The 144,179-nt window shown below is 42.5% G+C and overlaps 1 protein-coding gene across 1 annotated transcript; it reads left to right on the top strand.

The window, feature by feature from the left end:
* Nucleotides 1-39,572: 39,572 nt before the first annotated feature.
* LOC124595438 lies at nucleotides 39,573-136,145 on the top strand. Its single transcript, XM_047134182.1, has 3 exons — nucleotides 39,573-39,610; nucleotides 133,416-133,543; nucleotides 136,017-136,145. The coding sequence occupies exons 1-3, from the start codon at nucleotides 39,607-39,609 to the stop codon at nucleotides 136,125-136,127; spliced, it is 243 nt and encodes an 80-aa protein (XP_046990138.1). The 5' UTR covers nucleotides 39,573-39,606; the 3' UTR covers nucleotides 136,128-136,145.
* The last annotated feature ends 8,034 nt before the right edge of the window (nucleotides 136,146-144,179 follow it).

Genomic DNA, 144,179 nt, shown 5'->3' with positions numbered 1-144,179 from the left:
TGTATGTATCAGTAGTGCGGAAGTGGGTATTACAATAAATTGTTGGCCCCTTGTGTATGGTAATTGTTTTGTATTGTGTAAAAGACAAGTGACGAGACAATTTAATGTTTCGTGCTTGGAGATAATAGTTTGTTTGAAATTTTTACGTATTTTTTTCCTCTTAGTCACGCAACATTTCCTAGCGGTTCTAGGCGCTACAGTCTGGAACCGCGCGATCGCTACGGTCGCAGGTTCGAATGCTGCCTCGGGCATGGATGTGTGTGATGTCCTTAGGTTAGTTAGGTTTAAGCAGTTCTAAGTTCTAGGGGACTAACGACCTTAGAAGTTAAGTCCAATAGTGGTCAGAGCCATCAGGCAACATTCAGAAACTTGAAAACACAGTGCCTGACAAGAAAAAAGTGGAACACCCAGAAGACATGGTCGGACGTCAATGTAACTTCGTACATGTACACACCATCGCCTGGTATGTACGTGATTGGAGATGCAGTTCTATGTGACAGGTAGGAACGGCCACCAGTGTTCATTAGCATTGTTCGTGTTTAGCATTTTTACGAGGCCTCGTAGTGTATACAGCAGGCATGAGCAGTGTTAGATGTTGAGTGATCACTGTGAAGAACTCGGAGATGTCGCTTAAAATTGTGAGACAGCGTATCAATCCTTGACAGAGTTTGAAAGGGGTCTGAACTAGGCAGCTGTTCCCATCCTGCACCATCCAGATTTCTGAGGCATTCGGATGTGACAGCGGCCAGATGTTGGACTGCGTGGCAGTCTGAGGGAAGGCCCGCACTTCGTCAAGGTTCTGATCGTCCACACCAGGCCACCAGAATGGAGGACCACCGTATTGTGTACCAAGATACCTCCACACCAGCGCCTGCCATCCGAGAACAAGTAATGGACTCCTTCAAACGTTCCATGTCATCCTTCACCATTGGTCGCAGACCAGCAGCAGCTGGACTAAGGAAGTACCGGCCCAAGCATAGGCTGCCTCTAACACCACGACACAAACGTCAGGAGTGGTGCTGCGAACAGAAAGCGTAGACCGCTGATGAATGACGCCGTGTCGTGTTCAGCGACGAATCGCGATTCCGAACTACACCTGATGATCATCGTTGGCGAGTATGGCGGCGATCTGGGCAGAAGCTCCAGTTTCCAAATGTTTAGGAAAGGCACAGTGTTGTTACAACTGGTGTCATAGTGTGCGGAGCCACCGGTCGTTACCTCAGGTCGCGGCTGGTAGTGACAGAGAGAACTATGACAGCACAACGGTACGTTACGGACATCCTGCGATCCCCTATGTTACCTTTATTTCGCCAGACCGTCGTGACATTTTTCTACAGAACAATGTTCGTCCATACACGTCACACATCTCTATGAACTGCCTGCGTGATGTTGGTGTTCTCCCGTGGCCGGAGAGGTCCGCAGTTCTGTCCTCAATAGAAGATGTGTCGGAGGAGTTTGGACGTCACGTGCGTCTCATTGCCAGCGTCCAGGAGATGAAGGACCAGTCACAACAGCTGTGGACCAGCTTGCCTCAGAAGAGGACACTGATTCCCAATGGAATCGGTGCATGCACCCAGGCCACACTGGGTGCAACGTCATATAGAAAAGAGGGCTCATAATGCCAAGTTCTCTGTAACTTCCATTCCATTTTGTGATCACCGAAATAACATCACATATCCTCTCAAACTCGTAAGGTTTCATTTCCTTTTCTTCTGGGTCTTTCACTTTTTTCTCAGGAATTGTGCTTTCCATTCCACATTTTTAGTGGGTTTTGTCATTCATTGCTAACGTTAAAAAGTTCTCTGACTGAATGCGCAACACTAACTGAAGCTTTTAGAACATGAGCCACATGACGTTTCGTGTTGCAAGGTGTATACTGGCGAAACAGTTTTGAAATTGAACTGATATGCTTGTCTGTGTGGTTGGCAGAATGCGAATTTGGTTTGTGAAGATTGTTGTCTGGGGGTGGGGAGGTGGAGTGCGGCAGCTGTCTTCCTCTATAGCTTGCTTTGAGGCAAAATGAATGTGAATACTATCCACTTAACCTCCTCGGTCTCGAGCTTAGATTTTGTGAATGAAAAGTTTATATTGTTGTTCAATACATTGTTCTTGGGCAAAATAAGATTGAGATACTGGAATTACTGGTGCGATTCATCAAAATTTTAGAACATGTTCAAAGTGAATACCATTTATATTAAAAGTAATTCGGTGTTAAACATCTAAAAGTTATAAAAACAACGTCACTGGAATGTGAAAATATGAGTAGTAACAATACACCGCTACACTGTTGTGATGAAATAAGGAATCATTTATACGATAATATAGCGTCTATTAGCATATTACAGCAGGATCTAAACGCGCTCTAGCCCAAAATTACTAAAAATAAACAGAAATTACCTTTGTTTTTCGAACACTGCGATGAACACCTTTTGTAAGCATTTGGTGCAACGTATTGGGAACCTCTTGGGAACATGCAGAAACGGGAAACAAGTAATGCAGTGAAAGCACATGGTGTAAAGCGTACGTTACAATTATGTACAGAAAGTTTGCTTTATTCCTTGATCTAGAAAAAAAATAAAATTTCGGTGTAGCACATATGCTACATAGGGACCGAAGAGGTTAAGTATCTAGTTTTGATACCTCAGATACTATATAAGTTCAAAATAAGACGAATTATTTCTCACCTATCACATTTTATTGTTGAAATAGCCGGTTATCAGTGAATAGTCGTGTCCTACATTGTCCCAGAGTGATAAATATTGTCTTAGAATCTTTTAATCATATATGTATTTTAATTGTCTTTATTACTTAACTGGCACTGCAATTTTACTTCCTCATTTTCATAGTATAAGGCTTATAAACGAGGCATCATAAACTGACTCTTGGTCTCTCACTATTTCTTGCTCTAGTATTTGCTAACTGTTTTAAAAGAGAAAACTTTCACAAGCCAGTAATACAGGATGGTAAAACCTAACGAAATTCGTGACTGCTTGTATTTATTTTACATTTCCATACACAATAATTGCGATGACTTAGTGTTCTAATACTGTAATTTTAAATACATTTGGTTTATGCGTAAAATTTGTTGTCTGTTTGTATTTCACTACTATTATACTTAATCACAAAGACTGTTAATAAAATGTTACGTAAAGTGCTATTTTATGACTTGGTGTCCGACCACAAATCAATTTACTCTTCCTTGTAGCTGTATGTCGTTCTCTGGATTCTGCATAAATCTTACTATAGTTGTGAGAAATTTAAACAGAAATTTCAGTAATAGGTGGATTATAATTTAATGAACTGAAGGTGACTACTGCCTATGAGACGTACTCTACGTAAATGGTTTGGAAAGTGGACATTGAAGACATATACAACGACGGAATTTTCAAGAGCAAAGGGCACAAAAAGCGAGTCATATGTATCAGATGATGACAGCACAATATAAAGAAAACTGCTAAAATTTCCTGTCGTTAACAAGAGCCAATTACTGAAGAATAAATGGTAATAAACAATAACAAATTAAACGACTCTATATAATATTTATATGAACCCTTTTGTTGCAGCATCTGTCAGTCTCTAATCTATTTTATCCTGTTTACCACCAGAAACACAAAGATATTTATAAAGCAAATAGGCAAAACAATGCGGTATTGTCAGGTCTCGGAGCGGATTTCAGAGAGAAACCTTGCATATCGTGACAGTGCATCATAAGTTGGTAAGCCACTTGGGGAAGTATAGTGACTCATATAAGAGCACTGACGATGTGAGTGACTGAAAGTCATCAGCCTTCACAATTTGAAGGTCTCTGATAAAAAAAAAAATAAAAAAACATTGGAACGGCAATGTGCATCGCGTGGTACTGTCTAACCGCATCTGTCGAGGAATGGGGAGATACATGATGGTGGTGGAAGGAAGGGGGGGGGGGGTGGATGAGGAGGAGGAGGAGTAGGGAGGAAGCTTTCTACTGCTGGCTATTCTTACTTAAAGTCACAAAATATTTTCTATCAATTTCTATTTTGCGAAAACATAAAGACATACCACTACAAATCAAGCTACCAGTGATGAAAGCAGTTTTTAACTCTGAACCAGATATGTTTGTTAGCTATGTATGAAAGTATTTCGATGAGAAGTTTGTTCTGTCATCAGAAGAAATGAATACACTGATAATGGACCTGCTAATAACAGTGCATAAGCCCATCACATCTAGTTGTTATTAGTACAAGAATGAATCGTACATCCTAGTTATTTTAGAACGGAAAAGATACTTATAACTTTTGTGCGGACCGTGTCAATAATTTTCTGCATACTACTTGATACGAGATAGGAAACTAATAACACATAATAATTGCATTGAATGAGAAACGGTAAAGGCTGGGGATATATTCTGATCGCCTAAGATGTGGACCAACCTGTAGTTATTGGAGTGTAGATAGCAAAATGAGGAGGTCTCAGCTGGAAAGAACTGGTATGAAGTCAAGTAAGCCATGATGACCTATATTTCCCGATTTCACATGGTCATGTAACTCAAGTCTGTCAAATTACACGTCACAAATGAAATGATCGTATGGCACTGAGGGCAGGGAGGTCCCACCCGGGGAAGTTCGGCCGCCGAGTTGCATATCTTTTCAGTTGACGCCACACTGGGCGACTTGTGTGTCGATGATGATGAAATTATGATGAAAACAAGACAACACCCAGTCCCCGAGAAGCGAACCTCCGACCCGGTCGGGAATCAAATTCGGTTCCGCGGCATAGCAGTCAGATGCGCTGGTCACTCATTTAAGGGGCGGACATACGTTGCAAAGTGTTAATGCATGCACAGGAAGCTTTCGGAAAGTCTGAAATGTTTTTCTTACACAATGCTCTATCGATTCTGATGCGGCAATACAGTGATTCAGTCTTCCAAAGATATGTACACTTTGTTTCGTATAAATGAAGTTATAATTAACGCTGCTCTCTGATGTTCGTGTAATATGTAGAATTACATTCGTTTGGATGATTAGCCGAAAGTTTTGATAGAAATAGCGTTAAAAGAACTTAAAAAATATTGTATTTGAAAAATAATCCTTTTTCGTTTGGCGATAGATTCAGTTTTCACGATGATTTACATTAAGTCATGGAATAATAAACAGCTAGGAAAATCAAGCATGACACTACCACGTACTCCATAAATCGATTATTGTTGGGGAGGAAGATTAATTAAGGAAACACGACTGGAAAGGTTATATATATTACTTGTACGTGCTGTACGCAACATTTTTTTTCGTAGTTTAATCAAATTCCGATTGGCATTGTCCTCGTTTTAAGCAGATATACATGTACTACGACGCGTTAAAGCTTTTAAGGTAATAAAGTTTCGATCTTCCGAGTCTTCCACTTCGTAGAATTTTTGCGTCCTTAACTTATTCCTCAAGGGAACGTTACGTTGTCAGATGTCATTAGCTGGAAAAATGTTCACGATGCGACTTTAAGTTACTTTTTTATTTAGGGATGTTTTTATGTGTAGAGTACTACCGGAATTACATCCTAAATAATAAAAATTTCCTTTTTAGAGAGGAGCTACGAGTTTCTCTTATTAACGAATGTATTATTTATTTTCCGCGAACGTCCTAAGGTTTTTTTCTAACTTGTTTTCGGTAGAAGAGGGATTCGCCGCTGATACAAGACAGTGTTCCAGGTTGGATTCAGTTGTCTTTCTGGACACGCCCCCAAAGGCAAGTAGATCTTACGAAATATCAAATGAAATTGGTGACTAAATTGAGCATTTCTTGGCAGGGATTATGCAGCATTTTATCATGGATTTGAAATCAACGAGAGAGGTAGAAGTCATTTCAACCGTGCCCGGGGAAGTGTTCTGGAATTCTTGCTGAGGAACCTGAACAAGCAGACTACCCCGCGAAAATCTACTTGTAAAATTTGACGAAGCAGTTTTATGTGAGGAATCCAGGAATGTAGTACAGCACCCTAAGTATAGCTCCATTAGGAACCGTGAAAACAAAATTTGACTAATTAGCGCACACACAGAGGCGCTTAAGGAACTATCCTCTCCGCCTTCCATACGCGAAGAAAACGTAACGTCTGATATAATGGCAAGTAGTTTCAGCCATTTACTTCATAGTGATTTGGACAGAACTGATGAACATGTAAAGTGCGTCAGTGATTCAGCGTCAGTTCTTAAGAATACAAACCAAGTTTCTGCTTGCCCATGTACCCCTATTTCTGTCTGCGTATCGTGTTCAGTAGCATTCCTTTACTACCGTACTAATTAATAATAGCTTAACTGAATATCATTATGAGGAATCACGTAGTAGACGATGTAAAGGAATGACATACAAATCAAGGAAGACATAAAAAGTTGACTAATGTAGGCAAAGAGATAGTTCCTTCTTTAAAGAGCTCTGTTAGACTCAAACGTTGAATTTACCTTGAGAAAGAAATCTCTGACGATATGCGGCTGGAGCACAGAATTGCATGAAAGTGGATCACGGACTGTGTGGAAAGCGGAAAGGAAGAGAATCTAGGCGTTTGAGATGTCGTGTTGTAGAAATATTCTGAAACTGAAGCAGACATTCAGCGAAAATCGGCGAGGAAAGGAAGATGTTGGAAACACTGTGTAAGACGTGTATATTTCTATTGTCTATTGGCAAACCACAATTTATGAAAGATGTTTACATTTCATTAATAGGATTAAGTAGGAATAATTAATATTTGTCATATTGTAAATAATTGTGGTAGCAGGGAATGTCTGCACCAAAGTATTGTTAGCAGGAGAGACCGCACATTGATATAATTTTAAAAAGGGCGGGAGAGACCGCGTATGGATACATTTTAAGAAAAGAGCGGGAAAGACCGCTCATTGATACATTTTGTAATGGTAGCAGGGATTGTCAGCACCAGAAAGCATTGTTGGTGGGAGAGACCGCACTTTAGCGTTCGTAGGAAATCAGTAGTAAGCGAGATGCGAAGCGAGTCGGTAGCGAGAGGTTGAGAGGAGCGGCGTGTCTGCCAGCCACCAGCTATGATTTACAAGAGATTATAAACGGATGTACAGAGACATCAGCTAACTATTATCATAAGAGGAACTAATATTATTCAATTATTTTTTTGAGAAACACAAGACTATTGAAGGTATGTTTGCGCAATGCTAGTTGTAAGATTATTGTAAAAAGTAAGTCCTATTCGAACGTTTGTAAAATCATTTCATTCAGAATATAATTAATTTTTGCCAGCAATATCGCATTACTGATTACAATCCATCCTAAAAACCATCAACGTAAAACTTTGCAAAATTTTATTGTTGTCAAGAAAAAATTTAACTATGAATTACGTAACTTCAGTCAACTTAATTAAAGAATAACGTCAGCTTTGCTATTAAAAAATAACGTCAGCTTTGGTAATAAATACAGCCACTTATTATGACAGCCCACCAGCAGCTAATAAAGTATAGTAAAACAGAGTAAGTATATTCGTGTCGCAGTTCGATGTAGCAGTCAGATGGCGATCCAGTAACAGTATAAAGGTAAGGAACAATTTTGGGTCATTGCAGATAACGACTGTGGGCCACGACGACGACACATTCTATGTTTCGTCAAAATAATCAGAAAATCACTTTTAACAAGCAGCAATTACATTTGTATGGGAAGATTGAGAAAGAGAATAAATTTCAAGGGGAAGATTTCATTTGTTATTATTATGCAAGAGATGGAAATCCTAAGGGAAGGTTTCATAGGTTATTGTAGAAGAGAAGGTTGCGTAACAAAAGAGATATACTGGAAAAAAGGGCAGGATGATAGGACTTGCATTAAGAAAGAAGGGAGTGACTCCCAGGGTACTAGTGTAAACCGCAGTCGCAAAAATTGCAGGGGAAGACAAAGACTGGAATACATCCAACAAATAATCGAGGTAGTGCACAATTGCTGCCCTGAGATGAAGAACACCGATGACATATAAAAACGTGACCTCGTACCTTCCAGACAAAGATCGGCCATTAGACCAAGTAGGATTTGTTCTGTCCTGATGTCACGTTATACAGATCTCGAATGCAGCGTATTCGTACTCGCTCCGATTTCCGCGCTATTGACAATCTTCGGTCGGCTGCCGAACGAGGAAGCTAGGTGGCGCTCGGCCGAAGGTGAACTGGGTCGCGGAGAGGAAGGTGGGTGGAGTAGAGTCAAGTCCGAACAAGGTAGATCGGGCCTGCCTGTGCGATGCGACGACTATTTTGAAACCGGCGTATTATACGTTGCTGTAGGCTACTCTTACTCCATGCTTTGTGGTCGCTTCTGCCTGAATTATGAGTTGCAGGTTCTGTGGGAAATTGACCTCAGTATTACTGTGAGAGGTTTGCGCCCCGATGTGTTTACAAATACATGTTCTGCTTGTCACTGCTTTTTGAAGCTCGGATGCGAGCGGCTTGATTCACTTCTTAAAGAACTTTTGGTTTACGTAAGGAACAGGTCCTTCTCGTACTGAACGTAAATTCCGTGCTCCGGCTTGCCTAATGTTGCACTTTAATGTGTTTCAGTGTTGTCCACGGAGATCCTGTAAGACTAAGTGTGTTCTGCGTCACCGTGCGGTTGTGCCTATTGATGTTCTGGACGTCTTATACTACTGGCCATTAAAATTGCTACACCAAGAAGAAATGCAGATGATAAACGGGTATTCATTGGACAAATATATTATAATAGAACTGACACGTAATTACATTTTCACGCAATTTGGGAGCATAGATCCTGAGAAATCAGTACCCAGAACAACCACCTCTGGCCGTAATAATGGCCTTGTTACGCCTGGACATTGAGTCAAACAGAGCTTGGATGGCGTGTACAGGTACAGCTGCCCATGTGGCTTCATCACGATACCACAGTTCATCAAGAGTAGTGACTGGCGTATTGCGGCAAGCCAGTTGCTCAGCCACCATTGACGAGACATTTTCAATTGGTGAGAGATCTGGAGAATGTGGCGGCCAGGGCAGCAGTCGAACGTTTCCTGTATACAGAAAGGCCCGTACAGGACCTGCAACATGTGGTCGTGCATTATCCTGCTGAAATGTAGGGTTTCGCAGTGATGTACATCTACACGACTACTCTGCAATTCACATTTAAGTTCTTGGCAGAGGGTTCATCGAACCACAATCATACTATCTCTCTACCATTCCACTTCCGAACAGCGCGCGGGAAAAACGAAAACATAAACCTTTCTGTTCGAGCTCTGATTTCTCTTATTTTATTTTGATGATAATTCCTACCTATGTAGGTTGGGCTCAACAAAATGTTTTCGCATTCGGAAGAGAAAGTTGGTGACTGAAATTTCGTAAATAGATCTCGCCGCGACGAAAAACGTCTTTGCTTTAATGACTTCCATCGCAACTCGCGTATCATATCTGCCACACTCTCTCCCCTATTACGTGATAATACAAAACGAGCTGCCCTTTTTTGCACCCTTTCGATGTTCTCCGTCAATCCCACCTGGTAAGGATCCCACACCGCACAGCAATATTCTAACAGAGGAGGAACGAGTGTAGTGTAAGCTGTCTCTTTAGTGGACTTGTTGCATCGTCTAAGTGTCCTGCCAATGAAACGCAACCTTTGGCTCGCCTTCCCCACAATATTAGCTATGTGGTCTTTCAAACTGAAGTTGTTCGTGATTTTAACACCCAGGTACTTAGTTGAATTGACAGCCTTGAGAATTGTACTATTTATCGAGTAATCGAATTCCAACGGATTTCTTTTGGAACTCATGTGGATCACTTCACACTTTTCGTTATTTAGCGCCAACTGCCGCGCGCCACACCATATAGCAATCTTTTCTAAATCGCTTTGCAACTGATATTGGTCTTCGGATGACCTTACTAGACGGTAAATTACAGCATCATCTGCGAACAACCTAAGAGAACTGCTCAGATTGTCACCCAGGTCATCTATATAGATCAGGAACAGCAGAGGTCCCAGGACGCTTCCCTGGGGAACACCTGATATCACTTCAGTTTTACTCGATGATTTGCCGTCTATTACTACGAACTGCGACCTTCCTGACAGGAAATCACGAATCCAGTCGCACAACTGAGATGATACCCCATAGGCCCGCAGCTTGATTAGAAGTCGCTTGTGAGGAATGGTGTCAAAAGCTTTCCGGTTCAAAAATGGTTCAAATGGCTCTGAGCACTATGGGACTTAACATCTATGGTCATCAGTCCCCCAGAACTTAGAACCATTTAAACCTAACTAACCTAAGGACATCACACAACACCCAGTCATCACGAGGCAGAGAAAATCCCTGACCCCGCCGGGAATGGAACCCGGAAACCCGGGCATGGGAAGCGATAACGCTACCGCACGACCAAGCTTTCCGGAAATCCAGAAATACGGAATCAATCTGAGATCCTCTGTCGATAGCGGCCATTACTTCGTGCGAATAAAGAGCTAGCTGCGTTGCACAAGAACGATGTTTTCTGAAACCATGCTGATTACGTATCAATAGATCGTTCCCTTCGAGGTGATTCATAAACCCTACTGCAAACCGACGTCAATGATATAGGTCTGTAGTTCGATGGATTACTCCTACTACCCTTCTTAAACACTGGTGCGACCTGCGCAATTTTCCAATCTGTAGGTACAGATCTATCGGTGAGCGAGCGGTTCTATATGATTGCTAAGTAGGGAGCTATTGTATCAGCGTAATCTGAAAGGAACCTAATCGGTATACAATCTGGACCTGAAGACTTGCCCGTATCAAGCGATTTGAGTTGCTTCGCAACCCCTAGGGTATCTACTTCTAAGAAACTCATGCTAGCAGCTGTTCATGCTTCAAATTCTGGAATATTCCATTCGTCTTCCCTGGTGAAGGAATTTCGGAAAATTGCGTTCAATAACTCCTCTTTAGCGGCACAGTCGTCGGTAACAGTACCATCGGCACTGCGCAGCGAAGGTATTGACTGCGTCTTGCCGCTTGTGTACTTTACATACGACCAGAATTTCTTCGGATTTTCTACCAAATTTCGAGACAATGTTTCGTTGTGGAACCTATTAAAGTCATCTCGCATTGACGTCCGTGCCAAATTTCACGCGTCTGTAAATTTTAGCCAATCTTCGGGATTTCGCGTTCTTCTGAACTTCGCATGCTTTTTCCGTTGCCTCTGCAACAGCGTTCGGACCTGTTTTGTGTACCATGGGGGATCAGTTCCATCTTTTACCAATTTATGAGGTATGAATCTCTCAATTGCTGTTGGTACTATATCTTTGAATTTGTGCCACGTCTCGACTACATTTGCATAGTCAGTTCGGAAGGAATGGAAATTGTCTCTTAAAAGGCTTCTAGTGACACTTCATCCGCTTTTTTAAATAAAATTATTTTGTGTTTGTTTCTGGTGGATTTGGAAGAAACGGTATTGAGCCTAGCTACAATGACCTTGTGATCACTAATCCCTGTATCAGTCATGATGCTGTCTATTAGCTCTGGATTGTTTGTGGCTAAGAGGTCAAGTGTGTTTTCGCAACCATTTACAATTCGCGTGGGTTCGTGGACTAACTGCTCAAAATAATTTTCGGAGAAAGCATTAAGGACAATCTCGGAAGATGTTTTCTGCCTACCACCGGTTTTGAACAAGTAATTTTGCCAACATATCGAGGAGGGGTTGAAGTCTCCACCAACTATAACCGTATGAGTGGGGTATTTATTTGTTACGAGACTCAAATTTTCTCTGAACTGTTCAGCAACTTTATCATCGGAGTCTGGGGGTCGGTAGAAGGAGCCAATTATTAACTTAGTTCGGCTGTTATGTATAACCTCCACCCATACCAATTCGCACTGAGTATCTACTTCTACTTCACTACAAGATAAACCTCCACTGACAGACACAAACACTCCACCACCAATTCTGCCTAATCTATCTTTCCTGAACACCGTCTGAGACTTCGAAACAATTTCAGGGTTTAGCCAGCTTTCTGTACCTATAACGATTTCAGCTTCTGTGCCTTCTATTAGCGCTTGTAGCTCAGGGACTTTCCCAGCACAACTACAACAATTTACAACTACAATTCCGACTGCTCCTTGATCCAAGCACGCCCTGTATTTGCCATGCACCCTTTGAGATTGCAGCCCACCCCGTACTTTCCCGAGGCCTTCTAACCTAAAAAACCGCCCAGTCCACGCCACACAGCCTCCGCTACCCGTGTAGCCGCCAGCTGAGTGTAGTGAAGGGTAGAGCCACGGGCCACGGGCCATAACACATCTGAAATGTAACGTCCACTGTTCAAAGTGCCGTCAATGCGAACAAGAGGTGACCGAGACGTGTAACCAATGGCACCTCATACCATCACGCCGGGTGATACGCCAGTATGGCGATGACGAATACACGCTTCCAATGTGCGTTCACCGTGATGTCGCCAAACACGGAAGCGACCATCATGATGCTGTAAACAGAACCTGGATTCATCCGAAAAAATGACGTTTTGTCATTCGTTCACCCAGGATCGTCGTCGAGTACAACATCACAGGCGCTCCTGTCTGTGATTCAGCGTCAAGGGTAACCGCAGCCGTCGTCGAACTGTTCGTGCAGATGGATGTTGTCTTGCAAGCGTCCCCATCTGTTGACTCAGGTTTCGAGACGTAGCTGCACGATCCGTTACAGCCATGCGGATAAGCTGCCTGTCATCTCGACTGCTAGTGATCGAGGCCGTTGGGATTCAGCACGGCGTTCCGTACTACCCTCCTGAACCCACCGATTCCATATTCTGCTAACAGCCATTGGATCTCGACCAACGCGAGCAGCAATGCCGCGATACGATAAACCGCAATCGCGATAGGCTACAATCCGACCTTTATCAAAGTCGGAAACGTGATGGTACGCATTTCTCCTCCTTACACGAGGCATCACAACAACGTTTCACCAGGCAACGCCTGTCAGCTGCTGTATGTGTCTGGGAAATCGGATGGAAACTTTCCTCATGTCAGCACGTTGTAGGTGTCGCCACAGGCGCTAAACTTGTGTGAATGCTCTGAAAAGCTAATCATTTGCATATAACAGCATCTTCTTCCTGTCGGTTAAATTTCGCGTCTGTAGCACGTCATCTTCGCGGTGTAGTAATTTTAATGGCCAGCAGTGTATTTTGCCTATCTGTGTGCTGCCGGGGTCGGGGCAAACTGTAATCAGGAGGCACATTTTTCACTCATCAGAGTATCTAAACCTTACCATCTGTGATGTGCGGACCCTCAGGTTTTATGAAGTTGCGTTTAATTCCAAATTTCTATGAAACGTACTATTTTGGAATTGCCACTCATGCTTCGCTGTACCGTTCAGGCGATAAATGTTTAAGATGTTTTGTGTTAATTAGTCGATATGTGCCACTGAAGTCCCTAAACTAACGAGGCACTTCCCTTAGGCAGATTCTTTTGACGTCCTTGTTAGCAGGTCCTTAAGCGTTGTGTACGAAATGTTGTCTCAGCTTAGCTGTAGATAGACAGTAGCTGTGAAACCTGTATTTCCGCTCCTTGCGGATTATTTAGGCAATTGTTCGTAATCAAAATTTACGCAATTGGCTACTGAGTGCCTCAGGTGAGCACGTGATATTTGTACTTCAACTAATAAATCTGTCTACTTCAGGTGCACCTGCCATAGTTGTTATTCAAAGAAGTTGGCAAAGTTTGGTCGGCTGCGTGTTTGGCCTGGCCTGATCTTCCAGCCTGCCAAGGAAGCCTTCCGGAGTGATTGGTCGGTTACACCGGCGCCTTGATATCCGGACAGACAAACACGCATTGGAAGCGTCAGCTGGTGTGCGTAGGGGTGGCATTGCGTCTCCATTTTGTAATTGAAACCTAATGCTTCTAGGCCGGACGGTGTGGCTGATCGGTTCTAGGCGCTTCAGTCTGGAACCGAGTGACCGATACGGTCGCAGGTTCGAATCCTGCCTCGGGCATGGATGTGTATGATGTCCTTAGGTTAGTTAGATTTAAGTAGTTCTAAGTTCTAGGGGACTGATGACCTCAGATGTTAAGTCCCATAGCGCTCAGAGCCATTTGAACCATTTTGAACCTAATGCTTCTGACTTGGGAGCTCCCTAGAGAAGTTTATTAAATTTAAAATCTTGACTAACTGATCTGTGTCCATGTTAATCGTAATTTCTTTTCTCTTTAAATGAAACTTGGCTCTTGAAACACTGGAGATTATTTGTGGTGACTAAAATTATTGAGATCTTTTACTCTGAATGTCTGGTAACTCAAGCTTTCGGAGCTGTTATTTTCTATAATCTACGATATAATTTTTTTTCCAAATTCTTAACCTATTTCTAAGTTGTGTATCGAATTCATGAGTCTGTCTTTAGCTTAGAGGAGGGTGTAATTTACTCAGAATGTTTAGATGCCAAGATTTGCTCAGCTGATTGTTGTTAGGGCCCTTTTAAATTATTTCCATTACTTAATCTGTCATTTGTTACCGAAATTTTTGTTGGTGTAATAATGTCGTATTCGTATTCTCGGTAAAACGATGGATATTGAAAAGAAAAAAATGGCTCTGAGCACTATGGGACTTAACTTCTGAAGTCATCAGTGCCTTAGAACTACTTAAACCTAACTAACCTAAGGACATCACACACATCCATGCCCGAGGCAGGATTCGAACCTGCGACCGTAGCGGTCGCGCGGTTCCAAACTGTAGCGCCTAGAACCACTAGGCCACACCGGCCGGCTTAAAAAGAAAACATCTGGGGTTCAGTTATTCTATTTGAGTCCTTTCCCGGCTTTTATTTGTGCGTGAATTTCCCGCATCAATTGTCTGTTACACCCATTTCATCCTGATTTTTAAAATAATTCCCATTTATTGTTCAGCCCCAATTGCGTATTTAAAAAAAAAATTAAATGACATGGATCGTCTGCAGACCTAAAACAATATGAAACTAAATAAGTACTATTTAATATTTTACAATAAGCAAGAAAAAGAATTGTACATAAATCTGGACTTTCCTAAGTTCAAAATGATTCAAATGGCTCTGAGTACTATGGGACTTAACTTCTGAGGTCATCAGTCCCCTAGAACTTAGAACTACTTAAACCTAACTAACCTAAGGACATCACACACATCCATGCCCGAGGCAGTATTCGAACCTGCGACCGTAGCGGTCGCGCGGTTCCAGACTGTAGCGCCTAGAACCGTTCGGCCACCCCGACCGGCCTTTCCTAAGTAGCACCGTCAGTAACCCGTCTTGTCTATTCAGAAACCCATGTCAAAGAACCGTTTTGCAACAGCAGTCAATGTTTTGAATAGGGGTCTGCTGGAGGCAGGGGTGAGGGGAGCGGGAGAGGGGAAAAAGAGAGAGGGGGAAGGGGAAAGTGGAATGAAGATGATTGGGGGATGGGAAAGGAACTAGTGAGGCGGGAGTGGTGGCGATGTCATGAGTTTTAAAAAAGGAGTCTTAATAAATTTATAGAAAGCATTACGTAAAAATTCTCGTTAAAATATTAATAGTGTAGAGCAATGGCTACGTAAAATTTAAACGATATAAAACAGTGAAATAGAGCGAAGACGACTGAGAGCGGGGAAAGAAGGCAATGCAGGGAGGAGGAAGGGGCAGTATCACCTATGCTAAGGGTTTAGCAAGAGAGGGTCTTATACTAAAACAGCAAAAAAACAATTATGTAAAAAATCTTTGCTTAAAAAACTAAAAGCTCAGACCAGTGGATGTGTAAAACCGTAAAAAGGATTTTTAAAAAAAGCACTCCGTCTTCAGGCCACGAGTGGCCTACCGGGACCATCCGACCGCCGTGTCATCCTCGGTGGAGGATGCGGATAGGAGAGGCGTGGGGTCAGCACACCGCTCTCCCGGTCGTAAGATGGTATTCTTGATCGAAGCCACTACTGTTCGGTCGAGTAGCTCCTAAATTGGCATCACGAGGCTGAGTGCACCCCGAAAAATGGCAACAACGCATGGCTGCCGGGATGGTCACCCATCCACGTGCCGACCACGCCCGACAGCGCTTAACTTCAGTGATCTCACGGGAACCGGTGTATCCACTGCGGCAATGCCAAGGATAAAATAGTAAATTATAAATGTGTTAATAAAGTAACTAAAACTGTATTAGCGTCTGAAAATATTAAGTGTGAAACTTTTAAGTCTTAAACAATAGTCTTACTCTGAAAGTAAACAAACAAAATTGTATAGAATTTTTCGTTAAAGTATTGAAGCTATAGCCCGGAACTACATCGTCTTTGAATATTAAATTTTTTGACATTGGAACTATAAAACCATAAAAAGAATAACATAATATAAAAATGAACCTATGCGCAACAACTAAAGCTACAGGGGACAATTCGCGACAGTCATGGTTAATTACATCTGCATCTGCTTGGTGGCGTTGTACGGCGCCCACTTTTGCAGTATGGACGGAAGTCAGTCTGCAAGCAGGCCTTTTGCCGGGATGGCGTGAGTCGATGCGCTGCCATTCACTTCTCGGTGAGTTGGCCAGTTGGTCATATGAGCGCTGCTTTGGTTTCGCTCAGACATCAACTAGAGAATTATGTACGTGAAATATATTCGCAGTTGCGAATATAGACAACCATCAGCTATATAATGGAATATATATACTAAGATGGTATCTGTTCTTTCGGACATGTCTGAAAGAACAGATACCATCTTAGTATATATATAGTTAAGGCTCACCGGCCACTTGACCATCTTATTCTTCTGTGCGCTTACTGGTACGGTAGCTCAGCGTGTTCGGTCAGAGGGTTAGCCACTCTCTGTAACAAAAAACTGAGTGAACAGATCAACGAAGAACCTAAATGGGTGTCATCGGACGTCCGCCCCGAACATATTCAACGAACAATATACACTCCTGGAAATGGAAAAAAGAACACATTGACACCGGTGTGTCAGACCCACCATACTTGCTCCGGACACTGCGAGAGGGCTGTACAAGCAATGATCACACGCACGGCACAGCGGACACACCAGGAACCGCGGTGTTGGCCGTCGAATGGCGCTAGCTGCGCAGCATTTGTGCACCGCCGCCGTCAGTGTCAGCCAGTTTGCCGTGGCATACGGAGCTCCATCGCAGTCTTTAACACTGGTAGCATGCCGCGACAGCGTGGACGTGAACCGTATGTGCAGTTGACGGACTTTGAGCGAGGGCGTATAGTGGGCATGCGGGAGGCCGGGTGGACGTACCGCCGAATTGCTCAACACGTGGGGCGTGAGGTCTCCACAGTACATTGATGTTGTCGCCAGTGGTCGGCGGAAGGTGCACGTGCCCGTCGACCTGGGACCGGATCGCAGCGACGCACGGATGCACGCCAAGACCGTAGGATCCTACGCAGTGCCGTAGGGGACCGCACCGCCACTTCCCAGCAAATTAGGGACACTGTTGCTCCTGGGGTATCGGCGAGGACCATTCGCAACCGTCTCCATGAAGCTGGGCTACGGTCCCGCACACTGTTAGGCCGTCTTCCGCTCACGCCCCAACATCGTGCAGCCCGCCTCCAGTGGTGTCGCGACAGGCGTGAATGGAGGGACGAATGGAGACGTGTCGTCTTCAGCGATGAGAGTCGCTTCTGCCTTGGTGCCAATGATGGTCGTATGCGTGTTTGGCGCCGTGCAGGTGAGCGCCACAATCAGGACTGCATACGACCGAGGCACACAGGGCCAACACCCGGCATCATGGTGTGGGGAGCGACCTCCTACACTGGCCGTACACCACTGGTGATCGTCGAGGGGACACTGAATAGTGCACGGTACATCCAAACCGTCATCGAACCCATCGTTCTACCATTCCTAGACCGGCAAGGGAACTTGCTGTTCCAACAGGACAATGCACGTCCGCATGTATCCCGTGCCACCCAACGTGCTCTAGAAGGTGTAAGTCAACTACCCTGGCCAGCAAGATCTCCGGATCTGTCCCCCATTGAGCATGTTTGGGACTGGATGAAGCGTCGTCTCACGCGGTCTGCACGTCCAGCACGAACGCTGGTCCAACTGAGGCGCCAGGTGGAAATGGCATGGCAAGCCGTTCCACAGGACTACATCCAGCATCTCTACGATCGTCTCCATGGGAGAATAGCAGCCTGCATTGCTGCGAAAGGTGGATATACACTGTACTAGTGCCGACATTGTGCATGCTCTGTTGCCTGTGTCTATGTGCCTGTGGTTGTGTCAGTGTGATCATGTGATGTATCTGACCCCAGGAATGTGTCAATAAAGTTTCCCCTTCCTGGGACAATGAATTCACGGTGTTCGTATTTCAATTTCCAGGGGTGTAGAACAAAATGAGATAAAAGAAAGAATATGGGTAGAGCGTCTGACATGTAAGCAGGAGATTCCGGGTTCAAGTCCCGGTCGGGGCACACATTTTCATCTGTGACCGTTGACTTATGTCAATGCCTGTAAGCATTAAAGTAGGTAACTAATGGAAAATTCTCCTGTTGAAGCACATAGGCGAATATGTTCCTCATGAAGTCTCTGACATAGAGATGTGGAGTCGGCTGCCAGAGAGGGAGAGAGCCAGAGAGAGGGAGAGAGAGGGAGAGAGAGAGAAAGAGAGAGAGAGAGAGAGAGAGAGAGGGAGAGAGTGCGAGAGAGAGGGGGGGAGAGCCAGAGAGAGGGGGGAAGGAGAGAGAGCCAGAGAGAGGGGGGGAAAGAGAGAGAGAGAGAGAATGAGCCAGAGAGAGGGGGAGCGAGTGAGCCAGAGAGAGGGAGAGCCAAAGAGAGGGGGAAGAATAGAGCCAGAGAGAGAGGGGAGAGAGACAGAGAGAGGGGGGAGAGCCAAAGAGAGGGTGGGAAGAGATCCAGAGAGGGAGAGGGAGAGAGAGAGAGAGAGAGAGAGAGAGAGAGCCAGCCAGACATACATAGAGATGGTAGTGTGACCAAAAGAGAGAGGAGACAATGGAAATAAGAAAAATACGGATGAGTGGAGACCTTAAGTAGGCTTGGACTGTGTGTGAATGTGTGAATTTGTGGGGGGGGGGGGGGGAGGGGTTGGCAGGTTGTCTGGATCTGTTCAGACGAGATAACAGGGGTGGCGGGGGGTGCATTTTGAACCGAAAATTTAGACAAGAGGGTACAGGGGAAAAGTAAAGAATTTTTTAGCTGCAGAGGTATGGTTGGGACGGTTCCAATGGGAAAGACAAAAGAAGAGTGTAAGTGAGAGAGGAGACAGTGGCGATGGGACATACTGCAAATCAATGGAGAAAAACGATACAGTGGGAGAGACATACAGTGGCAGTTAGTGGTGCCGAGTTTGAAACTTAACTAAAGAGGGAGACTGGGTAAAAGGATTTACAATTTTCTGTGTTATATGAGCGCAAATTTGTTCGCATGCTAAAATTTTTAATGAGGAAGGCGGAATGAGGATGAGACAGCTGGTTTCCCACTTTTGTCAGTGTTCTAAAGAGGAAGATATTCGCTTTTTTGTGCTCCGACGAGATGACTTTTCCCCTAGTTTACATCTACACTCCTGGAAATTGAAATACGAACACCGTGAATTCATTGTCCCAGGAAGGGGAAACTTTATTGACACATTCCTGGGGTCAGATACATCACATGATCACACTGACACAACCACAGGCACATAGACACAGGCAACAGAGCATGCACAATGTCGGCACTAGTACAGTGTATATCCACCTTTCGCAGCAATGCAGGCTGCTATTCTCCCATGGAGACGATCGTAGAGATGCTGGATGTAGTCCTGTGGAATGGCTTGCCATGCCATTTCCACCTGGCGCCTCAGTTGGACCAGCGTTCGTGCTGGACGTGCAGACCGTGTGAGACGACGCTTCATCCAGTCCCAAACATGCTCAATGGGGGACAGATCCGGAGATCTTGTTGGCCAGGGTAGTTGACTTACACCTTCTAGAGCACGCGTGGTGGCACGGGATACATGCGGATGTGCATTGTCCTGTTGGAACAGCAAGTTCCCTTGCCGGTCTAGGAATGGTAGAACGATGGGTTCGATGACGGTTTGGATGTACCGTGCACTATTCAGTGTCCCCTCGACGATCACCAGTGGTGTACGGCCAGTGTAGGAGATCGCTCCCCACACCATGATGCCGGGTGTTGGCCCTGTGTGCCTCGGTCGTATGCAGTCCTGATTGTGGCGCTCACCTGCACGGCGCCAAACACGCATACGACCATCATTGGCACCAAGGCAGAAGCGACTCTCATCGCTGAAGACGACACGTCTCCATTCGTCCCTCCATTCACGCCTGTCGCGACACCACTGGAGGCGGGCTGCACGATGTTGGGGCGTGAGCGGAAGACGGCCTAACGGTGTGCGGGACCGTAGCCCAGCTTCATGGAGAAGGTTGCGAATGGTCCTCGCCGATACCCCAGGAGCAACAGTGTCCCTAATTTGCTGGGAAGTGGCGGTGCGGTCCCCTACGGCACTGCGTAGGATCCTACGGTCTTGGCGTGCATCCGTGCGTCGCTGCGGTCCGGTCCCAGGTCGACGGGCACGTGCACCTTCCGCCGACCACTGGCGACAACATCGATGTACTGTGGAGACCTCACGCCCCACTGGTGTACGGCCAGTGTAGGAGATCGCTCCCCACACCATGATGCCGGGTGTTGGCCCTGTGTGCCTCGGTCGTATGCAGTCCTGATTGTGGCGCTCACCTGCACGGCGCCAAACACAGAGAGGGAGAGGGAGAGAGAGAGAGAGAGAGAGAGAGAGAGAGCCAGCCAGACATACATAGAGATGGTAGTGTGACCAAAAGAGAGAGGAGACAATGGAAATAAGAAAAATACGGATGAGTGGAGACCTTAAGTAGGCTTGGACTGTGTGTGAATGTGTGAATTTGTGGGGGGGGGGGGGGGGGGAGGGGTTGGCAGGTTGTCTGGATCTGTTCAGACGAGATAACAGGGGTGGCGGGGGGTGCATTTTGAACCGAAAATTTAGACAAGAGGGTACAGGGGAAAAGTAAAGAATTTTTTAGCTGCAGAGGTATGGTTGGGACGGTTCCAATGGGAAAGACAAAAGAAGAGTGTAAGTGAGAGAGGAGACAGTGGCGATGGGACATACTGCAAATCAATGGAGAAAAACGATACAGTGGGAGAGACATACAGTGGCAGTTAGTGGTGCCGAGTTTGAAACTTAACTAAAGAGGGAGACTGGGTAAAAGGATTTACAATTTTCTGTGTTATATGAGCGCAAATTTGTTCGCATGCTAAAATTTTTAATGAGGAAGGCGGAATGAGGATGAGACAGCTGGTTTCCCACTTTTGTCAGTGTTCTAAAGAGGAAGATATTCGCTTTTTTGTGCTCCGACGAGATGACTTTTCCCCTAGTTTACATCTACACTCCTGGAAATTGAAATACGAACACCGTGAATTCATTGTCCCAGGAAGGGGAAACTTTATTGACACATTCCTGGGGTCAGATACATCACATGATCACACTGACACAACCACAGGCACATAGACACAGGCAACAGAGCATGCACAATGTCGGCACTAGTACAGTGTATATCCACCTTTCGCAGCAATGCAGGCTGCTATTCTCCCATGGAGACGATCGTAGAGATGCTGGATGTAGTCCTGTGGAATGGCTTGCCATGCCATTTCCACCTGGCGCCTCAGTTGGACCAGCGTTCGTGCTGGACGTGCAGACCGTGTGAGACGACGCTTCATCCAGTCCCAAACATGCTCAATGGGGGACAGATCCGGAGATCTTGTTGGCCAGGGTAGTTGACTTACACCTTCTAGAGCACGCGTGGTGGCACGGGATACATGCGGATGTGCATTGTCCTGTTGGAACAGCAAGTTCCCTTGCCGGTCTAGGAATGGTAGAACGATGGGTTCGATGACGGTTTGGATGTACCGTGCACTATTCAGTGTCCCCTCGACGATCACCAGTGGTGTACGGCCAGTGTAGGAGATCGCTCCCCACACCATGATGCCGGGTGTTGGCCCTGTGTGCCTCGGTCGTATGCAGTCCTGATTGTGGCGCTCACCTGCACGGCGCCAAACACGCATACGACCATCATTGGCACCAAGGCAGAAGCGACTCTCATCGCTGAAGACGACACGTCTCCATTCGTCCCTCCATTCACGCCTGTCGCGACACCACTGGAGGCGGGCTGCACGATGTTGGGGCGTGAGCGGAAGACGGCCTAACGGTGTGCGGGACCGTAGCCCAGCTTCATGGAGAAGGTTGCGAATGGTCCTCGCCGATACCCCAGGAGCAACAGTGTCCCTAATTTGCTGGGAAGTGGCGGTGCGGTCCCCTACGGCACTGCGTAGGATCCTACGGTCTTGGCGTGCATCCGTGCGTCGCTGCGGTCCGGTCCCAGGTCGACGGGCACGTGCACCTTCCGCCGACCACTGGCGACAACATCGATGTACTGTGGAGACCTCACGCCCCACGTGTTGAGCAATTCGGCGGTGCGTCCACCCGGCCTCCCGCATGCCCACTATACGCCCTCGCTCAAAGTCCGTCAACTGCACATACGGTTCACGTCCACGCTGTCGCGGCATGCTACCAGTGTTAAAGACTACGATGGAGCTCCGTATGCCACGGCAAACTGGCTGACACTGACGGCGGCGGTGCACAAATGCTGCGCAGCTAGCGCCATTCGACGGCCAACACCGCGGTTCCTGGTGTGTTCGCTGTGCCGTTCGTGTGATCATTGCTTGTACAGCCATCTCGCAGTGTCCGGAGCAAGTATGGTGGGTCTGACACACCGGTGTCAATGTGTTCTTTTTTCCATTTCCAGGAGTGTATGTTTTAACGGTGTACTAATCGAAGAGTGAATTATTTACTACGCCAGTGGAAGATGTGTGAAAGCCTAGAACGCATATCGACATAAATATAAGCACTTAAAAAGTGGCTGATTGCTGTATTTCTTAAAATAAGAAGGAAAAAAAAACGTGCTAACTAGTCTGTTACGAAGTGTAGGTGTCAGCTACGTGGTGATAGTATAATTACTCCACTGAGCTAAGGATCGAAGACAGCAAAACTGACACCGTTCGTAGTCTGAAGCTCCTTTCATCTCGTCGACATTTTCTGGGAATTAAGCCTTGGTCTAAGGCATTGTTTTGTCTGACGTTTCGTCTCTTAGTGTGTGGAGGCAACGAAAATGTAGGTGGCTGCTTCTTCAACGAAAACTGTTTTAAAATGCGATTCAATCTACTCTGTACTTTCTCATTTGGCCGAAACTGATGTTCGTCAGTTTTGGTTAGCTGAGAAAGTACAGCGTACATTGATCCGCATTTAAATATGTTCAGGTGGAAAATGAACTACAGTCTATGGTCACATACTTTCATCACCTCGAAAAAAAGGTAAGTAAGCTTTTATTTGTAGACACGTGTCTGTAGTCCCGGTACAAATAGAAATCCGTATCGTAGCAACCCGCTACGGGCGTCAAAACAGAATGAACCACAGTAGAATGAGGTGATTCGTTTCCTCCATTTGAAGAGGAACAGCTCTGCAACAGCTTATGCTGAGATGGTGAAAATGTGTGCCGGCAATAAACTATCATAGGACGCAGTGGTGAGTGGGCAGATGCCTCTAGTGTGATGGGTAAAGTCGGTGACGAAGAGCGAAGTGGTTTACCATTTCTGTGAAGAACTGGGAGTCGCAATAAGATGCTATGGTGCTCGAAGGCAATTAGGGCGCTGGTGAAAAATGTGAAAATTAGTCAAGGCTCAGATTTCAACATCTTAAACGACGTTTCGTATACTATGAAAGTCATCTCACGGTGGGTTTCGTGACTGGTCACACTGTCAAACGCCCGCCGAGCCGAGCCAGCTGTGGACATTTTACTGCCGTGTCACTCCAGTGAAGGTGTTTAGCCGCCTAATCAGCACTGTAGAGTGCTGTGATGCCTGTGATGTGATGTCAAGACCGAGAAGCAAAGGAAATAATGAAAAAAATTATCTGCGATGCGCGGTTTTTTCGATTAACTTGTGGCGAGTAGAAAAGACATTTGCTCTTGATCGATAGGTGGATTTTCGATGGTTGTCACGAGGGGGCGGGCGGAAGATGGTGGATGTAGAAGCAGGCTAGTTTTGTATAAAACAGCATACAGTAAGACGAATGAAGGTACAGCACAACAGAAGTAGAACCACACATCTGACTGCAAACCAGCTGATTCTCAGGATATTGCCTACCAAGAATACCTTGATAGGGAAATACACCAAATTACACACAGCACCAAAATATAGAGACCAAAAATCATCAGTAATCCTTACAAAACACTTGCTCTGTGATGGAAATTCAGATGTTGTGCATACTGATGGACTCAGAGGTATATTGGTTTATATACAGAGTAGACGATGGTCTTTAAAAGTGTCTCCGTCGCCGGCCGTAGTGGCCGAGTGATTCTAAGCGCTTCAGTCCGGAACCGCGCTGCTGCTACGGTCGCAGGTTAGAATCCTGCCTCGGGCATGGATGTATGTGATGTCGTTAGGTTTAAGCAGTTCTAAATTTAGGGGACTGATGGCGTCAGCTGTTAAGTCCCATTGTGCTTAAAGCCATTTGAGCCATTTTTCGCCTCCGTACTCCTTAAGAGTAGTTAATGTTGTACTTACGAAAATGCGAGTAACACTATACACGTGTATCACCAATATCATCAGCCATTTGCATTTAGCCTACGCGAGACTTATCCATAAATTAGGGTTTCAAGTTAGCCGTGCCCACGTTCACGTCTGTTATGTGCTCATATCCGTATCAAAAGCCTTTCCATCCCTCCTATGAACGAGTGTTCAAATCTCAAAGTTTGCGTTCCGAGATTCATGCAACGCAAAGAAGTTGCCGCTAAATACAGTAAGGCCAGCAGAACCTTGAGGCTTGGTGCAAACACTGACAGTCGAACCGCAGCATACATAAACGTAACGTGTTGCGCGTAAGTAGACGGGATGATCAGTTACAGCTCGACTGTACTGTTAGCGGTAAATCACTGGACTCAGTAAGATCCGTAAAGTATCTGGAAGCATTTATACGGAAAGCAAATGCCGGGCTGACATTAATTTTGAAGACTCTAGAATAAATATATTCACACACAAAAGAGGTAACTTACAAAAGCCGCCTGCGACCAATTATTCATAACTGTTCGTTAGACTAGCGCCCTAACCAGATAGGATAATAGCAGAGAGGGAAAACATCCAAAGAAGCGCGGAGCATTTCATTGCAGATTGGTTCAGTGTCTGCGTGTGCTCATATAGTGTGTGTGTGTGTGTGTGTCTGCGTGTGCTCATATAGTGTGTGTGTGTGTGTGTGTGTGTGTGTGTGTGTGTGTATGTGTGTGTGTGTGTGTGTGTGTGTGTGTGTGTGTGTGTGTGTGTGTACACTTCAGACACTCCATTGGTATAGCTACAACTGAGGAATTGTAAATCAAGGAGAGGTTTACTGTTAAGTCCTATAGCGCAGTTTCCACCAGGCGATGTATTACAATTGACATTTATTCTTGGACAATAGCCTACCCGAGACTTATCCATAAATTAGCATTTTAAGTTAACCGTGTCCATCTTCACATGCAAAGATCAGCAGTGCTTGATATTTGGTTAATCTAATAGTTTCGGGACTTGCAACTAATGACAGTCCTAAATGATTAGAAGATGCAAATACCTTTATTTGTTACCTAAGCCAGATGATGTTTCTATGCCGATAGTGAAAATATAAGTCGTCTTGAGAGACATAGGAGTGACAAACTGGGCGCTGTAGTTGATTACAATCCTAGCACTCCCACAAGGGTCTCTGGGTGCTTGCAATAAGGTGAGGAACGCTGACTATGTGGAGACAGGGCGCAATAAGGGAGCGATCACAAAAGAGTCGTCTCCATTCCTGCCAAGCCTGAGCTCACATATCGGCTGAAAATTGCCAGACCCTAATGACTGTTCCGCGTCATAGTCTGTAGCAGTGTTATATGAATTTTTCGTGACCTGATACCAAACAAACTCACCATACTACCTGAAATCGATAGAGCGTTTCTATTAATTAGATCAGCATCAGCATCAACATATTCTACATTTCTATACTAATTCATCAGTCTTTGTGGAATTCATTTCTTCTTTTCCTTTGTTTTCAGCTTTTGCCCATAACGCTGTACTTTAGTTGGTGTAATCTTGTTAATAATTCTCTCTTCTACGAAAGTAAGCATAAAAATGAATAACCTAAGAATGGAGAACGTGTGACTGTACCAGCGGGATTTTCGTAGTGAACTAGCTAGTATTATAAGCACTGTCGCTGAAACTGAAAAATATTTCCCATTATTTAAAAAAAAGATACAGCATCTGAGGAATGGTCAGTATTCAGGGATATGACAGGAACGATCACTCGAAGCTAAAAACGTTTAGTAAATTTGGGCTCTAAAATGTATACCTTAAGAGCTAAGAGTATTTACTCAGTAGAAGATATGTGTTTCACTGTGGCGAAGAGGAACAAGTAATCGTAGTTCTCTAGGCATGCATTTTAGAGCCCAATCATCTTCCTGTCATATCGAATCATCTTCCTGTCATACCCCTGAGTATTGACCATGTTTCCTGGAACACCCTGTATAATGTGACATTGACCACTAAATATCACGACTGGCGGACTCCCGCCAGCATACAAGGAGGTGGGCAGTATTGTGCAGAGAAGCAGTACAACAGCGGAATGGGTTGATCAAGAGAGTTCAGTGACTTCGATGTTACCTGAATAACAAATACACCAGGGATACATGAATCCTTCTAAAACTGTCCAGGTCGAATGTCGGTTATGTGACTGTAAAGTGAAAACATGAAGGAACAATCACAGCGAAACCAAGACCATGCAGTCCTGATGTGTTGACGGATAGGGGCCTTCTGGTATTATCAAGGACGGATGTAAAAAACTGTGTCAACTCGGTGAAGTAAGCACTCGCGATTTACAGAGTGCTACCGGCAGTCCGTCTAGTACAATTGACTGTGCTTAGGAAACCGAAAACAGTGTGATACAGTGATCGAGCAGCTCATCAGCCACACATTTCTGTAATCATTGCTAAGCAACGCTTGAGGTGTTGTAAAGAGCGACTTCACAGGGCAGTGGAGGACTGTAAAAGAGTGATTTGGAGCGATGAATGATCCTCGAACCTGTGGCAATCCAATGGAAGATTTGGGCTTGAAAAACGCCTAGAGAATGTTTCCTGCCAACATGTATCATGCCAATAGTGAAGTACCGTAGTCGTAGTGTTATTGTGCTTAAGAAAACGCTAAATGGGGAAGAATATGAGCACAGTCTTCAGCATTCTGTACTGCGTAGAGACGAGGAACACTTCGGCGACAATAAATGTTTGTATCAGCATGAATGCGCAAAAATTAGCGACTGTAAGGCAGCGATTTATGGACAACAACATTACTGAACCCAATGGAGCACCCCTGGGATGAGTTAGAACGCTAACTTCGCTCCTCTTGGGGAAGAATGGGCTGTCATTCTTCCACAGTCGCTGACACACCTCATTGACAGTGTACCTAGCAGAGTTCAAGCTGTCACAAAGGCGAAGGTTGGACACACCTTAAATTGATATTCATTAATACGTGTCTGGGTACTTGTGAGCAGATGATGCAGACCTGTACGCTACTTTTACGAACAGTATCTTTGGAAATGCGTATCTAATGCTACATAAAGTACACCGAATGTCCCCATACGTTGCACGTAAGACGGTGCCTAGTGTACCGATATCATTTTACGTTGCTTTCTATTCCATTCGCGGATGGTGTGAAGGATTGCTACTGTGTGTACGCCTCTTTGTAAGGACGAATTTCTCTAGTTTGACTCCAGTGAGGATTACGTGAGATGTGCATGGGAAATGATAATAGTTAATTGAGTCATCCTAAGACGCACCCTCATATTTTAATGTGTTTTTGAGATACATAATGGCTTTCCTATAGAGTTTCCTCCTACGGATTACTAAGGATTGATGAGAAGAGGCCGCATTGCTTAAAAAAGCCTGCAGTGAATCGTGCAGTCTTTCTCTACAACCTCTCTATCATTTCGTTTGATCCATCTTGGTAGTAATTTCATTGTCAAAGTATTCAAGAATCGATAATGGGTGAATTCTATCCTCTTAGTATTGATTTAGTGAGTATCAATATGATGCTGCATTCCTCACAACTAAGTTTACGTGATCTGTCCTCTTTACACTGCTCCGAATGGCACAACCGTCGATATTTCACGACTGATACTAATTGCAGTGACTACTCGACGACAGTATGACAAAACAATGTTCGGTCCTTTCACCTGATTACATTCGTAGTATCTGTTTACACTACAAGACTGTTTTTTGGGTACAAGTTGGATGTGTCTGTATAAGCAAAGACGCTGAGGAGAACACGAATTCTTTTCCATGAACGTTATCTAAACTTCACGAAATGAGACCATTTGGATCTCCTGTGCTAGGTACGTCGTTCTGCTAACCTGTACAATAGACATATTTACGCGCTACGTAGGTACCATGGAGCAGATAAAACAAGATACATCTCAATGATATTTTATCTCATTGGAACGTGATCATTTTGCCAAGGACGTTTTATTTGTAGCTGGATAGGATAACGAACAAATAAAAGTAAGGCAAGAAACAAGCATCTTAAGTTAGCTTACATAGTATAAAATCAGCAACTTATAAAACTTTACTACATGACTTCTAAAAGCACATTTTTTTGCTTTGTTACCTGTGAGAGTATGGCAGTGTAGACTTTTTGAATCTGATGTTTCACTTTTATTCGCTTCGTTCCCTATTAAGATAAAAATATAGCACTCTTGCACCAAACACAGCAATGTTTGTCAGGTAAATGGCAAACATACATCTGTCGCTTAAATTTTGGAATGGCTGTTTTTTGTGTCATCTGTGTATTCTTTACTCGTTATTTTTTGCAATTATTAAACAAGAGTTTCTAAAATACGAGGAAAGCTCCGTTTTTGTGTAAATATTTTCGCGAGATAAATATGGTATCACAGAAATTGCACACTAGTAATTAACTTTACGGTGTAATGTTTTGTTAATTCGTGAATGTTGTGAAGTGACTGTAGTGCTTTAAAAAGTGGCTAGGTGCAAATGAAGTTTGCAAGAGCGATGCAGTGCCTATCCGAAAGAAGAAGGCTTTTATGTTCACGACAAAAATGCCTGGCAATGCAAAAAAAGCGAAAAATGAGAACGAATCTATGCCCCACGATATAGTTTAAATATGTTTAAAGGCAGACATCCCATTAACAAAACTAGACAATGTTGAAGTTAGCTCATTTTGTAATAAATGTGTACCCGGTGCTGGTTGTGTACCCATTTCAGATCGACGAGAATGTCAATCAGTGCAGTGACGAAATGAAAGAAGAAATCAAAGACGCTATGAAGAATGTTCCTGTTCTGACTACTCTTAATAAACTTGCGGACAAAATGGACGGTGCGTATTTGCAGTTTTAATTCGTACAGCGACTGTAACGTCAGAACATAAAGTGTATATGGCTTTGTGTAACATTTTAGATGTTGCTAACAGAAGTACTTGTGCCCAGACCATAGTAGACACCCTAAAATACTACATAATTAAATATGAAAATATCGTGGGGTTAGTATCAGACTCTGCTGCCTAGGTGGGATCTTGTTTTGCTGCACTTAAAATATTGATTGGACACCATTTAATACGTTTTTAACGCTGGGCGCAGAAAATGAGCTTAACATGTGACGTCTCCATGATAGAACAAAACGAGCTAAATTTTATTGCCTGTAATGTGAAAACGGAGTTTCTGCACTCTCGAAAAATGAAAAGCGAATGTCTTCAGTTCCTTCAAGAGGGAACAATAAGACTGGAAGACAGAGAACGAATTATAGAAACACCACGCTGCATGCAACCAAGAATTCCATGTCGTGATTATCGGCAACGACCCAGGACAGTCCACACCGTCTGACCTATGCATGTCTTACCACATTGGCAGGGTACCAAACAGACCCTGGATTTCCGTAGTTCAAAGTCGTCTCCCACTCTGCCAAGCAGTTCCCATGTTTTAGCTGATGGGCATAAGATCGTCTTCACTTGGTGTTCCCGGAGAATACGTTCTATCTTCACGGATAACGCGCCACAAAAAGGAATAAGTCCAATGGCCGCGTCCTCCTGAGACTCCTCTTCTGTTTTTGCCTGGTGTACAGAGGATGTAAGAGGTAGGGCTCTCCGAATTCGCCACTCTTTGTAGCCATTCTTCCGGAAACCCGCTCTCAGTTGTTAAAATTCTTTGTTTATACTTTCCATGTCAGAGAGGGTTCGAGCCACCTGTTCCAACGTTTAGAGCACGCAGTTCCTCTGAGCCGGGTGGTGACAGGTGTCCGAATGAGCCGGCTGCGGTGGTCGAGCGGCTCTAGGCGCTTCAATCCGGAACCACGCTGCTGCTACGGTCGTAGATTCGAATCCTGCCTCGGACATGGATCGTGTGTGATGTCCTTAGGTTAGCTAGGTTTAAGTAGTTCTAAGTCTAGGGGACTGATGACCTCAGATGTTAAGCCCCATAGTGTTTAGAGCCCCTTTTTTTGTCCGAATGAAAGTATAGGTCGATGTGCATCTTCTTCCGGTACACGCTGTGGCCCAAAGTGTCGTCCCCTCTTCTTTGAAGCAGGACATCCAGAAAGGGGAGCCTCCATCCACTTCACTTCCATGGTAAAACTGATGATCTGCTGTATGGAATTGAGACGTTGTAGGAAGTCACTCAGCTTGTCACTTCCATGTACCCATATGACGAAAGTATGATCTACAAAACCAAAGAAACAGGACTAATTCCAGGACTTCTTTCTCGAAATATTCCAAGTACATATTGGCAACTACTGGTGAAAGTGGGCCCCCTGTGGTTATTCGTTCCGTTTGCTCGTAGTAGCCACCGTCGAAACGAAAGCTCGTCGACTACAAGACGTGCCTAAAAAGTTTGGTCGTCTCTGCGTCAAATTTGTGGCCCATCAGTTCTAAGGATTCTTGAAAGGCACTCTGGTAAAAAGGAGAGATAACGTCGAAACTCACGACGACTTCGATATCTTTAACCTTTCAGTTAGTAAGGCGTCCCACAACATCCACCGAGTTGCGAATGTGATGTGAGCACTTCCCGACATAAGGAATAAAAAATCTCCTTCAGGTACTTAACGGGTGAGTATATCGGAGAACCAGTATTGCTGATATTGGAGCGTGTAGGAATCCCATCTTTGTGAACCTCCGACTGACCATAAAGTCTTGGAGGAACAAATGCTCTCTGTCTTAGCTTCTTAACAGCCCCGTCTAGCAAGCCATATTCTTTGAGAAGCGCCACGGTCTACCTCTCCACATTCTTGGTAGGGTCAGTGTCGATCTTCCGGTGGTGCACTGACTTCGAGCAGGCCCTGCGTTTTCTCAATGTAATCCTGGTGAGATACGACCACAGTTGCGTGGTCGGCTGGTAAGACCAAAATATCAATATCTTCTCTTAGTTTCCTTGTGGCTGCTGACAATAGGAGGTCGGTCAAGCCCAATACTATTGAAACAACTTCAGTGATTGCTTCCGACAGGTAAACATTTGGATATAGGCCTATAATGTGCGTTAATTTGAATGAGAAGTATCACTATGGTGTTGTGTTAAAAAAAGGAAAAAAAAAGAGAGCTGTGAATAGCGAAAAGGAAAAATCGAGTACAAACGCACCGAAAAATGAAAATACTAAATTTGAATTTCAAACTGCTAAATTTTCTAAGTTTATTTGTTAATTTCACGTAGCTCTGATCAATACTGGATTGCAATCTGAGTGTGCATCTGCTCCAGGGTACGCATTACAATCCAGTATCGATTTCGGAAGCTTTCCCGACCGTGGTGTAATCTGACTTGAATCTTCCCGTATCTCCAGACCTCAAATTATATCTCCTTCTCTTGTGGTTCAAGTGTTTGCTGTTACTAGCTGAAATTTGATACAGGCCTCAGTTAGACTTCTCCCGTCTCATTCCTACTTTTTTTCTGAGTCATCAGTCATTTGACGGATTTGTAGCGCTCCGACACGAATTCCTCTCCTGTGCCAACCTTTTCATTTCAGAGTAGCATTTGCAACCTACATCCTCAGTATTATTTGCTGGACCTATCTCAGTCTCCGTCCTCTTCTATAGACTTTACGCTCTACAGCTCCTTCTGGTGCCATGGAAGTTATTCCATGTCTTAACAGATGTCCTATCATCCTGTCCCTTCCTCTTGTCAGTGTTTTTCATATATTCCTTTCGTCGCTGGTTTTGCGGAGGACCTCGTTATTGCTTAACTTTAGTCCATCTAATTTTCATCATTCTTCTTTAGTACCACATCTCAATTGCTTCTACTCTTTTCTGTTCCGGTTTTCCCACAGTCCGTGTCTCAATGCCACACAATACTATGCTCTAAAATCACACTCTCAGAAGTTTCTTCCTCAAAATAAGGCCTTTTTTTATACTAGTTCACTTTTATTGGCTAGGAATGCCCTTTTTGCAAGTGCTAGTCCGCTTTTGATGTCTTCATTGCTCCGTCAGTCACGGGTTATTCTGCTGCCTACATTCCCAGAATTCCTTAACTTATCTACTTCATAATCACCAACCCCGATGTCAAGTCTCTGACTGTTCTCATTGCTGCTACTTCTCATTACTTTCATCTTTGTTCGATTCATTCTCAGTCCATAAATTCTATTCATTGCACTTTTCATCCTGTAATCCTTCTTCACTTTCACTGAGGGTAGCAATGACTTCAGCGAGTCTTAACAACAGTATCCTGTCATCTTGAGTTTTAAAACGCTCTTGAACCTTCCTTTTATTTCTGTCATTGCTTGTTCGATTTAACAGCAACGTTGAAAGACTAGATGTCTTACATCATTTTTAATCCGAGCGCTTTGTTCTTCCACTCTTATTGTTCCCGCTTGGTTCTTGTACGTATTGTGTATTACCCGTCTCCCTCATAAATTACCCCTGTTTATCACAGGATTTCAAACATCTTGTGCCATTTTACATTGACGTAAACTTTTTCCATATCGATATATCCTATCAACGTCTCTTGATTTTTCTTTAGTCTCCCTTCCATTAATAACCGCAACGTCAGAATTGACGTTCTGGTGCCTTTACCTTTCCTAAGTCCATATTGATCGTCATCTAACAGTTCCTCAATTTGCTTTTGTATTCTTCTGTATATTAATCTTGTCAGCAACTTGCATGTGCTGTTAAGCTGACTGCGCGATGATTCTCGCACTTGCCGTCTGTCGTAATCTTGGAAATTGTTTGGATGATTTTTTCCTAAGGTCTGATGGTATATGCCCCGTCTCATACATACCACACACAAACGTAATTATTCGTTTTGGTACCACTTCCCCCAATGATTTTGAAATTCCGATAGACTGTTATACATCCCTTCTGTCTTATTTGATCTTAAGTCGTTCAAAGCTCTATTAAATTCTGTCTCTAATACTGGATTCTATATCTCTTCCTTGTCGCTTCCGGTTTCTTCTACTATCACGTCATCAGACAAGTCGTCCGCCTCTTGGAGCCCTCCGGCGCTCGCCTTCCACCTATCCACTCTCCTCTCTGCATTTAACAACGAAATTTACATTACACTTTTACCGTTACCGCCCTTGCTTTTGATTTCACCGAAGACTGTCTTGACTTTTCTATACGCGGTGTCAGTCTTCTGACAGTAATTTCTTTTTTAATTGCTTCACATTTTTCACGTCACCATTTCTCCTTAGCTTTCCTGCAATTCCTATATATTTCATTCCTAAGTGGCTTGTATTTCTGTATTCCTGAATTTTCCTATATGTTTTTGTGCTTCCTTCTCATTCGATTAACTGAAAAATTTATTGTGACTTTTCTTGTACACACATTTTTCTTTCCAACTTCTGTGAGATGGGCATATATAAATCTCCATTCGACTTCCTCTGAACTGCCTACTGAGCTATTCATTGTTGCAGTATCTATAGGCTCAGAGAGCTTGAAGCGTGTCTGTCCATCCTTAGTAATTCCTTATCCCACTTCTTTGAGCACTGGTTCTTCCTGACTAGTCTCTTGAATTTAGACTACTCTTCATGATTACTAGATTGTGATGTGAGCCTATATCTGCCCTTGGGTATGCCTTACAGTCCAATATCTGATTTCCGAATCTCTGCCTGACCATAACGTAATATAACCGAAACCTTCCTACATCTCTTGGCCTTTTCCAAGTACATTTCCTCCTCTTGTGATTTTTGAACAGAGTATTCCCTATTACTAGTTTCTTCGCTATGATTAGCTGAAGTTTACTGCATAACCCACTTAGTTTTTCTCCTCTCTCATTCCTATAATCAAGTCCTTATTCTCCTGTAATGCTTTCTTCTATTCTCTCCCGTACAACCATATTCCAATCTCCTATGAATATTAGATTCTCATCTCACTTTACTTACTGAATTACCCGTTTTCAGTGTCCTCATTATACTTTCTCTGTCTTTTCGTCTTGTGCTTGTGACGTCGGCATGTATACCTCTGCTATTATTGTTGGTTTGCTGTCGATTCTGATAACAACCCTATCACCGCACTGTTCACCGTAAGTCTTTCTCTGCCCTAGCATAATATTCATAACGAAACCTATTTCCGTTATACCATTTTCTGCTGCTATTGATGTTACCCTACACTCATCTGACCAGAATTTCTTGTTTCTTTCCACTTCAGTTCAATGACTCCCACTATATCTATATTAAACGTTTGCATTCCTTTTTTCGTATTTTGTAGCTTCTCTATCACATTGAGGCTACTGACATTCCACGCTCCGATCCGTAGGACTTTATACTTTCGTTGATACGAGTAACAGAATCAGTGATATCTACTGTGTTGGACTGTGTGTGCCCTGTCTTCAGACCAAAACTAATAGTTCGGAGTGTCATGTGTCTAGGATATTCTAAGAGCCTACACTGATCGTTGCGCTTCCAGGTGCATGATGAGTAAGATGCACGATATCATCATATTTGATCGATACCAGATCTTGGGTGCGCGATCGTAGGAAATCTCGTGTTCAACATCGTTAAGAACTGGGCAGTTTACATACTACAGTGTCAAGGATGGTTTGAATATGTCTACTCGAGAATAACCGTCGTCGCCAGAGTAGATTGGATAGCTGACAGTAGTAGGTGAGGTGGGTCAGAATACAGCAACTCACTCGCCAATTCGTTGCTGGACGACAACAACCGATGAGCTGATATACCATTCAGAACCGTCTGCTTGCGATGGGATACAGAATAAAAACGTAGTAAAGGATCTTCTGAACATACAATGAAGGCTTCACGACCGGATGGTACTGTTGTTGATAATTCTTCCGGGTTATAGGGCCGTGGTCCATGGAATTCTTCTATTCCTAAGAAGAATTCCATGGACCAAGGCCATATAACCCGGAAGAATTATCAACAACAAAGGATCTTCTGGACAGATGAGTAACGCTTCATGCTTGAAAAAGCCACCGACAGCATGTGAGAACGTCGAAAAGCACACGAGGAGATTCGACCAGCTTAACCAAGAGCAATGTTCAGGCGAACGGATTAGATGTTCTAATGTAGGTGACGATTACATCGAATGAAATCGACCCCTGTTGCGTCTACCATACCGCATCGGCAGACTGTAGAATAATTAACTGTCCTACCTATTGCACGCAGCATATGTCTAACTTTCATCAAAACAATGCATCACCGCATCACACTCAGAATGTGGCAGAATGCTTTGTGGTGCATTTCACGGGGATATGAGTGATTGTATGACACCCAGGTCACCAGACTGTAATCCTATTGAACGCCCCTGAAACGTTATCGAACGAGACTTTGCTTGAGCGGTCTAGAATAATAATGCCATTATTTTTATTATTATGTATTCTGTCCAAAGTAAACTCTTCAGTCAGTTGATCTCCATGCATTTCTGTCTTATGACACTTTCTTTATTGCCATGTAGCTCCCACTTTCTTTTCACGTCTTCTACCGTCTTGTAACTTCTTCTTCCTTCCACAGTTCTCCCACGTACTGATCCTTTTAGTGTATTCACCATCAAACTGTCCTGTCGCAGTAGATGAACACTTCGATTCTTGTTTCTTTTTCTTATAACTCTCAATAATCTTCTTTTCTCGCCTCTTCTTCCTGGCACCTGTTCATAAATCACTCTCTGTACCCAGATAATCCTTTACATTCACATCTCAAATGCTTCCAAACTCTTTTCGTCCTGTCTTCTCAATAACCATGTTTCAGCTCTATACATTATCATACACTAGACAAAGCACGTGGCTAGTCCATTGCTGAGATTTTTCTCTAGCTTGCCACATACTAATTTTCTCTTTCTGTTAATAGGTTCCTTATATGCCGCAATTCAAATTTTGACCTCCAGGTGGCTTCCTAGATACATTCAAACTCTCACGAGTCTAACTTACATTTGTCATATCCTAACAGTAGCTGGATTACCTCTTTGCCATTCGCCATGAACTTTGTCTTTCTTATTGATCTTCGTACCACATTCTTCACAAACATCATTAAGATCTTTCAACATTTTTTTGCATTAGTTTCACTACCTGCTAGTAACACCATATTGTCCGCAAATCGTACACATGGTATTCTCTTTCCTCCAACAGAATATCCGTTTCTTCCGAGAATTCCTAAATAATTTCCCCTATGCGAATGTTAAAAAGTAATGCGAGGAGCCTTGCCTCGTTTACGATCATACGTTCTTCAGATATTTCATTTTCAACCCTTACTTTATACTGAGATCCTCTGCTTTGAATCAGTTTCTTTCTTCTTCAAAATACTCGTGAACTCGCTTCATTGTACTCTCTCCTACGCTTCTTAGCGGTCCAATTGCATGTCTTGTTCCTCTACAATGTGTCAATATAGCTTTCCATATAACCTTCAGTTTAGCACTCCCAATAATGTTTTCACTGCAGGAGAAATTAAAATGATCACACTCTTTGGTATTCTTCTTTTTATCAATTGGTATCATTACTGTCATTCTTCTGTTTATATCTCATAACAAAAGTTGACTTTTTCCATCCTCCCTCTGTCTCTTCATCACTTTTGCTGGCATTCCGAGAATTCAACGTGCCTCGTTATTTTTCCATCTCGGTCACCACTTTTTGCACTTTTCATCCTAAATATTGTGTCCTTTTTCATCATCCGACATCTTTGATCCATTTTATACAGACATTGCATTAATTCGCGCCATATATTCAACTCCTACTATGATTCTTTGTTTATCGTGTCATTTTCTCTTTCCGTTTCCATATTAAACTTCCTTTTCCTACTTTCAGAAGCCCTCCAGCTAATTTTTACATCTTTTCGTAGTTTGCCTCTTTTTCCGTTTTCTCTATTTCTCCGCATTGCGCTTTTATCCTATTCTTTTTGTATGTCCGTTTCTCTTCTTAATTCATTATTCAAATTGCTGTACATGATTTTTCCTTCTCCATTCTCTACATTCTTCCATTTTCTTTGCCCTTTCATCTTTTTTAACATGTTCTCGTTATTTTTTATTTTCTTGTATTTTAACACTTCGTTTTTCCTGCATCTCATTTGCAGCTGCCCTGAGACCATCTCCCATTTTTATTGATTTCTCACTTACACTCTTTTTCTCATTGGCTTTTCCCTGTTTTCCAATTCCAGTTCTTTGATTTCCCCTTCTGAGTCCCTAAATTTAATTTCACTTTAGCGTTTCCTCTCAATAGTTTCTTTAATTTTACTTACATTCTTTGTACCACCAGATTGTGGTCAGAATTAATGTCAGCTTTTGGATATGCATTGACATTCATCAGTCAGGTCCTTTATCTTTTCTGTGTAAGTATATAGTCCAACTGACACCTATCGCCGTTCAAACTACAAATCCGAGTAAATCGCTACCTTTTGTATTTCTTAAAGTTTTACCAACAACTAACGAGTATTCTTTGCAAAAATTAATTAATGCACTATTTCTACCATTCCTTGTGCATAGTCCAGATCTTCTTACTATATTTCCTTCTCTTTCTTCACTCAACATAGCGTTTCAGTCCCCCATAACAATAATAGAGGCATTTCGCTTCTCTCTTTCCATAAGATCTTCCTAAGCCTTTGGTAGCACCCCTGGCAGAAACTTCTCCGGCGTCGTTCAAGCGAAAAGGATTGCTACGTTTACTCCAAAGCTAATGTAATTGTTAATGAAGTTCATTGTAAGTGAATGTGTGGTTTTTTTTGTAGACTCATACTGGTATATTAATTAGGTAACTGTACATGGAACAGATTATACTGTATATCCTCAGAAGTTTCGGGACCATAATAACGTCTTTTACGTTTGTGACGTTGTTGAGTAGTTAGTGGAGGCTAATGCATCTGAAAAAAGGTTATTGCGTAGCACTAACTGGTCATCATTCGTTTCCGCAATCTGAATATTATTTTGTCGAAAGTGTAACTGTTTTCTGTAGGCGCCTCAGATGGGAGAGTGTAGTGAGAAGCAGCCATTTCCTCTTCGACCGTGATGAAGGGTAGAAGGGGGACGAAAGAATCGTCACGATCCATGAAACATTAGAGCCACTGGGTTTGAACTCTGCGCGTTGACCTATTGTGTGATATTGCAAAATAATGTACAACCCCCCCCCCCCCTATGATTCCCTTACCACACAACTGCTGGTGACGGTATTGGCGTACGTATCTGTGGTCGCTAACACAAGCCTGGCGCTCGACTTGGAGGTAGCAGATGCGAATCTTGGCGGTCGAAGTAATTTTCACTGCCAATAATTGGCGGTGGGATGGAGAGGTGGTGATGAAAGGTTCCTGATCACCAGACGTTCCACTGTGTCCGGATTTAAATTCTCAACTTCTCCACCGTGTCTCATGAAGTAAGTTCAGTTGATGGTAATACTACTGTCGGATCGGGACGTCAATTTGGCAGTCCTTCTGGTGCTATTCAAGGGGGGTAGGTTATATGGAGAGACAGGGCTGTACTCTCTCCTTTCTCTCATCACCATGGACCACAAACCTGACAACATGCTGTACATACACCCCTACAGTCACCTACACTCAAGAGATGCACTTAACATGCAAATGATCGATATTGCGAGGAAAGGTGCCATTATGCGTGGAGGAAGAGGACCCTTTCCAATTGGGTGGCTTAACCTATAGTTTGTGGCTCCTAGCCAACAGGCCATACGATTCATTCTTTCTTTGCTAGTGGAAAAATGCGAATAGGATCCGTACAGGCTACCTGCTCGTCAAACGACACTGCACTAACGTACGCTAGCGACCTCGACTGGCGAGCTGAGCATCTTTTATTTGAAAAGTTTGTGGAACAAAGCCTTACTCTACAGAAACATTTTTTGCAGAGGAGAACTATTCTAATAACGAGCCGTCATTAAATGTGAGAGGATAATCGGCGGACAGGCGGCGCCGCTCAAAGTAGGAGTGAAATATGACGGCTATATGAGACCGCGATTGGTCCGACGCGGCCACAATTAAGCGGCCGTGTTTGGTACGGCTCTGGCGATACAGCGGCCTCAATAGCAGCGGCGGGTGTGCTCAGCCCGGCCTGATCCTCCGGTACACACTGGCCCAGCGACCGACACTCCCACGCGCCGCCTGGCGGGCGTGCGCGCAGGGTCGCCTCTCGCCGCTGCGCGCACCGCGGGCGGGTATATCTGCAGGCGCGCGGGGCTGCCGCGGCACTTGCTCTGCCGTCGCCGCTGTCGCCGCTACTGCTGAACGGGACATCTGTCACCATGGGTGAGTACTACACAGGCGCACGCGGCAGCATCTCATGGCTGGTTAAGGGCACTAGACATGTACCGCTATTTACCAGGCAGGAGTACCTGTGTTAGAAGTAGTTACAATGTTTTAATCACGATCTCGAAAAAATCAAGCTGCTTGGAGTTGATCCTGTTCGCTCTTCACATATTCATCTTTCAGTGTGACACACCTTTGCCAACGCTGGATGACATGGCAGAGACCTTTCTTGTACAATTCTGCATTTTAGCTTCTCAGAAAACTTTTCACCTCGAAAATCACATCATCATTCCGAAAATGTTTGCCCCGCCTCGGCTTCTTCATCCGAAAAAAAGTGTGTAAAATCTTATGGGACTTATCTGCTAAGGTCATCAGTCCCTAAGCTTACACACTACTTAACCTACATTATCCTAAGGACAAACACACACACTCATGCCCGAGGGAGGACTCGAACCTCCGCCGGCACCAGCCGCACAGTCCATGACTGCAGCGCCTAAGACCGCTCGGCTAATCCCGCGCGGCTCTTCATCCTAGAAACAGAAATATGTAACGGGCGTCATGTGATGAGAATAAGGAGGTATGATGTGTCACTGTCCTGTGGAGAATGTACTGGAGCGTTTCAGTGGAGCGGAACATATCCTTCGACAGCTTCTCGCGACATTTTATCTTGATAGCCTGCCATGAGGTCGTCAAGAGAGCTTGATATTATGCTTCTGTGATGGTTTGTCTCTTACGAACATAACCTGTTGCCACATTGTGGAAGTACCGAAAAACAGCTTCACCTCGCCTGAGTATTGTGTCTGCTCTTTTTTCGAAGGTGATGTATCCCCGTCTGTGCACTGCTTGCCTTATTCCTATGCCTCAGGGTCATAGCAATACACCTAACCTAGCTTAGGCTACAGAGATCATCTAGACAGATCTGACACAGTTGCAACAATTTCTCTGCTACACCGATTCGGTGCTCTTTGAGTGGATGTAGGCAGTCATGAAACACAGCGTGCGACGACATTTGCTATTCAGCGTACCGTGCAAGATGTTAAAAATTGATCCATGACTGATTTTCTTTTTCTGTCACTGTCGCCTCTACTGTGATAAGATCATCTTGCAATACTAAAGTCTGTACTTCTATTGCTATTCCAAATTCTTCGCAGAAAGGTGGTACATAACTTCGGGTTTAGTTATTCAGACTTGGCTGATAACACTGCAAGCGTTTGCGCCACCTAACCACTTTGTCATATGATTATATATTGTTATAGTATACAACAACTCAGCTTATACAACAACTCAGCTTGTACCTCAGCATTGTCTTCCTTCAAATGCAGAAAATGAATCATCATGCGGTGCTCCACTTTATCTACGAGCTGCGCTTCTTAGCTTTGGCATCTTTACCAGCGTGCTACGACACTATGCCACGGGGATTTCAATGCGCACCTGAACATCAGTCATGTGTGTACAAACAGACAAAAGTTTTTGATATATTTTATAAATTTTTATTTTAACGGTTTCAGTAACAAAGTGTCACAAAGTATTACTAGATACGACCACTTAATGATCATCTTCAGATATGATTAATGAGCAGCCATCATACGAAAAAAAAGCTTTTGATAAAAAGATCTGAAGATGTTTATTAACTGACCGAAACTAGTAATCATTTATGAGAATTTTCAACTGAGACTGTTCAAATAAATATTTTAAAACATGTACAATTGCGGTATCTTTCATAGCAATATGTCATCCATTATCAAAAGAAGGATTAATTGCGTATCATTACTTTTCAAGATGATAATGAATACGTTATGACTATTCCTCATACAAGCTAACCTGCACAAGTTTGTGATGCACTCACACGCTACGGTACACCCAACAAATTTTCGATTACATTTCTGATCGTGAGTGCAATTGAGAAAAGACATTAACTGTAGCAAGCTTGTTGTTCGCTTTTTCTTTTTTTTTTTTTAAAAAAAAAATGTAAACAGGTTCTTGCTCTGGTCTGGACGTGTGCATTTGTAGAAAGCGAAGAATTTCAGTTCTTCTTCCATCACGTGGCGGTTTTTACACTTGACATTTCTGGAGACAACTGGCGTACTCTTCTCCTTCCCCTTTTCCTTCTTCCAAAACAAGTTGTCGCTGGCCACCGCTTTCCGCTTTTCAATATCAAATGTGTTAAATACAATCATGCCAATTTAATTAAAAGGTGACGTGCACAGCTGTATAAAATGTGTACTTTTCCGTTTTAGATGCACTCTTGTACTCATGTCGAAATCTCTTTATCTTTGTGTCAAAAAAGTGCTAGTAGTTAGCAAATCGATGAAATCGTATTCTTTTCCTCACAGCGAAAACGAAAATTCCAGTTCTGATTATATACATCTTCTGTTTATTACATCTTTCACTCCTCCTCCCGTCATTTACAGGATATTGATTATTTGAAGAATTTCATATTTTCAAGCAATGTTTTACTATTGGCTCTCCATGAGCTCTACCAAACAGTTGCTTGCCATGAAGTCTCTTGAGCACTCTTCCCCGTCAGGTCTTCCTCTAATAAATTCCACTTTACAAAAATATGACTGGCAATATTAGCGGCAAAACAAAACAACTGAGAAATTTAGTGAGTAATCTAATCTTGTATTTTACAGACGTTTCGGTATTTCCAACATGTTACTTTTTACAAATATTCTTTGGTAAATTATAATTATGAAATTTGCTTCATAATGTCCTCCTACAATTTTAGTGTTACGTTAATTTGATTTCTATTTACGTCAGGGAAGAATGTGTCCATACAGTTTACGAAGTTTTATGTAGCTAAGACTTTGGCCAACTGAGAATTTTTGGAGCATTATTGAAAGGTCCCGCCAACCATCGCGGGGGTTTTGACCAACTAATATGCCAATTGGACAGAATTTGGCATTGTATCCCTCAGGAGGATGTCCAACAACTGTGTCAATCAATGCGAAGCCGAATAACTCTTTGCATAAGAGTGAGAGGAGGAACAACTGATCCTGACTTGCTCTACTTCTGTAGCTCTTTCCTTTGAATAAATCATACAGTTTTTCTGAAACTGTAATCTTTTTTCTCTTTACAAATACATCGCATCTACCGATTTCCTTCCTTCGTGATGCGACGTTTTTTAAAAATTAATCTAATTAGACGCTGCACTTGAAATGGAAAATTGGAATGAAACTAAAAGTACTACCACGTTATTACCCCTGCCAAACTTAAATTTTTAATTATTTTTATTTTTGCAGGGGAGAAAATATTTTGTGTCATAATGTTACGACACCAGATGCACTTTAATGTTGGATCGTGAAACTTGGATCTTCAAAATACGCATTTTTATTCAGTGCACGACGAGAAAAAATAGTTCACAACAAAATGTTGACCCAAAGAAAGATATAGTCGCGGCTGCTTTTCTTTGTAGTTCGGAGAAAGTCTCGCTCTTTTATGTCAAGATAACACTGTAGGAAAGTCTTGGTGTTGATACCTCTCCTTTACTGGAGTAGAATTTTGCAGTTCATTCGTCTCTAATTGCAATTTTAGAGGAACAACTGCTGATGTGGTGATATTATTTAATTTTTCTTAAACTCAAAGGAGGTGCTGCAACCTCCCCTCAAAACTCTGGTGACGTTGCACTTTTCGTTTTTTTTGGGGGGGGGGGGGGGAGATACTAGATTTGAATCAAGAGGTGTTGCAGCGATGAAATTCGAAAAATACGATGTTTCCAGGAGGAATTAGTCTACGAATACACTAATATTGCCACACACTGCAATGATCAGTAGGTAGTTTCCTTGTAACGACAAGTTATTCCAGCGACATAAAATTACAGAGAAAGACCAGATCCGCTAGATCCGGTTAGCCACACCTCCCCTAGCGTTACGCAAATAGGGTGACTTCCTGTCGCATTGTAAATATAATGTCAAGAAACATGCCTGTTGTAAGCAGTGTAGCAAACTTTGGTAAGGCATATCAGCGAAAAATAGTCTTCGAGCTGGTACCGACTGACACAGGGGCGTCGTACAAAACCATGATCTACGTTACACGGCAAAGTTGACTGGTGAGTACTGCTGGAAATCGAAGGGATTAAAGTAATGTGAACGGGTGGGCCATGTCACAGGTCCCTGTATTAGGTACTATCGCATCTATGTTACCAAAAGACTAACCCGGGGCACGGTGCACGGATCCAGCTGCAGGTTGTCTTTCTTATTTTTTTGAAATTGTGTCATATTCCGTACGCTAAGGGGTATAATTTTACGTTAAACGTTTAACACAATAAGTGAAGTATTAAACTTAGAAAAACTAGCCTGGAAAGCTCGTTAGGATTCTGCACAGTAGGTTTTGCTGAGAAATAACTGTTCATAAAAAATTCAGTACGTTGCGCCTTTTCCGAGTTAATTAACTTCTAACCTAATCAATGAGGCCGTTGCTCGCACAAATCCAACTGTCCTGCAAGACAGAATTAGTGTCGGTTATTCTCATATGTAGACGATAACGCACAAGACTACTCCGCTTTTGGCTCGATTTCGATCCTTATTACCATCCAATGTCCAGCTTCTGTATCGCTCTCTTGTTCGGTTTCAGGAAACCAATTGAAGAACACGTTTGGTGGCACCGTGTCTGATGGGCCACTTGAATTTGCCTGCGCAACGACCAGATTGGCTAATTTCAATGCTAATTAACTTGGAAACAGCGCAATATATTAAATTTTTCCTTAACAATTATTTCTCAGCATAACCTGCCGTGCAAAACCTTTATAAACATTTCAATGTGTTTCTGACTATCCTGCACGTGTCTGGAGGCAGTATGATTCATGACGAGCAAATTACCCAGACTATACTCATCGAATAATTGACAATGACAGCACTTCGCGACTTCCAAGAAACTTTCCACATAATTTCATACCTTGTTGAAGCTTCTTTTCGCTGAACTCTGGTCATAAAATGATGATAGAAAAAAATGTTTATCGCGTACTACATCTTTGCTATTCATGCCAAAACAATTTCAGCAGCAGGCATACTTCTCTACTGCCATCTCTGTTCGCAACACATTTTGCATACAGTAGCCTTTTATACCACTGAATGTACTTACATAATTATATTTCAGGAGATATGCCGTCATACATACTGAGATGCGTGCAAAACTAGCCTTTCTTAAATTGGAGACCAAATTACGCAGACTGTACTCATACAATGTTTGATAATGAGAGTATAATGGGTGAATAATTCGAAACTAATAAAAACTACATAATTAGGTTTTTGCACCTTTAATCGTAAGGATTTGACATTCTTAATTTCAAATATTTAACACATGAACTCATTTGTATAGTAATCAAATGTTTTGAAGCTATTTTATTCAGGGGATATCCATTGCTTAACGAATCGGGTGGGGCTATTGCTGAGGTTTAGAAAATGAGATGATCTTCTGTCAATCGTAAGCAACATCTGTTGTCTTTCTGTAAGAGTAACGTTCGCCAATAGCGTGGGTGATATGTCGCGCAAACAGATTTAGTTAACTATTGCTGCTCACACATTGATACTACCTCGATGCTTATGTTCAAATGGCTCTGAGCACTATGGGACTTAACATCTGAGGTCATCAATCCCCTAGAACTTAGAACTACTTAAACCTAACTAATCTAAGGACTTCACTCACAGCTATGCCCGAGGCAGGATTCGAACCTGCGATCGTAGCGGTCGCGTGGTTCCGGATTGAAGCGCCTAGAACCGCTCGGCCACAGCGGCCGGCGATTCTTATGTCTTGCTTTATGATCGGTTGGAGAGTTGCTCCTGGACAGGAGCAACCCTCCGTCTACTGTGAGAATTAATTATCCCACTCTGTGTAAATGACACTAAACCCTTAAATAAAGTGCAAAATGGAAGCTACGGATCTTCAGAGATTCTTATACTCCATTGGCAGAACTAGTCTTCTTGTCGCCTGACAGGTTACACATTCTGATAACGATAAGGATAAAGTAACTGATCGTGCGTCATTGACATTGTATCTTGCAGCATTTCCAATTCCTCGTACTCTTTTCTTAAGGCTATCTGGTCGCATCATTCGCTTCCCCATATCTGAGAAACTGTTCGAGGTCTACTGCGATCCCTTGTCCTCCCACCCCCGGCAAGTCACTGGACCATGAGATGCGCCGTGGAGGTCGACATTGGCATACACGACACGTACTGTTAATTAAAACCGTTGGTTAAACCACAGTGGAATAGTATGTCTGCCACTTCTTGTGTAAAATAATAGGGTTCTGTTTCACTAACTAGGCTACGCTGTTCACACTCCAAAAAATCACTAATCTTACTACGATGCCAGAAAGTGTCACTTATTCTACCTACTACGTGGCGGCTCGTGTGGTACAGGTCGTTGAATCGTTCTGCCACACAAGCTTCGCAAATGTAAGAAACCATAACCTCTTTTGTAGTCTGATACAAGTTAGGAAACAGAATAGCAGAAATAACACGGAAAAATACACTGAAGAACCAAAGAAACTGGTACACCTGACTAATATCGTGTAGGGCCCCCGCGAGCACGCAGAAGTGCCACAACACGACGTAGCATGGACTCGACAGATGTCTGAAGTAGTGGTGAAGGGAAATGACACCATGAATCCTGCGGGGCCACTATTAATCCGTAGGAGTATGAGGAGTGGAGATCTCTTCTGAACAGTACGTTGCAAGGCATACCACATACGCTCAATAATGTTCATTTCTGAGATGTTTGGTGGCCAGAGGAAGTGTTTAAAGCCAGAAGAGTGTTCCTAGAGCCATTCTGTAGCAGTTCTGGACGTGTGGGGTGTCGCATTGTCCTGCCGGGATTGTCGGAATGCACTATGGATATGAATGGATGCAGACAATCAAACAGGATGCATACATGCGTGTCACCTGTCAGAGTCGTACCTAGACGTATCAGGGGTCGCATGTCACTCCAGCTGCACACGTTTCGCACCATTACAGAGCCTCCACCAGCTTGAACAGTCTCCTGATGACATGCAGGGTCCATGGACTCATGAGGTTGTGTCCATACCCGAACTCGTCCATCCGCTCGAAACATTTTGAAACGAGACCAGGCAACATGTTTTCAGTTATCAATAGCCCGAAGTAGGTGTTGACGGGCCCAGGCGAAGTGTAAAGCTTTGTGTCGTGCAGTCACCAATGGTACACCAGCGGGCTTTCAGCTCCGAAACCCCATCTCGATGATGTTTCGCTGAATGTTTCCCACGCTGACACTTATTGATGGCGCACCATTGAAATCTGCTGCAGTTTGGGGAAGGGTTGCATTTCTGTCACGTTGAACGGTTCTCTTCGGTCGTCGTTGGTCCCGTTCTTGCAGGATCTTTTTCCGGCTGCAGCGATGTCAGAGATCTAATGTTTTACCGGATTCCTGATATGCACGGCATACTCGTCAAATGGTCGTATGGGAAAATGCCCACTTCGTCGCTACCTCGCAGATGCTGTGTCCCATCGCTCGTGCGCCAACTATAACACCACGTTCAAACTCATTTAAATATTGATAACCTGCCATTGTAGCAGCAGTAACCGATCTAACAACTGCGCCAGACACTTGCTTTATATAGGCGTTGCGGTCCAGCGCCCTATTCTGCCTGTTCGCAAATCTCTGTACTTGAATACCAGTACTATACCAGTATATTTTGCGCTTCTGTGTATATGCAGAGGAACATGACCAGTATGACTTCTGCAGTTTTTCTCGGTAGCCGTTTATGCAATGTACAATTTCCAATGGAAGATTTAAGCAATGCGCATCTGTACTTGAGTCCCTTAAGCTGTCACTACTTAATTCATACGACCTTCAAAGTAAAAAGCAACAGCAAAAAGAGAGGAAGAGGAATCAGAATAATAAATCTTTTCAAATCGAGATCGCCTAATATACTAATGACGGTCAAAAGTACGTTAATAGCAAAGGATCATGCAGTTTGTACTTTCGATCAGTCAAAGTTACCTTCTTTAAAACCGATACGTTTCTTAGTGCTTCACGTGGCAAGAAACGGTAAACATTTTTCTGTGGAAAAATACACAAAAGGTTGTCAAGAAAAAATACTAAACCAGAGCCAACGTTTAGCAAAATAAATCTGGTCACATGTATTATCTAAAATTGAAGGAGTAAGAAGGATGGTTACAGTTCGACGTCCGTCGACACTATGGCCTTTACAGATGGAACACAAGCTCGGATTGCGGAAGGATGGGGAGGGAAACCGGCCGTGGCATTTTAAGGGAATCATCCCAGCATTTGCCTGGCGTGAAATCGCGGAAAATCTAAATCTGGATGGCCCGACGGAGATTTAAACCGTCGTCCTACCGAATGTGAGTCCAGTGTAGTAACCTCGGAGCTCCCATACTCTGGTGTCCAAGATTGAGTGACATCATTATTTATAAACATATGATAACAATAAGAGAAGGGAGAATTATAGTTCTTTTCGTAGCTCAATCTGTTTTGACATGATATATTCTTCCCAAATACAGTGAGAACTATTGTTGCATTCCGTTACTTTTATAATAAAACATTGTCATAATTACCATCATCGCCCGATAGCTTTTCCGCACAATATTATTTTTACATAATGGCACGATCAAAAGTACCTTCTGCCGCATTCTGCTGTAATTTGAGAAAAATTCGTCGACGTAAATGAATGTTGGTCTCATTGTAATTGACAGCTCATGGATGTACAAGAATACTGTAACGACCAAAATATCTACTGCTGCCTCGGGTGTTCCTGCCACAGAATACACCAAAAATTACTACCGGTAAGGAAAGGTAAATAGAGACTGGAGCAGTACGCTAGTCAAACTTAGTGAGTTCCCCGCACACACTCCACCGTACTCCGTAACCAATAAATTAACACTGTATCAAGTGTTGTCTCACACAGATTTTCCTTTACATGCTGTTGCATATGATATTGACGGTCTTTTCCGATGCAGTCGTCACCTGCAAGACAAACCGCTTCCGTCCGTTGTTTATCCCAGCGGATGATCGTTATCGACACCGAAGAGGCGCTGCCGAGAACAACAGATGTTTCACCTTCCGATTGGAGGCGTGCTGCCGAGCCAATTACAGAGGAAATCGGGTTGCCGTCTCCGTTTGCCAGTACATAAATAATACGAATAAACTAGTATTAATAAATTTCCCCTTCTTAAAATAATAAATGAAAGGTATGTTAATATTACGATTGACCCTATGTATATAAAATCATTGTACTTAATTTATTGGATCGTAGTTCTAAGACGTCAAAGAGAACGAAGATCTCATTGACGGCAATAGTAATTAACTTACAGAACAAGAACTGACATCTTTCTAAGCTTGACAGTGGACTAGAACAGAGGAAAAACGAATCGAACAATGATCTCCCCAGTAACGCATGAGTCTTGTGCGTCTGTGAACTTTGTGTCTTCCCGTTTCAGCTGTAATTCTCTGCCCTATGTGATATGAGGTTTCTCATAGACAATGTATGTATATTGGTAACAAACAAAGAATCGTTTCGCTTCCTACCTCACAAATCAGCTGTATCAGTTCCTACAAAGGTCCAGCATAAAATCGCCAACAAAAACTTCATATCCGAAGCACATGATAGAACCACCAAACGAGCCGGTCCAGTGGCTCGCATTTTTGAGGACGTTGTTGGTTTAGAGCGCCCAAAAAGATTGTAAGAGTTCACATTCGACATATCATGTTTCAAATCCACGCCCGGTGGGTCAGGTTTTAGTGTTCTATGGTTTCCCTAAATGGATGAAGGCGAATACCAGAATAGTATGTCACGATCAGTTTTATTGCCCAAACTTGTAGGAAAATTCGAGCTTATTATTAATTTCTGATGACTCCGTCGTCGATGAGACGTTAAATTGTAATCTTTCGTCCTACGATTGTACTGCATAAAAATGGAATGAAGGGCATTTATGCGATACGATATATAGCTAATGAAAACGTAGATGAATGAGGCTAGCCCGTGAGTGAAGAAAAAGTCCTTCTGGTACAAAATTGAAGTGTTTTATTGCAACTACCTCATACTGGACACAACTTTATCACTTCGGAAATTGCACTCATTCAGTCTCTTGAAGTCGATTTGGTACAGTGAGGATACTTCTCCCTCTCCCTCTTTCTCTTTCAGATTGTTTCCAGTTGCGACTAGTCTGCACATCATGAGCAGTTCGACTTGAGCTATTCGAAATTAGAATTATTTTCCATTAGAGCCGGACTATACATTTTTTTATTCTAAAATTCTTGCTCATACTTCTACAGCTACGTGTGCAGCCCCCAAGCTACTTCACGGTGTGCGTTGTGTACGTCACTTCCCCCTTTTCCTGTCAGAGTCGCGAACGCTTAGCAGGTTCAATATCCTCGCGTACTTCTATTTAGTATGGGCTCCATGTACTTGAGCAATACTCTGGGAGGGGTCCCATGAGTATTCAACAGTCAATTTCCTTTGAAGAATACAAAATCCTACCATTGATCCGAAGTCTACTATCAGTTTTACTTACAACTGTGCTTATGTGACCCCTACAAATTGTTCCATCCAGTATTTATTGGGGTTGGCCAATTGTAATTGTGATTCACTGGTATTGTAGTCAAAAGAAACGAGGCGTTTTTAATTTCATGGAGGGCAGAATTTTATTTTTCTCAACATTTAATGCAAGTTACCAACTTTGCACCACTCTGAAATATCATCAAGATATGAAGGAATATTTGTGCGACTTTTTTCACACTTTACTTCGTTCTAGATTATTGTATCCTCTACCAAACATCTGAGGTTACTATTTAATGTTCAAGGTCATTAATATTACCATGAAGCACAACACTCCCAAGACATTTCGCTAGAGCACGCCTGAAGTTATTTTTACATTTGTCGATAACTCCCCATCCAAGATAATATGATTCGTCTTCCCTATCAGGATATCCTCAACCCACTCACAAGTGTCATTCGATACCCAATATGACAGTGGTTTCGTTAGCAAGCGCTGATATGGTACTCATGAGGCGTGAGTGAACCACATCAAGCCAGAAGCGAGACATCAACCAAAGTTGAGAGTTCGAGCCAGTGGTCGTGCATTAAAATATATGAAGGTGATGTCACCTGATGGAAAGGATGTGCCCGGTAGTTATGGAACAAAAATGAGATTCCTCTTGTTGACTATTTAACAAGAGCCCTTGGTTTTTTTCTTTTCTAAAAAAAATGATCTTTCTCTAGGGCATTGTAACTTTCCACAAAACTACGGGTTTGTAGTCGAGTTGTCGGTACAAAACTACGCGATTTCTAGTCGAGCTGTAGGTACATTCTTTTCAGCATACTTGACGCCCCACGATGGTCCCACATGGCGACGTCCAAAGTATTTCATGGCTGAAAAGCCTTTTGAGTCGAATCAAGAAGTAATCCATCGCAGACAGGCCTTTCTGAAAGGCGCTACTCACTATAAGAACATTGCGCAAAGCACCTGGGCTTAAAAGGGACTACGCAGAAAATATACGTGAATTTTTATCTACAAAATCTTTTCAGTGCCAAATCGAGAACTTTTCAACCCCGTCCTTACAGGTTTTATGTTGACCGAATTTTATTCCTTTCTGAATATTCCTTCGTGGTGTGGAAGTTTCACAAACCGTGCCACGGTTTACAACTTCTGTATACTATCGTCGCCAAACCGCTCAAGCTAAGCAAAACGGGTCCTGGAAGGCAGCGGGGCGAGGGGGGGGGGGGGGGGGGGGGCTTTCACGAAGAGTAGAGGCTTCTAGAGCGGCGAGGGACACGTGTCTGTTTACTTATCCCCCGCCCTTTGCCATTCCGCCTTTGCACTCTCCGCTTCTCGACTCGTGACGGGATAAGACGAACGAATCCGCAATGGCAGTACCAGAACAGAACCACTTACAGGTCTCCGCTAAGCCTTCGCTGACTGCTCTTCCAAAGTTGCTTTGCCGGAGACACTCTACCTGTCTTACAGCGTATTACGTTGAAATCTCGGTACACATAGAATTTATTTACACGAATGCCTGGAGCACTGGAGAAATCCTCGAGAAAAATGAGACTATCGTAGTTCCTCTTATTTTGTATTTTTCCAGTTTACAGAAGCGTGTTGCAAGGATTATGTATAATGCTAGTTCTGACATATTCTGCACAGGCGTCTTCAAAAAATTTATAATTTTGACAACAGCTTAACGAGAAAAATATTTACTTCAGTTCGTTAGCTACGACCAGCAGAAATTTTTTGAAAGACGTCAAGGGCCTAACATTAAATCTACGTCTACATCATTGCTCTGCAGTTCAGTTAATTGCCTGGCAGAGAGTTCATCGAACCATCTTGAGACTAGTTCTCTACCGTTCAACACTCGAGCAGCGAGTAGGAATAACAGAAAGTTAAGTTGTTCAGTGCGAAGTTCATTGTAGGTGGGCGAGGTCTGATTTCTCTTGTTTTATTATGATAATCATTGTAGACTAACGCCAACAAAATATTTTCATACTCTGCGGAGAAAGTTGGTGATTGAAATTTATGAAAAGACCCTGCCGCATTGAAAGTGCCTTTGTCTTATTGATTGACACACAAATTCTTGTGTCATATCCGACGTCTCCGGTCCCCTATTTCGCAGAAATATAAAACGGGCCCACAGCAGTACTCCAGAAGAAAGCGGACAAGGGTGGTGTAAGCAGTCTCTTTAGTAGACTCTGTGTGTTCTGTCAATAAATAGCGATCTTTGGTTAATACAGGAATGGCTCGTAAAATTATGCACATGTATTCAGATATCTACCATAGCATCTTAAATGCCATGTGGATTACTTGGTGCAATTTAAGAACGAAATGAATAATTTTTTTGTTGGGCTACTAGTGTTCTACTGAAGAGGTTCTTCACAGAAACTCTTAAATTTAATGTTTTAGGTTATATTATAATTTAGCATTGCAACACGATCATATTTCGTAACGTTAAGCCATTTCATTACATTGCACGTAAACAAAGTGTAAATTCTTGTTTTTTTCAGTCTCCCAGAGACACCTCTTTGTAGGATCCATGACATACGACTAATGGAATTTAGCTTAATAAGATGAGAAATTGGACGTTCACTAAATTATTAAAGGCAATTGTAATATGTGGATTCGGAAAAGCATTCATGAGTGAATATACACGATTTACTGGATTACACCAATGAGCCAAAACATTATGATCTCCTGTTAAATAGCGTGTTGTTCCACTTTTCAAATAGCGTACAATAGAGATTCTGCTTGGCATGGATTGTACAAGTTCTTGACTGGGCTCCAGAAAAATGTGGTAATAGATGTCTACGCGCAGATAAAACAGTTCTCGCAAATTACGGGATGGTGGTTACGGGCACGCACCTGGCGCCCGATATGTGTTCCAATGGGTACAAATCGGACACATTTGCTGGCCAAGACATCAGTGTGAATTCACTATAATGCCCCTCAAACCACTGTAGCACGATTCTGACCTTGCAAGACGAATAGTTATCCTGCAGGAAGATGTCATCGCTGTAGGGGGGACTCCGGGCATACATCGCTGCAGGTGGTGTTCACGTACTTCACCGCTGTCATGATACCTTAGATTACCACCACAGATCTCATGGAAGCCCAACTCAGTGTACCCTATAGCATAATTCTGCCCTCACAGGCCTGCATCTGTGGCGCGGTGCATCTTTCGTGCAGCCATTCGCCTGGATGACGGCGTGTAAGGACGCAACCATCGACCTCGTATAACAAGAAATGCGATTCATTCGGCAGTCGACACGTTTCTGTTGATCCACGGTGAAAACTCAGTGATGCTGTGCCCACTGCCATCGCAACTGACGATGTCGTTGGGTCAACAAAGGAACATGTAGGGGTCGCGTGATTTGGAGCTCCTTTTTCAACAGTGGTCTTTGAATGGTGTGCTCCAAAACACTTATGCCTGCACCAGCGTTGTACTCTGTCGTCAGGTCTGACACAGATCGCTGCCTATCCTGACAGGGTACACAGTGAGGGATGAGACGTGCTCGACCAATAGCACAGACCTACCCGTTATTTCACCATCCTTCAACCACTTTCCATAGGTGCTCACGACAGTAGTACGCCAACCGGCGACCAGCTTCGTCGTTTCAGAGATTCCCATTTCCAGGCGCAAGTCACAACAATGTGCCCTTTGTCAAAACCGCTTACATCAGTGGATTTCCGCATTTGGGCCCATACCATCGCTGTAATGACTGCCCATTGGTGTCTCTTCCGCTTACCTTCTTTCCTTGCTGCGTCACGTGCCCGCAACAGCGTCAGGATGGGTAGTGGTCATAATCTTTTAGCTCATCAATGTACATTAAATTAAATTAAGTATGCTTTTTGTGAGGAGATTCTCAAGAATGAAAAATGTCATAAAAACAAAAATACTTAGTACCTATTTACACCCAAAGAGAGACATGCTAATGGTCCTTCCACAAATCTTAAATGAATAGCCCCCTTGCAAGCGGAATAAGAAAAAATCTGAGACTAATTTTTATTTAAAAATAATACCAAACTTACCACAAACATACAAAATTATAGACACTAAAGTGCATACCATGATTTTTAGACTGTTGTAAGTGGGCACCATCAAACAGATAGCAACTTCCTGGCAGATTAAAACTGTGTGCCGGACCGAGACTCGAACTCGGGACCTTTGCCTTCATATCAGCGCACACTACGCTGCAGAGTGAAAATCTCATTCTGGAATCAATGCCATGCCGTCTTTGGTGTGACGTCATAAGCGAGTGACTGCGTGTGAGATCGCTTTCTAAGTTTTTATATATTTTTAGGTTTCACATACATATTTTAACGCCGGCCGCGGTGGTCTCGCGGTTCTAGGCGCTCAGTCTGGAGCCGCGCGACTGCTACGGTCGCAGGTTCGAATCCTGCCTCGGGCATGGATGTGTGTGATGTCCTTAGGTTAGTTAGGTTTAAGTAGTTCTAAGTTCTAGGGGACTGATGACCACAGATGTAAAGTCCCATAGTTATCAGAGCCAACCATATTTTAACGGTTTTTGTGATAATATTTACTATATAAGTGACTTATTAGTGGTTTCTTCATTCACCTCTGCCTTTCTTGTGTTGTGACCTGATATTTGTGAGTGTTTCGTATCGAGCAACGTAACCTCTTACCTGTGTTTACATTCCGCGCTGACCAGTTACAGCTGTAGCGGCGCATCGAACGCTAAGTACTAATTAATTGTTTGTGTATAGTGGTTTATTTAGGAACTTTAGTAGTCTTCAACCGGTGTTTTTTGTGTTTTCTGGTGAAATAATTTCAGAAGAACCTTTTGGGAACTGTTTTCAGCTTCGTTACTGTGTCATTAGACGTTTGATTCTCTTTCTGTATTAGCCTTTTGTTATATTCACATTTGTTGTTTATTAATACTGTTAATAATAGTAGTTACTTCCCTTGTAGAGTAAGTTTGTGATTATTGTAGTCAGGTTTTTAACATCATGTTATTGTAGTAGCGGAACTTAGAAAAAGTAAAATTTTACCATGAGTGAGAAGTGTGGGCTTTGCCGTAGGTTCGTGAATAGTGGATTGCGGTGTGAGACTTGTTCGAAATATTTTCACTGGGGGGGAATGCAGTGGGGAAGCCAGTGGGCATTCTGGTGAGATCCTCTCCTGGAACTGCAGGTTATGTAGCAAGAGTAAGTTGATAGAGGAGCAGGAGCGTAAGATCTGTGCCCTTCAGGTACAGTTGAAAAACGCACAGGAGCAGCTAGATAGGATGAGGAGGGAGAAGGCAGTTGGGGAATGGGAGCTGGCTGTTGGCAAGACATCTGCTAGGAGAAGAAGATTTTCAGATACTTTTACTATTGGTGTTTACAATAGATATGACCAACTGTCAGAGTCTAGTGGAGAGGAATCTCTAGTAGCTGTAGATGTAGGAAGAATGCAGCAGACCTCAGTAGTTACGGTGGCTAGAACAGTTGCAAAGTCGAAGAGGAAGAAGGAGGTTCTGCTGTTAGGTAGTTCTCACGGCAGAGGTGTAGGCCAGCAGTTGCAGGAAGTGCTGGGGAGTGAGTACCAGGTCACCAGCATTGTGAAGCCTAATGCAGGATTGGCTCAGGTGACTGTTAACATAGGGGGGTTATGTAGGGATTTTACTAAAGAGGGTCAGGTAGTGATTGTGGGTGGGTCTGGTAATAGTATTGATAGGGATGGGGAGTATACATAGATGGTGACCTGGAAAAGATAGCCACTCGGACTGGCAACACGAATGTGCATTTCGTGGAACTGTTTCAGCGTCACGATCGGCCTCATCGTAATACAGCCGTCAGGCGTAATAACATGAGACTTGGGGGTGCGCTTATGACAGAAAGCATGGGTCACATTTCAGTGGTGTCGGTGGAGTCTCTCAGCAGGACGGGTTTCACTAGACATGGCCTGCACCTCAACAGGTATGGGAAGGGGAGGTTGGCAAAGTTTATGGGTGACAGCATAGGTGGGGTTGGTGGGATCACTCATGGGAAAATTCCTGCAGTAGTGGGTGTTAGAGCTGCACCTTTTTTAGATTGAAGTCAGCTGATAGGTATTCCTGCTTATGGGAAGTCTCTCTAACAAAGGAACCACTTTTGACAAAGCTTAGGTATCCGAGTAATGAGGGAATTAGTATATTTCATCAAAATATACAAGGTATTAGAGGTAAAGTTAGTGAACTGCTTATAGATGTTGACTCTGAAATTATTGGTATATCTGAACACTTCTTAAATAAGGAGATAATTCAGAGGCTTCCGTTACCAGGATACAGGTTGGCTGGCAGCTTTTCGAGGAGCTCTTTGCGGTGTGGGGGAGTAGCCATGTATGTGAAAAACGGCATCCCGTTTGAGTCAATTGATGTTTCAAAGTATTGCACTGAAAAGGTGTTTGAATGTTGTACAGGTGTGGATAAATTTAATGGAGCTAAACTTCTAACTGTTGTTATTTATAGATCCCCAGACTCCGATTTCACAACATTTTTGCTAAAACTAGAGGAGGTTCTTGGTTCACTTTATAGGAAATACAAAAAGTTAGTTATATGTGGTGACTTCAATATTAATTGTATAAGTGATTGTGCAAGGAAGAGTATGCTGGTAGACCTCCTTAATTCATATAATCTTATGCAAACCGTATTCTTTCCGATGAGAGTGCAAGGGAACAGTAGAACAACCATAGACAACATTTTTGTTCATTGCTCGTTACTAGAAGGGTATTCTGTTAGCAAAAAGGTGAATGGTCTTTCGGATCATGATGCACAAATTTTAACTCTAAAAGATTTTTGTGCTGCAACACGTGTTAAATATAGTCATCAGCTGTTTAGGAAAGCTGATCCAGTTGCTGTAGAGACCTTTGTAAACCTTATCAAGGAACAAGAGTGGCAAGATGTTTATAGCGCTGATACAGTAGACGATAAATATAATGCTTTTCTTAAGAATTTTCTCGTGCTCTTTGAAAGTTGCTTTCCGTTAGAAAGTTCAAAACAGGGTTCTAGCACAAACAGGCAGCCTGGGTGGCTGACTAAAGGGATAAGAATATCTTGTAGAACAAAGTGGCAATTATATCAAAACGTTAGAATCAGTCAAAATCTAAATGCAATAGCCCATTACAAACAGTATTGTAAGGTGCTTAAAAAAGTTATTAGGAAGGCAAAAAGGATGTGGTATGCAGATAGAATAGCTAAGTCTCAGGATAAAATTAAAACCATATGGTCAGTCGTAAAGGAAGTGGGTGATCTGCAGAGACAAGTCGAGGATATAGAATCAGTGCGTAGTGGGAATGTCCGTGTTACTGATAAGTCGCATATATGTACAGCATTTAATAATCACTTTCTGAATACAACAGGTGAACTAAATAGAAACCTAGTCCCAACAGGGAATCATATAGTGCTCTTAGAAAAAAGTGTTCCGAGACTGTTACCTGAAATGCTCCTCCATGATACTGACAAGAGTGAGATTGAGTTAATAATTAAATCACTAAAGACCAAGAACTCTCATGGATACGACGGGGTATCTAGCAGAATACTGAAGTATTGTTCTATTTATGTTACCCCAGTACTTAGCCATATCTGTAACTTTTTCTTTAGGAGTGGTTGGATTCCTGACCAGTTAAAGCACTCGGTAGTGAAGCCACTTTATTTAAAGGGGGACAGGGATAATGTTGACAATTTTAGACCTATTTCTATGCCACAAAATATTACTGCAGAAGTTGGACCATTATGGAGTAAGGGGAGCAGCTTACAATTGGTTCGCCTCTTACTTTAAGAACAGAAAGCAGAAGGTAATTCTCCGCAATATTGAGAGTGGTAGTGATGTTCAGTCCCAATGGGGCATTGTTAAGTGGGGCGTTCCCCAACGGTCGGTGCTGGGGCCACTGCTGTTTCTTATTTATATAAATGATATGCCTTCTAGTATTACAGGTGATTCAAAAATATTTCTGTTTGCTGATGACACCAGCTTGGTAGTGAACGATCTTGTGTGTAATATTGAAACAGCATCAAATAATGTAGTCCATGAAATAAGTTCGTGGCTTATGGTAAATAATTTGATGCTAAATCACAGTAAGACTCAGTTTTTACAGTTTCTAACTCACAATTCAACAAGAACCGATATTTTGATCAGACAGAATGGACATATTATAAGCGAGACGGAACAGTTCAAGTTCCTAGGCGTTCAGATAGATAGTAAGCTGTTGTGGAAAGCCCATGTCCAGGATCTTGTTCAGAAACTAAATCTGAAATAAGTGACACTTCAACACGAAATGTAGTCTACTTCGCATATTTTCATACGCTTATGTCGTATGGTATTATTTTTTGGGGTAATTCTTCTGATTCAAAAAGGGTATTTTTGGCTCAAAAACGGGCTGTTCGAGTTATATGTGGTGTAAGTTCGAGAACCTCTTGTCGACCCCTATTCAATAGTCTGGGAATTTTGACATTGCCCTCACAGTATATATTTTCTTTAATGTCGTTTGTTGTTAGCAATATTAGCCTATTCCCAAGAGTTAGCAGCTTTCACTCAGTTAATACCAGGCAGAAATCCAATCTGCATGTGGAATGCACTTCCTTGACTCTTGTGCAGAAAGGAGTGCAGTATTATGCTGCACCCATTTTCAATAAGCTACCACAAGAACTCAAAAATCTTAGCAGTAGCCCAAACTCTTTTAAGTTTAAACTGAAGAGTTACCTCATGGCTCACTCCTTCTATTCTGTCGAGGAGCTCCTGGAAGAGCTAAAAAATTAAGCAAATTCCAGTGTTACATTGTTGATTTCCTTTATTTAAACTTAGGACTTGTCACCTGAATATGTTTTTCTGTATTTCATTTTATCTGTTTCTAATATCGTGTTATAATTTCATGTATTGACTCGTTCCATGACCATGGAGACTTCTCCTTAATTTGGTCCCACGGAACAATAAATAAATAAATAAATGGAAACATCCCGCAGGCAGGCTCCGCAATATCCTTTTTTCCAGGAGTGCTAGTTCTGCAATGTTCACAGAAGAGCTTCTGTGAAGTTTGGAAGGTAGGAGACGACATACTGGCAGAACTGAAGTTGTGAGGGCGGGTCGTAGAGTCGTGCTTGGGTAGCTCAGATAGTAGAGCACTTGCCCGCAAAAGGTAAAGGTCCCGATTTCAAGTCTCGGTCCGGCACACAGTTTTAATCTGCCAGGAAGTTTCATATCAGCGCACACTGTGCTGCAGAGTGAAAATCTGATTCCGGAAACAGATAGCAGTTTACAACACATACTTACATTGAACTCATTACAACGCTGAAGATGTGCAGAAGTTAGATTTTAGAAAACATATAACACTACTACCCTGAAAAATCAGTAACGTGACCATCTGCCAAACTACCTTTTAGGACAGGAGTTCCAAGACGAGCAGGAAGAGAGTTAGTGGGGGTCCGGAAGGTACCGACAGTCATATGGGGCCATGCTGACTCCAGTGCCATCTCAAACTGCGCTAGGTTTCTTCGTTGAAGATCCATGGCGCGAACAGCCCGATCGAGGAAGTCCCACAGATTCTCGACTGTGTTTAAATCTGGGGCGTTTCGTGGCCAAGGGTGTACGGTAATCTCATTCTGGTGCTCTTCGAACCAAGCCCGTACACTGCAATCTGTGTGACTCTGCCACGGTCTTGCTGGTAGATACTAACGAATGGAGAAACAATATACTGAATGTAGGTGTGGATATGGTCCCCAAAGTTAGATCCATACACAGGAACAGTTTACAAACTTGGTCGTTTCGGAATTTCTTCCACTCTTGATCCAAAATCCAATGACCAAGAAGAGTGTCAAAGGTATTCTGGAAGTTACTGACAGTAAAGTGTAGCCATTTAGACTACCAGTGCCTTGGCCAACTGCGCTAGGTTTGTCGGCTGAGGATCCATGGCGCTAACCGACCGATCCAGATGGTCCCAGAGATTCTGTATTTGGTTTAGATCTGGGGAATATGGTGGCCAGGCGGGTACGGTAAACTCATCGTGATGCTCTTCAAACTGCGAGCTTGAGACATGTCACCCGTACATCTCTCCGCGGCCGCTGTACTTTAATCCGCTGTACTTTAATCACGTTGGCGCATGAACTGTTTACTACGTCAGCCGTTTCAGAAGCCAATGATCATGCACTTTTGGGCGCCAAAGAAACTCCTTCATTCTCTCATTAGAACAACAACCGCACATCTCCCCGACAAGCTTTATATTCCCTCCACTGTTAGTGCTGTCATCTACCGTCCCGTCAGTGGTTACTGTACGTTGGCGTAATGTGTCTGGACCGTGTATTATCTGTGCACTGGCATTTTTACCTACACATAAATGAAATATGTAGTAAATGATTAATGAATTACACCGTTCTTGGAAACCTCATTATAAGACAGTCTACCTAATCTGTATAATATGCAGATTCGCAAGTCATTCCTAATGTCAACATTGCTAATTATGTGGTATATCAATCAACCCCTCTGGGAAAACTCATTCCTGCTGCCCAAATTATATTACCTTGTTACTTATTTGTGATTGACTTCCATTCAATAACACTGATACTGGCATGGTCTTAATTTTAAACATGTTTATTTCCAGGAACACTTTATGAAGCATCTATTTACTTGTTGCACGTTATTTGTGTGTAAAATCTTATGGGACTTAACTGCTGCCGGCCGGAGTGGCCGTTCGGTTCTAGGCGCTTCAGTCTGGAACCGCAATACAGCTACCGTCATAGGTTCGAATCCTGCCTCGGGCATGGATGTGTGTGATGTCCTTACGTTAGTTACGTTTAAAGTAGTTCTAAGTTCTATGGGACTGATGACCACAGATGTTAAGTCCAACACTGCTCACAGCCATTTGAACCATTTTGAACTTAACTGGTAAGGTCATCAGTCCCTAAGCTTACACAGTAACTAACCTAAATTATCCTAAGGACAAACACACACACCAATGCCCGAGGGAGGACTCGAACCTCCGCCGAGATCAGCCGCACAGTCCATGACTGCAGCGCCGTAGACCGCTCGGCTAATACCGCGCGGCCGTTGTTTGTGAATATTGTTAGTTTCATGTCAGTCTGTTCTTACTACATTCATATTTAATACCACAATCTACTTCATTACTGAGTTCAGTTTGTTATAATAGTATATTACAAATAACAATTCTTTTACATAAGGTCTATTCCATTAAAAAGGCTTGTTCCAGTTTTTCCTTTTGATGTCGTCCAGTTTTAGTGTGCTCAAGAAGCAGATATCATTTTTTTAAATAATCCTCTTTTTACGCCAAAAGTGTGGATACTTGAGCATGTATAGCGCTATTTAACATAGTGTGTTTCCATAGCATGATACCTGAATCAGACTGGGTTTTGCATTTTTTACTGCGCCGTTAGGATAGAAGTTAAAAACGACTGAATATGTTCTACTAGTTCAACCTCATCGAAACCTTTTCTTTTGCCAACACAGTCCATGCTTAAGTCAATCGAATGCAATGGGCAACCTATTTTTACCACTATACTCCTAAGGTTGTCAAAAGCTTTTATGAGCTCTGTGATTACTAAGCAGCTTTATCTCTTGAGCTGTCCTCGATTTACAGTAATTTGTTTTCTAAATAATTGCCGGCCGGGATGACAGAGCCGTTCTAGGCGCTACAGTCTGGAACCGCGCGACTGCTACGGTCGCAGGTTCGAATCCTGCCTCGGGCGTGGATGTGTGTGATGTCCTTAGGTTAGTTAGGTTTAAGTGGTCCTAAGTTCTAGGGGACTGATGACCTCATAAATTGTGTCCCATAGTGCTCAGAGCCATTTGAACCATTTTTTTAAATAATTACCCATCTTATTCACTTCAGAAGCTTTCAGATATTGTCTTCTGGCCGTTGTTCTAATCATTAGCATACACACGGCAGATGACACAGTGGCGGTGGAGGGTATATAAAGCATGTCCGGCAAGCAGCAGGGAAATATATCAATCCTTGTCATAATGTGGAAACGGAGCGATTTATCTGACGTCCAAAAGGGGATGATCACTGGCTTTCGGGTCAAGGGTGGAAGCGTTTTCGAAACGGCTTAGTTTGTAAACTGTTCGCGTGCCACAGTGGCTAAAGTATACTGTGCATGGTAAAATGGTGCTCTAAAAAACACGTGCCGAGGCAACTGTGGTGCACTACGGGCCCTAAATGACGGGGTAAATGACGGTTGCGGAGATATGTACGGGCAAGTAGACGTGCAAAATCTTTATGAACGAATCACCTAGAAGAACCGCCGGCCGTTGTAGCCGAGCGGTTCTAGGCACTTCAGTCCGGAACCGCGCTGCTGCTACGGTCGCAGGTTCGAATCCTGCCTCGGGCATGGATGTGTGTGCTGTCCTTAGGTTAGTTAGGTTTAAGTAGTTCTAAGTTCTAGGGGACTGATGACCTCAGATGTTAAGTCCCATAGTCCTCAGAGCCATTTGAACCTAGAAGAACCAACGACTGTTCAGCGGAAGTTGCTGAGTACGGGCGTCCACAGCAGGTGTCCTGTTTCATACACCCATGCTGAGTGCTGTTCATGGGCGACGAAGAATGGAATTTTCACGCCAGTACCGCAACGGGACGTCCAGAGCGGCGACAGATGGCCTCTGCAGATAAATCACTTTTTGTGCTCAATTGACACATGTCAGTTGGCGTGCACGGCATGAAACGTCTGAAAGCAAACGGCTGGAAACACTTGTCGGAAGGGTCCAGGTCGGAGGAGGGATCGTTATTTGGATATTTGTGGTAAGGTCTTATGGGACCAAACTGCTGAGGTCATCGCTCCCTAAGCTTACACACTACTGAATCTAACTTACGCTAAGGACAACACACACATCCATACCCGAGGGAGGACTCGAACCCCCGACGGGGGGAGCCTCGCTCGGACCGCAACAAGGTACCTGAGACCGCTCGGCTATCCCGCGCGGCGAGGGAACGTTATGGTAGGGGGAATGTTTTCGTAGCATTCCCTAGACGATCTCGCCATTTTGGAAGGCACAATGGATCAACACAGGTATGCATTTATGCTTAGGGATCACGTTCACCCCTTACGTGGAGTTTATTTTTTCCTCAGCTCAATGGCATCTACGAGCGCGATAATGCAACATGTCACACAGCTCGCAGTGTACGTGCATGGCTTGAGTAACACCAAGATGAGTTCATCACTCTCCCTTGGCCACCAGACTCCCCCGGCTTTGAACTCAATCAATAATCTGTTGGACAACCTCGATCGGGCTCTTTGCACCGTAGATCCTCTAACGAGAAACTTAGCACAGCTGGTGACAGTACTGCAGTCGGCGTGGCTCCACATTCCGGTCGGTTCCGGAAACTCACTGACTCTCTTCTGCACGGCTGCGCTGCAAAAGATGGTTATTCAGCCTTCTGTCAGGTTGTCACAGTGATGTGACTCGTTCGTGCAATACCTGAATCTACACCGCTGATCACTAACACTAATACACCTGGAAACGTGAGCGGGGGAGAGGGGGGGAGAGGGGACAACAAACGAAAAAAATCGAAATATTACTTATTATACGTCTTCAGTGTAGTAGGAAGAGTGCCTGTTCAAAGTTCTGAGTTATTTGGCATATATGGGGTGCGAACTTTTATACTTAGAGCTGCCACCTCCAACAGCAACTATAGCTCCAACCCGGTTGGTCAAGGAGTTTAACGAGCTTAGATGGCAGATATGCGTGCATCATTCCATTCAGCTTCAACTCTGTGCCAGAGTTCGTCAGTGGTAGCGGCTGGTTAATAGTGGCGTGGCAGGCTCTCAACAGCGCATTACCGGAGGTTTTAAATTGTGGGTGATACGGAGATCGTTCTGGTCAGGGCAACAGCCGAACAATGTAGATCAGAACAGCATGAGGAACATGCACTCTTCTCGGGGCCTCCGCGACGGGAAATACGTTCGTCATGATGCTGTAACTAGAATCAGATCTCGTCTGAAAATACGTCGTGTGCAGTGTTGTCGCTGGACGCACCACAGATGGTGTGCCTTTCTCTGCTTCTGGGTCAAACTCAGCCGCAACGGTAGTGGCGTTGCTGACAGTCAGTGATGCTTCACAGGTCGTCGCACTGTCCGTATGGATTGTTGTCATGGTGTAGACAAGCGTATTTCTTGACTCAAGGCTTGCTACGTGGCTGTACGATCCCGCACAACTAACCGAGAGATGTGTCTGTCCTCTCGGGTGCTAGTCACAAGGGACCTTCTGAACTTCCACATTCACATGACAGCCATCAAATCGCGATCAACGTGAAGAACAAATTCGAGATACGATAAACCGCACTCTCGTAAGGTCACAAGCGTGTCGCTATGGGCTTCAGACAGAAAAAAACTAATACTCAAATGTGATCTCTGAATGAGAAACCTGCTCCGTTATTTTTCCTTAGATACAGAAAGTAGATGACGTTACTCCCATGTAGTTTGTAGTGGTGCGCTGACATGCTAATCATTTCAGTGCCCATACATTTAGCACACGTCATGTCAAGTTGACGTTTGTTGTGTGCTGTGTTCATAATGTTGCAGTTTTAATGGTAGGCAGTGTACATATACTCCAGGTCACTGTCAATCTCAGGGTGGTCGCTGAACCATAATACTCTGAGCTACCAGTCCTAGAACACTGAACAGTTCCCTCCTCCACAGGTCGCTTCATTTGTCATGCTCGCATTCAGGAATTTCTGGCTGAGTCCAAGGGAAACCAATTTTTATTTTTTTCTTCATACTCTTATTGTTTTCAATTGTTTCCTCGCAATATTTTCATCATACGGCTCACAATAGTCTCACGAATTTATTTCCAAATATACTCGTTTTCTTCGGCAAATTCTAAAATTTCCTCCTACGACATTCTTTAAATTTTGGCCTCTTCTTTGATATTGGCCTAATGTCTTTTCTCCTATTCTGTCTTCTTCACAACCGCAGCATATTTTTCTGTTCGCACAAGTGTTTATGGTAAATGCGAGTAACTGCTAGTTTCGTTTGTCTTCAGAGTAATTTCTTCCCTCTGATTCAGAGAGTGTTCTGTTTTGACACTTCCTAAGTCCCTACAATCTTCATTAAGCAAGATGCTGAACATGTTTTTTAAGCTAGCGTACGTCCCAATTCTTACGAGCAAATTCTCGTTATCGAACTTTCTGGTTTCCTGCTGGATGAGTTAGATTCTTTCTAGATTTGTATTTATTTTTGCTTTGCATCTTACTAGTTCAAGATTACTCGAAATTCTGAAATGGTCAAGGACGATTTATTTATGTTTTAGAAAAATTGAGGTTTACTGATCTATATATACTTTTATAAAATAATTCAGAAAAGAGGTTTATATTAATGCGTCCTTCGATTTCTGAAAGTATTTGGGGGTTATTTGTAGTGTGACAAATAAAGTTTAAAACAATGTTGCAAAATACACCAAAATAATTGGAATGCACTTTCAGTGTGAGCCAGTTCCCATTTAGACCCGAAGTTCTCGCCGAAACCTATCATTCGCAGGTCACACGTTTAGAATGGATGCAATATAGCACATAATTTGCTAGAAATAAGAAAATTCACACGATAAATATGCATCATATTTAAACATTATTAGAACGATTTGTCTGTTTGTGGTATGGCTGTTTTCCAGAATCCGAGGGGATTGTTTCTATTGCATTAATTTACTGGAAGTTGTCCTGCTCAACTTTCCCGTCTTTTCAGATTGTTAAAGGTTATAATTGTTATTTTTGGCACAAGCAAAGACTGTACAATCGACGTAAGATCTAGTAGATCGCTTCACCTTTCATAGAACCAAGCCATCTTGTAATTTTTTTCAGAAACTGGACATAATTTCACAATTTTCATGATTCTTTGTTAAAGACAACTTCCTGCTCCCTCCCAGGTAAAACTAACCTTTCTGTGCACACATTTCCTAAATTCACTGTTTCTTTACATACAGTGCGATGACTTTTACAGAACTAATTGTGCGTTTTATCCTTGCAGTATCCCTAAAGAGATACCATCTTTTATTTCACTCTTCTAAGCTTAAATTATTAACATGGGTTTTGTTGCTCTCCAGATTGAACAGAGTGTATTGGCAATGTAAGTGTAGTTTTTGTCATGTCAGCTGAGTAAGAGTAATGAGCAGACCACATAGGCCGAGAAACATTTCTTTCGCTGTCGCTACCCCAGCTTCAAGACTGAAGGAAGTTTAACGCCAGCTACAATATTATCTTTGACACATACCGTCACCTGTATCACTTTCTCGCTGTGAATTTTAGAGACAAATTAGTAGAGAATTTGTGCTCTCAGCAAAATACCACCCTTATACGTCTTTATACATAATTTGACCTTTCCGCTAGCTTAACTAATTACTGTCATTCCATTGTTAAATAAGAAAGATTAAGAAACAAAATTACATCTCTGTGGTATACCGAAAGTAATAAATATGTAGAAAAATTGCTTAATGTACATCCAGTCATAAACAATTTACTTCAGTATGTTCTATTTTAAGAATACTATATCGTAGTTTGTAAGTGAAAACGAACTTCCATCGTTCCACAGCATTTTTTTCTATTGGCCGAAATCCAGTTACTAAGGCTAATGTTGTAGAATTACTCGTGGAAATATCATTTTTTTCAAAGGAGAAGTTAAAAGGAAGACTTTTCCTACACGATCCAACGTAGTGATTACGCACAGAAGTTCTATTTTTCTTCCTGTAGTGAAGTAATTTGCTTTTTCTGCACTCTAGCTGGGGTCTGTCAGTTTTCACCAGCTGCTTGTACAGACACTCTCGCTGTTGCTTCCAAATTCGAGTGTGTGTTTTTTGTGGTAAAACGATACTTACCTTTACTCGTAAGCGGAGAGCGATAATTCTGTTTCGATTGTTAATTTGCCTGCATTTCAAAATAGTTTATGTCGCATCAGCAGGAACAAATCATACAGAGCAGTAACATATGACCTCTTTATCGAACTTAAGCAGCAATTAAGTGAATATGTATGCGAACAGTAGTCACGAAAGCCTTTCGACTGACTGAATATTTCTTCCCATACAAATATCTTCTTTTATTTACGCATGCACAGTAACATAAGTTATACAATTTATAAACGTAGGCGTCCTCTTTTTGAATCAATTTCATGAACTTCGATTCTTTATTATCTGTGCTGGTATCTTCATCACGGCATAACCTTTACACACTACGACAATCCGAACTACACGGTAGTAAGTTAACTAGCTCTGCATGTCTAAACATATGTTCCGTCGGTCTGCCAACTTCTCTGTTAATCGTTGTCAGTAAGCTGCTATCCTATTTAATATCTACACATTTCATAACTTATTAATTTATGATTTTAATTTCTTTTGTGACATTATATTTCAGATAACTTTATTTCAATTTTTTTGAAATTATCTTGCTGTCCACGTTTAACATCCATACATTTTTTAGAGGGTGACTGCAGGGAAGTTTTTCTCCTTTATCATCTAAAGCGTGACGCCAATAAATTTATTTTATTTACAAATAATGTTACTTGAAATACTGTCAAAATGGCATTTGTACAGCATTCTTTACTACTTTTATTTATCTAAGCCGTTCTCAGAGATATTTTTTATCAACGATACCACCCGCGCTACAGCACTTGCCATCTATCTGTTTGTCAAACGTTATGCTTTGTCTTTAATCTGGAATGTCTATTCAGGTATAGCAGAACCATTTATGTAAAAAATATATATTTCGTCGTGAAAATAAGATCACTGAATTGCTACTGACGGTATATCTGAAATTATTAATTTATTTGCATTATCAAATAATACACGTCACTACTAAATAAGCTACATTTTTTATTGAGCTGACTTTATTACGTTTCATGGATATGTTATCGGACTATGGATATTTTATTAATTATATGCCTGCAAATGTATGTATCTAATCTGGAAGGAAATATTTTGAAACCGTTAGTAAAAAATGGGTGCAAATGGCTCTGAGTACTATGCGACTTAACTTCTGAGGTCATGAGTCGCCTAGAACTTAGAACTAATTAAACCTAACTAACCTAATGACATCACACACATCCATGCCCGAGGCAGGATTCGAACCTGCGACCGTAGTGGTCGCTCGGCTCCAGACTATAGCGCCTAGAACCGCACGGCTACTCCGGCCGGCGCCCGTTATTAAAAGGAACAATAGAACTTTGTGACTATTTACAGAATACTATGCCGAGCAGTTTCCATTGTATGTAGTTTGACGTTTCGGCTTTCATTAGAGTGACACGCTGAAAGAGTTTATTGAAATTGACGTCGATCGTGGAAGCGTACGCCGTACGTTATACGAACTGTGTCGCTACCGCGTGACCGCTACGGTCGCAGGTTCGAATCCTGCCTTGGGCATGGATGTGTGTGATGTCCTTAGGGTAGTTAGGTTTAAGTAGTTCTAAGTTCTAGGGGACCGATGACCACAGATGTTAAAAGTCCCATAGTGCTCAGGGCCATTTTTGAACCTGTGTCGCTCTCTTCTGTGTAGAGTCGAAGGAAATCATTTCCATTTAAATGTTGACAGTCTGCCAAGTTGTTTTGGAATAATTTGATACCTGTGATAATGTTTTCAGTGAACTGACAGTGAATCAAATAAGAGCTCACAAAATACATGCAGCAAAAAGTCTCATATGTTGCAACATTACCGTAGGTTACAGAGTCATTTCAGAATTATGCTGACTCTCCTTTGTATTTAGAGAATTTATCGACTAGTAAGTGTTATGGTTACCTTATAAAAACTGCTACATCAAAACATTAAAACTGAGAAAGGAAATGGGGTAGTTAAGATAATGGATCCGTAATCAGAAGCAATGAGGTTCGGATTCTCCTCTGTCCTCTTTCCCGCGATTGCCTTACATCACTTCAGATAGATGCCCATATGACGTGTTCAGCAAAGACTCCAACCTGTCCCATTTCAGAACGTTAAAATACAGTTAAGAGGTGCACGTGTAGTATCTTAGCAAAAATAACACTTAAAAAAAAAAACAGAACAAGGAGAGGTACTGCTTCGTCAGCCAGACTCCGAACATTTCAGCATTTCTTCAACGTCCAAAGCTGGGAAACAAGATTCAACATACAAAACACTGTGGTATGTTAATAACGATCTCCACACACTTCTTTGATACCTGCTAATATACGAGGTGTGGCTAGAAAAAAACCGGACTAGTACTGGTGAAACAATAAAACGAATGCAATAAGGCTGAAAGTCGCGTGGCCTGTCACGTGACTCTCGCTCCGCCTACTGCTCGAGTTTCATCTGCCTCCTGCACTTAGTCTGCCCGTGGCGTCTGTTTTAAGTAGTTGACGTTTTGTCTGTGCGTCGGAAAATATTGAGTGTACAGAAAGAACAGCGTGTTAACATCAAATTTTGTTTCAAACTAGGAAAATCTGCAAGTGAAACGTTTGTAATGTTACAACAAGTGTACGGCGATGATTGTTTATCGCGAACACAAGTGTTCGAGTGGTTTGAACGATTTAAACATGGCCGCGAAGACACCAGTGATGACACTCGCACTGGCAGACCATTGTCAGCAAAAACTGATGCAAACATTGAAAAAATCGGTAAACTTGTTCGACAAGATCGCCGTTTAACAATCAGAGCAGTGTCTGAGTTAACAGGAGTTGACAAGGAAAGTGTTAGGCAGATTCTTCATGGAAGCTTCAACATGAACAAAGTGTGTTCAAAAATGGTTCCAAAGTGTCTCACAATTGAACAGAAGGAACGCCGAAGAATGATTTGTTCTGACATCCTGGAAAACATTGAAAGTGATCCCACCTTCTTACAAAATGTTATTACTGGCGATGAATCGTGGTTTTTTACTTACGATCCCGAAACTAAACGCCAATCGATGCATTGGAAAACTCCTGGTTCTCCACGACAAAAAAAAAGCACGAATGTCAAAATCGAAATTCAAGGCAATGATGATTGTTTTTTTTTTTTTGACATTAAAGGGATTGTGCACATTGATTGGGTACCAGAGGGACAAACAGTGAATCAGCATTACTGCATTAGCGTCCTGGCTACCCTACGTGAGCGAGTACGGAGAAAACGGAACGATTTGTAGAGAAAAAAGTCATGGATCCTTCACCAAGACAATGCCCCAGCTCACAGTGCGTTGCCAGTGAAGACGTTTTTGGCAAAACACAACATTCCCATCTTAGATCATCCACCCTACTCACCTGATTTGGCCCCCTGTGACTTTTTTCTTTTCCCTAAAGTCAAGTCAGCTTTGAAAGGAACTAGATTTGAGACTGTTGAAGCAGTAAAAGAAAAAGCGACGGAAGTAATGTATGGACTTACCGAAAATGATCTGCAGCATTGCTATGAACAGTGGAAAATTCGTATGGAGCGGTGTAGAGACCGAGGAGGAGAGTACATTGAAGGAGATAACATGAAATTGTAAATAATTGTAAATAAATGTTTTTTCCATTTTTTCCAGCATCAGTCCGGTTTTTTTCTAGCCGCACCTCGTATTCGTTCGCTGGGAACGCCCATGGGTAATAACCATAAAATAACATTATCTTTTAGCTTCAGTTCCAACGTTCACTTAGGTCGATGCCAAGTTCCTTTCAAACGAAGGAATGAGGATCAAGGTATGGCTTAGATTCACCCCGACGATGTAAATTATTTCTCTCACAGACTAATAATCAGTCACATCACTTGACATGGAAGTAACAACGTATTCAGAATGTCGTTCATCTAAACTTTTGTCGTTTAATCCAACAAACAAGTCAATGCACATGGTTAGTTCACTGCAAGAGTTTCTAATGGTAAATGTGAAGCACTTTCTATCTGTGCCATATTGACGACTAAGATATGGCAGTAATTCATTTGTGTAACGCATTTGGCTGTAATGAGTCCAGAGTTACCAAACCCACATGTAGCAAAGCTTGGGAAACTAGGGCACAATGAACCAGCATTGTGCTCGCTATCAAATTTGCACTTTTCTAAGAGATGTATATAAAAGGACATGAAAAACCAGTGCCAGAGACGTGCTGGAATGAAACTAGCAGAAACTGATTTCTAATGTTGTATCATGCAACTCAGAACTCCGAGGAAATCCATTTTGCAACAACAATTCAGAATGAAACATCTGCTGAAGACGAAAATGAAACAGTAAACCGAGTCTACATGCGATTTGTCAGCTGATGCTACATGAGGTTCTCAGAAAGACTTGTATCCGGCCTGTAATGGAGAAACGCACGCACACGGCATGAGCTATCTGTGTGTATACTCCCTGTCACACTAATGTTGCTGCGAGCCGACTTTCGTTATTGGTTGTTCTCACGAAACTTGAGGCACGCGTGTAGGCCGCACATCACAAAACATCTGATCGTGACACCAGCGAATGTCGAGTGTGGAACATCGTGACTAAACGACAGTTAACTGGTGGACGATATTTTCTCTTGCGCTGCTGCGCGGCTAGTAGCTTTTTTTTCTACATTACTGGTTCAAACGACTTCGTTTCGACAGCATGTCCTATCGAGATCAGCAACTGATACTATTATGATAACGTGTCCCCCTCGTCCAAAGTAGCAGCTTCACCTAGAATAGTTGAAAATGCACAAGAAATCTAAATATTCGCGGTGTATGTAACTAAATTATTGGTGCTGCGTTAGAGATAAGCAAATATTCCACTGAACGATATCACGGAATAGCAACAGGTTGGCAACGAGATACAAATTATCGGCGAACATGAAGACGAATACAGACATGACTTTCGTAACTGTGCGTCGATATACAGCGTCCACCCACATTAATGTTATCACCGCTTACGTTCGACGCCAACATGTGGATGTGAGGTGGTAGCAGTATCAGTGAACGGTGTATAAGGTGGTCAAAAATGTCTGAAAACTTGTGTTTTCTGAGAGATAACAGTTCAGAAAAAAGTTCTACACGTTGCACAGTTTCCGAGTTAAGTAGCATTGAAGTTAGCCGATCATACCGTTAGGCGTGCAAATTCAAGCGGCCCGCCAGACACAATTAGTGTCTTTTTTTAACATTTTTATGCAGCGACAGCAACTGATATTGTTTATATAAGAATATACAGCCTACAGTTGCAGGTTAACTTTATCGTTTACCTAGGTTTCAACGTTAATAATAACGTCTTCTTCAGAACATAAAATATTATTTAAATGCTCGTCTAAAACAAGCCATGTCCGAAGTCAACTTTATAAAACTTGATGCATAACCATAAGGTTTTGTCACTTCTATTAAACTAGCTGTAGAAAATTCACTTTCAGCCCGTTGTATGGGCCCCGAGAACTCTAGTCACACGATGAGACCCATACAACGGGCTGAAAGTGAATTTGCTACAGCTAGTTTAATAGAAGTGACAAAACCTTATGGTTATGCATCAAGTTTTATAAAGTTGACTTAGGACATGGCTTGTTTTAGGAAAACGTTTAAATAATATTTTATGTTCTGAAGAAGACGTTATTACTAACGTTGAAACCTAGGTAAACGATAAAGTTAACCTGCAACTGTAGGCTGTATATTCTTATATAAACAATTAGTGTCAGTTGTTCTCACAGTGTAGATGATAGCGCACGAGACTACTCATTCTTTGGGTTTGATCATTGCTACCGTCCCAATTGTAATTTTTGTATCGCTTTCTTGTTCGGTGTTAAGAGGCCAAAGGAAGAACACATTTGGCAGCATCGTCTCTGGTGGGCCGCTTGAATCTGCGCATGCAACCGCCTGTATGGCTAAGTTGAACGATAATTAACTCGGAAACGGCGCAACGTTCCGAGTTTCTTCCTTAAAAATTATTTCTCAACACAACCTACCCTGCAGCACCCTTACACGCCTTTCAGTTTCTGACCGCCCTATGTAAAGTGTGTATGGGAGAGGGCGGGGGAGAGGAGAGGCGGGAAACAGTGCAGCAGCTGTAACGCGGAAACAGCACCATTTATCTCACGTCCTAAAGGGCATTATCGTTGGCTTTCGGGCAAAGGGAGGATGCGCCTTCGAAACAGCTACGTCTGTAAACTGTTCGCATGCCTCCGTGGTTACAGTACATTGCGAATGGCAAAAAGGCTATTCAAAGCTGGTGCCGAGGCAGCAGTGGTGCACTACGGGCCGTAGATGAGGGGCGTACGACGCCTGTGGAGATGGTGCGGGCGAACAGACGTGCAGCTGTTGAGAAACTGACCGCCCAGATGAACTAAGGGTCGACCGACAGTGTCTCCTCAACGACTGTTCAGCTAACGTTGTTGCATATGGACCTCCGCAAGAGATTCACGGTTCATGCACCCATGCCGACTGTTGTTCATCGGAGACAAAGGCTGAAACTTGCACGCTAATGCCACAACTGGACGTCCACAGGTGGCCTTTTCAGATGAATCATGGCTACGCTCCATCGGACGTGAAACGTCTGATAACACACACCCTGCGACAACCGTCCGAAGCTTCCAGGCTGGAGGAGCGAGTCTGGGGATTGTTATCGCGTTGTCGCTGGGTAATTTCGTCGTTTCGGAAGGCACAACGGATCAACACAAGTCCGCATTTGTTCATGGGAACCATATCCACTTCTATATGCATGTTGCTTTTCCTTGGCACAGCGGCATCTACCAGCAGAGCAATGCCGATTGTCATACACACGCAGTGTATGTGCGTGGTTTAAAGAGTACTAGGATGAATCTACCGCGCTCCCGTGGCTACCAAACTCCCCGGATTTAAATCCAGTCGAGAATCAGTGGGTCCACGTCGATCAGCCTATATGCTCTATGGATCCTCCACTGAGAAACCTAGCGCAATGGGCATGGTACTGGTGTCCCAAAGGCTCCACAACCCCGTCGGTACCTTCCTGAATCTCGCCCACTCTCTTTATGTACGTCTCGGAGCAGTCTGCGCTGCAAAAGGTGATTATCGAGGTTCTTGACAGGTGGCCACATTAATGTGCTTGGCCAGAGTAATAGACAAAGGAAGAGTTATTACATTGACGTCCGTACTCCGCTAACCACACTAGGAGCCTTTGCAGCTTAGTTGAGGATCTCAGTTTGATTTCCTGAACAGCCAGTGATTTTCCCTTGGTGGTAGAAGTGGAACGGTGTGCACTCATCCACCTGAGAATTGGAAAAACCGACATAGCCAGTCGGGAGCATGGTGTGTTAACAAACCGCTTCTCCGTACTGACATCGAACTGAGGTCACACGCAGGTTAATTACATCACATTGTGTAGCTCAGTGAGGAGTTTAGTTAGTTACCGAACAGGCAGAATACCCATAGAGGCTGAACCACATCATTTAGCATTTCCTACGGAACCGTTCGGTATATTTTTTTTTCCTTTATTTGCTTTCTTTTTTTTCCATTCACTATTTCAAAGTGTAGAACAGAAGAAAATCCAAACCATTATAGAGCCTCGGCTCTTTTCTCCCAAATATGAGGAGAGCTGGTATTTGGACAAAGCAGTTCTCAATTAGGAACAAATGGTGGCGATTATCAGTTTCGGACTTTGTCTCAAATCAACTTCTACATCTACATCTACATCTACATTGATACTCCGCAAGCCACCCAACGGTGTGTGGCGGAGGGCACTTTACGTGCCACTGTCATTACCTCCCTTTCCTGTTCCAGTCGCGTATGGTTCGCGGGAAGAACGACTGTCTGAAAGCCTCCATGCGCGCTCTAATCTCTCTAATTTTACATTCGTGATCTCCTCGGGAGGTATAAGTAGGGGGAAGCTATATATTCGATACCTCATCCAGAAACGCACCCTCTCGAAACCTGGCGAGCAAGTTACACCGCGATGCAGAGCGCCTCTCTTGCAGAGTCTGCCACTTGAGTTTATTAAACATCTCCGTAACGCTATCACGGTTACCAAATAACCCGGTAACGAAACACGCCGCTCTTCTTTGGATCTTCTCAATCTCTTCCGTCAACCCGACCTGGTACGGATCCCACACTGATGAGCAATACTCAAGTATAGGTCGAACGAGTGTTTTGTAAGCCACCTCCTTTGTTGATGGACTACATTTTCTAAGCACTCTCCCAATGAATCTCAACCTGGTACCCGCCTTACCAACAATTAATTTTATATGATCATTCCACTTCAAATCGTTCCGCACGCATACTCCCAGATATTTTACAGAAGTAACTGCTACCAGTGTTTGTTCCGCTATCATATAATCATACAATAAAGGATCCTTCTTTCTATGTATTCGCAATACATTACATTTGTCTATGTTAAGGGTCAGTTGCCACTCCCTGCACCAAGTGCCTATCCGCTGCAGATCTTCCTGCATTTCGCTACAATTTTCTAATGCTGCAACTTCTCTGTATACTACAGCATCATCCGCGAAAAGCCGCATGGAACTTCCGACACCATCTACTAAGTCATTTATATATATTGTGAAAAGCAATGGTCCCATAACACTCCCCTGTGGCACGCCAGAAGTTACTTTAACGTCTGTAGACGTCTCTCCATTGATAACAACATGCTGTGTTCTGTTTGCTAAAAACTCTTCAATCCAGCCACACAGCTGGTCTGATATTCCGTAGGCTCTTACTTTGTTTATCAGGCGACAGTGCGGAACTGTATCGAACGCCTTCCGGAAGTCAAGAAAAATAGCATCTACCTGGGAGCCTGTATCTAATATTTTCTGGGTCTCATGAACAAATAAGGCGAGTTGGGTCTCACACGATCGCTGTTTCCGGAATCCATGTTGATTCCTACATAGTAGATTCTGGGTTTCCAGAAATGACATGATACGCGAGCAAAAAAACATGTTCTAAAATTCTACAAGAGATCGACGTAAGAGATATAGGTCTATAGTTTTGCGCATCTGCTCGACGACCCTTCTTGAAGACTGGGACTATCTGTGCTCTTTTCCAATCATTTGGAACCCTCCGTTCCTCTAGAGACTTGCGGTACACGGCTGTTAGAAGGGGGGCAAGTTCTTTCACGTACTCTGTGTAGAATCGAATTGGTATCCCGTCAGGTCCAGTGGACTTTCCTCTATTGAGTGATTCCAGTTGCTTTTCTATTCCTTGGACACTTATTTCGATGTCAGCCATTTTTTCGTTTGTGCGAGGATTTAGAGAAGGAACAGCAGTGCGGTCTTCCTCTGTGAAACAGCTTTGGAAAAAGGTGTTTAGTATTTCAGCTTTACGCGTGTCATCCTCTGTTTCAATGCCATCATCATCCCGTAGTGTCTGCATATGCTGTTTCGAGCCACTTACTGATTTAACGTAAGACCAGAACTTCCTAGGATTTTCTGTCAAGTCGGTACATAGAATTTTACTTTCGAATTCAATGAACGCTTCACGCATAGCCCTCCTTACGCTAACTTTGACATCGTTTAGCTTCTGTTTGTCTGAGAGGTTTTGGCTGCGTTTAAACTTGGAGTGGAGCTCTCTTTGCTTTCGCAGTAGTTTCCTAACTTTGTTGTTGTACCACGGTGGGTTTTTCCCGTCCCTCACAGTTTTACTCGGCACGTACCTGTCTAAAACGCATTTTACGATTGCCTTGAACTTTTTCCATAAACACTCAACATTGTCAGTGTCGGGAACCTCGGTGAGAACTGGAGGAATGGAATTATTTCAATTTATTTCTAGAGCTATGTTGACTATTGCTCGACTCAACTATTAAAATGTTGCGTATGTGTGCTGAGTGTCTGTACAGCATTTTCGTACTTTTTATTGTCTACATAATGCAGCCGTTTCTAGTAATGACCCACGGTACTTGAAAGTTTAATGTAAAACATATAAAGCGTGTATGTAAGCCTCTGGTTGGTATCTAAGATATGTTTAAAACTTATTTTGTAACCGAAACACGTAAATCTCAGTGCAACAGGATTGTGTTAAAATTTAATTTTGAATGAAGATACTTGGATGCGAAATCGAGACTAGCCACAACATTAAACAATTCGCCTGTGAGAAAGCAAAATATTTTCAATAGCATATGCTATTTTTCAATAGCATATGCTATTTGACTGCAAAACTAATGACTCAGATTAAAATGTTGGCCCTGAATACTGTATATCTTCAGCTTTAATCTTGAAAAAAAAAAGACTGTACCATAACTGTTGATTTAATTACACAGCTAAAGAACATAAAATTTAGCGCATCTGACTTCCTGACAAAACCGCTTGAAAACTCACAACATATCACTTTTCTGAAATCTCTTATTTGAAATTTCTGAACTGATAATACATTCCGACAATCACTGTACCTTACAGTGGACATGAATTTTGATGGTAATTAAATTCATTGGCTTACCTGTGCGCACAGATCACTCGTCCGTTTTGCAACCTTACGCTATAAGGTAATGAATGATAAGACTGTCAAAACACAAAATTCCTTTACCGTACTTGCGATGTGCTTTTGCAGCACGCAACTCGAGAGGTGCAATGCGAGTATACAAACACATTTATAAACGTAAAGAATAAAAATGAGGAACTAAACTTAACGACTGATAATGAGAACAAAGACTCCAAGTTAAACTATGCTTCATTAAGCCATAACAACAGTACACCCTTCCATAAATTTCACACAGCTATTCAAGTTAGCAAAATGTTGATGGTGTTGAGGCAGCAACCAGCCACAAATTTATTTTAAGTTCCTTTTTTCAAAAGGTACCGTTAACGGTTTCGAATCATTAGAATTCATCGCCATACGGTTTTCATGCTTCCATTCATTAGAAGGTATCTCAACACCATCAACATTTGTCTTCAAATAACAGCCACCGTCTCCAACCACATCATAATATGGCAAAATTGCAGTTAGCAAAATATTTCTTAATAACTCTTCTGTGTACAATTATTTTCCTTGACACTTATTGCAATTATAAGACAAAACTATATGTTGCATTTCAACTTCAACCATACGCTATGTTCCAACAATAATAAATTACAACTGTTTTATATATAAACATATATATATAGGGTGAGTCAGGAGGAAAGGTACATGCTTTGAGAGGTGATAGTATTAGCGATTGTGAACAAAAAACGTCATATGGACGTATGTCCTATCCCGAACGGTTTCCGAGGTACAATACATTTAATATAACTTTTGTACGTTTTCCTTGAATAACTCGAAAACCGGGCCCGCCAGGGGCTGTAGACGGAGTTTCCGTTCTACAAAGAGAGCCGATGGTGAAGCATAGTGAACGTCATTTCAGAATATTTGGGAGAGCCTTAGTGTTACGGCTGAGGGCAATCTGGCGAAAACTGTTCTTCAGAACTGGGGGGCTGAAGCTACTTTTTCTTTAATTCTGGGACTATCAGCGCTACACAAAAGTATGAAAGCCTATACATGTGAAATAGTATTTATTTATTTGCGCACAGAGTAAAGTGTTTTTTTTTTTCTTTATTGAATTTCAATTCCCACCGGGGGGGGCTGGCAGCAGCGTAATATGCTGTTCTACAACCTGCAGAAAAGTTAAAAAACATTATGAGAATATAAACAAACAAGAAAAACGCGATAAAACGGTGACATGGCGAAAAGTTGTGGAATTTAAAATATAAAAACACTGCGGTGATGATGCGGATGAAGATACACAAGGAGGAGACAGGTACAATTAAAAAACACTGCGACAGTCTGGTTTCTGTTCGCACGAGATAAAAAAAACACAACTAGCGACAGTATGGTGGCTGTTCTCAACACTGACAGGGGACGCACAACACTGAACATTCACTTCTAATAGCACTATACAGGTGACATGGCGTCAGAGGGGGGGGGGGGAGACCCAGTCCTAAGAGGGGGGAAAAAGGGGGAGAGCAGAGAAAAGAAAAAAAGGGGGAGCCGATGGAGAGAGGGGACATAGAAAAGGGGGGCTGGGCGGACGTGAGAAAGGCAGTGGGAAAGGCAGGGGAAGGGAGAGGAAATAGGACAGGGGAGAGAAGGGAGGCAGAGACAGGATAGGATGGAAGGGTGGGGGGAAGAGGGAGCCTGGGGAAAGGACAGAGGAAGGGCGGGGGAGGTGAGGATCAGAGTTGATAGGAGGGATAAATGGAGGGAGAGAGGGCACCATCTGGGAGGGAGAGTCAACAGAAGCCACCTTGGGAAAGGAGTTGAAGGGTGTAGAGGTGAAGGGTAGGGGGGATAACGGTGAGAGGGCAGGGGTTGGAGAGGAGAGGAGCAGCCAGAGGATGAGGGGGATCAAGGCAGCGAGAGGTGTAGAAGACGTGGATATGTTCGAGGAAAAGGAGCAGGTGGGGGAAAGGAATCAGGTCGTAGAGGGTCTGCGTGGGGGATGGGAGGCATATATGGAAGCTGAGGCAGAGTGCATGGCGCAGAGTAAAGTTGATGCAGTACTGGATATGTGCAGTGTATAGTTTGTTCTCAAGGTCCTGAACGAGAGCTCCCTATTTCTGGATCGGCTGAAACTGGTAGAAGTCGGTTGAATATCCTTTCCATACCAAAGTATGTAGTTCATTGGATATTGTTTTGACGTTCGGTGTTTGCTGCCTTCATGGTGTTCTAATTTTAATTTACAGCAATGAGGAATGAAAAGACTTATGCTTCCTTAATGGCGCTGCCTTCGACTGTGTGAACTAGTTAGATCACATACGACGGTTGGCGACTGTTACATCTTTTCTCCTTTTTTACGTATTTTATTCACTTACATTTTAGTTGTTCGAATTAGCAATTGAGGTATTCTACGAGGGTCACAGCCCTTAATTACAGTGTGCCTAAACGTCCGTTAAAATTTGGAAATGCACTGATTCATGAAATAATGTAAGTACAAAGGTAAAACTTGATACACATGCCTTTAATGACTTGGAGTTTTATTGAATCTAAAAATGAGTGTAAAAACCGACTGGACAGCAACATGTCAGTGACGCCGCATAAGAATCGTGTGTAAAATGAGCTGTAGTGAGAGAGGTGTCGGATGCGCCAGCAGTCGGGGCATATTGGCTTCACCAGCTGAAGATACTGTTAATGAAACTTTACTATCAGAATGTAAGATCTGCTTCTGAACATTACGATCTCATCTCCTTAAGAAGGGTGTTCGAACGCGTAAAGGTCCTGTGACAAGTGTCGCTGTGAAGAAAATGATTACGAAGTTAGAAGCTACACGTTGTGTAGATAATCGACCTCGTATTGGGCGACCAAACATAAGTGCTATTGCTGCTCGGACGGTTCAGGAAGAAATGCAGATTTTTGCGGGTTCACCTTTGCATGGTGAAGTTCTCGCTATAAGCAATGATACGCTGTACAGTGCTGTCCACATCTTTGTCCCCGACTACAGATACTGTTGATGAATGACGGCTGATCTGTTGAGCATTTGCTATTAAGAACACTGTCCCTGGTAAACATCAATTGTCATGGTAACTACTGGTTTGTATTATATGAAGTGCCATCTGTTGGTCATTTCGTTCACTGTTTTGTTGAGTGATGCCGCGCGTCATTTCAAGAATTTGTATCAATTTGTACCTCTCTACCTACATTATTTCGTGAAGTATTGAATTCTCTAATGTTATCAGACTTTGGGCACCCCTGTATATAGGAAAACATCCTTTTAAACGATCCAGATTTGACGTTCTTCTGCACCTGTGCGAAGTTTCGAAAATTTCCGACAGATGGCAGAGCCGCAGTGAACCATCAAATTGGCGTCTAGGCAAGACACTCATTACATGCAACGTGTTGCTATTGAATTTTTGGTCGCGGAAAAAGAAACCGTGGTGAGCATCCGTTAAAATGTGTATCTGTAATGATGCAGTTGATAGTATCGTTTAGCGATGGGTAAACTGAGTTAAAGCGTCAGCCAGTGCAGAAATTGAGCTCTATGATCAGCCAAACAGGGGACGCCCAGTCACAGCCACTGTTCCTGACGAGCTGAATCGTGCGAATGCCAGTATTGGGGCAGACCGGCGCATCACAATTCCGCAACTGGGCTATCGTTGAATTTTGAAGGTGCGGCTACAATGGATGAGACTCTTCGATATTCACAGATGTTCACGAGATAGGATCCACGAAAACTCACAGTCTAAATGATCAACGGCTAAATGATCCAATGAAAAATCGCTTCATGTGAACTGATGAAGCTGCTTGAGGCCAATGGGGCAATGGAGAGGTCTTTCTGTCACGAACAGTTATAGCTGACGAAACCTGGGTGCATCAATTTCAGTCGGAGACAAAACGACAATGTTGGGGAGGCACCACCAGCAACCAAAAAAATAGAAACAAATTCAAAGCAATTCCTTCTGCTGGAAAAGTCATGATGACACTCTATTGGAATGCTGATGGTGTAATTCTGGTGGATGTTTTGCGAAAAGAGTCAAACGTTAAGATCATGTACACACCGTTTCCGACTTGTTGGATCTGAGATGAGTTCAAAAGAAATGTTGCTACAGCACGAACCCTGGTACACGGCGACAAATTGGGTTGAACGTCTTCGCCTCACCGATCCCATAGCTCAGACATGGCGATCTCTGACTTCCATCTGTTTCGGCTACTTACGGATTCTTTACGTGGGATACACTTTGAAGATGATGAGAGCGTAATTTGTGCGGTGAAAGTATGGTTACGAGAACAGGAAGAGCTTTCGCCAACGAATATACGCTCTTATATAACGCTGGCGTAACGTCATAGAACGTGGTGGAGACTATCTCGATAAAAGTACGTCTAAAAGTATTGTTGGCTGATATTCTCATCAAATTCTAGCTCTGAGAAAAAATTGTAGGCATTATTTATTGAGCGACGCGCATTTTTGTGTGATAACTTTATCCACTAGTTATACCCGTACATGTACATCGAATACTGATACCAGTTATACTTTCGAGCTATTTTTGTGGAATTTTCCATCGTCTTCTGAAGTATGGCTGCGCATATGCAGTACCTATTAGCTAGGACTGACGCAGTACACCGAAAAAGTTGAAAGAAGGTCAACTCGTTCTGTATTATCCCGCGATAGGATAATGATACGCGAACTGGGGTGGCAGTCATTAGAACCAAGATGTTTTTCTTTGCGGCGAGATCTTCTCAAGAAACTTCATTCACCAACTTTCTTCTCCGAATGCGAAAATATTTTGGTCGCTCCCACCTACATAGAGAGAAATGATCAACATAATATTATAAAAGAAATCAGAGTTCGCACGAAAAGATACAAGGGTTAGTTCTTCTCGCGTGCTCTTCGGGAGTGCAAACACAGAGAAACAGCTTGAAAGTGATTCGACGAACCCTCTGCCAGCCACTTACGTCTGAACTGCAAAGTAGTCATGTAGATATAGATGTAAAATATCGTACAGCCTATCGATTAAGCCACTATCAGTAACCTAGCACGTTGGCTTTTGGTTGTCATGATTACTGAAGGTGAGCCGGTATCTCGATGAAGACTGATGTTGACAAAGTTCGTTACACAACAGTAGCCGATGTTTAAGCATCACAATGAATTTCTTCGAATTTTTAAAGAGAAAGGGATATGTGTACGAAATCAAAAGTATTTGGACACCTGGCTCAAAATGACTTACAAGTTCGTGGCGCCTCCATTGGTAATGCTGGAATTCAGTAAGGTGTTGTCCCACCCTTAGCCTCGATGACAGCTTCCACTCTCGCAGGCATACGTTCAATCAGGTGCTGGAAGGTTTCTTGGGAAATGGCAGCCCACGCTTCACGGAGTGCTGCACTGAGGAGAGGTATCGATGGCTGTCGGTGAGGCCTGGCACGAAGTCGGCCTTCCAAAACATCCCAAAGGTGTTCTGTAGGATTCAGGACATGACTCTGTGCAGGCCATTCTATTACAGGGATGTTATGGTCCTGTAACCACTCCGCCACAGCCGTGGATTATGAACAGGTGCTCGATCGTGTTGAAAGATGCGATCGCCATCCCCGAAATGCTCTTCAACAGTGGGAAGCAAGAAGATGCTAAAAACATCAATGTAGTCCTGTGCTGTGATAGTACCACGCAAAACAACAAGGGTTGCACGCCCCCTCCATGAAAAACACGACCACACCATAACACCACCGCCACCGAATTTTACTGTTGGCACTACACACGCTGGCAGATGACGTTCACCAGGCATTCGCCATACCAACACCCTACCATCGGATCGCCACATTGTGTACCGTGATTCGTCACTCCGCAGAGTGTATTTTCACTGTTCAATCCCTTCTTACACCAAGCGAGGCATCGTTTGGCATTTACCGGCGTGATGTGTGGCTTATGAGCAGCCGCTCGACCATGAAGTCCAAGTTTTCTCACTTCCCGCCTAACTGTCATAGTACTTGCAGCGGATCCTAATGCAGTCTGGAATTCCTGTGTGATGGTCCGGATAGATGTCTGTCTATTGCACATTACGGTCCTCTTCAGCTGTCGGTGGTCTCTGTCAGTGAACATACGAGGTCATGCTGTACGCTTTAGTGCTGTACGTGTCCCTTCACGTTTCCACTTCACTACCATACCCGTAACAGTGGACCAAGGGATGTTTAGGAGTGTGGAAATCTCACGTACAGATGTATGAGACAAGTGACACCCAATCACTTGACCACGTTTGAAGTCCGTGAGATCCGCGGAGCGCCCGATTCTGCTCTCCCGCGATGTCTAATGACTACTGAGGTCGCTGATTTGGAGTACTTGGCAGAAGGTGGCAGCACAATGCACCTAATATGAAAAACGTATGTTTTTTGGGGTGTTCGGATACTTTTGATCACACAGTGTACGTACTTGTATTGCACAATAAAAATGTGACCTGCGGAAGCCAAAGCTCCGGTTTTGAACCACGGACAAGGACTCAGCTTCAGTCTTTACCAAAGTGTCGCACTAAAAGCTGATTGACACCCCTTCTACGAATCGCACAAACCTCTAATAAGCGAGGACGTACTTGAAATTAGCTAGTTTCGCAAAAGCCTATCGATCAAAAATGCTGTGCCACTCTTCGTCTATCAGTCTGTAAAAATGAATTAATTCTTCTCGGACAACGTGATTTGTCACACGCGGTAAAGTTTTACTGTTGGAGTTGTGTAACTGCTATATCTGCAAAAATCAGATTGTGCTTCAAAGAATAGACCATAAATTACATTGCGTACAAAGCGCAAATATTTCATCCCTCACTGCACTATTATTAAATGAAATATCAGCCGGGAACGGAAACAGATTTAATCAGCTGAACGTTTTTGCATGGGCTACCACGCAGGATGAAGAGTATGATTGGGCTCTTTCTGTCACCGTCAAACAGACGTAATGCATGTCCCGATACAAAGCAATTTATTTTACTGGAAAAGAAAACTCGTTAAATTTTGTTGTTGATGTACAATAACAGTGAATATCGTCAGCTGTTTCTAAGTCAATTGCGAAACAACATTATACAACTTAATTAGAGCTACAGGTAATTTAAACTAGTCACTGCGCGAATTATTTTTTTTATTTACGTGCGTAATTTCCAGATAATTCATTTGTTGAATTCTACATGTCTCATCGGAAGAAAATAGAGTCTCGTTATGAAAGTAAAGAAACTTTCTTACCGGAGGACTATCACGGAACCAGGGGCACGGTACCCAAATCCATTTGTAGTTTGGCTATCTAAGGGCTTCGAGGGAAAACAAAAAATATGATTTTCAATATTTCGCGTAGTTAATACTGAAATTAAAAATTTTAGAAATGTTGTCGTAAGCTACTCATTAAGTGCTGCAATCTTATATTAAAAGTTTAACACAGTAAGACACGTATTACAGTTAGACAATGTGTGTGTGAGCATAACTAAATGCGCACAAAAGCCCGACTTTATTAATCCAGTATTTGAGAAGAAGAGCACTTAGCAACTTCGAATAAACTTTAAACAAAAGTTCATACCTTTTAGATTTCTTTTTGTCTCCGACACCCCCCTCCCCCACCCACCCACACAAATTGATGAAACGAGAAGATTTATCGCCTGCTTCATTTCCTCTGTTCATATCGTGAACTGGCAGTATCAGGCATGTTGTTTTAATTTATTACTATTTTGCAGACGGTGTCCAGATATACTACTGAATGTTCCAGAAAAATTATGTCGCTGTGCGATACGTAGTTTAGGAGATATGAAATCGTAAACATTTAGGTGCGTGAAAAACTAGCGTTTGCTTGAAATGGTGCACAGTAAAACTTCAGCATCACGCATGACGTTTCAGTTGATTACTTCTTTACTATTAACGCTGTTGGTTACACACTTTGCAGACAGTATCTACAGGTACCACGGAATGTACGTGCAATATTATATCACTGTTCATGGTTCATGAGTTTTTACGTCATAAACCCTGAGACGCATGATAAACTACATTTTGCTTAAAAAGGAGCACAAATTATTCCGTTTATGTCCCGTGTTCCATAATGAGAGCACTTAGCGACTTCTGAGAAACTTTGAGCATAATTTCAAACGTTTCCCAAACATTTTCTTGCTTACATACTTAAACACATTAACTCATTTCAGACGTTGGAAGCTGTTTTGCGAATGAGAGTTCGATTTTTTGAGAATCGGAGTTTTACTGGTAATTCATTAACTGACCACTTGTAACTGTTTGTAGCTATAAAAGATTTAATGTACAATTACGCTCTTCAAAAATGAACACTAAATGATTTGTCTGCAGAGATGTATTCTTTATAGAACAATGTCAACTACGGAAATTACACTACAAAATGTTATTCTTTTAAGTTGAAAATTGACATTGCAGTCGCTTTTTCCTTTGTGTTCAAATCATTTGTGTTTCGCAGAACATTTCGTTGTCCACACACGCTAGAATGCTTGCTGTCGCGTTTGAGGAGAGATGGGTTAAAATCCTCTTTGTACATTGTCTGGTCGTTTCGACGATTACATTCGCTGTTCATTTGCTTGACCTGTTGTTTGCAGTGCTGCTGATTCCGCATTGGACTAATTTAGACAGCGTTCCCGGAAAAACTTACTCCCCAGATACAAGTATCACTGTAGTAAATTTCATAGACATATGCCTGTGTGGCAAGTGTCCACACGAACTACTACTTCCACTTTTTTATATAATTCACCCGATAATCATACTAGTTTGGAAAATTATCTTGAAATTAGAGGCGAGAGATTAACACCAAGCTTATTACACCTTCAGACAGAAAATGTCCCTAAGTAGATCGAAAGTCCGGTCGGCTTACATAAATGCACAATTTTCACGTTCTCTCCACGAGTTAGCCATTGCCCTTTCAAATTCCATTTGGTCGCAGTAATGAAAAATATACTCATTCGTCCAGCACAATATTATAGATAAAATTAATATTTTGTGTCCTTATTCGCGCCATAGGCGCCGTGCACCGAACCGTACTTGTTCACGCCATGAACCAGTCCTGCAGACGAACTACCTAAGCCTCCTTTTAGCGGGCGACAAAAACTCACTCCACAGCTGACGGGGCATCACCGTGACGTCTGAACTTTGGGCCCAGCAGAGATGGGTAGCGGTAAGATTCGACATACTGTAGGGGTATTTGTATCTGTACCCTCATATCATAAGATCATCGAGGTTTACTTAGTCACGATTTCCCTGTATATAACTTAAAGCGAATTTTTTGATGGATCCTTTGAGAATAAAGCTTGTCGAGTGAGAGTTTGTGACCAGTTTCTACGGATATTATCGTCGTCAGGACAACTTAATCCTCCTACTTTCTTTTGACGTGCTATAGCGATACTCTTTAACAGATGCAAATCTCGTTTTATTGAGAGACGAGAAATGAATGTGAGCACATGGCTACTACGAAAGATAATAAGTAATCAGAGAGTACAGATGTTTGCAGATGGATACAAAATACTCCGTAAAAGCCCGCTTATAGAGTTTCCAGAACTATCATTACGTGAGGAACCTAGGAATTTATTACAACACCGCTCCTGTGTATAACGCACTTGTAACGCACACAGAGGCGTTTAAGCAACCAATATTCCCGCGTTCCAAGCGCAAGTGGAGTGGGAAGTTGTCATAATAAGTAGTACAGTGGTAAGTGTCCTCTTTCTTGTAATTCAAGGTAGTTTACAAGTATAAATGTAAAGAAGAACGCTGCGTTTTTTATAGTAAAATAATGGGTAATGTTTCAAATTCCTTACAAAGTTCGCCGTGAGAGAAATCCTATCGTAATAGCACAGGGAAAAGTTTAAAATCAGAGATTCTCTGTAAAGGCAGTCCGCGCGCTTAGCTCGGTGATAACGTGTTTGCCCACCATGAAGCAGGCCCGGCTTCGATTCCCGGCCGGGTTGGGGATTTTCTCCGCTCGTGGACTGGGTGTTGTGTTGTCATCATCACCTCGTCACCGACGGGCAAGTCGCCCAATGTGTGGCTTCACCGGAAATAAGACTTACACCCGGCGGCCGAACTTCCCCGGATTGGGCCTCCCGGCCATCAGTGCCACACGCTCATTTCATTTCATTCCTCTAAGGAATAGGGGCGTTTATTTACCTGCAACCCACAATTTACGTTGCACCAGAATATGTAATAAATGTAGCCAAATATACTCAGGTTTTTTTTTTATTTTTTATTTTTTTTACAGGAACAATACATATTCAAAACCGACCGCAATGACTCCGCTTTAAAGAAGCAAATGCGACTACCAGAAAAGAAAATTTGGGGACTTTCGGAGAGATTCTAAATTTCAGTTGGGGACTTTCGGAGAGATTCTAAATTTCAGTACTCATATGTATTATTATTCTGAAGAAATAAAACCATAAGTGGATAACATCATGTCACTGCTCTATAACCATGTGTTAGGAAACTTGGTGAGACGGAAGGGCGAAATATTTTTTGCAGTCTATTTCTCTACAGGTTTATGCAAACAACAGTTGATGCGGGATGCAAGGAGTAAAGCGATGGTCACCAAAATAAAATTAATCTTAAATTCTTGTGACAGGGGAAACAAAACGAGTCAAATCAGTTCCCTTAATGTTGTTTTCAGGAAACCTACGTGAATGTCCTGTTTAGGCCGGCCGAAGTGGCCGTGCGGTTAAAGGCGCTGCAGTCTGGAACCGCAAGACCGCTACGATCGCAGGTTCGAATCCTGCCTCGGGCATGGATGTTTGTGATGTCCTTAGGTTAGTTAGGTTTAACTAGTTCTAAGTTCTAGGGGACTGATGACCTCAGAAGTTGAGTCCCATAGTGCTCAGAGCCATTTGAACCATTTTTTTGTCCTGTTTAGATAATAGTGCCTCGGTGACAATGCAAGGATTAGTGTTTTTGTTTTTTAAAGTAAGTAATGAGTAAGAGGAAGCTGTTTTAATTAAATTCCCAAATGGCTACAATTAATGACCTTCATTTGCGGTTGACCTGAAACTGTCCCCTTCACGAAATAAGTTGCTTTTGTCCCTGTATTTACTTTCGCAACACTCTGTTTTAACATTCTTCGGATTGACAGCCACTGAAAGGAACACTTGGATCTTATAGATAATTCGAACACATAGGTTAGCCCAAAATATACTATGTGTTAGCCAAACCTGTAAACTGTGAGAAGTGCGAAAATTGGTAATTGACCCTCAATAATGAAAAGTGTGAGGTGATCCACATGAGTTCTAAAGGAAATCCATTAAACTTCGGTTGCACGATGAATCAGTCAAATTTAAAGGCCGTAAATTCACCTAAATACCTAGGAATTACAGTTACGAACAATTTAAATTGGAAAGAACTCATGCAAAATGTTGTGGGAAGGCGAACCAAACGCCGCGTTTTATTGGCAGAACATTAGAAGATGCAACAGATGTACTAAAGAAACTGCGTACACTACACTTGCCCGTCCTCTTTTGGAGTACTGCTGCGCGTTGTGGAATCATCACCAGGTAGGATTAACGGAGTACATCGAGAAATAGGGGAGACATGATACAGGATTTGGGGTGAAAATCATTAAAACAAAGGCGTTTTTCGTTTCGGTAGCATCTTCACGAAATTCCAACATCTACATTCTACTCCGAATGATAAAATATTTCGTTGATGCAGATATACATCGGGACAAACAACCATCATAATAAAATAAGGGAAATCAGAGCTCCCACGGGAAGATATAGGTGTCCCTTTCCTCGCGCGCTGTTAGAGAGTTAAATAATAGAGAATTAATGTGAAGGTGATTCGATGAACTCTCTGCTAAGCAATTAAGTGTGATTTGCAAAGTAGCCATGTAGATGTATTTTGGCGAATTGTCGGATACACCTGAAGTTTGACATAACTAGTAAAAGGCAAAATAACACAATAACTTTTGATAGAACTTACAAGCACTTTCAATTTACCAAAAAACATTTTGCTGGTAGAACAGGTGTTGATACAAATGTACGAATCTTCCTCATATATGTATATATATGCTAATCACGAAAACTGACAACGGTGGGGAGAGCGGGGGGTTGACCACATGCTCCTCCATGTCTGCATCCAATGACGCCTGTCAGCAGCGGATGACACGGCGTTCGGTCAGTACCGTTGGGCCTTCAGAGACCTGCTCGGACGAAATTTAGTTTAGTTTAGTTTTTACGGCCGGCCGAAGTGGCCGAGCGGTTCTAGGCGCTACAGTCTGGAACTGCGCGACCGCTACGGTCGCAGGTTCGACTCCTGCCTCGGGCATGGATGTGTGTGATGTCCTTAGGTTAGTTAGGTTTAAGTAGTTCTAAGTTCTAAGGGACTGATGACCTCAGAAGTTAAGTCTCATAATGCTCAGAGCCATTTTTTTTTTTTTAGTTTACGTATAGTCTATTATCGTGTTGGACATCTTTTTGCGTAGTGTAGCAACTCTACGTGGCACAGACTAAACAAGAAGCTGGAAGTCTCCTACAGCAATACTGAGCCATGCTGCCTTTATAGCCGTCTGTAATTGCGAAACTATGGTCGCTGCAGTATTTATTCCCCATAAACCTTCGGTGGGAATCATGCCTTCAGTCTGGGTGGCCAAATCATTCGCTCGAATTGTCCAGAATGTTCTTCAAACCAGTCGCGAATAATTGTGGCCAGGTGGCACAGCGCATTGCCATCCATAAAAATTCCATCGTTGTTTGGGAACATCGAAGTCCATGAATGGCTGTAAGTGGTCTCCAGGTAGCCAAACATAACCATTTACAGTCAATCATCGGTTCATTTGGACGAGAGAACCCAGTCCATTTCCTGTAAACACAGCCCATACCATTATAGAGCCATACCAGGTTGCACGTTGCCTTGTTGATAACTTTGGTCTGTGGTTTCGTGTGGCCTGCACAACACTCGAACTCTATCATCAGCTCTTACCAGCTGAAATCGGGACCCATCTTACCAGACCACAGTTTTCCAGTCGTCTAGGGTCCAACCGATGTAGTGTAGTCACAAGCCCAGGAGAGGCGCTGCAGGTCATTAGCAAAGGCATTCGCGACGGTCGTCTGCTGCCATAGCCCATAACGCCAAATGTCGCCGCAGTGTCCTAAGGATACGTCCGTCGTACGTCTCATATTGATTTCTGTGGTTATTTCACGCAATGTTGCTTGTCTGTTAGCACTGACCGCTCTATGCAAACGCTGCTGCCCTCGGTCGTTAAGTGACGGCCGTCGGCCACTGCCTTGTCTGTGATGAGAGGCAATTCCTGAGATTTGGTATTCTCGGCACACTCTTGACACATTTCCGAAATGGACTGTCCCATGCTTCTAGCTCCAGCTACCATTGCGTGTTAAAAGTAAGTTATTTCCAGTCGTGCGGCCATAATCACGTCGGAAATCTTTCCACATGAATCACCTGAGTACAGATGACAGTTTCGCCAACGCACTGCCCTTTATACCTTGTGTACGCGATACTACTGCCATCTGTATACGTGCATATCGCTATCCCATGACTTTTATTATCTTAGTGTGTATGTTTTACTTTCCGGCCACCCCTTAAAATTAACGTGCCGCATCTGGTTAACCAGCAGACCCCGCAAGTCGGGATTAATGACTGGAAAGAGAGAGTGTGTAAGTTTTACGTATCATTTCCTCCTAACAGTCTATTTTTAGGTTTTTCGAGAAACAATTAGGTTCTATGGACAAGTAATTTACGACATGACAGGGCACGCTGAAGGGTATAATTTAAAGAGGAAAGAATAACGCTGTGGAACAAACTTGAAGCAAAATTTTCGGAGCAAAAACTTTCAGGTATTCATCGATAACCTTGGTTCGATTTATTGACCATGATTTCAGTTATGGAGGATTGTCGTACGGCTTCTACTTACAGAGTTAATACGTGTTGGTGGTTACGTAATATTCAAAGAAAACTGAACAGACGTAGAGTTACTTCTATTAACACAATTACTGAAGAAATGTTCCCAGGGCACATTTTTACAATGGTGCTGCACACGAAGTTTTATTGCTTCAAACGAATTAGCGAGTGAAGCTATATATTGTATTTTTCTGTTTTACGAATACAGAGACGTTCATAGTTTTTTGTAGAGAAGCAAGAGAAAACTTTATACAAGGAAGTGCTAGGGCACGTAAGCGTGGCTTTCGGAAAGTGATGCATACATAAGCAAGAATTCCTGGCAGAAGTCGGTGTTTATGTTAAACTAATCCGTAAAACTTTGGAAGGATAATGAGAAATAGGCATACTTCACTGTCACATTCTGCGTGAGTCAAAATATTTATGCTATTTTGCTGCGCTCGCATATACTTACGGATAGAAAATAAAACTACCATGCATTCTACGATGTAGACTCTTTCAAGCACATTACAGGTGGCACCGCATGAAAGAAGATTCTCGCCCGTGGCATATTGTAGACGCTATCATCACTGCAGCGTGGGTGGCCATATCACTTTACGCTACGGAAGCTCCTGCGAGCTGCCTGTGTGCTCTGATAATGTTGAAGTGGCGAACTGAAGCGTCGGACGAGGGCCCTTCCCAGGAAGTCAATTAAGCGCGAAGCTGCGGCTGCGAGCCACACGTTGTTTTGCTAACTGTGCCAGCCTAAAATGTCAAGCTTTTCTTTAGTTTCGCTGTTCTTCTCGTCGTTTCATAAAGCACTATACGCGATGTCCCAGGAGGAATGGTTAATATTCAGGAATATGACACAAACGATCATTCGAAGTAAAAAATCAAGTAGACATGAGCTCTAAAATGAATATCTTAATGGTTGTGACCACTTATTCGTTTTGGATCCTGAGAAACAAATCTCTTCTACTGCAAACACTTTGCTTTCCATATTTTGGGAGAAGATAGTATGGACCAAAAGCCGGCCGGTGTGGCCGTGCGGTTAAAGGCGCTTCAGTCTGGAACCGCGTGACCGCTACGGTCGCAGGTTCGAATCCAGCCTCGGGCATGGATGTGTGTGATGTCCTTAGGTTAGTTAGGTTTAATTAGTTCTAAGTTCTAGGCGACTGTTGACCTCAGAAATTAAGTCGCATAGTGCTCAGAGCCATATGGACCATAACAAGAAAAAATTGTTTAGCAAACTTCGGCTCTAAAAGGTATACCTTAAGAGCTATCACTGCTTGTGCAGTACAAGTGGCGAAAATGAACAAGTGCTCATAGCTCTTAAGGCATGTACTTTAGAGCCCATGTTTATCGGACATTTTATACTTTTCTTAGGTCCATACCACCACCTCCCAAAATACGGAAAGCACAGAGAGCTTGATGTAGAATAGATTTATTTCACAGTACTGAGGATCAAGAAGTGCTCATACCTCTTAAGATAAGCATTTTACAGTCCATATTTACTAGACATTTTTGCTTAGAATCATCGTTCCTGTCATATCCCTGAATGTTGACCATTCCTCCTGGGATACCCTGTATATCTGTAAATCTTCAGAGCTATTTACGTATTTTAAATGATGTAAGTTTTTAAAATGAATAGCATTAATTTTCAAATTCTAGTCGTTTTAAAGAATCAATGATAATTTTTATAGATCCAAGTACAAGCCGAACACTTTATTCTTGCTTATTTACCACAGAGAGTCTCTAACTGTCAAATAAATCTTTCTTGGGACTAAAATATGCACTAAATTACACACATCAGTAACACTGTCAATTACCACGTAATGGGCAATGAAAAGTATTAAACAAAATCTCACATAGTATTACACCATACGCCTTGAGAATATTCTGCTTTTAATCAGAAATTAAACCTATGGAAAAATTCGCAAGGAACATAAATCCGATTCATTGTAATACAGTGTGTAGACGGTAGATCCGTTGAATAACATACTAAAGACTCTTAAGACGTGCTTTTAATTATGATCGTGCAAATGTTTTCTGTTGCAAACGAAACGAGTTTTAAAAACTGTGTTGGTTGTTCGATCAACAATGAGAGCGGAACAAGAACATGAAATCTGTAAACTGTTTGGACATGGAGTGATGATACTTAGACATATAACAAGGATGTTTTGGATGCGGTGAACGTGATAGAATAAATGAGCAACTAACAAGCATATAAAATCTGCGCAACGATATGTATTCCGTAACGCGAAGAATTGCAAATCCTGTAAGCATAAAAGAAACACTACACGAAAGAAAATACAGGTCATTGCGAAAGAGAATGATTCTAGCAGACAACATTTTTTTTCTTGTGGCACGTGCCCAATGAATGAAAACTATAATTATTTTCTGATACTATGATATCTTTAAGCAACTCGGCGATAAGATACAAAGACGAAAATTTATGATGAAATAGTTTTGAAAGACGGTAACTCCTGAGGGCTTGCTTCCTTTCATTTTGGTTAATTCAGATCATTATTATAGATGCATTACCTAAATAGCAAGGCACTAGCACAATAATGACTTTTAATGAAGTGGGTTGACAGTAACTGCCTAATGCTTGGCTAGGTATCTAGTTGCACAGTGTAACTAGAGGCGATGAGTCTTTCTTTCTGTTGATTACGATCTTGTGATCTGTGTGTGTGTTGCCGCTGTGTGGGGAGAGACACGCTGCTCAGAGAGTTATTGCAGGACCGCCTTAATGGATCACAGTTCTGGGAAGACCGAAGCGCCCAGCTGCAGTTAGAATGGCAGATTTCGTGTGGGAGCTGGTCGCTTGGTTTCACCACACAGAGGTGCCTTGCGGAATGTCCACGCCACCGGGGAGTCCTGCTGTAAAGACACTACTATGTATTGTACTTTCCAATTTAACAAACTTTACCAACAGCTGCACGCTTAAGATATTTTATTTTATTTTGAAAGCAACGAGTTTCGGCAATTCATTTTGCCATCTTCAGGCTCTATACGCTTTTTGCGAATCAACGAACTTATAGCGCCATAAAACTGGATGTCGTGAATCCCAATCACTGAGCAGCTGATTCATACGAAAGCTTATTTTTTATTTATTCATTCCACTTTAGGTCACTGTGGACGGTTGCTCTTACCTATCTTACAGTTGTTTCTGTTTCCAGGGGTGTACCACTAATGGTGAAATTGAAACGTAACTTAAATGTTTCGAATGCTGGAACTGATGTGGATCTGTGTCGTCTACTGTAGGACGCCACCTCTTCCTGACTAGATTCATCTTTCTCGTTTCATTGTCCAGACACCATAAAATTCTCTAGCTACAACGGTAATGCGGATTGTCGTTGGTGTGCTGAGTTTCAGGATGTAGTGTTTTCGGAAGCGTTTCACTTCAACTTGTGCTACATATTAGACTATAGAGTGGCGACCACAGTTTGGCATAGTGCTTTGCTGGGCGGCGTAGTGAAAAACTGGCAAATGTGTTGTTTTCTGGAGGAGGGGGGAAGGAGGAGCACTACTGGAGACAAGATATTATTTCAACTCTGGCTTTATTGAGAACGTTCAGAAAGGTAACCGCTACATTTGGGAAGCTCTAAAGTTTGTCGTCCTGGTCCTTCTTCACGCAATTCCTGAGGACAGATTTCACCAGGAATATGGCCGGGCACATGCAGCGAGAATGAAACAGCTTTCTTCAAAAATATCTCAGACTTGCAAGACATATTGCTCATTGAACACATCTGGGATCTGGTTAGTCGTCAACTTGTTTGTCACGCTAATACAGGAACCAAAGCGATTCTTTGTGGCCTGTTATCCAAATCATGTATAAGGATATTTCCCAGAAGCACATGCATTTCGTACTTGATTCTACAGAAAGACAGGAATGGGGCTTCAAATCATATTAAATTTTCAGGCTCAGAGATGATATTCAACTCTGCAGTCCTAATCATCTATGCACTACCAAGTGCCTAATAGTTGGTAATATCATTTCAGTGATATTTAACCTTGTCTGCGTTGTATTTACAGTAATCGACTTAGCAAATATTTTGGCTCTGTTGAGTCGTAGAAAGTTTCATTTTTGTTTGGAACAGATGAGGGGGTGCGGCTTAAAATTATTGGTCTGGTTGACTCTGGGCTCGCCACGATTTCCTTTTCTGTTCCAGACGCTTCATCTCAAACCTAGCACCTACACTGAACATATTCTGCATAGTTTCAAGTTATCTCTGCTTCTACAATTTTCGGCCTCTCTGGCTATCTGTAGTACCATAGGAGTTATTCCCTGATGTCTTAACACATAAATACGTTTTCAGAAATGTGTTTCTCAATTTGATACCATGTTCTGATACTAAAAGACTTATTCCTGTGAAGAATTCTCTTTACTTGTGCTAGTCTGTTTCTAATATTTTCCTCTCGTTGTCCATCAGGCGTTATTTTGCTTCCAGTGTAGCAGAATCACTTCACCTAATGTACTACTTACTTCTCAAACCCGATATCAAGTTGTCGCTAATGTTATTTGAGCTACACCAATACTTCCGTCTTTCTTTGGTTTGATCTAAATTTATGTTCTGTCCTCGGGAGAACGTTCCATTCAATAGATTTCGTAATTGTTCTTTCACTTTCACTGAAGATAGCAATGTCATCAGCTATGCTTATCAGAGGTTTGAACCGTCGTCCTCCCGAATACGAGTCCAGTGTGCTGACCACTTCGACACCTCGCTCCGTTTTTTGTGTAAACTCTTAAAGCTCTTTAAATTCACAGGCTGGGACATGGGCGCCAATAAAACAGTGACCGGTATATATAATAAGTTTCCTTTAATTTACGTCTATGGTCACAAACTTTTTGTTAACAGATTACCGTTAATCTGATAACAAAAAGTTCGTCACCATAGACGTAAATTAAATGAAACTTAAACGTTACTAACATGCTATACCTTTATTCGTCAGGTCTACACATTTTTTAACAGTCACCCTGGCGGCGAACATATTTCTCCCAACGAGAGACCACTTTATTGATACTGTCACTGTAGAATGTTCGACTTTGTTGACGGAGTCACAACCTCACCTCTGCTTGCAGCTCTTCATAACTATCAGTGTGAAGTCTTCGAAGGTGTTCTTTAAGTTTTGGAAACATGAAAAGCGGACGGGGTCAAGTCGAGACTGTATGGAGGATGATCGATGACAGTGATCCCAAGGCATCGGATTGTTGCAGATGCCGCAGCGCTCGTGTGTGGTCGGAGAATGTTATGCTGATGAAAAGGGTGCTCTATGCATAGGCAAACTCTTCTAACTGGGAACCCGATTACAGAAAACTGTTTCTCACGCGCCGACATATTTACGTTACACACTGCTAAATTACACGCTACAGTTCGGAGTCGTCTAGCGGCAGAAGGCTGCAAATATGTATACATGAAGAGTAAAGATGTAGAATGTTAGTAACGTTTGCTTTATTTAAAAAGTTGTAAGAGGTTTCTCATAAATAAAAGTGATTACTTTTTTTCACGTCCTCGTATTATCTCCACTGTTTCTTGGATTTACAAGTTGTATACTAGTGGAGAAATATCTCACTCCTACCTTTTGCATGTAAACTGACATCGTAATTGTCAGAGATGGCAAAGGGCTTGGAAAAAGATTATATGCCGAACAACAACAAAATTAAAACAGTGGCAATGGAAAGTAGTCGAATTACATAAGGCGATGCTGAAACAATCAGACTGAGAAACGTGACAGTAAAAGTAGCAGACCCACAGTTCAGCGCAGAGGCCCAAACGGACTTCTGAATAGCGACCAGCCCCCGTGTCATCCCATGCCAGCTAGGGCACTAAGATGCTGTATGGAGGGGCATGGGGTGAGTACACTACTCTCTCGGCCACTATCAGTTTTCCAAACAGTGGAGCCGCAACTTCTCACTCAAGTACCTCCTCAGCTCTCATCAAGTGGCACAGTCCTCCCTCCGAGGAAAAATCCTTGGCAGTACCGGGAATCGAATGGCAGTTCTCCCCATAGCATTCAGACAGGTTGACCGTATATCTACGCAGATACATGAATTTAGTAGTTGATTTTTCCTATTTGGCAGCAAAACAACTGATGAAGTAAAAGAATATAAGATGTACGCTGGCTGTAGCAAGAAAAGGAGAAATTTGGTAACATCAACCATGGATTTTAAATTTTAAGGAATCTTTTCTGAAGTGTAGCCTTGTACAGTAGTGGATCGTAGACGATAAACAGTTCAGACAAGAAGAGAGCCTCAGATGAATGCTGAAAATTAGATCGGTAAATCGAATAACTACGAGGAGATACTGTCTCGATTTGGGGAGAAAAAGATTGTGCCATAAACTTGAAAGAAGGGATTGGTTGAATAGGAGATTCTGAGGCATGAAAAGGACAAGTTTGATAATTAAGGGAAGTGTGAGAGGTTCCTTTAAAGCAAGCAGTTGTAAAAGGATGTAAGTTGCAACAGTTATGCAGAGATGAATAAATTTGCACAAGATACACCAGCGTGGATAGCGAATCGTACCAGTCTACGGACTGAAGATCACAGCAAGATGAAGAAAACGAGCACTTCGTTCTTAATCTTCAATTCTTATTACTCCTCGCTTGGTTCTTGTACATATTGTGTATTATCCAACTTTCCCTATAGCGTGCCAGTATGTCTACTTTTCGAGAATTTGAAACATCTTGGACCACCTTACACTGTCGAAAATTTTTTCTGTGTCACTAAGGGCTATAAAAGTACCTTGATTTTTCTTCAGTTTTGCTTACATTATCACGTGAACAATCTCTCTGTTGTCTTTACCATTGCGGCAGGTGAACTCAGCGTCATATAACAGATCCACAATTTTCCTTTTGTATACTATTCTGCTCAGCAAAGTGGACGCATGAATTGTCAAGCCGAATGTGCGACAGTTTTCTCACTAATTTGTGTTTAGAATATGACATTACGGCACACATTGCAATGTGATATCGATTCGTTTTTCGGCCACTACTTTGTGGTTCCATTTTTGGACACTGGAAAAGTGTACTCGAAGCTTTGTGTCCTCCTAGTGATACAGGTGGACTCTAGAACGGTCTCGGGCCTCCTTTGTTGGCAGAGGGCAGTCTGTGAATCTTATTAGGTAAAGCACATGTCCCTGTGGCGTTGAGCAACTTTCACGCTACCCAGGCTGATCCGCCCCAATGCCACTGTGTGAACGAACACTGCCGGCACCAGTCCGCATGCTGGACGGTGAACGCAGCACCCATAAATCCAGCCCCTGGAGGTACTATGAACACGACATTTTTTTCTGCGCTAACTTCAAAGGCTAACTTCAAAGGCCCAAACAACATGGTGCCACTTCGCTGGAATGGGAATGGTACTTCCGTTTCGCTCCCAAAATTTGGTTAATCCATGGAGATTGCGTAGTGCAACTATGTTCATGGTACAAACGGGTCAACCAATGAAAGTAACGCTTCTGCAGTCCGGTTCAACCTTGTGATGGTAAAATGTGCGGAAAAAGTGGGAAGTTTGCTGTCTGTTCTTTGACTTTCGTGTACATTTCGTTACGTTTTTCATCCATCTCGTTGGCAATAGCTTGGAGTCGTCCCATCCACATTGAATTTTTGAAAGATTGAATGTTAGAGGGCGGAAGGATTTTTTTTGTGCACTCAGACACGAATGATGGAGGAGTTGGTAGGGATTTGGGGATGGAGGGTCACAGGAGATGGGAGTTGAGGATCGTCTGGGACTGTTTGGCAGACTTTTCTGATCTTGAGCAGACGTAAGTTATCGTTACCTTTATTAATGAAATATGTAATTTGGGCAGGTCTCTCCTCTCATGTTTCTGGGACGCACCTTGTGTTGCTGACTTAATTCGAATATGTATTTTATGGCGATAATCTCGCATCCTTGAGCTGCACAGATAAGGATACCTTGATGCTTTATTCTCCATGGAATATTCCTTTCATTTGCAATCTTGCACACTTTTAGTGTCACATTTTTGTCAACCTAATTCATAATTCTATTCATCTTGATTCATTTCTAACTACTGACTGACTTCTTTGGAACTTAAGAATAAATAAAATTCTGTTAAAGGCAGACTTGACCTGTATTCGAGATCCTGAAATTGTCCTAAAACTTTCCTGGTTATGTAACACATAAAAAAATAAAAATGTAACTGAGTACACTACCAAGTTGTGTTTGCTGTTTCGGCGCTGTCATTGCCTACAGTGGCCAAATAATAGAACACTAATGTTAATAAACATTTTTGGAACAGTGATTAAAATTTTTTGTTTTTAAAATTCAGTCTTAATCACACCACGTATGTTACAGGAACATAGGTGACCGGTTTCCGTCGTATCACATGACCATCATCAGACCTGTAATTTAATTTAGAAAGTAATAGAAACCTTATTAGATTTACAATAAAATAAGACAAAATGCTTATAAGGATAAAATACAATAAGACGAGTCATACCCATGGCATCCTTCGAAGATGGTAGGTGGAGCACTCTTCTCAGCTGCTGTGATGTCAACTGGTGCCAGCAAGCGACGAGCATACGCATAAGTACGAAGTTGCTCCGCCTACCTCTTCTCTCTCCATCTCACGTCAACCAATCAGTATAAAAATGGGTCCACATAATCGTCAAAACGTTAAAAAACATAAAAAACAAAGTACGATAATGACATAAAATAGTTATGTATAATATCCCTTTACAACCATGGAATTGTATAAAATATCAATTAAAAGCTTTAAAATAAATGTACAGACGATGTAATGTACAGTCAGTGTGCCCTCTATGGGCTAAGGTGCTACTACCACAATGGTTTCAAAGTCAACGATGTTGTGGAGGTCTTTGGCATTGCGGCATCATATCGATATGTGAGTTATGCATCGACTGCAAGTATATATCTATGCTAGATTCAGTCTGTCTGTCTTTTATTAAAATGTCATGAAACTGATTATTTGAAAGTGGAGTCATATTTCGTAATATTTCTATTTGGAAGTTTAAAATTGTGATAAAAATATTTACATACTGTCCTAAGGTACATTTCTGCCATGGATACAACTGGGTCCTATGATTTTCTGAACAAAAGAGTACATATGTGTTTATAGAATTTCGTCAAAAAGATCATAAAAATGTTTTTCACGAAAATCTAACTGTTCATTGAGAAGCACTGACGGTTCATCTCTATAATTGGCATATATCTCAATCTCCTCCAAAATATTTAATAATAAGCCTTTATTCGCGTAATGAAGGACTTGCAAATTCTGTTGTACCGCCCCTTCGGCATGCTTATTAAAAGTTATATGATGGCCAAAGACTGATTTTGCTCGTGCAGTACCTGATGTATGTTCTTTGTATCGTGTAGTAAAGCTCCGGCCTGGTTGGCCAATGTATTCAGAAATAACAATAGCATTTGAAACTAAGAATACTTTGCAAAATAAATTAAGACATACTGTAGGGAATGATAACGATAGATTTCTCAGATCAGGGGTTTACAAGATCCAATGTCGTGATTGTAGAAAAATATACAACGAAAGTTAGTTTTTATGACACTGTATTATCCTGCCTGCTTCTGACAGTTCCGTGTATTTGTTATTTTGACATAAAGTTCAGTAAAACAGCTCTTTAATGTTAAATTTGTTTTGTTGGAATTATATTTGTTTTCTTTCATATTTGGGAAGAGGATGTCATATAGGGAGCAAGCGCCTATTAATAAAACAGCGATTTTTCATCCTGTATATCTATCGTATAATGCATTAACAACAACAGTTTCAGATGCACTAGGAAACTGACTAATGTAAAGGGGCAACCGGTCGTGGACGCAACCAGTCGTGGACTTAACGAAGTTCTTATTGGCAACTGGAGTGGATTTTCACTAGTTGAAAAAATAGTTGCAGAGTCGCACGCTCCGAACATGGAAGAACTAATAATATCAAAGTATGTTCTAAAACAGGTTTTCTTTCATTATCACAAATAAAAATGTCTGGAAAGAAAAACGCTCTTTGCTTTCAGAATGAACATGTTGCGCATGCGTGTGTGTGTGTGTGTGTGTGTGTGTGTGTGTGTGTGTTTGTAGCACGTGCGCCTGTTTTTTCCGCACATGAGTTACGAGAGGGCTTTGGGGGCGACATTATCTGGACGCCGGGTTTTCCATAGATTCGCCTTTATGGTGGCGAGTTTGCGACCGCGGGCATTAGTATCGGCAGCAGCACTCAGCTCGCCGCCGGCCACCTGTTGTTTCCTGCGCGGGGGCGGCGGTCCGGTAGCGGCGCAGCGTTGGTGCCGACTGTCGTAAACCTGATGCGGCGTTCCCAACTCTCGCAATAAAAGCGGTAAGGCTTAAGGGAGAGGGAATGAGTGGGGGGGGGGGGGGGGGGGGCAGGTGGCAGCGTGGAAAAGGCGCGGCAGGAAGCAGCGGAACTGCATCTCCCATGGAAACAATTGAGAAAATTACAGGTTGTTTCAAAAAGAATAATCCGATTTAAAAAAATAAATCGTAAGTATTTATGTTATCTGAGATATGTGCGTGAACAACGTACTGTTAGAAAGAGCAAACTCTCGAATTTTATATGGTAAATCAAAAAGAATCATCCGATTAAAAAAAACGTAACTATTATATTATTTGAAATAAGGTGTATTGTCCATTTTTATTTCTACATCTACATATATACTCCGCTAGCCACCAAGCGGTGCGTGGCAGAGGGGACAATTCGCGCCGAAATTATATTCCCCCTCCCCCTCCCCCTCTGTTCCACTCCCGGATGACGCGAGGGAAAAACGACTGTCTGAACGCCACAGTGCGAGCTCTTATTTCCCTTATATTTGAATGGTGAGCATTGCGCGATTTGAAAGTTGGTGGTAATAATATATGCTCTACATCATCGGTGAAGATCGGATTTCAGAATTTAGTGAGCAGCCCCTTCTGTTTTGCGCGCCGTGTATCTTAACTGTTTTACAATCCTAGATACACGAAACACTATGTCAACCATCCTTTCGTTTGTTCGATAATTGAAAGGGGGACTGGTGCTGCAGTCCTCTACCGTAAACGAGTTTTTGAAGGCTAGGTTTTTGGCCTTCTGTTTATCATCATCAGTTACATTACCTATACTGTCAGCAAGAGAAGGTATTGAATTATTTGTAGCGTTCATAGATTTTACGTACGACCAAAACTTTTTGGGATTATTTTTAGAATCTGCAAATTCGTTAAAGGAATCTCTCATTGTCCTTCTGACAGCAGCTTTCATTTCGCATAATTTCTGTTTGTCAGCGTGGCAGTGACTACGTTTAAAACGACTGTGCAAAATTGTCTGCTTTCTCAGCAACTTCCTAAAATGTTTGTTGTACCAAGGTGGATCCTTTCCCTCCCCGATACTTTTGCTAGGCATATACTTCTCTAGCACATGGTGGACAATACCCTTAAATTCCGACCAAAGATGCTCAATGTCTTTGTGTCCCACGATGAATGCTTGGAGCTGACTATGAAGATATTCATTAGTGACACTTTTATTTGCTTTCCCAAACAAGAAAACTCTACGCTGTTTCTTTGGTTTTTTTGCAATTTCCACTGACATAGAAGCCACAACGACATTATGGTCGCTAATACCTTCTTTTAGATTAACTTCCTCAAAAAGATCAGGTCTGTTTGTCGACAAGATGTGTTCCCATCTCGAGTTGGTTTTCTAACCAATTGCTCAAGGTTGTATGTTGAGAGCGCTCCTAGAATAACTTCACACGAATCTTTGCTTGTGCCCCCTGTGATAAACGTGTAATTTTCCCAGTCAATGGATGCTAGATTAAAGTCTCCACCTATAACTAATGGATAATTTGGTTATTTACTTCCTATGCACTCAAGACTTTCCCTGAAGAGTTCTGCGACGTTTGTTGCGGATGCTGGTGGTCTATAAAAAATCCTAATACAATGGTCAATCCTTGTCTGATTGAAAGCTTCATCCAGACAATTTCACAGTCCGACACAGTATCGATCTCAACTGCGTTTAAACAGCTTTTAACTGCAATGAATTCTTTGCCGGGAATACTGTTTCAGGAAGCACATGTATCTATACCCTTAAGAACTTTCTATTCCCACATTTGGAGACTGATTCAAACGACTTCATTTACCAGAAGGAGGGGGCACCGCCACACTGGCATCTGGTAGTGCGGGACTTTTCAAATCAAAGGATTACTGAACAATGGATCGGTCGCACTGGACCAAACCATTCAGCCTTACATTACTGGCCTCCAAGGTCACCGGATTTAACTGCATGTGATTATTTATTTGTGGGGGCTTATAAAAGACCCTGCTTATGTGCCTCCGTTACCAACAACAATAACTGAACTGAGAGATCGCATAACAGCAGCTGTGGAAGCAGTAACTCAAGACAGGCTCACTGCAGTGTGGGAACAATTTGAATACCGCATTGACATATGCCGTGCGTCTCGCATATTGAACACCTGTGGAAAGGTATGAAAAAAAGAACTTTTTGAGTTTCCCGTTCGCCAAAACACAAAATTCATTGTATTTGTTTCTTAGCTTCAGAAGTATAGACGTGCCAAATCGGATGATTCTTTTTGACACACCCTGTATAGAGAAATTGGCCTCCAAAACTCAACCTATAAACTGTTTACAAAAATAATCGTCGTTTAAGAACCTTAATGGAAACTCTACTATTAGAAGAACAATGTGGATTCCGGAAAGGAGCGTTTATTGATTTCGAAAAAGCTTTTTACAGTGTGAACGGAACGTAACTCTGGAACATAATAATTAAAGCTCGATATCATAGACATCATACTGAAGCGGTAAAAAGCTTTTGCATGGTCACGAAAGTAATACCAAAAATTGTTAAATAGTACACCGACAAAAAGAAATCCTAACACCAAGAAGGAGTTGTGCGACTTAAACGAAAGTTGGTAGCCATGTTTCTAAATGGTTCAAATGGCACTGAGCACTATGGGACTTAACATCTGTGGTCATCAGTCCCCTAGAACTTAGAACTACTTAAACCTAACTAACCTAAGGACATCACACACATCCATGCCCGAGGCAGGATTCGAACCTGCGACCGTAGCAGCCGCGCGGTTCCGGACTGCGCGCCTAGAACCGCTAGACCACCGCGGCCGGCCCATGTTTCTATATATGAAAATAATATCTATACAAATTTCGCACCAGTCGCATAAGACTGGCACTGGTAGCGCCGCTATGGGGCCACAAATAATGTTTATTAAACAAACACTGTAACGGTCGTGAGCGTTAATTACCTTTGAGGTTGGATATGGTGAATTGATATTATTAGTCAAGAGTGTCTTTAAGGCGACAAAGGCGCCATTGTCAACACCTCACTACATTTTAACGAGGTCGTATAATAGGGCTACGCGAAGCTAGAGGTCCCTTCGGTGATATTGCAGGAAGTTTTGGCAGGAAAGTAGTCACTGTACATGATATGGACAGTGGTAGTCACTAGAATGTCCAGTCGCAAGACGACTAGCTCCGGACGCCACGTGGCACTACCGAAAGGGAAGATTATCGTGTTCGGGGTGACACTCTGGCGCATCGTACCGAGTCCGCAGCGACAGTTTGAGCAGCAGTTGGTATCCCAGTGTCACAATGATCTGTTACAAACAGGTTAGTTCAAGGAGAGCTCTGAGCCAGACGCGGATTAACGTGCATTCCACCGACCCCAAACCACCGCACTCTGCGACTTAAGTGGTGTCAAGTGAGAGAAGGGTGGCGGTAAGTTGCGTTTCCTGATGAACCCTGTTTCTTCCTCTGTGCCAGCGATGGCCGTAGGTTGGTTAGAAGGGCGCAAGTTGAGGGATGCAACTAACCTGTCTGCGCGCTAGACATGCTGGACCTCACCTGGAGTTATTGCCTGGGGGTGCGATTTCATATGACAGCAGAGCACCTCGCCCTTTCCCACGCATCCACACAGCAAAATTGTACAACAGTTGGGTGATTCGACCTATCATGCTGCCATGCACTAGCAACATTCCAGGGGGGGTGTTTTCCAAAAGGACGACGCTCACCCAAGTACTGCTGTTGTAACCTGGTATGCTCTACAGAGTGTCGACGTGATGTTTTGGCCTGCTCGATCAACAGATCTATCTCCAATCGAACACATATTGGACATCATCAGATGGCAACTCCAGCGTCATCCAAAACCAGCATTAACTGTCCCTGTATTGACCGACCAAGTGCAACAGACATGGAATACCATCCCACAAACTGACATCCGGCAACTGTACAAACACTATGCATGCACGTTTGCTTGCTTGCGTTCAACTGTCTGGCGGTTACACCGGCTATTAATATACAAGCACTTCACATTTACAGTGGCACATCTCGCACTTACAATTACCTTACAATTACGTGATCAAGTGGACAGGTAGCCTCTGGAGGGATACTAAGTCGCACCTTATATTTGACGACCCGAACAAATGTCTCCACCAGCACAAAAATAATTGATTAAGTTGATATTGAGCGAAAGTGACACCACGTCATTCTTTAAGACTCGACGTCCAGATCGGAACAAGCCTTGAGAGATCACATTAAACTGATCGTATGGAATGATGTCTGCAGATTAAGGTTTCGAAGAGGAGAAATGACCCAAATTTGGATGGCATCCACGTACTGGATTCACCGACCAGTCGCTCACTATTTAAGCTGATGCTGGGATCATACATCATTGCCTTTTCAAAAACACGACGCCAAAACGCATGAAAATAAATTGATGAGGCTATACATCGATCAGCCAGAACATTATGAACACCTACCGGATAGCTGGTATGTCCACCTTTGGTACAGATACCAGAGGCGACGCGTCGTGCCGTGGAAGCAATGAGGCCTTGGAAGGTCGCTGGAGAGAACTGGCAGCACATCTGCACGCACAGCTCACCTTATTTCAGTAAATTCTGGGGAGGGCGCGATGAGGTCGTTGAAAGATCTGGAGACTGTGCTGCCTTAGGTAAGAGTTTAAGTAGGTCAGGACAGTACGAGAAGTACGGTCCTCTCGGGCGGTAGTCGCGTGAGGCCATTGAGGTTCTGCACTGCATTGCATACGGACCACCTGAACCCATAGATTTGGTATCACCATGACAGCTGTGGAATCACCACCAACCCGAACAACAATAAGCCAGCGCCTATACGGGCCACGACCCTGCCGATGTCAAATTTTGACACGTGCTGGGGGGAATTACCACTAGTTACACGAAGAGAAACATGATCTCAAAAATAATGAACATCCGAAAGTAATTTTAGAATGAGAAACCCAGTGCATATTCTTACCGTATGTAGAGTATGTAGATGACCTAACTCCTACCAACATTGTGCGGTTCCGCTGAAATGCTAATCGTTTATATAGCCAAGCATGTATTACACTTCATGCCCGTTTGAAGTTTGAGGCATGCCTAGGAGATGCAGTGAACCAAGTTGTACTGGCGAGAGTTAAAGAATGGGTCGAATAAGGTGTGAATGCGAAGTAACGATGTTTCATTAGTTGGTAGGTTTTGCCAGTACTTTATTCTTATTGGGATCACAGAGTTAATTTTCCCTTCGGAGTTTATCCGAGGCAATGCATTTTTTATTTTGAGTTAGTTAACAGTATGAACTGGAAAGTTAGACAACGAGTCGCCGTTTTATTGATAAGCACTTTCTCGTTAGACGATGTCCTCTTCCGAAGCATGAAAGAACACAAATGTAATAACAGCAAAACAAGATTAATTTGGAAGAACTGTTTTGCTGAACTGTGTGTCAAAATAAGAAATATACACAACTGCCAGAAGTCATAAAATAGCAGACAAGTTAATACACTGTCACAAAACCTAAAATTTCAATCTGGCATGGTCTCATCAAAGGGACAGAGAGCCTTTGGAGAGATACTAAGTCGCACCATACATCTGATGAACGGAACAGATATCTCCAACAGTATCAAAAACAATTGACGAAGTTGATTTAAGTGACACTATATCGTTATTTAAGACTCTCGACGTGCGGATTGGAACAAGATTAGGCATTTATTAGCCTTGAGAGATCACATTAAACTGCTCGTAAAATACGACGTGTGTAGATTAAGTTCGCGAAGGGGAGAAATGAGCCAAATTTGGATGGCATCCACGTACTGGATTCACCGACCATTCTCGGTGATATTAGGCAGTCACTCACTATTGAAGCAGATGCTGGGATGATACGTCACTGCCTTCTCAGAAACACGACGCCAAAAGAGTAAAAGCACGATCATAAACCGATCAGAGTGAACTGATACGACATATAGTATGTGCTCGTATTACATTAAGATGTTGCAACTTCAGGAAAAATTTCCGCTCACATAAACTAATATTTGATACGCGATTAGGCAGAATACCAGATAACGTGAGGAAAAAAAAAAATAATAAAAAAATAAAAACAAAGCGGCCCCTATATCCTGCTAAAACATTCCACTGTTCTGGAAGTATGTTAAACGTAAAAACGAAAGCAAATGATTTATAAGCAAGTTTTGGAAACGACCACCAGCAGTTGGCTGCCCTAGAAGGAAAAATGCGTCGGAGGAAACATAAGAGGCATTTTCCACCACCAGCGCTTTGTTGGATCGTTTCAGATTCTCCAGGATTAACTGGAATACCTCCCAGATCGCCCCACATAAGAGAAGTCTGAGGGTGACACAAGTAATCGAGTGGACAGCAAACAAAGCTAACAATATGACAGCGGGTGTGATAACGACTAAAAATGATTGATGAGGCGAAGAAGTATAAATAAATATGGTCTTCACACAATTGTAGCCTACTTCGAATAGCGCCGACGCATTCTAAAAGTTATTTCAGTCTTGACAGTTCCGTTGATGCTGACCACTAAGCACCCACGCATTTTTGCGCATCCAGAGTAGGCCACTCTCATCTATAGTGTTAGTCTGTAGCAAAGCAAGGAAGCCCACTTTGTAGGCACGGTGGGTTTACGGTAACAGATTATTTCTACTCGCTGAATTTTCTTCTACATTTGGAATGCAGGAATGCAGGAATTCCTACAGCACGTTCAACGTGATGATGTAGAAGAAAGGGCATTACTGTGTCACCAGAAACCAGAAATATTGAGCTAAACATCTTAGTTCATGTTCACCGCAACCTGAATGAATGGGTCCAAGTCAGGTGACGAAAAAGCACCCTAAAAATCACAGAATGAACTTCGAAATAGCCTCCTCACACTTGATGATTACATGACTCATTAGGGTTTCGGTGCTGTTGATGCGTTGTGTCATTTGAAAAATACACGCCTTCAGTTGGCTACTGTCCAGTTTCTGTATTATCTGGACCACTGTAGGCATGCATTTTTATGTTCCTCTGCGAACAATGACCTTCTGCGAGGTACCTCACTTCAGATGTCTAATAACATGCAATTTACTTGGCAATGACCGCTAGAAAGGGCCTACCGCCACTGACAGCAACCACTCTTTCCGTGTTTGAAACCGTCTGCCATTGACAAAGCATCACATTTGTCTCTGGTTCCTGTCGGTTATGCTCGTTTTACGACCACGGTTTTTGAGCGTGTTAATGGCTGCAAGTTCTTCACTGTACCTTGCAGATGCGTTGGACTGTTTGCGATGATATACCAACGTTCAAACACGATAGCTCGTTTCTGCCAATCTGTCACGTCTCCACGTCGGTCCATCCTACTGCACTGATTTCATACTACATTGCCCTGCCTTACACTGAGGTGACAAAAGTTATGGGATATCTCTTAATATCGTATCGGACCCCCCTTTGCACAGTGTAGCAGCTCAACCTGGCATGGATTCCACAAGTCGTTGGAATATTGAACCACGCTGCCTCTGTAGCAATCCATAATTGCGAAACAGTTGCCAGTGCACCATTTTGTGCACAAACTAACCTTTCGATTATATCCTATAAGTGTTCGATGGGATTCACGTCGGGTGATACGCATGGCCAAATTATTCGCTCAAATTGTCCAGAATGTCCTTCAAGCAATCACGAACAATTTCGGCCCAGTGACATAGCTCATTGTCATCCATAAAAATTCCATCGTTGGTTGGGAACTTGAAGTCCATGACTGGCTACAAATGGTCTCCAAGTTGTTGGACATAACCGATTCCAGTCAGTGACCCAGTCTATTCTATGTAAACGCAGCCCACACCATTATGAAGCCAACACCAGCTCGCACAGTGCCTTGTTGTCAAGTTGGGTCCCTGGCTTAGGGTGGTGTGCGCCACACTCATCTGACCAGGCCACGGTTTTCGAGTAGTCTGGAGTCCAACCGATATGGTCACGAGCCCAGGACAGGCGCTTCAGTCGTTGCCGCCGTAGCCCATTACCGCCAAATTTTACCACAGGGACCTAACGAACACATTCGTCATACCTCCCACATCGATTTCTGTGGTTATTTCACGCAGTGCTGCTTGCCTGTTAGCACTAACAATTCTACACAAACGCCGCTGCTCTCGGCCGGTAAGTGTCCATTGAGTCCATCGTAACACCTGAAACTTGGTATTGTAGGCATCCTTGTGGCACTGCAGATCTTTGAATATTGAATTCCCCAACGATTTGCAAAATGGAATGTCCCAAGCGTCTAGATCCAACAGCCATTCTGTGTTCAAAGCCTACTAATTCGCCATGTGTGGTAGTAATAACGTCGGAAACCGTTTTACGTAAATCACCTGAGTACATGTGACAGCTCCGCCAATGCACCGCCCTTTTGTAACTTGGTATACGCGATTACGTCACCGTCTGTATGTCTGCTTATCGCTAATATATGACTTTTGGCAGCTCAGTATACATCTATAATGGAGGGTCACGTGACTGCCAGGTAGAAGTTATTCGCCTTCTACAGCGCTGCAAAGAGATCAGTGCGCTCTTTTAAGGAGGGTGACTAAAATTTTGTCCTCTGAGCTTACATATAATACCTCTGGATCACGGGGTCCCGGGTTCAATTCCTGGCCGCGTCGGGGATTTTCCGGGGACTGGGTGTTTGTGTAGTCGTTTCCATCTCATTATTCGGGAAGTGGCGAGATTGGAACTGGAAAGATTGGGAACTTGCACGGGCGCTGACGACCTCGATGTTGAGAGCGCCACAAGTCATCATCATCATCATCATCAACACATATAATATTTACTATTTCCTTAGTTTACAAATCAACTCTCCGTGTAGTGGAATATAATACACCAATAACACACGAACGCAAGTATTACAGGTTGAAAAGAGTATACTCGGGCACATTTGTATAAGACCGCAGACCGAGAGATACTGCTTCCGGTCTGAGAGTATTATAGCGTTGGAGTAAGAGAGCGCTTGGCGCACAGTTGTAGCTAGCTGTCGGTAAGCGAAAGACGATGGAGTAGGCAGTTTTTGTGCTGTGCTGTATCAAGAAGGAGGAGGAGTTTAGCGTTTAAGGTCTCGTCGAGAACGAGGTCATTAGAGACGGAGCAGAAGCTAATATTAGGGAAGGATTGGGAAGGGAACCGGCCAAGCCTTTTCAAAGGAACCATCTCGGCATTTACCGGAAGCGATTTAGAGAAATCAAGGAAAATCTAAATCAGGATGGCCGGAGACGGGGTTAAACCGTCGTCTTCCCCAATGCGAGTCCAGTGTGCTAACCAATGCTCCACCTCACTCGGTGCTATGTGAAGCCACCTAGTGTTAAATTAATGTAGGTATGTCAAATTGTTGAACTTGAAAGTAGAAGTCTTCACGCAAGCAAGGTAAAGATGTTAAATAATTTTTTTTTTTTTTTTTTTTTTTTTTTTTTTTTTTTTTTTTTTTTTTGCCAGCTCGTTAGTATAGATGAATTGGCTGATAAAATGTAATTGTTGAGTAGGGTAACCCCAGAATGTACGTAAACCGTTTTGATAAAAAAGGCTAGTTAGATATTTCACTTTTGTAATGCTTCTAAGATTTGTTAACAGTGCTATATGTAATTTGATGATTTGCATTTATGTTGGATTAGTGAGGTTACGTAATACTTGCTGTTTAAATTTCATTGTTTGTAAATCAATTGTGAGTAACGTAACTTCAATTGCCTAAGGTTTTTGAAAAGACAAGTTTAAGTTGCAATATAATTTTGCTGAAAAAACCCAGTGTCAGTAATTCACCATAATCAGTACCGTCTCTCTGTCCAGGTCATATTTTTTATAGAAGTTGGATTTTCTTAAATGTTCTGGTTTATCAGCCAAAACAATTTCATGTGCATTTCAAGTATTATGACCAGCACTGCACACCGCTGAGCCTGTAGCTAGCATATTATTGTTTTTCATGAGAGATCAGAATATATCGCGTTACTCCGTTGCTGCTCTAGAGGTAAGACAATTTAATTTATTTGTTTTGTGAACAGGGACCAAAGTTATTAGTTTTGAACAGGGTCATAGGATTCAGTGTTTAAGGTGCTGAATTTATTTTGCAGTGACTGTATTTCTTTATTGGTATTGGGAGTTGCATTGCCCAATCGATTCGTATTAAGTTTTACTAACAATAACATAGTGTAAGTACACCACTTGCAGTTACAGCACGCTACACGATAATTCGAGTTTTGTATCCATTCTACAGTTCAGACACTCGATCAACGTAATCTTAAAAAGTTTATTTTTTATACAAGAACGTTACAAGCTTTGAACTTTATGCGTAACCGCAGAATACAGGAAACCACCTGTCTGTCGCATCGCTCGGCACAAACTGCGTCTCCAAAGCGCTGCCGCTCACACCTCCGCTCGACCGTGTTGATCAGCGATGTCCTTTGCCTCGGCGTCCCAACATATGCAAAGAAAAACAAAGTCAGAAGTGGTATGCTCACCAATGATATTGAAACGATTTGTGCTAAGATCAGTTCTGTTACATTTTTATTTTAGAGATGTCTTGTCGCACACGATGTTGCATTCAAGAATAAAAACTTAAAGAAGTGTGAAAATGAACCAACACAGAGAGGAAATAAATTTATGAGAGTTTCTTCAGACGGAGATTCATTCCTAATTTTTCTAATGGTCTTCCTACAAAGACATATGAGTAATTTTGCAGGTTCCATTTGTATTACTTTGCATCCAGCCGTAACAATTTTCAGAGAATTACCATCATCTTCAGATAACTTATTTTTCTTCATAATACAAATGGCTTTGTACGTCTGTCACTACTTCCGGAATGTCATTAGTTTCGCTGTTTTTTTCTGATTCACCTCAGTAGCTACACAAACATTTAATCGATCTTGGAATGGCGTCACTAGTTCCTATCTTAACTTATGTGTATGTGTGTTTTCGTGGGTCGTCGTAATTTGCTCATTAATGTGTTACTGAATGTATGTCTTTTAAATTACTCAAGCATTTTATTAATGTGCGCAGTATTTTATTAATTTGCACCGTCTGTCCAAATTCAGTCCTGTAATTTTGTATCCAAATGGCAAAAAAGGTATAAAAACTCTTAACCGCTTTTTCAAAATTACTTGCATACATTTTAGTGCACTTTTGGAGTGATTTCTAGTGCCATTTTTTTATACTTGTCGGTGTGCATTTCCTAATCATTAAAAACGATGACAAAGTAATTAAGACAAAATATTTGTTCTCTAACGAAGCCTGTTAATATCTGAAATCTCATACGCTGGAGCTTGCCTGATTTTTTATTGCAATCTATAATGAGTGGAGCAACACTGTGTTTATTCGCGAATTCCTTGTCTGTTTTTATTTGGTCCAGTTAGGTACGTACATAGCATAAACATAATTTACTTTAAAAGTGCTGTAGCCGTCATAAGAGTGTAACATAATGTTTTTATTTATTTATTAAAGAAAGAATGTTCGTTGCAAGTCTGTTCTGATGGCTACCCAGCTACGGAAGGACGTCGTTGTATTGTGAGATACTAGATACCTCGAGAATAATTCTTCCTTCGAAATAATAAGGCACTCACTTTATTGCCCCACACCGAGACTGCCTTATTTTCTATTACCAGCTGACGGTCACTAACACAAGCGCCCCCCCCCCCCCTTTTCATCTGAGACTCCTAACTCCGAAACAGTTTCCGAATAAGGCAGGCAGCAGAATTACGCTTTCGGTTTCTGGAAAGGCGGGCAATTGGACCACTATAGCAGATTACGTGGAAGTTAAAGAGCGCGGCAACAAGGGGATTAGGCAGACGGTTCTACTCGAGAGGCTTAGTGAAGAGTATTCTCGCTTTGGTCGAATCAGATGAGAGTGAAGCCAATTAACGCTACTTTAAAAGTCAGATCGAACGCGGGGGAATTGGCCATACGGAACGGCACTAAGCCCATTGGCGATAGTGCGATTAGAGAATTGCCTGCCGCCTCTCCATTCTGCGAGAAATCAAGAACGATGCTACAACTGCTATAAAACGGCAAAAGTTTCTACTTTGTCTATGTTTTAAAGCCAGCGGTAGCAATGTTAGAGACATAACACTGACTTTCTTGCACAATAGAGGAAGTGCTTAAGTTTTTTTTGCGAGAGAAGCAACTCACATTAGAAGAACGGATAAATCCAAATCAAGCTTATGCAGTCTGATTTTTGTATCTGGACTCAGTCTTTGTCAGTTCCACCCAAGAACCTATGCAGGAATCTTGCAATGCCTCCCTGGGCAAAGTCCTCTAACACTAGCACCAAAATGGCAATGTCAAATTAATTCTCTTCTCAAAATTCAACCTCAACTCATCCTTTCTCAAACGTAGGCCGAAGTCTCTATTTTACTGGATATAATTATATTGCTTTAATAATGCCACGAAAGTTTTAAATTAGGATTGGACGAAAATATGAATACTGGAGGCTAGAATTTGGAAGAGTCCATTACAAGCAGCAAACTTCGCGTTTGTTCTTCCCGATTGTTACACGAAAGCTATTAACGTAAATGTATAACGTCCGAAAAACGTCTGTACGCCAAGGATTCGAAGACTTTTTTGACAGTGAATCTTCAACTCAGCCAAAATATCATTATGTGATTCGTCAGTCTAATACTGAACATTCTGTATAAAACAGCAATTAATTACATAATGTGCCACGATACGTATATCGACGCGCTCGCAGGTCATGAATGCAACAAATTGCAGCAACTGCCGACCCGGTGCATCCGACTGCTGACTCGTTATTCACTCAGATCTTCCACACAGCGAAAGGCAACAATAGAATACGAAACATTGTCGCAGTCAAAGATAACATTTTACCAGTAGTCACCGCTTAAGGGGAGTTGGAACGCCCTATCCTGACAAATACAATTTTTTAATTACATGGTTAAAATTTTGTGTACTTTTTTGTACGTTATTCCTAAATAATTTTAATTATACATAAAATTATGTTCTTCTTTTACTTCAGTAGACTCAGGATATGTATGTTATTACTCCCTGAAAATTTGAATACTCTACTCGAAGTGGTTTCTGAGATTTAGGAAAAAATGTAACAGAAAATGTAAATTTTCAGGAACGGCTTCTAAAGTTTCAAAAAACTGGAACTCACTTAATACAGGCTTATTTTTTTATATTTTTAATAACTCAGAAGTACCTTTCACCATACTGTACATCATCCTATCGATCTTTTTCCAAAGTTTTTCTTATTTTCTTCTTTCTTAGTCGCCAACTGTGCTGATACTCTGCTTTATGAATGTGAACCTTGTCCATCCATACAAGCTCTCTGATGCAGTTTGCTCCAGGATTAATTCCCATATGCTGCAGCACTTTCACCTTACCAATGTTGCCATCATAAAAAGCAATAACAGCGTCACTGACCCCCCCCCCCCCCACTTTAGCGTCTTCATTCCAACAAAAACATTTTTTGGTAAGCCAGTCCATGTAGGATTATTGAACGACTCGTTGGGATTTTGAGTCTGACCATGCAGATACTTCTTCAGTAATTCAGGATTTGCCAGGCCTCTGTAAATAGGTTTTATGATCTCCATGACTGCTGCTGGAATGTTTATGGCTGTATGAACTGTTTGAGTACTGGGCATTGCAGTAATTGCACCATGAATCAGGTTCAGGAGTCTAAAGGTGGTGTGCTGGCTTTTCATCAGTTGACAGTGTGTGGAAGAAGGTAGGCCATACTGTCTGCTTTATTTTCAACAAATCCTCAGTATTATTTATAATGGCCATCCCATAACACTGCTGTAGTTCATCAATCATTTTGTGTGTTCAAACAAATTTCGGGCTTCCAGGCGGTCGTCGTTCAATACCTCGCACGATATTTCAACTGGACAACTGCCAGTCATCTTCAGGTGAGCCGTCACAGACTGGGGAAAACGTTTTTTTTTTCTTTTATTGTTATTTCATGCCTCAGATGAGGCGGCCCTTCAGCAGTCTACATACGCCGCTCTTCGGCAGATAGATACGACAGATAGACATAGAGAACATAAGAAGCATGGTAATACATGATGAACATTACATGAAATATTAGAAGCCGTTTGACGGAAGGCATGGTACACAAAGGGTTTCACCAGTAGTACAGATGAAGACATTCAGTTGGAGTTGCGAACATAGGAGAACACCGATGAAAACACTGTAGCACACAACGGAGAAACACTGATGCACTGAAATACTGGTGACGATCATCGGCAAAGCACTCACAAACACCATGATGAAGGGGGGGGGGGGCTGCCTCCAGGTGGAAGGGAGAGAGGTAGGAGGGCAGGAAGGAGGGGGTGGAGCCAGTGGGAGAAAGAAGGGAGATTGGGGGAGGGAGAGGGGAGGGGTTGGAAGGGAAGGGAGGGGGGTGGAAGTGGGAGATGTGGGAGAGAGGAGGGAGAGAGGGAGCCCTGGGGGAAAAGGGGGTATTGGAGGGGAGAGTCAAAGCTGGTAGGAGGGGTAGAAGCACAGAACAAGGACAACATCAGAGAGGGGGAGTTGGCGGAAGCCACCTTGGGCAAGGGTATGGAGGGAGTAAAGATGGAGAGCAGGTGGGATGCAAGAATACAGGCATGGCAGCAGGCTGGGATGGGCAAGGATGGGAGAGACAAGCAGGTGTGGGGGATCGAGCTTGCGGGAGGTGTTAAGGATCCGTATCTGTTCAAGGGAAAGGAGAAGGTGCGGGAAGGGAATCAAGTCATATAGGATCCATGTGGGGGATGGGAGATGGATGCGACAGGCGAGGCAAAGTGCGTGGCACTCACGGATTTGTCACCATCCATCCATAACACGGATTCATACACTTTCCACCACTCTGCCGATGTGCCCCAAGGTTCCGTCCTCTCCTCTCTTCTCTACCTTCTATATACGGCAGATATGCCGTCGCCTTACCCCCCCCCCCCCCATCCACCTTCTCCAGTATGCCGATGACACACTGCCTTCCTTGCCTGCAAGGCTTCCAGCACCTTCTCCAATCCCGACTGGATCACCAGTTGGTGTAAGCAGTGGCTGCTCAAGGCCAATCCTTCCAAAACCCAGGCAATCATTGTAGGCAAAACCACCCCCTCCTTGCGTGTCCTTGATTTTTATCACACCCTCTATGGCCGTCCTACTAACCCCACCCCTACCCTCAAGTACCTTGGTGTCACTCAGGACCGTCACCTTTCCTGGACCCCCCCATCTCTGGATGATCCAAGTCAAGGCACACTCCTGACTCCGCCTCCTCAAACTCCTCTTTGGCCGCACGTGGGGTCTGGACCCCTCCACCATCCTCTGGTATGCCCATCCCACCTGGATCACCGCTCCTCCTACCTTTTACAAGTCCCTTCAAATCCTGAATGCCATGCACTCCGCTTCGCCTATCACATCCGCCTGCCATCCCCCACGCAGATCCTCCTCTTCCTTGAATGGATACAGATCCTTTACACCCCTCGTAAACTTGATACCCCTCACCTGCTTGTCTCTCAAATCCTTTCTCACCCCCGTTCGCTGCCGTGCCTGTACTACTGCATCCCACCCACACTCCATCTTACCACACTCCATACCCTTGCCAAAGGTGGCTTCTGCCAACTCCCCCTCCCTGACAATGCCCTCGTCTTGTCCATCTACCCCTCCTCCCAGCTTTGATCCTCCCCTTCCTCCTCCTGTGTTTTTTCACCAGGGCTCCCTCTTGTCCCCTCTCTCCATCCTCACTTCCTCCCCTCTCCTCTCTCCCTCCCCTCCCCCTTCCTGGACTTCCACACCCCCAATACCCTCTCCCCTCCCCCTCCCTTCTTCTCTCCCACTGGCAGCCTCCCCCCTCCCTCTTACACTCCCCTCTTCCCTATGGCAGGCCCCCAACTTTTATGTGCGTTTTAGTGCGCCGAAGTTCGTCGCCACTGAGCGAGTGTTTCTCTTCCCATCAGTTCACCAGCGTCTCTCCTTCAGTGCTCTTCCGTTCACGTGTGCAACTCTGTGTCCGTTTGTGTATAGTGCTGAACTTTTTTATACAACCAGTGCGTCTGGGAACGCCTTCCTTTATTTTAATATGTATGTCTCCTCTTTTTATCCTCCACATATGTTTGTTTTTATATCTTCCTGCTTAATGTATGTTTTTATATGGCCGAAAAGGGGCGTAGATAGGCCTCTGCCGGCCTACCTGTATGTAAAGGTTTGAAAATCACAATAAAGGAAAAGAAAAAAAAAACGTTTTCGCCAGTCTGCGACGGCTCACCTGAAGATGACTGGCAGGTGGCCAGTTGAAATATCGTGCGAAGTATTGAACGATGATCGGCTGCAAGCCTGAAATTTGTTTGAACAGCCAATTCGCTGGGATAATTTTAAAATTCACATCAATAATTTTGTCTATCAGAAAGTTTCTTGTCTCTCAAACTTTGTTTCAACTTCCTCAACCTGGTGCCCATCCTCTTCTGGGCATGAACAGTACATTCCAGTCTTCTTTACAGAAAAATTACTGATTTTATTAGATCTTGAACTAATGCACTTAAAAATTTTAATATTTTCAACCGGTGTAGATTATATTTAAAAAAAAATAGGATAAAATGCTTCCCACGTGAGTATTTTATTCAGAAAATTGCAAATTTTTTAATGAGATAGTAGTCCGAAAATGTAAAAAAAAAAAATTCGTTGTAAAGCCCCTTAATCAGCTGTGCTGCATGACTGACAACGCACGATGTTTACCTGCAGCCACAGGAAGGAATTATGCTGCCTGACAAAGAAATATTGAAGCACCCAGAATGGGTGAAAAAAACTAAATAGAAACTTGATGGGTTGAGAGTGTATGTAATCTTATTTCAGTGATTACAAATCCCAACCAGATTTATGAATAAGTTGGCAATATGAGCCCACTGATCAGTAAAACGTTGCACCCCCTCTGGCCTGGACTGAGGCACTAATTCGGTTGGGAACGGTGTGATAAAGCACCTCCCAGGCAAGTTGGCCCTCTGATCCTTGATATCTTGGATACTGGCTCTGGGACAAAACTGAGGTCCGAGCTTTTCTTTCGGAAACAGTTCTGTGGGTCTTGCTGGCCGTGGGTGCAGCTCACAATCATGCAAGTAATTCATAGAGACATGTGTCGTATGTGGACGGACATTGTCCTGTTGAAAAATTACGCCGTGATATCCTTGCACGAGAAGTAATACTCGAGAAAGCAGTATGTGCGTGACATAGCGTCACAGTCCACTCAGTCACTACCAGTCCTGACCTCAACTCATAGTCAATGGCTCCCCCATACCATGACACTAGGAGTAACAGCACTCTGCCTCTCCAAAACACTGGAAGAACGGGGCCTCTCCTCAGGTCTGGATTACACTTGCCGATGATGCGTCAGCTGGGGTAGCGCACACCAGTAGTTCATCACTGTACACAAGCGCAGCCGTTTCTGTTGTGTTGTGGGACGGCAATCTTCTAGTACGGCTGTCGCTAATCTCCGACGACTGACGCGCATTGAGACGGAATGTTGCTGGGAGTCACTACTTGTTCTCGAATGCCAGGGGCAGACGTGAGTGAAGGGGTTTCAATGTGCTTGGTGCACAACACGCCGGTCCCCCCCCCCCCCCCCCTGTGGTGGTCAGATGTGGTCGACAGGAAACTTGACGACGAGTATGCCTACCTCCACCTTCCCACGTACCCCGACAACGGTCCGTGGCCAAATCGGAAAGCCCCAAAAACCTGGATATTTTACGAATTGTCTAGTCGGCCAAATGGTGACCCACTTTCAAACTCTGTCAGTAGCCGAGTCGTTAACGCTGTCTTGCGACATCTCTGTGCCCTTTACGGCGATCACTCAACACCCGACGCTGTTGACAAAGCGTATATGCCATACCAGGCCTGAATAAAGCTAAGGCACTCCGGTGGCCACTATCTGTCACAGACAGTTACAACAATCTAATCATACGAAGTTACACTGGCATCCCCTATTCTGGGTACTTCACTTTTTTTGTCAGGCAGTGTAACTCAACAAAAAATCTTAAATTTTCCCTGAGACATTTAAGTCTATAGCTTATCTACGATGGGAAACGTCCAATGCTGGGGCGCTGTTCCAATGTCGGAGAGCCCTGGTAATAGTGACAATATAAGGGGAGATGTGAATTGGATGTAATAGGGAACTTCCAATGCTGGGGTGCTATTCCAGTTTTGGAGAGCCCTGGTAATAGTGACAATATAAGGGGAGATGTGAATTGGAGTTTGTGTCGGGGAGGGTATTTGACTTGGGTAGTTCGTACAGCTCTGTTGACCATAATGCTGTGGTGGTGTAATGGTCAGCATATCTGTCTAGTAAGCAAGAAGACCCGGGTTGGAGTCCATATTGCAGTACAAATTTTAATGCACTTCTTCAGCTTCCAACGTTATCTCCAATAAAAAATGGCTAAAGATAACCATTACTTATATGTGGGACTACAGGACCTTCACAGTCCAGGCAGAGGTGATTTGCCGTTGGCATCTCCGATCTGGTACGGAGGATCATCTCTATCTGTACCGTATGGATGACTGTAGCTTTGAATTTATCCTGACATTTGTGCAAAGTGTCATTACCAAGAAGCTCGCGCCTCTCTTTTCCTCGTCGGCCAAATACTGATGAGAGAAATTCCTTCTTCAGGTATCTGACTGTAGATGTACTTAGACTCTTTACAGCACGGAACGAAAAAATTATAAATTATCGTTGCTACACTGGAGACCGACTGACAGGAGAGATTCCACTTTGGGGTTTTTGAAAGTCATCCTCCAGCCGGTCTGATGCTATCTTCCATTCATTCCATTATTGTGGTGAAATTCTTATCTCTACGTAAAGAACGTATTTTTCATATTACGTTAAGAGTTTTCCACTCACTTCTTTCTCGATTCCAGGCCTATTCATTTTAATGTCTCTTCATTCGTCCCTTACAGTATGCGTTCTTTTGACTTTTAATTCTCTCCTGTGGCATATTTGAAATGGTTGCAGTTTCATATCCTGATTCCGAATGGTATGCTTATCACTTGTACAGCAAGCTACACTCCACACTAACATTTTGAAGAACTCTCTCCACAACTTCAAACGAACACTTCACACCACTAGAGTCCTTTTATGGAAAAAAAGGTTTCTTCAGGTATGCCAGTCTATTGCGATGCTCTATCTGATCAAAGGTATCTGGACACCTCAGTGTAATGAGGAACTGACCATTAGATACCACGAGAGGCGGACTGGATAAAAGGAAGCGGCCGTTATTGTGTTGTCAGTGGAGAAACAGTTCAACTGGAACTGGACGTAGCCTGTCTAAAGTCATCCGTCATGGAATGGCTTGATGCTCTCCTACACCTAATCCTATCTTCTGCTATTCTGTTCATCCATAACTAATTACTAAATTCACTATCATTTTAATCTGCATATACAGGCTTCTTGTGTTCCCTTCCCCTCATGTGCTCCTACCAGTGCCACGTTCACTATTTCTGGGTGCCGTAGCAGACGGCCCTCTAGCCTTTACCTTTTTCTGGTTAAGATCTTCCAAGGACTTTTTGCCGTGCCTAATCTTTTTGATACCTTTTCGTTTCGTAATTTATACGTCTACTTAATTTTTAACACTCTGCTACAGTAACGTATCTCAAATTCTCTCAGTTTCTGATTCTCCAGATATTCGATGGTCGACGTTTCACTTATGTACAGTGATCCGCTTCAGACGTCATCCCTCAGGACCTCCAGTAGAGCTTTTCGTGTTGATCAAAGCTTTCGTCGCCTGTGTCCGTCTACTTCTAATATCTTCCCTGCTGCGACCATCCTCCGTGATCGTTCTTCCTACACAGGAGCATTCTTTCACTTCTTCCACTGCTGCGTAGCTCTCAGTTTTGATGCTAAACAACTCTTTATTCCCATTACAATTCTGCATCAGCTTCGTCTTCGCTTTCGTTATCTTAAATCTTTTCTGTTCTAATTATGACGTCAAAGCTTTTCAACAGGTATTCTAAGTCTCCATTGAATGATATTATGGGAGCGAGTCCTGACTTGAATCTCGAGAAACTATTCCGAAGCTGGAAATCTGCGAGGGATAGTTACAGACTGCTAACTGGAAATGTTTTCTCTTCTCACTCAGTCTGGCGCTAACAGCTTGCCTCGTTGAATACACAGGATCCCGTTAGATCACTCTAGTTAAGAAACATCATGCGTCGCCGGTACTTGGAGAAGTAACTTCCTGGAGCGCGCTGTTGTTAGCTTTCCCTTTGTCTTTCCGGCAGAGGAGCGCTTGTGGCATAAAGTTCCTAACAGCCAGTCTTTGCGCTAATGTCCTTGATTAAATTCCAAACCACTCTGCGGTGTTTCATGGAGTGAGGGCATGTAACACTGTTGGTAGCGATCTGTCTGGCAGATGGGACGTTAAGTTCGGCGTCTCCCTTGGAGCTATTCGAGAGGAATATCGTATGTGTCACTGTAGTGTTGGCAGAAGAGCCAACACTGTGTTGCTAGAGGAGGCTGAAATGCACACGTTTAATTACACGCTGAATGGGGTGAGGTCTGGAACAGTTAAGGGAATTAATAGTAGCCAATAAAGTACGTAGTTGATATAATACTTAACTTTAATCCACAATTGTAGAACATCTCTCGTTACGGTACGTGCTTCATAATATTAATTATCAAATGCTATGGCGCCGTGCTAGGTCGTAGCAAATGACGTAGCTGAAGGCTATGCTAACTATCGTCTCGGCAAATGAGAGCGTATCGGTCAGTGTAGCTTCGCTAGCAAAGTCGGCTGTACAACTGGGGCGAGTGCCAGGACGTCTCTCTAGACCTACCGTGTGGTGGCGCTCGGTCTGCTATCACTGACAGTGGCGACACGCGGGTCCGCCGTATACTAACGGACCGCGGCCGATTTAAAGGCTACCACCTAGCAAGTGTGGTGTCTGGCGGTGACACCACAGTCACCCTCTCCCTTCTCTCATCATACAACGCAAACACCACACACACACACACATGTCATCTACAAGTTTCAGGTATATTTATCACACATCTCTCACACTTCGCGAAGAAAGGTGCCAGTGTGCTCGAACGAAAGAAAAAGCATTTCCTATTAGGCAGATAAACCTGTTCCTCTTGGTTTCAGACACAACCATGGCACACGACTTTACTTCTTATTCAGTTTGATGCATTCTCTTAGCGAAGCGTAACTGCTGTGGTCAATTGTAGGTGACTGTGATGCGTGGTTTTTTTTTTTTTTTTTTTTTTTTTTTAACGATGACAGCAGTAAGTGGATATTTACCAAAGAAAAGTCGCTAGACAGCTGTATATTTACAGACGTTATTTTATTCTGACAATCAGTTTCGGCATTGTTATTAATGCCATCTTCAGGTCCCTATGCACTCCATTTATTCAGAATCAGATAGAGGGATACATGCATAACTGGAGCAGTCAGTACCTGGATGTAGTGAATCTCTTGTGGAGCTAAATGATTAAGATGCCGAAACTGGTTGTCTAGATAAAAGACCTCCTGGAAACAAAGGGCTGTTTGGCGACTTTCCTTTAATAAATATCCGACCAGCCGATGGATCAACAGAGAAAATGAACATGGCGAAACAAGGAGCTGGCAACACAGCCTATTCCTTTAAAATACACCTGCTGAGTTTAACGGCTTCTTCTGACGCTGGCGTAAGGTCTGGCAATCAGGGAGTTTCGCCGTCGTCTGCACCCTCACGCCTGCCACATATTTGTGACGATAATTTCTTTCACCGCCGTGAATCCAACCGGCTGTCTCGGCTGATGATGTAGCCTCATGGAAAGCACGCCACACTGTCGCTTAGTCGTGATTTTTGATTAATGTAAGCAATAATTATAGAAATCTTACACCAGCGTATTAAAGTTCATCATTGTGCAATTCAAAATATATTTCAATCTACGATATCTCTAATTACTGGTTCTCTCATTATGTGACCACTACTCGTCCATTTGTAAGACTTCAACACAATGTACTCGTTTTCGATATTCATAATTCGGTGTTCCAAATAACTGTGCAGGACAATTAAATGCCAAAGGCAGTTCACACTCTGAAGTAACAAAAGATATTTACAGTTTAACAAAAAGCTTTCCAGAGCATTCTGAGTGTCGCACAAAATACGGGACATTATCATCCCATTTGGTACGGTGCAGTTTTTTTTTTTTTTTTTTCAAGAGGGTTTTTGGTCTCAGCGGAAGATATTCTATCTTTTTGTCTCCATTCAGTTAAAGCATAAACATTGTTATCAATCGAGCTGAGAAGATGTCTGTATACTGAGCCACATCTCTGATACAGATCTTTATCTTTTGCGAGTCTCGCCTTATACTGTCAAACTGCCCATACGTTTTTAGAGAGTTTCTTAACGCAGAAGAAACGTTCAGCCGTGCAGCCACTTCTGACAAAAAGGAGAGAGCCAAAGGCAATTCATTCCAAACCTTCAGTAAATTTCAGCAAAAAAGTTAACGTTTTTCCCAGTATTTTATGTGTTTTCACCGTTGATTACGACCTTCAACTATTAAAAGTGTATATGAAACAAAAAAAGCCTTCCTCAAAGATTTGAAATTATTTATTCGCGAAAAACTTTGTAAATGGCAAAGAAATCATTGTCTTTCTTGAATTGATTAAAATAATATTATATCATTTATCTTTCAATGTTTTTTCTTCGTCGGATCGTGCCATAAATTATACTATGAGGCCCGCCACGAATTCCTCTTCTGCGCCGAACATTTCACCCAAGACTACCACCTGCAACCTAAGTCCTCATTAATGGCTGGATGTATTTCAACCTTTGTCTTCCTCTACAGTTTTTAGCCTCTACAGCTCCCTCTATTAGCATGGAAGTTATTCCCTAGCTGTCCCACCATCCTGTCCATTCTTCTTGTCAATATTTACAAATGGCCACAAAAGTCATCAAAAATTTCAAAACAAAACCTTATGTTGTCACTAATGTGTTACACGAAATGCTTGAACTGTAGTTACCTTGGACGGAAACATAACCTTCGTCTATGACTGAATCATCATCTGATAAACCTTCATCAGTCGTTTCTGAGCGACTCTGAATACCTTGCCGGCCGAAGTGGCCGTGCGGTTAAAGGCGCTGCAGTCTGGAACCGCAGGACCGCTACGGTCGCAGGTTCGAATCCTGCCTCGGGCATGGATGTTTGTGATGTCCTTAGGTTTAACTAGTTCTAAGTTCTAGGGGACTAATGACCTCGGAAGTTGAGTCCCATAGTGCTCAGAGCCATTTGAACCATCTGAATACCTTGAAAGGTAGAACTGCTCATTCCTGATCGAGATTTCGTCAGTAATTGAGAGCCTAAATCGCGATTCTTTGGAGCGTCCGCCATATTGTTGCTTGTACAATGTACAGTCCTGACACTGCCTGTCGATTGTGGTTTAATAAATGTAGTTATACCACATGCCTGCAGATGGCAGACATTAACAGTAGCCACCTGGATCTTTGTGCCACTGACAAGTATCCCTCGTTTCGTGGTCCAAAGTGCACTTAAGTCAGTTTTGCAAAAAATGTCACTTATACCATTATGGTTTTCACCCACTCATTTGACTTCTGAATTTCTCGCTAAAAAAACGCTCACAGTCACCGCGTATCCGTGCTATGACGTCGCGGGTGAGTTAGTTGTCATCTACATCTATAGCTACATCTACATCTATATTCCGCAAGTCACTTTAGCGTGTGTTGCAGAGGATACTTTGTGTACCATTGTCATTTCGCCATTTCTCTTTTTCCAGTCGCGTCTGCTGGTAAGACTCAGTGTGGACTCGTCTTTCTAAATTTTTCTTGCGGGTCTTTTCGCGAGATATACGAGTACACAGGAGGCAGCAATATACTGGCTGACTCTTCTAGGAATACACGCTCTCGGAATTTTACCAGTAGACCATACCGTGACGTAGAACCCCTCTTTTGCAGCTTCTGCCGCTGGCGTTGACAGAGCATCTCCGTGATACTTCCGCGCTTACTAAGGAAACATGCTGCTCTTCTTTGATCTTCTCTATTTCTTCTACCAGTTCTACCTGTTACTGATGCCATACCGACGAGCAATATTCAAGTACTGATCGAAGGAGTGTTTTGGCTGATGTTATTGGTTTTAAGACTTTCTTTTTTTCCTGCAACACTTTATTAATGAATAAAGTTATTTTAAAATTGTTTTCCCCAGCTTCGAGAGCTCAAGGACCTGTGGCAAGAAGTAAAAAACTTTATGGCTCGCATTCAATTACAAGATGGTCTACACCACTCTGTTTAACCACAAACATATTTTAATTTGCCGAAGTGCGGCCCTGCTGTTTGATGACTATCGCTTGGCTTCTGCTGAAACAGGTCAAGAAGCTAAGTCTGTGCCGTACAGCTAATTAGTGTTAACAACAAGTCGCAGAAGCTGCCACCGACTCCTTTGTTTCCATTATCTCGCTCCTCCGCGCCCTGTTTGGGCCCCGTATCTTCGTCTTTCGCCTGGAATACACGATCTAATTTTCAGAGCAGATCAGCTCACGGGGAGGCGCGTAAGACGTATTACACTAATCTACTCTCTGAACTCTAATGAAGTGAAGTGAGGAAAATCTCATTCCCACCTGTGTATTCTCTCGTTTCACGGCAGTCGAAATGTACTTGTTCAGGAGACACTCCGAAATGTAGTGAAGGCTCAACACGTGTCCATTGATTCTGTCATCCACACTCTTGCCAACGCGATTTCATTATGCAGACTGTCTCGGAAAGTACTTCACAGCGTTTGTGTGGTTATAGCGTACAGACTTCGTCCACTTATCACCAAGCTAGTGACGCAAACATGATGATTTTTTTAAGGGGAGAGCAAAGTGTGTTGAATGGTTTAATCAGATCATACCTGACAGAGATGTAAAGGAACTTCCGAATGTGGTATGGGGAAAGCAAACGACCGTCGCAGTTGTCACAACGCAAGTACCTTGGCTGTTTCGTCGCCGTGAAAGAACTCGCCAAAGAATAATTTTCCACAGTATTCTATCTACGAGGTGTGTGAGAAAAGTAATGAGACTGATTTTTTATTTGCCAAAGTTCTTATTTTTTTTAAACAACAATATTGTCCCCTTCAAAGTAGTTCCCTTTGGCAGCTATACACTGGTTGTTGTTCGTCTTGGTAGCAGCGCTGAAAGGCTTCAACTGCTAGGGCCTTTAATATGTCGGTCACATCCTTTCGAAAGTTCTCCAGAGCCACAAAATGACGTCAGTTTAAGACTTTTCCAATTTCGTGAAAAGAAGAAAGTCACAAGCACTCAGATGGGTGAATAAGGAGGCTGTGGAACAACAGGGATGCCTTTTGAGGTAAAAAATTCTATGACGAAATTGACCATGTGACATGGGGCATTGTCATGCTGCATCATCCGCTTTTTGGCCGGCCGCGGTGGCCGAGCGGTTCTAGGCGCTTCAGTCCAGAACAGCGCTACTGCTACGGTCGCAGGTTCGACACCTACCTCAAGCATGGATGTGTGTGATGTCCTTAGGTTAGTTAGGTTTCTGTAGTTCTAAGTTCTAGGGGACTGATGACGTCAGATGTTAAGTCCCATAGTGCTCAGAGCCATTTGAACCATTTGAACCATCATCCGCTTTTCTGCAGTGTCCACTCGCACTCAGTTCACTCTTTCCCTCAGATTTTCAAGGACATCTTTGTAAAACACTTGGTTAACAGTCTATCCTGGAGGATCAAATTCTTTATGCAGGACACCTCTAATGTCAAAACCCAAATCAACATTGTTTTGATCTTTGATTTGCCCATTGAAGCTTTTCTCAGTCAACGAGAGGCCTCAATGTGCCTCTTCTCACTTTGCCGCTTTGTCTCAGGATCATACTCAAACATCCAGGAGTCATCACATGTGATAACACGACTGGACTATTCGTGGTCTCCCCGTCGGAGGTTCGAGTCCTCCCTCTGGCATTGGCGTTTGTGTTGTCCTTAGCGTAAGATAGATTAAGTTAGATTAAGTAGTGTGTAAGCTTAGGGACCGATGACCTCAGCAGTTTGGTCCCATAGGAACTTACCACAAATTTCCAAATTTCCGATGACCTCAACAATTTGGTTCCATAACATCATACCACAAATTTCCATTCGTGGTCATTGGCAATCCTCTAAAGAATATCAATGCATGCGTTTCTTCGATTTTCCTTCTGCTCAGTTATGAGGTTCTTCAGCATCATGTTGGCACAAACCTTTTACAGGTGCAAAACTGTGGTCAAAATCTGATGTTCGGTGAAAGGTTTAACGGGTCACCCACCATCCTTACAGTTAAACCTCTGCCTCGAAACAGCATCCCCATGTTCAACGTTTTCATCAATTTTTGCAGTTGAAGTTGAGAAACTTCATCTTCAGTGTGCTCTCGGCCTTCCAAAAATTATTTGTGCCAGTAAAAAACTTGTGCTCTCGATAAGGAATGTTCGCCATAGGTCTGTTTCAACTTATCGAAGGTCCCACGCGTGGATGGCCGCAGTTTAATACAAAACTTGATGGCATGACGTTTCCCTAAATTCCGCTGTTACTTTTTCGTAACACACAACAAAAACGTAACTTCACTGATAGCGTTCTCAAAAATCACGTGATGGCTGTACAGAGCGGAAATTCGAAATGAGCATCCAGAAGGGATGAACACACCTGTTTACACAAGTAGAACAACACAGCATTGCCATATCGCTCGCAGTGTTGTCAGTCTCATTACTTTTCTCACACATCTCGTATATGGGCCCACAGCACCTGCAAATTTATTCGGGAAAGTCATTTTCTGCATAGGCTGTTTTAACTTTTGAGATAACACTTTATTCACCAATAGTGAAAAATCATGAAATAAAGTGTTGTTTCAAAACTAAAAACAACCTATGTAGGACAATGACTTCCCTGCAGGTACGATTTTCCACGCAGACTACATTTAGTATCTTTCAACAACAGTGTTTGGGTGTCTTACTTGGTGAAGTATGTAATACAAATGATGCTTGTTTCCTCTTTCTTTCTTTTTTTGAGTCAGGCTTTGTGTTAGTTGTTGTCATGGGTTCTTACTGTTGTGTCTTGTTTACAACAAAATAATTATCAAAGAGAGTACCAGGGTGAAGTTAGCCTGCTTTCCACTTGAATGGGGCCTGCATGTACTAGTAGTGCGCCATTTCATCAGTCTGGTGCAACGAAATGTTTATTGGAGCCTTGGGAAAGGAACATATGAAAATCTGCATCTGTTTACTGTAATTACTTTTATGACTGTTTATGGCAATGGGCTTGCTTTATTCTATCATTTTCTCACTTTTGCTTGATTTAAATTTGTTTGACTACTTTGTCCTATGCTTACCGTTAATTACATGATGTAGACTTTCCCAGCTAATACTGCAGACGAAATCTTCTCAGGCTACCATCCGGGTGGCTTCGTCGGAATTCGGCGACGTTTCGATCGGTGACAATCACACTATCTCCTGGCGAAGTGTCGAGATCAAACAAGCGTCTCTCACGTACTACAACCGGCGGTCGCCTCTCTCCATCCCTTCCCATGGCGCGAGTTGGCATCCCGTGTGGGGCAGGGACCGCCGTTCGACTCTCGGTGCCTTGCCCAGAGGCCCTATTCTGTATCGTTTATATCGGCCAGTGCGGTAGGTTAGCCTCAGTAGTTACGTTATTTTCCATTCTTTATCCGAAGTTGCCGTTCTGTAAGCTTCTGAGACCTGCTACCGATCGGTCCACCCACATGGGTAGTTAGGTTTTGGTATGGCCACTCGTTCGGTTCGGTGTGGTTTGTTTACAGCTGGAATTCGTTATTTTAGAATTACTGAGTGGTTTAGTTTCGGATTTAGTGATTACGTTTTACTGAAGAATCTCCAAGACATATCCAAGTGGAAAGTGAGTTCATAGTACACTGTTTTCCTTTGTTGGAAGTATGGTTTATATTGTTGCTACTGTGAATGATTACAGCATCGAACAAAACATTTTCGGTCAATATTCTCAAAAAATATCTGTTATTTTTATGTAATTAAGAGTTTAAAAATCATTAAATTTCAAGACGTCGGCTCTGCTTACGCATATTACATGAGTGTTAGCTGAAACTACTAGTGACTTCGCGTACTTTTTTTCCCGCGAATGGTTTAGTTATTATCTATTGAAACACGTTTACAATTTTTAACTAACAATGGAAAGGAATTTTGTGAGGCCTGATAGTGGAAATCTTCCAAAATTTCATGCATTTACATGCGCATCTTTCGGTAACGAAGTCAGGTTGCGTCGCTGCAACTAGAATTACAAGGACTAAAGCACTCACCACGTACGAATTGTCGTGGCTAATTGCTGCCGGCACGGTAGCTCAGCGTGTTCGGTCAGAGGGCCGATTGTCCTCTGTAATAAAAAAAAACTGAGTGAAGGAATCAACGGTCAACATGAACAGATGTCATGCGACGTCCGACCAGACCAAACAAAACGAACAATGTCAAACAAAATTATATATATATATATATATATATATATATATATATATATATATATAAAGAGGGTTAACTGCTCTCTGTAATAAAAAAAACTGAGTGGACGTATTTGTACAATGTGCTATACACATTCTTAACTCACGTTCCGAAACGTCAAATCTAAAACAAGATACCGATGTGAATGAGAATGAAATGACATAATATAGCATTTATGACAATTTCCAGAACACAGTCATATACCTATCGTTATTATACATGCATGGAAACACGTGGCCAGCGAAATTTGACCAGTACTACGTACTCAACACACACCTTTCGATACTGCGAAGAATAGCATGCCTGCGTCACCTGATAGCCGCTTCGTATTTGTGGCGCTGTGTGCACTGCAGTGTGGATGCACAGATCTATGGCCACTTGCTTTTAACTGGTTGGCGCTTGGAGAACTGACAACAGCACCTCGGTTCACTAGAACCGTGCGGCATCACTTCCGAAATGCTTACAGAATAACATGGGGGGTCTCCGAAAACAAGGCCGTTCAGTGCGCTCACCTACGATCCGATCGGCAGAGTGGCCGAAAGATACAGAATAGGGCTTTTGCAGACTCGCAAAGCATCAGCTGCTGGCTGCGGTCACGGCGAATAGCTACTAGTGTAGGCTTCCACGCCAAAGTTAGCTGATAGCCCTGGTCCATGTTGAGTTGGTTGGCGTGGAGCCTAATCCCAATTGATTCTTTAGTAATGCCCTCCCAAAAGCCACCAGCTCGGCACAACAATTTCTTTTCTCAAATTCGAACTTATATCCTTCGTTGAGGCAGTGTTCTGCCACTGATAACTTACCTTTGCTCTCCAGAAATATGCATCTAATGTGTTCCACGTAATGTTGCGAGATGCAGCGCTGTGTCTGCCTGGTGTACTGGCGGCCACATCACAAGACACGCCACATACGAGGTGACCCTTGTAAGAGTCGAGAGGTGCATTTTCTCCGGAGTCTCAGCGTATATTTGCAATTTCGTTTTTTCAATTCGTTTTGTAGCTGGAGTCAGCCCTAACAACTACTGTTCATCGATCATCACGTCTTGCACATGATGCCAAGCGTCGACGCAAAGTATCAATTTGTTTACCTGTTACAAACAAAGCGGATTGTTACATGGCCATTCGATAGAGCGGTCGCAAATTAGTGTAGTGTGATATTCGTTGTATTATTATGTTTCAAAAAAATGGTTCAAATGGCTCTGAGCACTATGCGACTTAACTTCTGAGGTCATCAGTCGCCTAGAACTTAGAACTAATTAAACCTAACTAACCTAAGGACATCACACACATCCATGCCCAAGGCAGGATTCGAACCTGCGATCGTAGCGGTCACGCGGTTCCAGACTGAAGCACCTTTAACCGCACGGCCACACCGTCCGGCCATTATGTTTCAACAGGGACAGTAAAACATGAAGAATACACCAGTGCTCCAACAGTGACTCGCATGCCACCCTGGCATTTGTTAAATGCTACCGCCATGCAGCAGCACTGCTCGGTCACTACTGGAGTACTGGCAATTCTTTGTGTTTTACTGTCCCTGTTAATACATATTGACACAACGAATATCGCATTAGACTAATATGCAGCTGCTCTATCAAACTGGCACGTAAAATCCGCTTCAAAAATCATTTTGTTTTAACAAGAAATGAACCGACACTTTCTCTTGTCGCTGGGCATTGCGTGAGTGAAAGACGTGGTGAGCCGTATTTATTTGGGTTACAAACTGCGAAAACGAAATTGTAAATATCTACCGAAACAAAGAAGAGAAAGCTGCTAACTACTTTTAGGAGGAACACCAGGTATACCACAGTCTAACACAACAGTCGCGACACTCACTGCTGGAAAAGTTGTTACCGTTTGACAGATGGAGCGACACTAGCGCTCCAAACGGCGAGTAAGATTAACGTCAGACGTGTCGTAAGCATAATGTTTGTTTTGCATCCATTTCCTACGTAATTTACGAAATATTTGAGTTATTTTCTTGCTTCCAAGGATTTGTGTAGTATCAGAAGGCATATATGTTTCTAAAAATGATTCTAAAATAAGCGCAAGTATGGACAAAAACCGTGAATCGAGTGGCAAGCTACAACACATTCGTGAAGAAACACTTGTGGCATTGGACAGAACTGCAGTTTACCACGTTGATATAAAAAGAATGTAAATACACAGATTCACACGTAAGAAGCACAGACATGTACCTCTACATGCAAAAGCGATCGGCAGCTCATTTATCGTTCTGTAGGTCTACTGTGTTTGTCATTGTTGTCGCCTGCCGCCACAAGTACGACCTTCATCTTTATTTTATTCTAAGTGGGACAAGCAACTGCCAAATAGTGGAAGAAATATTTTGAAAACATTATAATGAGCTGATTACATTACATTTCACGCAAAACCAAATATCTGAATAATTTTCAAACAATCTGTCAATGAACAGTGTGAAAACTTATGGGACTTAACTGCTAAGGTCATCAGTCCCCAAGCTTACACACTACTTAACCTAAATTATCCTAAGGACAAACACACACACCCATGCCTGAGGGAGGACTCGAACCTCCGCCGGGACCAGCTGCACATTCTATGACTGCAGCGCCTGGACCGCTCGGCTAATCACGCGCGGCATCAATGAACAAGATGCTAAAATAATAATGTCATCACACGAAGGAAGCAAGGAAAATTGAGTGACTAACAATAGAAGTGAATGAAATACATACCAAACGCTTTTGTAAGACACGAATAACTCCACTTAATCTAACCACTTCATCGTCAAAGCATGTCTGTGTTGACGATTCACACGAATTTGGCACTGATACATGGAGAGTTGAACTGGCTGCTTCTGTGTCACAGGACTGTTTTACAGCTTTAGATGGATTGTCGAATCTTTGTGGCAGTTTCCTCTTCATCATCAGTTGAGGTGACTTATTTGGGATGTCAAACAGTGTGGGTACGACATTCTACACGAGTTTATTATTGTCTGCGTTCATGAACTGGTTTTATTCGAAATGTAGCGAACAAAACCTAATATTATTATACAGGTAAATAGGGTCTTTTTTCATAAGGTCTTTTCGCCTGCTACTAACTAACCATGTTCTGCTCCTAAAACGAAACATTAATCATTAATACATGTAGTTTGCAAGTGAATCCTGACGATACAGTTTAGTAACATGATGGTATGAACCTCTCAGGATCCTTAGGAAACGTAAAAAAGACAGCTGTGGTGTCTTCTTCCTGTTGTTGCTGCAATTTATTGCGGTACAAACGATCCAGCTTGTAAAAACAATTGTAGAAATCAAAATAAACAACCACTATTCGCTTTCACGATCGCGCCGAACTCACAGTTTAAGTTACTGGCCGCTTCGGGCGCTGCTGTTAAAATCCGCTTTAAAATTCATTTAGGTTTTATTTCACTTTACTTATTTTGTTGTTACTTGTTCTGCTCCAATCATCACACTGAATAACGTCAGAAACTAACTTGTGTCTGCATAGCTACAGGGCATGAATTTTCTGTGGATAATCATTCAGTGTTCCTATTGGTCCTAATGATGAAAGTTCACATGTAGGTATACTGTGTACATGCCACTAACATCAACTGAAAGCTTAACTTAAGTGTGTTGATGACTTTTTTTTTTCAGCTTCTCAACTTACTTTCATTGCTGTGCTGCTGTTGGTATCAGCAGTTGTATGTGACTCAAAACCAGCTATGAGAACACCCTTGGATGCCATCGACACATGCCTCTTCACCTGTGACTACTGTTACAAGGTTTGTGATGAAATAGTGCTATTGGTTTTTGTTTTACAGAAAAGACCAGTTGTCCCCACATGGCTCTACCAGTGACTAGTAGTCAGCACACATGTGGATCCAGGCCTACTTCCATGTTGGGGCAGAAGTCATTTCTGAAGAAAGCACTTTCGTACTTTGCCTTAATTCTGATATTCACTAATTTCAACTATTGTTAGTTAACGAGATGTGCATAAAATGATTTCTTGTCCACATCTGTGTTTTATTTAAGAGTTTGACTGTATTAGGTTTAAAGAGGTGATTTAACACATTAAGTGCATAACACATGTTTGCATTAATCATCAGTATCAATGTAAACCATGCAAAAATGAAGGTTTGAAGTTCTTGTAACTCTATTACTTGGTTGCCTTTTGTTTGAAAATATGAAGTTGACACCATTGATTTGATTTAATAAGCACAGAGAGACAAGAACAACAGTGATCTTAGTCCACTGTTGCCCATGCCAAAACTGAATTTATTGGGTGGTTTCACTCTCTGTGATCCCGGTAAACCTAACTGGTACATACCTTTAAAGAGTAGTAGGAAACTGTTAGTGGTTCTTTATTAGACTCTGTTTCATTGACTTGATGACCCAAATATTCTGTCTCTTTTGCCTGTCATTGGAAGATTAGAGGTGGTGTAATTTCATCTTCTTCACCACACAGTCTACGCTAAGGGGCTTCTTCTACTATACCCATTGTGTGCAGGTGTTACCTAAAGTTCCCATGACCAGTCATAACTGCTGCAATGAGTTTAACCAGTCTCCTGATCAAGTCCAGGACTAAAGAATTTATCTTAAAACGTGGTTTTAGCATCATTAGCACAGAGATATTCTGAGCACCATCCCTTTAATCCAATCCACTGTTCCCATCTCTTCACACACAGAGATAAGAGCACCTTTGCCCAGATAGGCCCTCCTACATTTAGGATCTGGACTTGCATCCTCCACAGTCTTTTCTTGGAGCTATTTACTCTGAGAAGAAGGAGTATCAGCCCACGCTCTTCAATATGAGACAGTCTCTTTTTGGAGGTCATAGATTCAAGACCTTTTGGTTCCCTCCATTTATGTTTAAAAAGCCATTCTTTATTTTGTAGTTTTTTTCTTTGAGGAACTTCCTCCTATAATCCTCAGTCAAGGATTTGATCTTGACTTGGTCCAACATCTCAGCGAGAATTTCCACTTCTTGCACTGGCCTATAAAGTGATTCAATAAGGGGAACAGCTTCCAATAGTTCCAGCTGCAAGACTTGGGTGTTTGAGGTCTCATAGGTATTGTTTTTGTTTTGTTCTATGCCCTCCATTTTGGTTCCAAGAGAATTGGGATTTTTTTCAGGCAACAATATGATCCCATGCAGTGCAAGCCTAATTACTCAGGGAGACTGTTCAGTATCCCTGAAGCTCCATTAATGACATCAAAATCCCTCAACAAGGATTGCATCGCACCTTGTGTTGTGTATGTGGGAAACAGTTGGAGTACTATGGGAGTAGATATGGAAAAGATGAGGGCTTTGTCGAGGACACAATCTGGTTCATCCATTAAGGTCTGTCTAGCATGGGAGGCCCTGCTAGAAGCTGCACTACAGCTGGCCTAGCCCTTAGCTTCATGCAAACATGTAAGCCTCTCCACACCTGCATTGTCAGTACTTTGACAAGGCTGTGTCCCACGGAGGGGTTGACGCCACAATCTGTTATATTAAAGCTTAAAAAGAAATTTGAAAAATTGTATCTTCTTAGCTAATTTTTCTACAAAGAAGAAAGTGATTTAGAGTAAAGTATTGTAAATCCCATTAATCGTGTGACAAATAACCCAACTCTTTTTCATGTAGTTATTAAGCTGTCAGCAGAATGCAAATAATAGCTGCTTAGTGTAACTGAGGGAACAGCAGCTCTCTTTTCTTTTAGCCTATTTAAGTAGCATATAGTAATTTAATGATAGTAAAAAATAGAATGCAAGAGCTGCTTTTCTTTCTGTTCATGTGTACTTCGTTGCATTCTACATAACTGAAGGTTTTTCTTCATTCTGAGATTTACAGAACATCATAACTGAAATTATAATTGTTTGCGGACAGTACAGTAACCATAATTTTTTGTAGCTGGAACTACTGTGTCACAAGAATGAAACCAATTTATATGTTAGGATTATCCTTCACAGCACTTTATTTTTAATTTACTTTGATTTGGTGACTTAACACATTTCATCTTCTATCTTATTTTTCAGTTTATCTAAAAAAATTTAAAAGACGAATGCTGTAGCTAAATTTCATGTCATTATCTTCATTTTAAGGAGTGTTTATCAGAAGCAATGAAGTTTCCATTATTTACTTGCCTAAGTAAAAAAAAGAAAATTACATGTCATGCACAATACATTTGACTATTACACATTTAACTATAAATATGACATGAGCTGTTCAAAAATAAACTTAATCTTATTATTCATATTATTTTTATATTACAGGGGAGGGTCCTGTTGGAGTGCGCAAATGAGTGCCTGGATCGTGAAGGAACAATGCATGAGAAATGGCTAATGACATGTCCATATTTTGGACAACAAGTTTACTTTGAATGAAAATAACTTTATAACAGACGATGTTAAGCATGTTTACAGTCTTCATTTTGTTAATTTGTTAAGTAAATATAATGACCACATCAAAGCTTGAATTCACAACTGTGTATCAACTAAATACAGCATTTCTATAAATACGCATTGTTTACTTTTATGTCACCTTCAACTTAGGTAACTACATAAATATAAGCATTGTATGAGCCATCATTTAAAATTCTTACTACAAATGTTATGTTTGGGAATCCAAGATGTGATGACATGATGGGTACAATAATATGAAAAAGATAACATACTGATACAGAAATATACACTGTAAATACAATGCGACAAAAATCCAATAGATGGCTGATGTTGGGAAAAGCATTGCTGTGTTTCACACAGTTACATGTGTTACAGACAAAAGACCTTACTGTGATAGTATTACACCTACCTGTATGTGCAAATAGTATGTCATTGCCATTACACCCTTTATCCAATAATTAGCACAACACGTGAAGATGAAGAAAAAGAAATAGAAAAAGCTTTTGAAGTTTAAGGTATCTTAAATGTTTCCAGAATGAGATTTTCACTCTGCAGCGGAGTGTGCACTAATATGAAACTTCCTGGAAGGTTAAAACTGTGTGCCAGACCTAGACTCGAACTAAGGACCTTTGCCTATCACGGGCAAATGCTCTACCATCTGAGCTGCCCAAGCATGACTCACACCCTGTCCTCACAGCTTTACTTCTGCCAGTGTCTCATCTCTTACTTTCCAAACATCACAGAAGCTCTCCTGCGACACTTGCAGAACTAGCAGTCCTGGAAGAAAGTATATTGCGGAGACATGGCTTAGCCACAGCCTGGGAGATGTTTCCTGAACGAGATTTTCACTCTGCAGCGGAGTTTGTTTTGATACGAAACTTCCTGGCTGATTAAAACTGTGTGCGGGACCGAGACTCGAACTCGGGACCTTAGCCTAGGCAAAGGTCCCGAGTTTGAGTCTCGGTCGAGGACATAGTTTTAATCTGCCAGGAAGTTTCATCTTAAATGTTGTTTGCTTACTTTTTTCTAGCTAATCATAAAATTGTACACTGAATAACAGTCTTTTATTGTAAAATTACTGCACAGATAAATACACCATTAATAAAAATTTAAGATTCATGTGCCCAATCAAACTCTTTCTTTACAACCATCCTAAGGTCTACAAACAGTGCTCACACTGTTATTTCAAAAATGTACTCTAAAAATCTTACAGGTGGCAAAATTTTGATCATATAAATTTACGTGTGCAGAAAAAAAACGGAGCAACGGTTGTGGGAATTGTTATTAGGTTCATTAGAGTTAGGTTGAAACCGTTTTGACCACACTAATGTGTTCAAATGCAACTTTTAAGCAGTTGCCGTTGTTTTTGACTGGCCTTTTGCTATTCAATTTGTAGCCAATGGACAGCCAAAACCGTGTCCCACTGATAAGAGGATTTCCTTGTCATGGTTCCAAAGCGTTTAAAACCATGCCCCAAAGAGATCATCATGCATGTGCATAGCATAGTTTTCTGAAGCGAGCAAAGGTGTCAACTAAGTGCTACAGGTGGCCAAACTACGCACTCACAAAAGGCATTCGACTTTGCAAAGGACTCATAATGAGTGCAACAATTTCGATAGTTTGTGATAACTTGAATGTACCTGTGGGGGAAATCGTAGGTAGGCATGTGGGACCCCTACATCATTCAATTGGCAGCACTAACTATGCATTGTTTTTGTGTGGCAAGGCATGAATACATCATAATATTGATGTGGCTTGGTTTCAGTTTGGTGCTTTCATTATTTGTGTGTATTTTCCCCCCATTTTGACATAACATATTCATTAATAAGGACAGTAGGAAATGTCTCTGTCTCTGTGGCACAGGCTACAGATAATTAGTCGAACAAAGGAAGATGAGGGAAAAGGAAGTATTAGCCAAACACCAAAGCTACCAACATTTTTCGTTAACAGAGGACTAGATTCTCTACCTGCAAGTTCTTCCTCTCTTGTGAACTTGACACCTACAAATGATTCACAGTGCAGCACCAATTGTGGTGACAGGCTCAGCGGTAGTGGCTCTGAAATTGCTAACAAACACATGAACAATTCCAAAGAAAGTGAACCAGAGTTGGGCAAGGGGAAGTTTCATCAGACTCTACTGTTGATAAAGATCTTTTCTTTTGGGAAATCAGTGGTAAAACATGAGATCATGTAGTACGATACAGATTTAATCAGAATAGAAACTGTAATTCTGTGAAGCCAGATTGTGCATATTCTGCTAAATGAAAATTTATTTCCAAGGATTTGTTTGAAATGAGACATTGTTGAATGGAGACATTGTGCAATGTGATTACTTGATTTACTCATCCAGTAGGGGATCACTTTATTGTGCACCATGTAAACTCTTTGGGGGTTCATCCCAGTTTGCTACAAGTGGCTTTAGTAATTGGAAACATGCTAATCAAAGGGTAACAGAACATGCAAATTCCAGTGTACATTGCAATTGTGTTGTAAGTTTCAGACAAAGAGAAAATACTCTATGTACAGTTGATAAACAATTTATTACTCAGCTACGAAAAGAAGCAAAGTATTGGATAAATGTACTACAGAGGGTAGTGGCTGCAGTGAAAAAAACTTTCCTCAAGGGGACTGCCATTTCGTGGAGATGAAGAACAGTTTAGTTCCTTAAAAGAATGGCAATTTTATGAGTGTTTAGAGCTGATAGCTGAATTTGGTCCATTCTTAGCAGCTCATATAGCTAAATATGGAAACCAGGGTAAGGAAAACACCTCATATTTGTCATTTAGCACTTGTGAAGAAATTATCAATATTATGGGGGAGACTGTAACAGAAAAGATCATACAGGAGATAGTTGATACAAAGTATTCCTCCATTATTGTGGATTCTACACCTGATGTTTCACTATGTGATCAGTTAAGTTTCATTATATGATACGTAAATAAAGATGGCCACCCACAACAGCAGTTTGTAGGATTTATGATAAACGCTGAACATACTGGGAAAGAATTGGCAGATGCTGTATTTATGTTCCTCAACTCCCATAGACTAGATATAAGCAACTGCCATGGCCATGGCTATGATAATGCTGCAAATATGGCAGGGATCTACTCTGGCCTACAAGCCCAAATCAAGTCATTCAATCCCTTGGTCCCCCACAGGGGTTGCCACTCTTTGACGGGTTCATGCTTGGCTACCACTGGGCCCCAGACTTTGCAGTATTTTTCCCCTTCCGTGTTGCATATCTGTCCTCTTGCTATTCTTTTTCCCCATCCCTTGGGGAACATGTTTGGGATGTTCTTGGGAATGCTCTGCATTGTCTGTCACTGATGTAAGAACAGACTCACCTTTGTTTTTCGCTTCCTTTCCCTTTCTTTGTTTACCTTCTCATCTCGTTCCTCCACTTTGGCGTTTGGGGTTCCTCTTTTTCTTTTTCCTCCCTGTATGCTCCTGAAGGCCGGCCCATGCATCTGACTGGGTAATGCGTAATTCCAAGCCCCGGGATGACAGGTAGGGTTCACATGTACCCCTAGGTAGAGGCGAGGCTCAGGGAGGGGTGATTGCTGAGCTGCAACCTACCCAAATTGTTGACTGGTCCCTCTGTAAGGTGTTTGGGAGGGGTGATCTGAGGTGTGAACAATCACCTAAGGTGGGAGCGGCCCCTCCTGAAAGGGACCCCAGTTGAAAGGAGCGCGCCTACAGAGACACTGGCAATCATAGAGAATTTTTTTGCAAAGAGTCAATCATCTTCCCAATCAATACCTATGAAACGTAAATGTAATGAGGCTGATGATTCAAAGACCCTGCCTGCTGCATCATGGTTCCTCGTGGTCTCATGTTCTGAAGATAGTCAGTTCTTCATGACACTAAATCCGTTTATTATTCACAAGGTGTTGATGCTATTACCAGCTCTGTGAAATCCTCTTTCGTTTACAGGATAGCACTTTGCTTTTGGAGACCGCTGCTGATTCTCAAGCACAACAACTGCTTGCTGCCTCGCTTCTCCACAGCTACCCTGTTTGTGTCGAGGCACATAGAACTTTGAATTCTTCCTGTGGTGTAATTTACACCAGGCTGCTTGATGGTCTAGCCGAGGCCAAAATCGAGTCTTACCTCTCTGATCAGGGTGTCATTGCCATCCATCATGTAATGAAAAAGGTTGATTCCTCCTTAGTGCCCACCCATACTCTTTTTCTCACCTTTGATAGAGTGGTGCTTCCATCCAAGATCAAAGCAGGCTATGAAATTATCACAGTCTGGCCATACATTCCAAACCTGATGCGCTTCTACCAGTGCCATCATTTTAACCACACTAGAAAGTCTTGTTGACACCCAGCCAAAGGTGTAACCTGTGGTAGGGATGTGCATGAGGGCAATTGTCCACCTCCTTTTCCCTGCTGTATCAACTGCAATGGCGGCCATGCCACCTCCTCTCGGGATTGTTCCATGTATCTTGATGAGTGGGCTGTCCATGAGATCTGGGTAAAGGAAAAATTAAATAAAAATACGGCATTTCAGTCTTTGATCGCTATTTTTTATTTTCAATGACCGGTTTCAGGCTAGCTGCCCATCTTCAGATCTGTTAGACAAAGTAAAAAGTATAATTAACCAGAGATATATATTTACTGATAAAAATATCGTGGTTTACAAAAAGAAGAAATTTTGGAATGTATTAAATGCCAACATACCATATATTGCAGTTACAGAGTAACTTGTCAGTACAGAACTATCGGTTCACTGTCATAACTGAAGTAAATTTTAATCTGTTACAAGCTTATATAGCAGTTTTGGCGAAACCTGATTGGAAACAGTAAAAAGTGCCCTCTACCTATAAGAATTGTGCATATGTTATTTTCACCGTACATGTTACTGGCGAATATACTTTTCAATAAAACATTTTTTTTTTTTTTGAGAATAAAGTTTTCAGCTCTTTTCCAGAAATTAAGGAGAAGTTAATTTATTACAGACGGTATGTTGACGACTCTATTTTATTATTCAAAGGGGAAAAAAAGAAGTAGAGGAAATGACTAAAGTTTTTAACGAGCAGCATCCAAAAATTCAATTCACGCTAGAAATGAAGAACAATGGGGCGATTAACTATTTAGATTTGACCGTCGGAAAGGAGGGAGGTAGGCACGTTTTCGGCGTCTATAGGAAAAACACTTGTTCCGACAACATCATAGAAGCGACGTCGCACCATCCGGAACAGCATAGAAGAGCCTACTTTCATGAAATGTGCAACAGAGCCCTGAGATTGCCACTAAAGGAAGATGAGTTGCAGAAAGAACTAGGTATTATTAAGCAAGTAGCAGCAGCTAAAGGATACAGGGCACAAGATGTTACACGCATGTTTAACAAGATCAAAAACAAATCCGCGGCTATCAATAATGATTCTAGGAAAATTAAATTTAAGAAGAAGTTTGTCACCATGACATACAAAGGGCGTGTATCGGAAAGAATTGCTAAATGCTTTCCAAAAAACATCGCTGTGGCATTCCAGAATGAAGGGCAAATGGCACATAGACTAAGACATAAACCAGCAACGACAAAACATATGAAATACAACAATTCCGGAGTATATAAGATCAAATGTGCTGAATGTGACAGTTACTATATAGGACAGACAGGGCGGAATTTTGAAATTCGATACAAGGAAGATTGCAGTCATAGCAATCGGACAGCATTTGGAGCACATGTAAAAGATAGTAAACATGAAGTGAGTAATATAAATGAACAAATGGAGGTGCTACATAAAGCTCCAAAAAGTCACTATCTTAACGTGCTCGATGAGATTGAAACATACGCTAATCAAAGAAAAAACCCAGATTACTAGTTAACGAGCAAAGTGATCTTATGCACAAAAGTTATTATGAGATTTTTAAAGACCTGTTTTAGGCTTACTCTTGAGTGCAACAGCACGCTCCAGTAAGAACAAGCTGCAGCGGAACGGCCCTCAGCGTATTGGCGGCGAGGTGAATTGGGCACGGCGGAAGAGGACTTGGCATGGTGTTGTATACATTCTGACGTACGGAAACCCTCTCCACCACCAATCAGTACAAAGAAGAGGAAACGCACATTTTCGAACAAATATCTACATTTTAATTATATTTTTAAGTTTCTTTATAAAGAATTTTTACATTAGTGTAAATTATTTCGGTTCATGGCCAACTCAAAAAATAAAATTCTTTTATTAAAAAGTATATTCGTCATTAATATGTACGGTGAAAAAATAACATATGCACAATTCTTATCGGTAGAGGGCACTTTTTATTGTTTCCAATCAGGTTTCGCCAAAACTGCGATATAAGCTTGTAACAGATTAAAATTTACTTCAGTTATGACAGTGAACCGATAGTTCTGTACTGACAAGTTACTCTGTAACTGCAATATATGTTGGCATTCAATATATTCCAAAATTTCTTCTTTTTGTAAACTACGATATTTTTATCAGTAAATGTATCTCTCTGGTTAATCATATTTTTAGCTTTGTCTAACAGATCTGAAGATGGGCAGCTAGCCTGAAACCGGTCATTGAAAATAAAAAATAGCGATCAAAGACTGAAATGCCATATTTTTATTTACAGAACGATCGCGGAAATCTCATTAAGACAATCATGTCTAGTTTTGATCAAGGAAAAATTGCCTTACCCAGTCGCTCGCAAGTTACTGGATAGTCGCTGCATTCTCCTACCTATAGCTCTGTTCTTGTTACCCCTCGCTACATCAAGGACATGGCCACACAAATATGAGACCTCTAATTCAGCTCTGAGGTTGTAAAATCGTCCTGTGTCAAGGTAGCATCGCCATCAAACTCTCACCTCATGGAGTGAAGCCACCAGCTACATAACCGGTAGGCCGGAAAGGACAGAAGGAGTACTCCCGTGAAGACTTCCTCTGTCCCTTGAGCCAAACAACACCTGAGTCTTCCTCTAACCAGAAAAGCTTGAAGAAGTCCACCCAAGGTAAATGGTCGTCTCCTTCGCCAACTCAAAGATCCTCTTTCGCCATGTGGTACCCTAGCCCAGCTGGCCTCCCCTACATTTCTTCCTCATCATGGCTCTCCTCCAATGGAACATTCATGGCCTTTGGTCCGACAAAGAGGATGTACTGCTGCTTTTAGCACTGCAGCGTTTCTTGTACTCTGCCTTCAGGAAACGAAATTGCGCCCTCAAGACTGCTTTGAGCTTCACATTTCTTACTGATTCATTTTGACCTTCCCCCTGAGGTCGGCATTCCATCTCATGGGGGCGTCATGCTGCTCATATGGGATGACATTCATAGTCAGTCCATTTACATGACTATCCGTCTTCAAGCTGTTGCAGTTTGCCTTTTTCTTTGCCACCTGACTTTTTCCCTCTGTACCATTTATGCCCTCCATCATTCAATGTCACCAGGGCAGACTTCCTTCAGCTTACTGGGTAGCTGCCTCCGCCATTTTTGCTACTCGATGACATAGATACGCATCATCCCCTTTGGGGTTCTTCAAGGACCTGTCAGAGAGGTGCCCTCTTGGCTGAGTTTCTAAATCAACTTAACATCTTCTGCCTTAACACTGGAGCACCCATTTTCCTTTCCAACTCCTTACACACCTATTCCCATTTGGACCTATCCTTCTGTGCTGCCCAGCTTGCCCATCATCTTGAGCGGTCCGTTCTTTCTGACACCTACTCAAGAGAGCAATTCCCGTGTGCTATCCATTTACTGACTCCTATCCCATCTGTGCTCACGCCCAAATGGCAGCTTACTAAGATTGAATGGCAGCTTTATTCCTCCCTGGCGACCTTCGAAGAACAAGATTTTCCCAGTTGTGAAGACCAGGTGGAGTACCTCACAAACGTTATCCTTACTGCTGCAGAACGTTCTATTCCTCATACTTCCTCTTTACCACGTTGTGTCCCAGTCCCTTGGTGGACTGAGGCATGCCGTGATGCAGTTGGCGAATGGAGAGGTGCTCTCAGAGTTTTAACCGCCCTCGTACAATGGCAAACTGCACTCATTATAAATAGATGCGTGCAAAGTGTCATCGTGTTCTTTGGG

Source organism: Schistocerca americana, chromosome 1 (genome assembly GCF_021461395.2).
Source record: "Schistocerca americana isolate TAMUIC-IGC-003095 chromosome 1, iqSchAmer2.1, whole genome shotgun sequence".
Lineage (NCBI taxonomy): Eukaryota > Metazoa > Arthropoda > Insecta > Orthoptera > Acrididae > Schistocerca > Schistocerca americana.
Note: the sequence above shows the minus strand (reverse complement) of the source record. Positions and strands in the feature narration are given on the sequence as shown.

What these genes read in the sequence shown, in the direction of transcription:
- LOC124595438 (XM_047134182.1), top strand. An exon ending in CCTGTGACTACTGTTACAAG is followed by an intron (nt 133,544 to 136,016) that starts GTTTGTGATGAA and finishes TTTATATTACAG; the next exon opens with GGGAGGGTCCTGTTGGAGTG.